Here is a 132,680-nt window from a genome sequence, read left to right as displayed (position 1 = left end):
TGCTGGGATTAAAGGTGTGCGCCACCAACGCCCGGCCCAGACGTAGTTACTTTTATTGGCAACATCCTCAAAGAAACTTAAAAGATGATTGCGTTACAGGTGTACATGACACCCCCCCGCCTCCACAGAAGGGACGTGTAGCTTATAATTTACACAGCATCCTAATCAATGTAACACATTAGTGACAAAGTGTTTGCAACTGCTTCTGGTCCTCATGACATCCACATGGACAGAAGGGTCTATGCCTACCAGCATCAGCACCAGCCATCCCCTCCAGGCCCTTGCTAGGTTTTGCAGGTTCCCAGAGGAGTAGGCTCCCAGTTTTTTGGTCTATGTTCTCACCCTGCACTCCCAGTTGTGGCATGGTATGACACATGAGACATAATCCATTGCAATTTGAGGTGTCCGGACACCTCCCTTTCTCCAGAGTGACAGTTAATGATCTCTTGTTACTGAATTTTCCTGCAAACAAGAAAGCCCTCTGAGAAGCACATGAAAACATTTACCACAGAGAGCAATCTGGCCTCTCTGCCTGATTCATTTTCAGATTTTCTCGTGTAAAAGAAGCTAACAACAACAGCTGCTCAGCCACAAATTAGTAAAACAAGCTCTCATACTGGATGGCTATTGACAGCTCTTAAGGCAATTTACAAATTCATGAAGAATTTCTCTTCACACATTCACACTTGTGCGGCTTTTGAAGCCTTGCTGAGAATTCGGAGATTAATTTATGTAAACACAAAGGAGACCCAGGTTTGCTTGAGATTCCATAAGCTAACTACATATTTAATTGGAGTTCCATAAAATCTGCTCGTTAAAAAGCAGAAGAAATAGGAGAGAGGGAACCATCTCTTTCTCACTGCATGGAGAAGTAACAGAAGGGCTGGTGGCAATTAGTGGGCTGCTGGGGGGGCACACAAATTACTTGCTTTTAAAATTAGTTTTCTGTCCTTAGCTTTTAAAAGTATCTATTCCTTCATCAAAGCTCTTTTTTTTTTAAAATTGAGCTAGTTTCATATTATTATTGCTGTTGTTGTTGTTATTTGAGATAAGGTTTCATAAGGTCTCATGAAGCCCAGGCTGGTCACACATTTTCTGTGTAGCAAAAGATAACCTTGAATTTCTAATCCCCCTGCCTCTGCCCCTGTACTATTGAGATAATAGATGTGTGCTATGCTTGGCTTTTGTGGCACTAGAGACTGAATTCAGGACTTTATTTTTGCTAGACAAACACCACACCGATTGAGTCACATCCCTAGCCCTGTAGCTCATGATTTATTTTACTTTTATTTGGAGACAGGGACTCACTATGTAGCCCTGGCTGTCCTGCAACTAGTTGTATGATTCTGTCTAACCTTGAACTCACAGAGTTCCACTCAGCTCTGCCTCCTGAATGCTGGAATTAAAGGCATGGACCACCACATCTGGCAATATCTCATGACTTTTAAAGGGCAAAAATGGAGAAAAATTGTCCTAACACACAGACTGCTTTGCCTTGGGAACTGATGGAACCCTGCCTTGGGTTGGTCTTTGCCTTTCCTTTTCTATTTTCCAGCTATACAGCTAATATCTGAACACTGACTATAAAGCTTCCTGTGTTGCTGTGTGAGTCCGTGAGCTGATGCTGGGGAAACATTTTTAAAGATGGCATACACTGATCATTGATTTTGATATGTTTATTTATATTATTTGAGACAGGTTTTTTCCCCATGAGAATAAATCTCCCTCAGGTTTCTTCTTTATGATTGTGTGTATGTCAAAGTGAATCGGTCTTTTTTTTTTTTTTTTTTTTTTTTTTTTTTACGAGACAGGGTTTCTCTGTATTGTTTCGGAGGCTATCGGTCCAGCCCGGCCTGGAACTCACAGAGATCCGCCTGCCTCTGCCTCCTGAGTGCTGGGATTAAAGGCGTGCGCCACCACCGCCCGGCGTGAATTGGTCTTTTAATAAAAGCAAGATTTATGACAGGCAGGTTAACCTGTGAGTGAAGCATGTCTTACCTGTGTGCTTAACTGACCTGTTTATTCTGTACTTCCATATGTGTGTAATGTGCTCTTAATGATCACTAGGTCTTGACTGCTGAAGAGGATTGTATCGGCATCTCCTGTTTATGTCATTTTTGTATTGTTTTGACAATTTGCATTTTTCTTTCCTTGAACACAAGTAAGATAATTCAGGCACCTGATTTGATGCTTCCAGATCTATAGAATTTTACCCTTTTGGTGTGAAGGAATTTCTGTAAAGGATTCTAGAGATGTGCACCACCCAGACACCCATTGTTTATTTCTAATGAGCAAGCATGCATCCTGGGCATTTTCTATGTATTGGCTGTGGCGCAGACAACATGTATCAGTGCTTCTCAGAGTTTGATCTCAGGACCAGCAGCCTCAGCATTGTCTGAGAACTTTCTAGAAAGGTAACTGCTCAGACTCCATGAATGGATGGAAAACTCTGGCTAAGGGCCCAGCAATCTCTGACACCCAGTTCCTACATAGTTATTGGCTTCTGTACTTTGAAGCGGCTCCCTTCTTGGGTTCTTCCCTAATACAGCTCTGGGCCTGGCTACCAATTGCTCCTCATGCCTCTGATCTCATTCTGGAGTTCAAGGACCATCAAGAGGACCCGCAAAGAATCCTTCTGGATACTTTCCCCATTGTCTTTTCATCTGATCAACTGGAAGGTGGAGCATTATTGGAAATCTACTGCTTGCTGATGTATTGGATGGAGGTGGTGCCTGTCCTCCTGGCAGAGAAGCCTGTGTTCACTGATGTCCCCAAAGTTATCCTGACAGAATGTTCCAGTACTCAAGACAAGCGAGATTCAGTGCTGCTTTTTGTATCCTTGTCCTATGCACGGCCACCTCTGTTTCACCTGCCTTACACTCAGGAATCCTTTATCCCTAATGTAGAACAGCTGCTCTTAAGCCAGCATCTCCAAGAGGTGAGTCACAGCCAGGCTCATCTTCCCACACTGCAGAAGCTCTGCCATCTGCAGGATCAAAAGGTGACCCTTCACAGAGTTTCATGGGACCAGTGTATCGTAGCACCCAAGACTTTCAGCTTCTCTTCCTGTCAAGGGGTCTGCCTGGCTCAAATACTATAAGGTACAAAATGGAGTCTTATTTTTATTTGGGGCTATATTGGAATAGCACTAAATGTTTGACTTTTGGGCCATGTGTCCTTTTGAGCCAAAAGAAACCAGCGAAAGTGGGGCTGATGTAATCTACACTAATGTAGTTTGTCACATCTTTCCCTCAATGTGATCCTACTATAATTTTTGTTCATAATTCTCACCTCCAGTTTTTGTTTTTTGGTCTGTTTTGAGGCAGGGTCCGGTCTCTCTATGTAGCTTGGGCTGTCCTAGAACTTACTATGTAGAACAGGCAGACTTGAACTCACAGAGCTCCACCTGCCTCTACTTGAATTAAAGGAGTAAGCCACCATGCCCAGATGAACACCTTCGGTTTTGAAGAGCTCATTCTGAAGTCCTGCTCTGGAGGACTTACCCACTTACATCTGCCATGGAGCAGGGGCTACAACAGATTCACCTTTCTGCCCTTTGTTCTGCAGGGGGAAGCACCCACCTGCTCCAGGCTCTCTTGGGTCTGTAGTCCTATCAAGGTCTGTCTTTTCTCCTCGATGGTCCAGGATGATGACCACAAGATGAGCGTGCACTATCTGAATACTACCCTCATAGAAAAGTGCGGCTGCTCCAGAGATGCCGCACAGCCTCCTGTGGGTTCGGCATCATCACTGGAGCTCTTTGTGGGTAGCTGAGGGGGCGTGGTTTCTGTTTTCCAGGAAACAGGAAAGATGGAGAGGCAGGACTTGTCTCTCCGGATACTTCTCTCTGTGGGCAGAATCCCCTCTACTACTGTCCTGAAGGTATGTATTTCAAAGACAACCAGCAGCACAATAGCCTAGGACTTCAAATTCCCATTTGAGTGTCTACCAATAAAGAAACCAATTCAAAAATCACATGTTCATACATGTATGGGTTAATATCAGGGTCTTCAGTTCGATTCCACAATTTGAGTATTTCTTAAGCCTTTCTGAATTCGTTTGAGAATTCAGAGAACTTACTGAGTTTCCTTTTTTGGTTTGTAAAACTCTTAACAAAATGTGGCACATATGCTTCAACTGACTCTACATGGAGTTTGTAGGGATAAGTTAGTCCCTCGTGCTTATCGATCCTGGCTTTCTTAGTCACTTAGTCTTTCACGTGAAAAGACCACAGACCCTCTGTATCTTGCAGCTCTCATGTCTCTGCCTTGGTCCCATACCCTCTTCCACCTGGAACTTGTTTCTGATTAGGGAGCGATGTCAGTCTCTTGGGTTTCAGTAGGGATGTGCGGACAAGTTTGGATGGATTTGGCTGGGAGTCCACAAAGGCTTTGTTTCAGAACCAGGCCCGAGGTTGTGCTAACAAGGAACCACATTGTTACGGCAATGTAAGAACAACTGCAAAGCAAACTAAAAGGAGCTTGGACTCCTCAGGTCAGGGGAGGGTAAGTTTCATTTGCAAAAGGCCAGAGACTAAATGTCTAAGAGTCTCATTGCAGTTGCTACATCCTGGATTTCCAGTGTTAAAATTGTCCTTTAGAAAATATAAACAGATGAGCAGGTCTGTATAAGACTTTTTGTGGTAATTAAAATTTTGGATTTTATGTTACTTTTATTTGTTCTAAAGTAGTCTTTTGTTCCCATCTCCCAAGTTACAGAATGAAAAGTCTGTACAAAAAAAGCTTGTTTAAGCTACATAAAGATTGTTTTTTGTTTATAACTGTGGTGGTTTGAATGAAATTGTCCCCAACGGCTCAAGGGAATGGCATAGAAGTGTGGCCTTGCTGGAGGAAGTGTGCCACTGAGGAGGCAGGCTTTGAGGTCTCATATATGCTCAATCTAAGCCCAGTGACAGTCTCCTGCTGCCGCCTGTGGATCAGGACACAGAACTCTCAGCTTCTTCTCTAGCACCGTGTCTGCCTGACCACTGCCATGCTTCCTGCCATGAAGCCCCAGCTAAATGTTTTTCTTTATAAGAGTTGCAGTGGTCACCGTGTCTTTTCATAGCAATAGAAATCCTAACTAAGACAGCAAAATAGTAAAACTAGTGACTAGCTCTCAGGTGTGTCTGGTAGCCTATAATGAGTTCATGATTGAGCAGGTAGACCAAACCTAGCAATTGCTGATTTCTATCAGAAACAATCTCTCTGTTCTTTGATTACTAGCCATCAAATGCATTCTTGATTGATAAAGCAAGATTGGAGTTAATAGTAACAATGAAAATTTGTGATTGGGGGTCACCATAGCATGAAGAACTATATTGAAGGGAGGCAGCATTAGGAAGGTTGGGAACCGCTGCCCCAGAGGCAACTCCTAAAAGATGCAGAAGCAGTGCTAAGACCACCTGGGAAAGGGGAATTCCAGAGCCTCAGCCTTAATTCTAACATGAAAACCAGACTTCCTCCTGGTTAGGTTCAGCTGTCAACACAGCCCAGAGTTCTCTGAGAAAAATCTTAATTGGGGAGCTGCTTCCATTAGCCTGGCCTACGAGCATGTTTGTAGGGCATTTTCTTGATGGCTAACAGATACAGGAGGGCAGTCCACTATGGGCAACTCTCTCCCTCGTCAGGTGCACCTGGACTGCATAAACTGGTTAGACAAGCACGAGTCAGGCAGCAAGCAAGTAAGCAAAGTTTCCCCGTGTTTTTTTGTCTTGAGTTCCTGCCTCAGATTTCCCCAAAGAAGGACCTGGAAGTGTGTCATTAGTTTTTGTGAACTCGAAGCTAATCTAGACATAGGAGAACAAAGAATCTCAACTGAAGAATTGCCTCCATCAGACGGGGCGTGTTTGTGGGGGCATTTGCTTGGTTGACGGGAGAGGGCCCAGGCTACTGTGACTGGTTCTGTTCCCAGGTAGAAGGGCCACACACTGTGTGAGACAGGTAGCTGAGCAAACCAGTAAGCACCATTCTGCTACGGTCTCTGCTTCAGTTTCTGCCTCTGGGCTCCTGTCTTCAGCCCCTGCACTGGCTTCTTCAGTGATAGACTGTAATCTGCAAACCAAGCAAGTCCTTTTCTCTTTGGGGTGGTTTTGGCCAGTGTTTTAGCACAAAAATAAAAAGCAAACTAGTACAGACAATAAGGTAAAGCATCTCCTCCCCAAGTTGCTCTTGGTCAGAATGTCACAGCAACAGGACTTAGTCCCACATGTGAAGAGACATTCTTTCATGCTCTGGGACCGCTTCTCAAAGAAGTAGAGGCCTGAGTGACAAGTGGCTATCAATCCAAGCAGAAAGGACGTGTAGGCTAAATGACACAGTGGCCACAAAGCTAGTACTGTTAGAATGGGGACTGTTGGATGGGGATGGGATGCAGGATTGTTGCTTGTGACAATAGTGTTCTGGCAAGGCAGCCCAGTGGGGTCAAGTGAGGGTACCTGCTACACTGAACACATGGAGTTTAGTAATCACACCCAGGCATTTACTTTACCAGAAGGTAAACTGACACAATATGTAAAAACTCCAAACTGAAAAACTACAAACACCTGTCATCGACAGGTATAATAGGCATTGGCATTAATGGTTATATAAAAGAATGAATAAAATCTGACTGTTCGCAGTAGAAGAGACTCCCACAGACATGATTGGGGAAGAAGGCAGACGTGGGAAGAAGGTGTCTGTGTGACCTGACATTTGTATATAAGGAAAATGGCAGGATCAGGATGCATACCTTTATTCCATTTATGGGAAGTAACTAGAATGGCCAGCTTCGGAGGAGCCTGAAGGCTGCCTGGGGCTAGCGCAGGATAAATAGGGGGATAACTAGTGGTTTGTAGGATAGTTTTGCAAGATGAGGAGTGTTGGTGGGTGGCGGTGATAATGCTGTGTGATTGTACTCAGTGCACAAAACTGCCCATTTAAAATGGTTAAGGCAGGGCTAGAGAGATGGCTCAGCAGTGAAGGACAAAACTATTCTTACAGAGGACTCATGTTCATTTCCCAGCACCAACAACTGCCTGTATGAGAATCCAGTGCCTCTGGCATCCACACGTACCTACACTCATGGACACAAACCCCCACACAGACACAAAATTGAAAAATAAAAATAAATTGTAGTTGGAAATTTTTCTCTGTCCCACTGATACCCTTGGACAAGTTTTTCTCTCACTCACGCATTCCTGCAGCTGCTTATGAAATAATCACTCAGGGGTTATATTAAATATAATTGTTTGGCCAGTAGCTCAGGCTTATTACTGGCTAGCTCTCTCTTATTAATCAACCCTTTATTTTATTTTGCTTTATTTTGTTTTTGTTTTTTGAGACAGAATTTCTCTGTATTGCTTTGGAGCCTGTCCTGGCATTACTCTGTAGACCAGGCTGGCCTTGAATTCACAGAGATCCACTTGCCTCTGCTGGGATTAAAGATATGCACCAACAACGCTCAGCCTAATTGACCTATTTTTAATAATCTGTGTATCACCACATGGCCATGGCTTATCGGTAATGTTCTGGCATCCTGCCCCTTAGATGGCTACATGGCTTCTCTCCGACTCTGCCTTCTTTCTTTTTCTATCTGTTTGAATTTCCTGCCTAGCAATATCATGCTTGGCCATTTGCCAAATCAATTTTGTTTATCAACCAATAAAAGCAACACATATTCCCAGCATAAAGAAGGACATCCCATATCAATAAAACTTCAAAATGTGTTTTAAAAGGGCTACACACACCTTTAATTACAGCACTCAGGAGGCAGAGGAGCTCAGTGAGTTTTAGACCAGCTTGGCCTATTAAATGAGTTCCATATATGTAGTGATGTCTCAAAACAATGGTTAAGGTAGTAAATTGTGTGTGTGTGTGTGTGTGATCACAGTTAAAATGTCTAGTTTGAAACAAGCATAGCATCACTGTCATAATGGCCACTGCTAGCTGGAGGTGGAGCTGTCCAGAGAGACTGAAAAGGAGGGTCTCTGAAAGTATAGAATGTTCTGGATACTTAAATAGAGGCCGTATAGATGTGAAAATTCAAGTTTTGTGTTTGTGTGTACTTCTGCATGTATGCTACCCTTCAATAAAAATTACTTTGGAAGAAAAAGCAATGAAACATTTTAAAGTGAACTAATTTGCAACAGATACACTATTAAGTCCTGGGAACAAGGCAAGCTTCTAGAAACTCAGTTGATCTTCTATAGACCCAAAGAGATGGTGATTTCCAGAAGAGGAGACTGAAGCAGGGGACTTGCCACAGTCGCGAGTCTTCTGCACACTAGCAACAGATTCTCAAGTATGTCAAGTAACAGCTATGGGAGAATATGCCTTTCTCTAGTTAGTTAAAATTATGTTGTGTTGAAACAGAAGCATTTAAAATATTTAATTCATTGGTTTGTATATCGTAATTTGATCATATTCACCCCATCCCAATCTTCCAGATCTATTTCTCCATTCCATACCCAACTAACCATTTGCACTCTTGGCCACACTGAGTCTGATTAGTGCTGCTTATGTGTTCCTGGGTGTGTGTCCGTCCACCCGAGTGTGTTGCAACTACCAGAGGCCACACCCTTAAAGGCAACCAACTCTGCCATTTCCTCCCTCCCCTGCCTGGCCAGGTATTATCAATTACCAGGCCTTGGCCTTAAAGTTTGCGTTTCTCAGGTGAATTAGAATATTGGTGACAGTCTTAAAGTTTTTAATAGGTGGAGAGTCAAACAAGGAAGACATTTGAAGAACTTCAGGATCTCAGATTGTCTTTCACACTGATGCATCAGAAGGAGCTATATTAAAATGCGCAAGACATAACAATCAAGAGTTGCCTCCTTGTTCATTCATTCTCTCTGGGCAAGGGACTCTGTCTTTTCTGAAGCAGTCTGCATTCTGTCTTGGCCAGCCATCTTTGTTTCTGTATTTGGTTCCTGAGGGCACATTTGTCCAGCTTGTTGGGTCTCACCCAACTTTGCAACAACTCTCCCACCCACCTCTGGTCTCGGCCACAAGCAGTTCCTTCTTGTTGCCCCAGGGCTGAGCAGTGTGGGTGGGAAGAATCGGTTAGGACAGTCGTGTGTCCATGGCTGGCTGCTCCGGGCCCTGTTCTGTGTCACACCTGATCAGATTCTTGAGACATTTTGCCCGAGGGACTGGGTCTGGTTAAAATTAACTGTCTAGAACACTGGGGACTATCCATGAGAAAAATTGTGAAAGAAAAATAGAAAAAAAGAGAGCTGTTCTTGCAAAGATGAAGGAAAGCAGAACAGGAAATGGATGAAAGTTGAGGCAAAGGCTCAGTTCTTATTACAGCCAAATTGGGGCACATCGAGCTGCATCTGAGTGTCTCATGACTGGCGCTTTACAAGCTGCTCGCTGGTAACTGCTATTTATTTCACAACTTTGAATTTATGGATGCTCATGAGGGAAGAGTACAGCATCTCTTGCGAGACTCCCCCATGAAGCCCATGGTGCTGTTCCTATGATTGTAGCCTGCACCCAGGCATCCTGATGTATTTTACATGGAGTGCAGTTGCACCCTTACTGCGGCCTGCAGACAAGTCCTTCTCCTGCTATGTGGAAACCTCTCATTTGCCTTCCCTACTGGGCCTTCGGTCAACACTTGCAAACTCTCAGACAGCTGGCTGTGTATTAAAGTCTATTTATAACAGCAATGGACAAGTGATTGTTTGTGGGGAACGGTCATTTCTGCTTTGGAGGGCAATGGGGGCAGCTCTTCTGTGCCCCATGGGTTCAGCTGCTGAATGCTACAGCCGTTGCCTTACTAGGCCTTCTATATTCTGTGGGTTGATGTTGTCAGTGATGCTGATGGGCATTTCAAATTCAGCAGAGGCCACAGGAACTTCATGACAGGGTCTTGGGGGTAGTGCCACAGAGCAGGAAACTAACATTTTGTGTGGAATGGAGAAGTGCAAGAATGCTCATAGCATTCATGCTTATAATCGACATGAAAAATATCTACATGAAAACAGATTATTTTTGTCTTATAGATCCAGCTAAAGTATAACCATATGCTTAAAAAGTCCCATTCTAGGCCTTTAGATATTTTTAAACTTCAGAAGTTTTTTTCTTCAATTAGAAAACAACAATTTTTGACAAAACTAAAATGTGCTAGTCATGAATAGGCAGTAAAGTAAAAAATGCAAATGGGAAAAATATGTTTGGATTAGTCGAGATGTTTTACATGTATTTTTCTTTTTCAGAAGAATATTTACTTGATGGTATGGAAAATATTCATTTTATAATCAGTGGAAAAAACAAGTTTTATGGTATGTAAGAAAAGAAAATAACTACAATTATGCATACCTATCTGTTCATAGAAAAGGAATAGATATAGACAGGGAAAACTCTGGTTGTCAGACTTTTGGCAGATTTTCAGTTAGATCAAATTGTTATAAATTTAATTATTACACAAGTTTTTTCTACTAAAAATAGATTTTTTTCATATAATATATTCTGATTATGGATTTCTCTCCCCTAGCTCCTCCCAACTCCTCCTTTGTCCCTAATTAGAAAACAGGCATCTAAGGGATTAAAATAAAATAATAAGATAAAACAAAAATAAATCAGACTAGGACAAAACAGAAAAACTGCAAGAAACACAGACAGATGTAGAGACAAACATGTTCATACACACAGGAATCCATAAAAGCACGAAACTGGAAGCCATACTATATTCACAAAGGACCTGTAAGGTTTTTTTTTCTTTAAAAAGTAACCCCCCCCACACACACACACCATGAGATAAAGAGACAAAGAACCTAAGATGCTGAGTTTGTTTTCTGGTGGCCATATTCCTAAGGGTTGTTTGTTTCTCCGGTGAGATTCCTTGGAGAAAACGAATTTTTCCTTTGCCAGTGGTTACCGGTGGAGCTGGCTTCTGGGCTAGGGACGGGTGTGTATGCCCACTTCTCGGAGCTCTAGGACCCCATCTAGTGCAGACCCGGGCAGGCCCATGCATGCAATCTCTGTGCGCTCACATGTACATCTTCGGTAGCATTTTGTTTAGAAGGCCTTGTTTCCCTGGTGTCCTCCATCCCCTCTGGCTCTTACAATCTTTCTGACTTCTCTTCAGTAGGATTCTCTGAGCCCTGAGGGGACAGACTTGATGGAGACATCCCATTTATGGCTGAGTACTCCAAGGTAGGTTTTTTTTTTTTTAACTAGCTCTAACTGAAGTGTGAGGTCTTCATACTTTTCTCCAGCTTTTTAGAAGACAGAATAAAATGACATTTCATTGCAAAATAATACATTCAAGTTTTAACATTAGAAAAGCCTAAAGAACAATTGAAATGATCGATATCCCCATATTCAGATAACGTTTGTTACAGTAAGAGTCTGTCATTTGCATATGGTTAACAAACTTAATGGAAGAGTTTTAAGCTGACCTTCAAGTGAAAATGACTAGGATCATCTTTCATAATTGCCAGATTAGAAGAGATAGCAGCACACATGAACTCAAGTAAGTAGAATCCATGTTCAGGGAGGAATTTTGCACAAGAATACTTAGATGATGACTGATTTCTCTGTTTCCATCTCATCTGTTGAGTCTTGGTGTTATCACATCTGCATCACTGTCTTCACATCTTCAAGGTCAAATCAAGATGGTTTGGGGTGACTTTTAAGAGTAAGAAATAAGTTTTGAAAGCTTAAGGATTTCAGATTCTCAGTCCCCCTTTTTCTTTAAATCACTTCATTTTTAATGAACCCACAATCGAAAACATCATACATCTAGATTATGGTGGACACCACTCACTTTTGAAGTTCATGATTACATTTTTGTTTCCTTGTTTTGTATGTGCGCTTGCGTGAACATCTGGGAGCACATGTAGAGGCAGGGGCAACTCTGGAAAGCCATTCTTCTTCCACCATGGGGGTCCCAGGGCTGGAACTCAGATGCCATGTTTGGCACCAGGCAGCTTTTCCTGCTGAGTCATCTTTGCTTTGCTTTTCAAATCAGTAAATTATGGCTAAGTCCTTTATGTATTTAGTCTGTGTACACAATGCAGTAACTTCTTGAAACACACCATACACACACATACACAGGAAATATGTTCATATTTTCCTGTTTTGGAGCATATGGGAAGCAAAATAGAAAAGAAGTAACCTTGTGTGCAGATGTGGGGCTGAGTTCCAGAGGCAGCAGTGGGAGCCTCCTCTTGGGCTTGGGCCTCTTGGAGGAGGTTGTGTCCTTGGGTACTTCTTGATCGATTGCATCCACAAAAAGGAGATTAATGATGAGGACTGAGTGGCAGAGCCAAAGCCCTGTCAAGGGGACCTCTCACAGCATCATAGTGGTTCTGTTCTCAGCCAGGGCGAGGTCTTGGATTCTTCTCAAATGCAAATTTGAGAAAGGCCCCGCAGAGTCTGGACTTAGCTTCAGGTTTCTGAGGAGATCTTCATCTTTATCCCAGGTTCCCACATACAGGCAGAGAGGAAGTTGGGCTGTTTGAAGGTTTCCTTCGGGCCATGTCATGTCAAGCTGTCAAAGATGGGAAGAGAAAACCATTAATTCATCTCAAAAGCTCCTTTCTGTGGGTTTTATTGGGGGAAAAGAAACATTCTACAGTGGCCAATGCCTCTGTGAGTTTCAAGTGTAAATCAACAACCAAAATGAGACGATAAAGTATCAAAGAGGCCAAATGAAGTTAGCAGTTTTGGTTCTATTCCAAAGAGATTTGATTTTTTTAAAATTATATTTTAAGGTTAGCATACACCATGGTGTTTATGGTGTTGGGAATTGAACCTTGCACATATTAGGGAAGCTTGCTCAACCAGTGACTTATATTATTAGCCCTGAGAAGCTAGTATGTTGGGAATTGTTGATTCACAGACATAGAACACACGGAAGGTCTTAGTCAATGGAGACAACAATGAATTTCAAGCAATTAATTAATTAAATCACCTTGTAGCTTGTGTGTGTGTGTGTGTGTGTGTGTATGCACACATGAGAGAGAGACAGAGACAGAGAGAGAGAGAGAGAGAGAGAGAGAGAGAGAGAGAGAGAGAGAGAGAGAGAGAGAGCATGGAGGCCAATGTTAACATCTGTTGTCTTCCTGGACTACCCTCCACCTTGCTTTTTGTGATAGGGTCTCTCACTGAACCTGGAGCTCATTGGTTGGACTGGGCCAGTTGACCAACCAGCTGCAGGGACCAGCCTGTGGTCTGTGCTCTCCAGCTCTGGGGTTACTAGTGAATGCCATCATTCCTGGCTTTACACATGGGTATGTGAAAGGATAATAAAAACCTAGAGACAGTTATTAGGTTCAAGCTGAAGATAAAAAACAAACAAACAAACAAACAAACAAATAAATAAAGCAGCTAACCACTAGAGAGTTCTCACCTCTACCAATGCTTAGACTGAAGGGGCAATCCACTGAACCTCAGATTGTGCTGTTCTCCATCAAACCTCTGACTCCCCTGTACTGAGTTCCTGTCTTATATTTGTCCCAAGTGCTAGGATCAAAGGTGTGAGCTCTGTTTCTCTTTTATACTGATTCACTTTAATGTAGCTCAGGGTGGCCTTGAACTCACAGAGATCCATCTGCTTCTCTCTCCTAAGTGCTGGGAGTAAAGGTGTGGCCACCACTGCCTGTCTGTGAGAAGGAGATCAGGCACAGGATTCATAGGTAGGGTGTTTTTAGGAATGATGATGGATGGTGAGCAGGGGGTTATGTACCCCGCCCCCAAATTCTTATTGTAACCATGGAGAAAGAGGTTTCCTATGCCTCCTGATATGATGGATTGGGTGCTGCTTCCATAAAGCCTTCTAGGAAACTTTGAAAGGAAGGTGGGTCATTCAGGAAAGAGACTTAAAGTCATCCATGAAGGGGTAGAGGTTAGGAGAGAGAGAGAAGACAGAAGAACCAACCTAGGATGGGAGTTGGGTAGACAGAGTAGAAATGCCTGGGGTGGGGTGAGGAGGTCATCAGTTCCACACAGAATCAACATGGAGGCATTCCTTTTAAAGATGAGGGTCCAGATCTAAGGCAGTGTCACCTCCATCACATTCTACACCTGACAGCAGTCTCAAACCAACCTTGAGTCAAGGATGAGAAGAGGGAATAGAGTCTCCAAGGAAAAGTGGCATGTGCTTTTAGAGAAGGTGACAAAGATTGGCAGCCATCTTTGGAGTCCAGATCATTTTTGAAAATGTATCGAAGTATAGTTTGATAAAATTTCATAGACCGTTGACATTTCCTCTTAAAAGATTCTAGAGAAGGTAATCTTGTTAATGTCTCTTTAAGGAGAAGCAGAAGTAGCCTGTTGGGGTCGGCCCTTCTCAAGAGAACTAGAGTGCTATGTGAAGTCACAGCTGGGATGGAATGCTCACAGGTGAAAAAGTTCCTGACTGCTGAACGACTAGTTACCCTCAGGCAAACACTGAACTCCCCATTCCCTGAAGTTCAGCTCTGGCTGTCCCTGTCCAGTTCAGACCTCCAGGGCCAAACCACACCATGAGCAGAGAAGCCAGGAAGTAAGGTATGGAGAATACTCGGTCAGCCCTGAAAGGAACATGGCTGGAGATGCCACTGCTGGGAACTGATCAGAGACGTGACTGAGAGGGCTGAGGGGAAGGAAGAAGGAGGTGTTGGACAAAGAGAACTCCAACCCACCTTAAAGATATAACATATCTGTGGTGCTTAGCAGCATGGGGCACATGCCAGTTATGACCATTACTGTTTCTCCTGGGTAAGATTAGAGCAACCAGAAATAACACTGTGGCCTCCACAGAAACTAACAGGGCTATTGCAAGGCTCCGGGTTGTTTCGGGATCAGGACAAAGGATTTCTGTCTATTCTCCACACATCTCAGATGCTCTATTGCCCTTCTCACGAATCTCTTGAGAGTCTCAACTACCACTGGCCCCCCTCTCCCTGGCAGTGAGCCTTCCCTGAACCTCCATCGTGGTGCCATTCATGACGGTTAGATGCATGTTGCTCTGCTCAGATTTAATACAAGGTTCTTAGGAACCAGTGAAGGTCTGGGTAAGCTATGGCCCTTCTCTGCCCCTTAGTTCCTTGCCTATAAAAGGAAGATTTAAAGGAACTCTCCTCCTTAAGTGAGGAATGAAAGAGTTAATTCACATAGAATTAACTGTGGCCTACAGCATGCACTCAAGAAGCGTTGGCTATTTTAACTTCCTGTCAATTTTTTAAAAGCGTATTCTTTTTGAGATTAAAGGACACTTAATTTTTTCAGAGTGGTTTTAGGTTTATAGCAAAGTGTAAGAGAAGGGAGAGAGTTTCACGCGGCAAGACCCCTGTTTATAGCTTACTTTTCTGTAGCCACTCTGCCTTGGTTGTACATTTGTTACAGTCAGCGAATACACATTGCCACATCAGATCATCAAATCTGATTACCACATCTTAGTTGGCACCGAGGTTCATGTTTAGTGTTGTCTGGTCTATTTATTAGAACAATATATAATGACATTTACCATGACAACATTATGTAGAGCAGTTCCCTTGCCCCAATCCCTGTGTTCCTCAATTATCACTTATTCTCCACTTGCCTACAATTACAAATGACGTTTCTTACGTATGTTTAGCTCCCTCTTCTAAATTAACCAGAATGTGCTTCTGTGCACAGCACTTGGCAAATGCACAATGAATTGGTAGAGGAGATGAATAATCAAGTTAGACCCATGGATAGAGGTTAAAGACTCAAACTTAGGTCAGTTTGTATTTTCTTTTTTTTGTTTTTTTGAGACAGGGTTTCCCTGTGACTTTGGAGGCTGTCCTGGAACTAGCTCTTATAGAACAGGCTGGTCTCAAACTCACAGAGATCTGCCAGCCTCTGCCTCCTGAGTGCTGGGATTATAAAGGCGTGCACCACCACAGCCCGGCAAGTTTGTATTTTCTTTTCAATATATTTTTAATGTTTACCACACTTTCTCCATTTAGTATACTATTCATATTATTTTTATACATTATATTCCAGAAGGAAATACTAGGGGTGGTTTTGTGCATTTTAAAAAGGTGTTCCTTTGCTTTCACCTCCTTAACTAGTTCATACTCCTGGGTACTTGGCCCGGGTCCCTCTGTTGGCAGTAAGCCCTGTGCTATGTGTGCCAGTTAGTGCCTCAGTTTCCCACCGGTGTCTGTGCTGGGTAGCAGTGAAGGCATAGTCTGCATTCCTCCCAGCTGTGCAAACTTAGGCAAGAGACTCACTTCTCAGGGTCTGCTTTGTCTTACACAAAGTGGGTACGGCAGTAGTGACACATTCCGGGGAGACTAGTGAGGACTGTCTCCACCAACACACATAAAATGGTGTTGACTGACATGAGAAGTCATGGGTGTTGGCTCTTGTTTCTATCGTATGTTCAGTCAGCCCAGGGATGGTTCTGTGCCAACGAATGACTGCTGGGAACCTTATTGTTTCTTGTCTTTTTAATGGCCATTCCGAAATGCTGAAGAAATGCAATTCTAGGGGGGAAATATTTTTTGTTTTCTTTTGTTTTTTGACTACAGCACTAACTTTCAGGTTGTCTTTTGAACTCAGCTCTCTAACAATGAGCACATAGAGAAGACAGAGGCTTCCAGCTCTGGTTACAAGCTAAGTTAGAAATGGCAGCTGCTTCCTCCCGTTGTACTCTTGGTTCCCCTCTTAGTAGTGCTTTGGTTTGCATGTGAGATGCCCTCCACAGGGTTATGGCTTGAAGGCTTGTTCCCAGCTAGCGGCCTTGTTTTGCAGCCTCTGGAACTTTTAGGAGGTAGGCTCTGGCTAGTGAAAGTAGGTCACTACGGGTGGACTTTTGAAGGTCTACCTGTCTTTGGTTCCTGTCCTATTCTTTCTGCTTCCTAGCCTGCTATGAAATGAACAGGACTCCATATTCTCCCACTGTTGTGACTTCCCCATCATGATCCACCACAACAAACCCTCTGAAACCATGAGGCCAAATAAATCTTCCCTGCTTTGTTTCTGTTCGGTGTTGTGGTTATAGTGACTAGGAAATAGCAAAAACAAGTAGCAGCAGTAGAAATGTAGCAATCCAGACAGGACCTAGAGTTGCCTCCCTGCAGAGTGCTTTTGACTGGGTTCCTATGTCCCTGGCCAGTTTCCCAACCAGGGGATAAGTCACTTGTGCGTCTTTATCACTAGCTATATTTCCAATATTGCTGCTTTCTAAGCAAGAGGCAAAGCCGAAGCCAAGCCCTAGTCAGGGCCTCTTAAGTTGTTATGCCTGTGTGAGTCTAAGACTTTCCCCAGAGTTTTGACCCTGAGTAAAGTTTGATTTAATCAGTATTTAAAAATCTGAAAACAAAATAATCCTGTCCTTAAGAAATGGTTGGTTCTGGCTGTAGGAATGGCTCAGAGGTTAAGAGCACTGGCTGCTCTTCCAGAAGACCCTAGTTCAATTCCCAGCACCCACACGGCAGCTCATAACAATCTGCACTTGCTGCACTCCAGGGGATCTGAAACCCTCGTTTGACCTCTGTGGGCACCAGGCATGAGTGCGGTACATAGACATACATGCAGACACCCCCCTATCATCAGCAGCAACAACGTCATCACCATCACCACCAGCTAATACTTTTAAAAAAGAAGTGGCTGGTGTGTTCTTGTGCCTAGTGGGTTTCGTTTGATCAGCAGATGTTCTTGGGCAGCTGTGGAGCTCTAGGCACTGAGGCAGTTACTGAGGATCCAATGGCAAACAGGCCAGGGCAGCCTGTTCCCCTGGAGCTTCTTGTGTGGACAATAATCAAAGCCAGGCTTGTGAATCACTCATGCCCAGTGTCTCAGCCACTTTGCCGTAACACCCCCAAACTGTTTTTATAACTCCAGGCCAAATGGCAACCAGGAGTTTCTAGTCTACTCTTTTCCCTTCCCTCTTTGCCAACCCCTATTTCTGACTCCCTTGCCACCCCAACTTCCCATTTAAAATCTGAAGGTGGTACTTCTGGCTGATGGATATATCAAAGAGGAAATGGTGTGGATCCTAAAGAGAGGGACTATGTATGTAAATAAGTAAGTGGTTCCCATGGCTATGGAGGACCAGAAGAGTCAAGATCTGTATCTGGCGAGCTGGAGGGAGACTGGGAACCCTTGGTGACACAGCCCCTGTCTAAGTCTGTGGGCCTGGGAATCAGGAGAGCCAGGCCAGTGTAAATGTTCCAGACTGAATTGGAAGTTAGCACAAGACAAATGCTGACTCAAAAACACACAGAGAAAACACATCTCTCTTATCCTCTTTTTATCACTCAGTTCTTCAGTGGATTGAATGGGATCTATCCACATTAGGGATAGGAATCTGCTTTACTTTGTTTATTGGTTCAAATCCTACTGTCCTCCAGAAGTACTTTCACAGGCATAGAATAATGTTTAACCAACTATTTGGGTACCAAGTACCCAGGTCAAATTGGCACATACCATTATCCCTAACAGTGGAACTTAGGTCAGGTGTCCAAGCTAGTAGCAAGAGAGGCTGGAAACATTAAGTATCTGGCCTTTTAAATGTACACAACAGTGGAATGTGTTCTTTGTCTTAATACGAGGGATTCCTAAAATCTCCAAAAAATTAATTAGCTAATTTTAAAAGGTGAGATATTCATAGCTAAAGAGTGGCAACTTTTTTTTTCAGACTACAACCCTGATTACAAATCTAGGACAGTCTTGGCAACACTTTGGCTGCTACAATGTTGATTTAAAAAAAACTTTCAGAAAGCAAGCTGATGGGGTGAGAGAGCACTGAGAATTCCATTCTCCTGTGAGTATCTAATTATTTCTACACTGGAGCAAATGCCATGGACTGAAATTTTTTCATGGGAATTCAGGCCCCACTCTCTTTGGCAGTGAGTCCTAACTATTTTTGGAAGTTGGAAAAAAATGCAGAGAATCTGGTTTACTCTTGGTCATGTACAGTAATGTTATTTTTGTGTATCTAGGACAATGACATGGCCAATGCTTGTTTTTAATTGGCTTTCTTGGGACGTAAGGGTGGGCTAAGATATCCAGAAGAAGGCAGAAGGAACACAATTGGCTCAGATCTTGTCCCATTGGTCTGTACTCGCTCACAGGAATCCCTTTTCCCTGAGTGTCTGGAATGGCTTCCCTGGAGAGCCAGGCTGCTTTCTGGCTTTCTGTCCATTCGGCTATAGCCGGTTTGTTCTCTAAGAGTTGCTGGGAAATGCTCAACCTAAGAATCAGGACACTAGCAATTGAGTTGTAGCTGTGTCACCTAGTCACTCTGCTGTTGGGCAAGTTGTTTAGGCATTTAGAGTCTGCTTCTTTTTTGTTTCTCTTTTGGGAAGGCAGGGTCTTGTGAATCTCAGTTGCTTTATTTATGAAAGAAAGTATTTGATGGAATGTTTCCTAGTCAGGATGCCTTGGGATGTAAAACAGAATGCCCAAATAAAAATGGTTTTAAAAATAAGAAATGTGCCACACACAAAATCTTGAACTCAGTCTTGCAATGGTGGCACATGCCCTTAACCCCAGCACTTGGGAGGCAGAGGCAGGTGGATCTCTATGGGTTCAAGGTCAGACTGCTCTACAGAGTGAGCTCCAGGACAGCCAGGACTGTTAAATAGAGAAACCCTGTTTCAAAAAACAAAGAATGCTGGACTTTTGAGTTATTTCAGGGGTCAGTCCATGGTTCAAGGATGAGCAACATGGGCTCTTTTGTTCTTTTGTTTGATGATGCTGTCATCTAGCATATTGGTGGTGTCTTACTTTGGGTCAGATGACTACCATAGTTATAGACATCAAGAGTAGGTGAGAGAATATCACAGAAGGGGAAAGGAACTTCTTCCTTGTGAGTACTTTTATGAAGAAAAATTCTGGGTTTCTAGTTTCTAGATCCCATGCCATTGTCTCAAAGGAAGACAAGAAAATGATGATTATGATCTGAAATCTCTGTTAGTGAACTGGGAACACAGAACTGCAGAATCCTTCCTTCCAGCTTCCAACATCTTATTTGTCTATGGTTCTTAATTTGCATCAGTGAAGGAAAGGGTCAGGGTTGGGCACTGGTGTTGGTGCTTGCATGACTCTGGAAAGGTAAACATCAGTAGCCTTCTCCCACGAAAGTTTATACACAAGGTGACATGAACAATACTTTCCACAACCTCCTTCATGGCATGGGAGTTTAATGAATATGGTCCCCATAGGCTCTTGTGTGTGGCACTGTTTGGAAAGATATGTGGCCTTGTTGGTTCAGTGAGGCCTTGTTGGAGGAAGTATGTCACTGGGGTGGGCTTTGAGGTTTCAGAAGTTCAAGCAAAGCGCATTGTCTCATAATGCTCTCTCTTCCTGCTGCCTGCCGATCTATGCATATAACTTCAGCTACTTATCTAGCAACATCCCACCATGATAATAATAATGACTAACTCCCTAGATGTAAATCAGCCCCAATTAAATGTTTTCATTTATAAGAGTTACCATGGTCATGGTATCTCTTCACAGCAACAGAGACCCTAAGACAATGGGGGAATATTCAAATAATCTGAAGTGGGGGGGGGTGATTGTACTTCATAGCAACACAGAAACATAGATATAGCAGATACTTGCATTCTGTTATGTTTCTTTTCTATCTCTTCCTGTACTGTATTTTCGTCATGTGACAAAGTTGGAAGAATACCATGTACCCCAAACACAAGTTGGGTTCTCAGAAAGTAGACCCAGACATCCAAGAGGTGCGGGAGACTGGAGGATAAATATTGCAGTGCAATTCTTCCAATGGAACTTGTCACAAATCCCTTGTGGCATCTTTCTTGTTACTGTCTGAAATGTGTTTGAGCATTTGGAATTTTTGAATTTGGGATGCTAACCCAGCAAAGACCATGCAAATATTCCAGACTTTAAAAATGCTTAGAAACTTGAAAAATGCCGAAACACTTCTGGCCAGACACTTTTGAATAAGGGATACTCGTTCTAATTTACAAAGACTGTTCAGAACAGTAGCTTCAAGAGAAAGGCTCAGCCATGATGGATGAGGTAGAGATCAGGCCCTGTCATTTGTATATCCCCTTTGGTGGTTTACATGATGTAATGCACTTCAGAAACACTAAATAAACATTTCTCAAGATGTCTTCAGGATAAGTTTGACATCCTTTGTGGAAATGGCCTATATATGTTTCCGGTGCAACAAGGACTATGTACTCATTTTAGATCATACTTTTGATTCTCTTTTCTTTCTTTTCTTCTTCTTTTTTTTGGTTTTACGAGACAGGGTTTCTCTGTATTGTTTTGGAGGCTGTCGGTCCAGCCTAGCCTCGAACTCACAGGGATCCGCCTGCCTCTGCCTCCCGAGTGCTGGGATTAAAGGCGTGTGCCACCACTGCCAGGCTGCTTTTGATTTTCTATCAATGATAAATGTTTGGGAATTACTTGACAGAGCAGTGTTGGATTTTTACCAGTCTCACTCAATGGCTAGACTGCCTTTTAGCAAATCCCAAAGATTGCCAATTGCCACCTCTAAGTGGGTGGTGTTATAGGAATATTCATCTTAGGTCCTCTTGCTTGCATAGCAAGCATCTTACTAACTGAGCCTTCTCCTCACATTTAGACTTTCCCTTTAAAACTATATTTAAATCTGAACTTGTGGGGCCCAAAGCAGTGGCGGGTGAATCTGTAGATGTTTTAATGCAGATCAGTCCCTGATGGTACTAGTTACCATCGTCTTCTTCACTGCCTGCAACTGATATACTTTTTAAAGATTCTGATGATGGTGTAGGAGCTCCATTTTTCTGTGAGAGAGGTTATATTGAAGAAAGACATAATAATATCATTTTATTTGGGGAATAGTGTATTTACTTGAAAGAATGATTGACAAGCCATGACTACTAAGATCTGGGTATCTGGCAGATATTTTCTCCCAGAAAGATACAATGCTGCGATTCCAAGAAGAACAACCGTAGTATATTTGTGAATGTTAAAATCTGGGATTTCAAACAAAAATTACAGTTCTAATACACTAACTCTCACCATGAGATGAAGCTTACCAAATACCTAAAGGGTTTTCTGAGCTCAGTGTTCTAATAACAAATATTAACAGCGTCTGCTAAATTATTGATATGTGACAAATATAATTTATTGTTTGTAAATTAATGTCTCAGTAATTGGAAAATATTCATAACCAGAGACTTAATATTTTCTAATAGACATAGATTACATGCATACATACATAGTTAACATAGTAAAGGGTTCATTCAAAGTATGTGAATGGCTTTTAATTTAACTGTGAAAACTTCATGGATACTGTTTAGATACCATGTTATAGTTAATTTTAAAGAACTATTACTGAAGTCTTGTGTAGTATCAAAAAGGCATATTCACAATTATCTGAAGAGGTTATTGAAATGCTCCTCTCAAACATAGACTAGTAAGCTCTAGTAATCTTTAACATATGCAACCATAGTTCATAATATCCTATTACTTAGTTTATGATTAGTTGAAGACAGTAGTTTAAAATCTCCAAATACAAAGTAACAACATAACTTCCAACTGCCCAGATTTGATTATTACACACTATACACATATATTGATCACCATTTTATCCCATAAATATGTACACTTAAAACAATTATTTTGAAAAATAGATGTATTATGAACTGTATTCTCTCAGTGAGTTGAACCTTTTCCCTAACTGAGCATACTCTAGTAAAGTACTTATCCTTGGCATAAAAAACAAAACAACAAAAAAATCCCAAAATAAAATAAAGCAAACAAAACCACTGGTGTTGGTAGCATACACCTTCAATCTTTGCATTTCGGAGGTAGAGGCAGGAAGATACCTGTGAGTTCAAGACCAGCCTGGTCTATATAGTGAGTTCCAGGACTGCAAGAGCTACACAGAGAAACCTGGTCTGAAAAACCAAAACACCAAAACAAACAAAAAACCCCAAACCAAAAGCAAAAATCCAAGTCAAAAGTAAAATCCTAGCTATGTATGGTGGCATGTATCCTTAATTTCAGCACTCAGGAGGCAGATCTCTGTGAGTTCCAGATTTTCCCTTCCTTTTTCTCACTTACCCCCTTCTATGTCTCCCCTCACTCCCTCTCAAACTGATTGCCCTTTTAGTTTAACACACACACACACACACACACACACACACACACACACACACACAGAGCAAATACAATCTGCGAGTCTGTTTAGTATTGCTTGTGTGTATATGATTTCAGGGATGCCCTCTTTGTGTTGGATAACCAATTAGGGGGCTCATACCTGGAAAGACTAATTTCCCCCCATTTTAGCGGGCATTAGTTGCCTATAGTTCTTTCTAGGGGTAGACCCTGTGAGATTTCCCTCTTACACATTAGCATGCCTGTTGTCATTGCTCAGGTCTTGTTTTGGCAGCCTTATTTTTGAGGTATCCTGGGTAAAACTTTTCTATCATTTCTAGATGACACAACCTTATAGAACACTTCCTGGTTGTCTGGCTCTTAAAGTCTTTCTGACTCCTTTTCCAAGATACTCTAGAGTCTTAGGTGCTAGAGCTGTACTGTGGACACATCCACTGGGGCTGGGCACTCCATGCTCAGTTGGTGTCTGCATTATAACCAGTTTGGTTTTCTATAATGATCTCTGTCTAGTAAAGTACTGATAGTCGGTTCTCTTCTAATATCAATGACCTCACTAGTCCTGGGTGGTTGGCTAAGTTTCCAGCACCAGCCATGATTTCCTCCCATTAAGTAGGCCTTTAATACAATTAAATAGCCATTGGTTACTGCCAAGGCGGGCATGCCACTATTGTACCTGTAGATCATGCTGGTAATTGTTGTGGTTCAAAGGTATCACAGCAGAAACGGGCTATTGATTTCTTCCTTTTCTTGGCAGCCTGCATAGCACCTTCTGGAACTATGAAAGTTATACCTCAAGAAGGAGGCTTTCATCACTTATAAGCAAATTTATTGTTCTTTCTGTTTTAACCTTCCAATTTAGTAGCCACTGATAAGTTAGCCTGTTTTATAAAACAAAATGAAACAACAACAACAAAAACGAAGCTTTTAGGGTCTTCAGTAATTTCTAAATATGTGACATGGTCCCAGAACCAAAATTTGACAAGCATTATTCTATTACATAGAATAATATAGTAGTAGGGTAAGCAGAAAGTCTGGACACACTGGCAAGTTATACATAATGAATGGATTACATGCTGTATTATGATACATGGTTATCCTTTGGATTGTTCCTCTCTACTGACACAGTCCAGTGTGCAACATTGTAATGAACACAATGTACTAGCTATAGAAATTCCAGCAAACCCTGAATTTGTATCTGTGATGAGAGGCCCCAGAAGATCTCTGATTCAGACTGTGTGCCTTCCACATAGCCCTTTCCCCTGCCAAATTGACCAAGGTGTTCCAATTACTTTTTTTATTTACAAAATGTATTTAGGTTACTTAATGGCCACCATATAATTCTGATCCCAATCAAAAAACATTTTTTTTGTTTTGCCATTTTCTCCCTAGATGTGAGGGTAAAACATGTAATTAAAAGAAATATGCTTAAGATTTGTAGAGTTTACTACTGTGATTTAGCAACACAATTGCTTTTCAGTGGGATTTTGAAAGTATTTTCTCTGTGATTGTTCACTTTAAAAGGATCATTGCTTATTTTGTGTGCATTTATGAAGCTGCTTCATCTCAGTGTACTATTAGTGCCTTCAGGGCCTGATAAAAAATGCCGCCCAAACCCAGGGGAATAAATAGGGCAGCAATTTGGTAAGGGCATTGTCACAGAATTACATTTTATTGAGAAATGTCCTTTTGAAGCAATGTTATTATCTTAGTTACTTTTATATGGCTGTGATAAAATACCATGACCAAGGCAATTTATAAAAAAAAGCATTTGGGTGTCATTTTCAGAGGGTTAGGGGTCCAATGTGGCAGGGCAGTGTGCCAGCAAAAAGCAGGCGTGTTTGGTGGAGTGGCTGAGAGCTCACATCTTGATTTCAAGTAGGAAGCAGAGAGGAAGAGAGGGGGGGGAGAGAGAGAGGGAGAGAGAGGGAGGGAGAAAGAGAGAGGGGCGGAGTTCTTCTGACAAGGTCACACCTCCTAATCCTTCCTAAATAGTTCTACCAAGTGGGGGCCAAGTCCTCAGACCTATGAGCTTGCAGGTCCTTCTCATTCAATCCTCTCCACGTGAAGTCAGCATAGGTTGTAATTTAAGGCTGCAAACAGATTGAGATAGACAGAATTTTCTGCTTTGGCACTCCATTCTGTCAGCATCCCAACTCTTTTTTTCTTTGCCCACTCTGGGCATAGTCTCTCCCTATGACTCGCCACACAGGTAGGGATGATCCCCGAGTCAGGGAGAGCATGGATCCTCTGGACTCCTGATGACTTCATCTTAAAATCTTCTGTTGTGGGGAAACATCAAACTCAGAAAGGAAGAGGAAAGACAGTCATTTAGGAGGAAATCCAGCCCCTTTTAGACATGATAACATGCTGATGTTTGCCAATAGCACGTCCCATATTATTAGGTCTCCATTGCAAGTATTCATGGTTCAGGAAGAAAGCTTAGAAGCCAACGAGATGTCTCAGTGGGCAAAGTGTTTGCAGTGAGATCTTGATGACCTGGGTTGGATATCTGGGACCTGAAGGAGAGAACTGATTTCTAGAAGTTGTCTGCTGAGCTCCACTCCATGCCCACTACCATCTCACACACACAATAATGAGCAAAAGAAAAAGGAATTTCAGCAAATTCCTACATTGTATTTACTATAAACTGCTAAGTGGCTGTTATAAAAGGCATTTAATAGACACACCAGTGATCCTCTGGTCAAACGGTGCAGGTTCTCTGCCACAAGTAAACACTTTTTCCCATGACAGTAAATAGTTAGCAGACCTGTACGTACCTAACAAATGCTCCGAGGGAGAGTGAATAAGAGCATATTGTGGAAGAGGACGCTTTCTAAGAAATTGTCTCCCTGTGTATCATCCTTCTGTGAGGCCGTCTAGAGGAGCTCAGTTTGACACCATTTCTGCAACAGTGAGCAAGCCGCAATTACTAGGAGAGAGTCCCGGTGGCTCATTCCTGCAGCCTTAGTGTGTAGACGGAGCCAGAGGATTGTCTCAGGTTGTGGGCTCTGCAGTGTGACCTTGTCTTAGACGGAGAGCTACAGGAAGGGAAAAAATAAAATAAAAGTGGTATCATGGTACATAATAGGGCTCTGTGGCTTTGGATGTATTTAATTTACTGAGATTCCTTGAAGTTAGGAGGTGAAGATGATAATGTCTTTCAAGGGCTATGGGATAACTTACATGAAATGTCTACAAAGGGTTTGGCACACTACTGTGGGCACCATAAAGTGTAGCTGTTAACTTTTGTTATTATTAAAGCTAGTATTCTGTTAGGAAAAGCCTGGCATACAGTCCAAAAAGTATCATTGGCCTAGAACATGTGTCAGGTTCTTAGTTTGGATTAAAGATAGCTTGACCTTAGGAAGTCACAGGCTAATGAAAGATTGATGAAGGCTGCAAACAGCTTTGTGCTACTCAGAACTTCATTGGAGACAACAAGAAAAGCTCAACGGCAGGATACTTACAGCAGAGATGGTCTCCCTCCTGGCCACTGTGGTTACAGAGGGAACCTGTTGGGGGTGCTAACCAGAGATGCTGATGGCTTGTCCCTGTGTGCCAGTCAGCTAGGTGTCATTTAGGCCAATTCTGGACATCAGAACATCTGAAAACTTCCTTAGATTGGCACCCAGGGCCTGCAAGACAAGACCGATTCTAAGAAATTCTGGCAAGAAATCTTCTCCTAAGGGTATTTTCAATTTAGGAATTAATCAGTCATTTTATAGCAGGTGAAATTATTAGGCCCCAGCCTGGGATTATCCTATAATTTAAAAAATGCCAGAGAAGCTGTTCAAGGACTGTATAATTAAGTAAAGTGAATTGTCATCAATTGAAATTTGTGCCGTAACAATCCCTGTTTCAAAAATCATTTGTGGGAAGAGGAATTAGTATAGCCCAAACCATGCATTTATTTTAGGTTTTGGCAGCAGAGCCAAAAGTTTCCAGGAAGTATTATTTAAATAAGATGAAGTTTGTAACATTTTCAATATGATTAGGGTTTAATTCTAATTTGACCTTATACTCATCTATCAAACAAATGAGCAGATGTTAGCATTTTATATGGAAGAATCCTTCTGGCTTATGTTAGCCCTTTATTATTTAGTGGTATGTAATTGACTTAGGGTGACCAAAATCAACTTGGGAGGAAAGGGTTCATTGAGAATTGTACAATTCTCAAGTCATACTCCATCAGCGAGGGAAGTTGGGGCAGGAACTGTGGGAACCACAGAGGAACACAGGAACTGTGGGAACCACAGAGGAACACTGTTTACTGGTTTGGTCAGCTTGCTTTCCTATACTCTCTGCCTGGCACTGCCCATACTGGACTAACCCTGTTACAACAACCATCAGTCAAGAAAATGTCCCTCAGACCAATCAGGTGGGACCATTTCCTCAGCTGAGGTTCCCTCCTGTCAGGTGACTCTAAATTGTGTCAAGTTGACAAAACACTAACCAGGATGATAATTAAGACTATTTCACAGTTTGAGGCATTCTGGGCTGCATAGTGAGTCCAGGCCAGCCCAGCTATCCCACAAGCCCTCATCTCAAAAACCAACCCAAACCAAGCAAACAGAAGGAATGATGCAAGTTAATCTATTATTACCATTCTTTGGAGTTTTGCTGCTCACCACTTGGACTTAACATCATTATCACCTGGGAATTAAACGGAGACTCTCAGGCCCCTTCAGAACAACTGGATTGACACTTTAATACAATCCCTAGGTCATTTGTTTGCACAATGAATACCAGCTCTAGGGGGGCTTTGCTTTAGGCCCCAGGAAGCTAATCATGTGATCAGAGGTCCCACCAAACAAGCATAACCCCAGATTCTGCAGAATGAGTCTTGGGACACTTTCTTCCAAGGTTTTTGCCAGTTCACAATTAAGGTGAGACATGTAGGAACTTACAGAAATAGAGTGCTGCTTATCTCTGGGTTTATGTAGGGCTAATTTTAATATTTTGCCATATTTGACTTGTCTCTCTTGACTAGAAACACATTTACTGAGATTATATACATAAATATATAACAATACATATGTGTGTAACAAAAATGTGCATTTTTAACCCAGGTTGCGTACAGTTCAGTCAAATTAAATGTGTTCACACTTGAGGCAATGTCACCTCTGTCCATCTTCAGAACCTTTGTTCCACATCCCTGAGTCAAACTCTGGCCCATGAAGCAATAGCAATCATTCCTTCCCCTGGCCGATGGCCACTACTGTGTGACTCTTCCTAGTCTAGGTAACTCCTCTAAGTGAAACTGGGATATGCGTTCTTTCGGGTGTGGCTTTTTTCACTTACCATAACACTTCCAAAGTTCACTCATGTGGGCATGCACCAGAAAATTTCCTGCCTTTTAAAGGCAGAACCACATTCCACAGCCTACTTACACCATGCCTCGTTTATCTATTTATCCTTTGGTGAATTTTTGAGTGGTTTCCACCGTGGCTTTGTGAATGGTGTGGCTACGTTATCAATTTGCTTTTTAAACTTACCTAGCAATGGAATGCACAGGTCACATAGCATTCGGTGCCTCAGTGTCACTGCATTGCTGTTTTTCAGAGTGGCTGTGACATTTTGCATTCCTGTCAGAATAGGTGCACAGGCTTCTATTTCTCAACATAGTCACCATTTCCTTTCTTCTGGCTCTGCCTCATCTTCATGGCTGTGAAGAGGCATCTCACTAATTTGCATTCTTTAGTGAACAGTGATAATGAACACCTGTTTACTTGCTATTTTATTTATCTTCTTTGTGGGAATTTCATCCAGTTCTTTGACCATTTATTTGTTGAGACAGGGCTATTTGAAAAAGACAGCTTTTACATTTTTTCTTTAAAGCATGCATATATTATCCTCGAATGCTCTCCAGGACTGGGAATGGCCTTTCTATTCTTTTGACTGTATTCTTAGATGTGTAAAAGTCTTACATTTTAACGAAGCCCAATTTATGTATATTTTATTGTCACGTCTGCTGCGTGGCCTGTGTCCGAGAACGTGCGGAGGGTGTCGGGGATTGACAACACAGAGACTCGTTCAACGACATAAAGAGAACTTTAAACAGGCTCCAAAAATGTTCACGAAAAACTTCCTAAGAAAAGCTCCCACCAGAGAAACTTCTGCTCTCTCCTCTCCCTTGGCTGGTTCTGCTCTGACACCAGAGGTGGATGTGTGTGGGTTTTTGAAGGTGCGGTTAGTCTTTGGACAAGGTCGAGGTCAGGGCGGTTTCTGTGGGAAGGCCTTTCCCAGGAACTTATTGTATCATTTTTAGTAAACATGTTTTTACTAAACATTGTCTTACAGCTGCCTACTCCCAGGCAGAAGGGGAAGTGGCCAGGAACTTATTGTATCGTTTTTAGTAAACATGTTTTTACTAAACATTGTCTTACAGCTGCCTACTCCCAGGCAGAAGGGGAAGTGGGTCTCTGCTCAAGGTCTGGTGTTCCCACATTTTATGACTGAAACTTTTGGTGTTACAATAAATCATTGTTGAATCTCAAGCCATGATATTTTCTGCCTGTGTTTTCTTTTAAGCGTCTATGTTTAACTCTTTGATCCACTTTGACTTTATTTGTAAATATGGTATAGCTTAGCATTTGATGTCCAGTTTTCTCAGTGTTATTTGCTACAGAGTTTTCTCAGTTCAGTCTCAGGTTTTCTTTTTGCAAACCATTTGACCATACCTTGAGGACTTATTTTAGAAACCCTTTTTTTATTTTATTGGTTGATCTGCCTACTTTCATGCAAATACTGCACTGTTTTAGGTATTATAAGAACTAAAATCATCTACAAAGTTTTTAAGAATATTGACAGAATACCTTTGCTTTATAGCTTCTGTCCTTCCCCTGTGAAATTGGTGTGTATAATTCCTAAGAGTACTTTCATACACATTTATCATATTTTTATGTATCTATTAGTTTTTAGGTTTTTACTTAAATATTAACTTATGACAGCCCTTTTAAGTTTGTGTTTCTTTCTGTTTTTATTTTTCCTGAAATAGGGTTTCTCTGTGTAACAGCCCTGACTTATACACTTGCCTTGATGGTTTGTGTTTCTTTATTCTGCAATGAATTTTATAACTATCCTGAAATGTGTGTGTATTAATTTTATTTGCTGTACAACATTCCTCTATATCCAAGCTGGTTTACAGTTTTAAATTTATTTTCCCCCCAAAAGGCATCTAGGTTGTTTCTAACATTGTCTTAGTCAGTGTTCTATTTCTGTGAAGAGACATCATCATCACTGCAACTCTTATAGTTGGGGCTTGATTACATTTAGAGGTTTAGTCCATTATTGTCACGGCGGAGAGCATGGCAGCACACAGGTGGACATGCTGCTGGAGAAGTAGCTGAGAGTTCTACGTCTGGATCTGAAGGCAGCAGGAAGAGAGCACCAATGGCCCTGGCTTGAGCATTTAAAAACCCTAAAACCCACCCTTGAGTGACACACTTCCTCTGACAATGCCACACCTAACTCCAACAAGGCCACACTATCTAAGTCCTATCAAGTAGTGCCATTCTCAAATATATGAGCCTATGGGGGCTATCCCAAACCACCACAAATGTCTTAAAAATTTTAAACTATTTGGTGTTTGTGTGTACATACATGTGCACATGGGTCAGAGGACAATTCGTGGAGGTCAGTTCTCTTCTTACATTATGTGGGTCCTGGGGATGACACTCAGGTTGTCAGACTTGGTGGCAAGCATCTTTACTCACTGAGACACCTCACTGGCGTCATGCATACTTTGCAAGTCCTACTTTCAACTTCATTGTGTTTGTCAGCTTTCCATTACTGTAACAAAAATCTAAGACAATACATTTGTCAAGGAGAAAGTTTCACTTTAGCTCACAGTTTCAGAGGTGTCAGTTGGTCCTGTTATTTTTGGGCATCTGATGAGGCAGAACATCACCTCATGATAGAATGTGTGTGTGGAGAGGCAAAGCCTTTCTTCTCATGGTCAGGACTTGAAAAAGAGTGACAAGAAGTGGGAGGATCCCTACTATCCTCCATAAGGGCATACCCTAATGACCCAAGACTTCTTACCAGGCCTGCCTCTCACATGTTCCACCATCCCCCCAAAGCAGCAAGCTGTTGAGTAAACTTTTACAACACATAGGCTTTAGGGATATAGTCCACGTCCAAACTGTAGCATCCATCAGATGCTATCAGGTTAGAACAACCATCACACTTAACTGCACCTAACCAGTTCAAGACAACTAACATAAAAGCCCAGGAAACATGCCCTGTTTGAAGTATGATCTTAACTAATAATGCTTGTGGCTTTACAATTCCATGCTCATACTATCAGCTCTTTTAAGTTGGTTGTCACCCTCCTGAGTCAGTGGCAATAGAGAATGCAGTAGTCTGGGCTAACATCTTCTGGAAGCTGAGTCATGAGGTTGTCAGTGTATGCTACTGCTCACCCCTTCACCCATCAGGTTGAATGCTTGTCATCCTGGGTGTCAAGGGACCTGCCCAGATGCACAGGTGTTATAACACAGTAAGGGACAAGAGGGTCCTTGGCAGAAATCCTCACAGTAGGTGAGGGGCAAACATGCCATGCAACAGAGCTTCCATGGGAAGGGAGAGTAGGGAGACAGAAAGGAGGGAGGGAGGGAGAGAGAAGGAGAGAGGGAGGGGAGGAAGGATAGGGAGGGGGGAAAGACCTGCCTATCTCTTCAGAGGAGCAGCAGGAGAGAGCAGGAATGGGCGGAGCTTGTCTCTTACAGGGGCCTTTTGCATCTGAGTAGCAGTTATAGGACCCTGGGCTGGCCAGGGTACTGCCTGAGTACCTCCTGTCAGGTGATAGGGTTAGGCTAGCACAAGGCCTAAATCCTAACACAAAGCTGTTGGGAGATGTCTCACAGGAACCAAAAGCTGCTAAGTGGGCGGGCGGGATGGTTGGTTTGAGCAGAAGGCCGGGACCGAGTCCTAGTTCTGTCAGTTGCTGTTGCATGGTCATGGATGAGACTCTAAGCTTGTCCACATTTTTTTATTTCCTCGTCTGCTAAGAGGCAATGACAAGATGATGCTTTGATTAAAGAGCCGTCTGAGCTCTTAGTGAGATGGTATCTGTAAAAGGAACATTAGGGTCTATAAACCAGTCATATAAATACTAATGGTTCCCTCTTAGACATGAAAGGAAGGCCCAAGAAATGCATTGTTTAGGCTGTGTGAAGAGAAGCTGCAGCCATGGACTTAGATAGTAAAAAGAAATTAGGTTAGAACAAAATAAAATAAAAGAATTAATATATCTCCCTGCCTTCAAACCCAGACTTCAGATAGGGCACTTCGTGGGATTTTTCTAGGCCTCTAGGGAACTTTCTATTTAAACACAACAGAAATCACTTGACTAATATTTCATCGTCTTTGGTTTTGCCAGGGAGGCTTTGACCTCAAGAGTCAAGTATTTGCAAGCCAAAGTCTTATGTATGTATATACTTATTTCATACCAAGTAGTTTCCTTACGTGGAAAAAAGCAGAAGCCACTGTATTTATTGCCCCCTGCTTCATAGATGACATGGAGAGTCCCTGGAAAATTTGAACAGGAAATCTGTTACCATGACTCTCTTTCCATCCTGAAAGTCTGCTTGAACAGCTCATTAAGTCAGTGAGAAGCCCACGGGGCCCAGTTCTCAAGTACCTTGCTGAAATTTAAAAAAAAAAAAAAAAAAAAAAAAGAGGAAGGTGGATCTCTGCGAGTTTGAAGCCAGCCTGCCTTACAGGGCTAGTTCCAAGACAACAAGGCTATATAAAGAAACCCTGTCTTGAAAAACCAAATCAACCTTCCCCACCCCCCAAAAAATTCAAAAGACTACAGTTGATGATAGTATTAAAAGGTTCAAAATACATCCTGCCTAAAATTCGTGTAAAAGGGTGTCACCAGGTCAATGCATAATGCATCTGCTATGTCTTGGAAGACAAACTGCTTAAAACTTTTACCAATTATGCTTGACTAATAGACTTTTTTAATTTTAAGAGGAGTTTTAGTTCCATAAGAAAATTAAGCAGAAAGTACAGAGCTCCCATGTGCCTCCTGCCCACTTCCCAACCTTTCTTAGCATCTTATCCGTCACCAGAGGACATTATTGTGTGAGTGTGCGTATGCCTGATGGTGCGGTGGATGAACCCAGGACCATATTGGACATGTTAGACCAGCACGCTACCACCGAGCTTTAGCCTCAGTGCTCAAGCATCGTGTTTTAGTAGTAAACATACCAAGGGCCCGTTTTAGTCTTTCTCTTTGGTTTTCTCTGAGATGTTGCATTTTGCCACCTTCTGTTTTCCTAGCCGTGATGTAACTCATGGACCTGAATTTGATAAGACTTTATTGTGCAAATTAAAGACCATGGCCTAACAAATAAAATAAAATAAAAATTTAGTCTGAGTCATGTGGCCTACTATGTTCCCTGTGTTGGACTAACGTTTAACCAGTTGCTTCAGTAGATCATTCCTTGAATTTTGAGATAAATCCAGATAAAAATTCCCAAGTGGGGGCTGGAGAGATGGCTCAGTGGTTAAGAGTGCTTGCTGCTCTTACAAAGGTCCAGAGTTTGATTCCCAGCACCCAAGTTGAGCAGCTCACAAATGCCTGTAACCAGCTCCAGGGGATCCTAAACCCTCTTTTGGCCCTGGGGAGGACACACACACACACACACACACACACACACACACACACACACACACACACACACAGCATATACCCCCATACATGTCATATACCCACAAAGACACACATATATAAAGAAAAATTAAAGAATTTCTAATAGCAGCATATGAAGCTCAAACGCTGTGATTTAGTTGAGAGTTGCACTTAGATGATAACTAGAACTGTTTGTATCCAAGCATAGATCTTGATTCTGTTAAGCAAATACAAAAATCATATTATTTCTGGAAGTCATTCACTGGATGTAATTAACAACAGAGTTCCCTTAAAACCAATGCTACTGGCACCATATAAAAAGGAGACATGATTTCACCTGTTGCTTTGAAGAAATCAACTGTGCTACCCGTCCTCCACTAAACCCCAACTACTAGAAAAATTCTGACTTCTGCCAGATTTCTGATATGCTATTGAAGCATCTATGACACACACACACACACACACACACACACACACACACACACTACCGTAAAGTATGTCTTTAGTTCCCCATTTGGGCCTTTCAATCTCTTATGAACATTTTTGTCTGAGGCTCCCATGTAAGGCACAATGCAGGCTAAGGGTTTGGAATTAAATCTCACCCTGTTTATGGGTGCTCAAAGCAACAGGCCCACTTTTCCAGTTTGTGTTTCGGGTACAGCAAGGACTCCCTGGCCCCTGATGTCTCCTTCCTTGCCTGCCTTATCTCTTTCAGCTCCCACCAACCGTTTTCTCACTAAGGACATCAGGCTCCTTCTCCACCTCTTAATCCAAGCCCTTTCCCTGACTTGGTCCTACACTTGCTCAGCCAATCACTACAAAGCCTCTTCTGATCCCGATACCTTATATAGGATGTGTTCAATGATATGCTTGTCTAGTGTCATTGAAGACCCTAAAGATCTCACAAACCTCATCAATTTGGTGCATTCATTTTGCCTTTCCTAAGTACGGGACAACTGAATGATGAAGGCGAGCTTGGATTGCGATGTAAAATTAAAAGGCGAACAGGAAATGAGTGTTTTCCCAGCCAGCTGTTTCCTACTGAGGGTTCTGTGTGCAGCGCAGTCTCTGAAACAGTCACTGTTCAGCTTTAAACAGATTGAGAGGAGCCACCAGGGAAGGGACACCAAACCCCAGGCCTGTGGGCAGGCAGCATCCAGAGCTGGCCCGGAGCTTCTGTGGAAGGGCGGGCTGTGCAGGCCGATGTGTTGAAGGGGAGTCTTTGAAAGCTATCTTTTTTAACAGGATGAACGTGAAAAGCTACGGGGGGTGGGAGGGGGGAGGAGAGGCAGCAAAAAACTGTTCCTTGAACATAGCTTCCTGTCCGTGTGGCTCTCGCTTTGCTGACGGTTATTCTTAGGCTTTCTTTAGCTTCAAAGGTTTCCCCTTTCTATTTTTGGTGGCCGAATATGGATTTGGATCGGCCTAACCCCTCTCCACTACTAATTGGTGCCCCGGAAAGAGTAGGGCTGCCGTTTTCTGTAGCGATCACAGCTTTCTTTTCAGCACCTCCGAATGATTTTTAATATTTAAGGACACAGATTTACGGGCAGGAGTCAGTGCGTTTTCAAACTGATTTGTAGTGTCTTAATCTGCACATTCCTTTCTCCAGCAGGGGCATCTCAAGAGAACAGCTCAGCAACAGGGGCTGACTTGTGTGCTGAGAGAAAGAATCCTGGTTGATAAAATAGGTGGCTACGGCATGGCTGGGAAGGGGGCAAGCAAGATTTGTCTCAGAGGAGCATGGAATTGGTGAAACCCAGTTGCATTTTGCAAAGAAATAATGGGTGCCTGTGTAATCTGAGATCTGCTTGTTGGGTATAAAGTATAGCAAAAGCCTCAAGGCAATAGGGACCAGAATGCTGAAGACTGTGGCTGTGAAACGGAACACACCTTGTCTCCAGTGTCGGGAAGAGTTGGTAAAGGGCAATAGGAACGTCAGCTCTCTGATTCTCTTTCTGGAACCACCCCTGTTTTTCCTGATCTCATGACTTTACTGATTTGGTACTAACAATAAGCTTGCATGTATCTTTTTTAACCCAGACACCTCAACATTAAAAAAAAGAAAGGAAATATTAAGACTCCCATCTTTCCCTGAAATATACGGGGCTACCTTCTTGACTGCAGAGTTGGGACTAAGGAATGTCCTCAGCTCAGTTCAGCTGCGTCTGCCACATGTTCTTAATCAAGCTCTTCCTCTCCAGCTTTAAAAGGGTGACAGTCTTATTCTTGAGCAGGAATACTGTGGGAATGTGTCAACGGAAGCACCAAAGGGTCTCCCTATCTTCCCAAGATTACTCAGCAAATTTGTCTAGCAAAGCAGCTAATCTGTCCATCATCATCCCCTAGAAAGGCACCTGCCTTCCATTCCATAGATGGTCTGCGTGCTATTGATTATATTGCATCATGCAAAGAACAAAAAATTGAGTGAGATCACAGGAGTATTGAAACTTTGAGAATCACTTCTAGACACTTTAAACAGATAATTGGCAAGGGGAAAAATAATTCAATCCAGGTAGTATGATGTACTTCTAGTACCAGGAAAGTGTCCTTAAACATATTTTGCATAATACTCTAAAGCAACAAACAGCATGGAAGGTTTGATGCTGACCATGACCTTAAAAGCTCCATGATAGAATCTAAAGGGAGCCGCCTGCCCTTAAATCTTCTCTGGGGGTTTTTGAACCTGCTGATTTTTTTCAGGGTTATTTTAAATGTGTCCCAATCTGGCTAATTCAGAAAGACAGCATTGTATCTCCCACAAGAACAATAATTTACTCTTTCTCGTTCCTTTTTTTTTAAGTGGAGCAAAACACTCACTTTTATTTGATTATCTAGTTTTTCCTGTGCAGAAAAAGTCACCCCCCCCTAAAATTCCTATGCAAACATTCAAACTCCCAGGTTGGGAAAAGGTTAAAAGGAACTGGGGGAGAAAAGTCTATAATGACTTTTTCTAAGACACACTCCAACACTTGGCAGGGTGAGGTGTTCCTAGCAGGTGCTGGATTTGCTATAAATGGACAATTTATAGACGGAGCTGACAACTGGGAAAACAGAGCAGCGGGGGAATGCTGGCATTCCAGGGACCAGTGGTTGATTTCCTATCAGATGGTCCCCCTCGTGGAATTATTGATAGTTCTGATTCTGAAAGAAAGCCAGCTGGCTAGCGCCTAAAAGGCCATACCTCAATTCATGTGTGATCGGCTGCTAGATATTTTAAATAGGTCAGTGCAAATGAGCTCTTCGGGTTGGTACTTCCTTAATTAGCAATTTAACTGAAGCGTCTTTTCCTCCTTCCTCAGCCGTGCCTGAATTTAACTTTCTTCCCTGTCTAGAATGACAGAGGACTGGAGTAAGGAGGAAAGTCTGTCTTAATAGACAAGAAAGCAGGAGCAGGGGTGCGGGGGAGAGGGATGGAGAGGATTCAGGGAAGCTCTTAGTGAGCAATGCCAAAACACAATCTGGCTAAGGTCGGGTGGTGCATGCAACCCAGGGCAGTGGTTTTGGCCCTGTATCTGGGGGTGGGGAGGGATATGGAATGTTCTGTGCAGTGAGCCCTGGGGCAGAAGCACTAATGTATAGCTGAGGTATCTAATTTCTCTTCTGTTGCTTGTCAAGAGCTACCAGCTACCAAGTGATTCCAAAGACATCCCTCTCCCAGCAAGACGGCTCCCAAAGCATTCCTCTGGGTGAATTCCCTGACTGTTCCTACTTTTATTATTGTTATTATTATTATTATTATTATTATTATTGTTTGTGGCGGTCATGCCCCCCCATAGAGATGTCTTTGGGCCTGTGTAGAGAATTTTGGGTGGCTTGCTATGGGTACATCTGTAGCCTTGGGTAGGCACAGGGAGCAGAGTGGTCATACCTGTTTGCTCTGCATGAGCAGTTTTTCCAGAAGACATTTACTTGGCAGGGACTCGGCTTGTCTCCCAACCACACCCTCTTGTTTTTCTCTTCAGAGGCACAGGCTGAAGACTTGACTCTGCAAGGAACTTAGACAGACGTCCTCAGGAGGAGTGAACATGAGCCTGAGGGTTGCGTTATGGAAATAGATGTGTACCCCTGCACAAGGTCAGACCAGAGGGGAGGTCTGTCTGAACTGGGTTTTTTTGTTGTTGTTGATTTTTTGGTTTGGTTTTTTTTTTTTTGGTTGTATTGTTTTGGAGGCTGTCCTGGGACTCGCTCTGTAGACAAGGTTGGCCTCGAACTCTCAGAGATCCGCTTGCCTCTGCCTCCGGAGTGCTGGGATTCAAGGCATGCGCCACCAACACTTGGCTCTGTCTGAACTTAAAGCTGGGCTTTGAGAGAATCTAGAGTGGGACTGCAAGGTGCCACACAACAGCAAAACACTTTCAAATTAGAGGGGCCACGTTTGCTCTTGGTTAGAAGCCCGTGAGTACAGATTCCCAGGAATCTTCCCTGCCTCTGAGAATCCCAGGTTCAGAAATTGTGATGAACACGAGACAGATTTTACCAAGCATCTATTATTTTGCAAAGAACCCTACTAGGCAGGGAGATAAAGGAAGGACATGGACACCAAACAGAAGTTTATGACGTCGCTAGAGATACTCCATATTCTTATGAAAAGATGTTAAGTTGAGAGCAACAGAGTACGGCCAAGTCACAGACAACAAGAGAATACTTTAGATGTGTCCAAGAAAGTCAGGGCTGGAAGTGGTTTGGAATGTCTAGAAGAGAAACTCACGAGTGAGACAGGGCCTTACAGAATGGGTGTTTTCAGTACAGTTATTGGAAGTGTGTGAGGGAGACTGTTGTATGAGGGGTTCCTGTGCTAGGAGCCCCAGTGAGGAGATGGTCCCTGAGCTGAGAGGTAAGGCAGAAGGAATGCACTCATCTGATAGTTCGGGGGAGGGGGGTACACAGTTCATCTTGCTGGACACTTTGGCAAGGAAAGGGAGTTGAAGAGACAGTAGTGAAGAAGAGATACACAAACATAGCCATCAGTGTAGGAGGTATCCAAGAGTCTCATCTAGATGTGACCATGTCTGGTCAACAGAGATGTATTACATATTGATATGGCCTGTAGCGCTCTGCACTGGAGCCCCCCCCATCCTTAACTTGTCTCTTCCTCACTTACAGCCCTATTTGCCTTCTGTCCTAGCCAGAGCTGCACCAGTTTCTGCTTGTGGACTCTCCCCACAAACAGAGCCAAAGTACAACAAAAGCAGATGCATTTTTTCAAAAGTTCACTGCCTGACTCCAATCCCTCCACTGCGGGATTCCCATTAGCGTTTGTCCTGGTTTATTTGAAGACTTGGGACATTTGGGCTATTGCTTAGTGTCATAACTAACTCAGAGGGTCATTTCTGAGCCCTGGGACATCTGTTCAACTTGATGGACTGCTAAAGCAGAGGCCACAGATTGGGATGGGCAGGGTGTACAGTGGCTAGGGAGCACTCGTACCAAGAGCCCTGGGTGGAACTCCCTTTCCTGTTGCAGATTCTTATTCTCTTACACCTCAGCACACGGCCTGTGGACAAACAGTTTGGGTGTGAACTGAGAGGTAGCTAAAAAGACAAGGACTTGTCTGTGTGCTTTGTGATATCATAAGAGAATCATATGTAGCTGGGGTTTGAGAAACGGCACTTCCAGTCCAACTGTGTGGCTCACCTGTGGTGCTTTCAAAACATCCCCAGACAGACCGCTTTCCCAGGCAGAGAAAGCCACAGTCTCTAAGGACAGAGTCATGGAACTGCTGTTTTTAAAGAAAACTTTCAAAATGATTCTAGATGCAGCCGGAATGGAAAACACTAACCTATGCTCTGGGGAGCCTCTCTGTTTCTGAGTGGTTGACTTTTCCCTTGAGTTGAAAGACAAGAGAGTCCACAGCTGGGTGAGGGGTTGCTTGTTCTGCACCCTTCCAGCCGGTCAGGACATATCTGGTGAAGGGCAGATGTTCAGCTGTTGTTGTGGGGTTCTTCCCAAAGTGTCAAGATGCCAGTTTGTTAAAGTTTCTCCTGGTTGCGAGTTCTTTCTGTCTTTGGAGGGAGCTTTCTTCTAAGAGGCATCTCTTGCAAGATGGTTGTCCTTGCTCCTACTTCTTCATATCAAAGGGGGTGGCACCTGGTCCTGGGGACTAGGCTTTCTACCCATCTATAACAGAGGCATGCTAGAGTATTCTGAGTATTGATTTTTACATATATGCTCACTTTGTGGAAACACAAAATTTTCAAACAGGTTTCTGTTACCTTTCAGCCTGGGGTAGATGTAGATGTCAAGTTTTAATTTTTCATGGTTATTTAAATACTTTTGCCCTTCCGTGGGTCTTGTCTGTTACTTAATGCCCAGGTACTGAATCTTGAGTGTAGATGGAAGTTTCAATCTTGCCCAGTCCTGCAGCCATTCAGTCCCAAATAAACACACAGAGGCTTATATTAATTAAAAACTGTTTGGCCTATTGCTCAGGCTTATTACTAACATGCTCTTACAACTTAAATTAACACATAATTATTATCTATGTTTAGCCGCTTACTTTTCTCAGTAAGGCATTCTCATCTTGCTTCCTCTGCATCTGGATGGAGACTCTTCTATGTCTTTCCTCCTTCCAGAATTTTCCTAGTCTGGTAATCTCACCTATACTTCCTTCCTGGCTACTGGCCAATCAGTGTTTTATTAAAGCAATAGCAGTGACAAATCTTTACAGTGTACAAGAGCATTATCCCACATCACTTGAGCCCATCTCTGATTTCCCTCAGTACTATGAGCTCTACTACAATGTCAAGGCCCACAGAGTCTACTCCTGAGCCAGCTCTGCTAAAGGCACAGAGGTATTAGTCCCTTGGTTTCTTCTTGCCTTACACCTGGCGCTCTGTGCAGAGTTGCCTGACAGTGACCATGTATGTGGTCACCTTTCTCTTTTTCCTTAGTACATTTCAGTCACAGCCTGCTTCTCTGGACTCCTTAGGCCTCTTTAGAGAAGCCAGATGATAGTGGCACACATCTTTAATCCCAGCACTCAGGAGGCAGAGGCAGGAGGATTTCTGTGAATTTGGGGCCAGCCTAGTCTACAGAGTGAGTTCCAGGATAGCCAGAGCTACACAGAGAAACCTTGTCACAAAAATCAAAACCAAAACAACAACAACAACAACAAAAGAAAATAAAAAGCCTCTCTAGAGACTTCTTGGATAAGCTAGAGTCTTCACCCAGAACCTCCAGGAATTATTGGCTAAGGTTTGTTTGTCCCAGGTGCTGTGAGCACTGAATTCAGGTCAACACTGAACATGATGTCATCTCATCCCCCTGCACCGTGTCCCTTTGGAGGGCTGACTCCTCCGTTAGAGTTGCCCATTTTACATGGTTGCTTTGGCCCTTCCCTCACTTGAGTTTCTCTCCTCTGCCTTTGGCTTGACATCAAAGCCTCAGGACAACTCACTGCTCCTTCTCCCAGCCAGGGTTCTGCAACATCAGCTGCTGCTCATGTGTAGCCACTGGGTCAAGGCTATCATGGTCATCATTGTTAACAATCATCATCATCATTGCAAGAAGCAAGCAGACTTGGAGATGAACCAGAATGTGATGGTGAGAAGACCTCAACTTTTCACTTTTGGTTTAGGGTACCTTCCTGAATTCTTTACCATACCCTGGCAGCAAGACAAGCACAAAAGAAAACTGAAGAAGCGAGTTCTAATCAGCACCGACACTAGGCCCAGGTGGAATTTATGCTTGGCCCTGTGGTTGTGTGCATGGGCATATGTTCACACACACAGATGTGAATGAGGTATTGATGAAATGGGCACTTTATTCTGGAAAGAAACATTGTTACTCTCACTAAAGGCACACAGCATCTTCCCAATTGTCCCCCACCCTCTAGGTTTCCGACTGCCAGTCAGGATGGCTCCCTCAGGGATAACAGAACACGACTCTCTGGAAACAGATTCCTGAGGCACATCAGAGGAGTTTAGACGTTGCTGTCTGTAAAAGAATTTCTAATTTGTACCTTGCTCTGCCCAACTTGCTCCTGGGCATCCTCACTGGGGTGCTTGAAGTTGGTATGCCCTGTGTCCAGACAAGCATCTTCTTGGGCTATTAATTATGTGATTAAAGGTCTGAACCTTCTCATTTAAAATGATAATAAAATGTTTAAAGCTATCCTGCTTATAAACTTATTTTTTTGTCTTTCCATTTATTGTCATTCATTGCCTTTTATCATGGGCTGGCTGGCCGGCCAAGCCAAGCGAATTACTGCCCTATTGTTCTTGGAGGACAAGGTGTCACCAAGACTGTTGGTGTGTCCATAAATTAGTTCTGCTTTCTTCTTGTTCCCCTTTCTCAGTAGGCATGTATGTAGTCTTGCTTTGGTCAACTCTGCGGGCGTAGGAAGAGAGATGATGGCTGCCAATGTAGTTGAGAAGACGGGCACACAGAAAATAGCCACAAGGAGACAGAAACACTGGGGTCGGAAAAGGGGTGGCCCGTGAGATCGCCACAGTGGCAAAGGGCAGAACTGAGGACTTTCATCTTGTGTGAGTGGAGAGAGTGTTTGCACCTAAAATCCACTGCAGGCTTCAGTGTCACGTGAATACCCTTGCCTGGGTTGAAGGAAACCCAGCTGTGACAGTTTGTTTTGTGTATAGAAAAGGAAGGAAGGGTCAGATGGTCAGAGCAGAGGGCTGTGTATGTCTTCTGCATATTATTAATAAGTCTAATCCATGCTTGACGTGCTATAAAAGCCAACAAAACCTTTATGTCCTGCATCCCTGCTGTTTTAAGCTTTCTAAAATAACTTAGCCATTTTTTTCTTTTTTTTTCTTTTAGTTCTTCAAGACAGGGTTTCTCTGATTGCTTTGAAAGTTGTCCTGGAACTCGCTCTGTAGACCAGATGGGCATCAATCTCACAGAGATCCACCTGCCTCTGCCTCCCGAGTGCTGGGACTAAAGGTGTGAGCCACCAATCCTGGCCTATAACTTCGTCTTCTTAGAGGAACTATAAATGCTTATCACATAATGGCAGTCAATAAAATGATTGCTGTCTTTGTAAAAACACTTTATTAGCCCCAAAAGCTATATCAAATGCATTTGTTTTACTTTTTTAAATTGCCCCAACCCTTGTTTTACTTTTAAACTTTTAAAAAATAGTGCATTTTCTATTACAAAAATAATATAATAAATACATAAGACTAAAAAGAAAAGAAATTATTCCTGGCTCTAAAAAGCTTCACATTAATGCTTCTGTGTGTTTTCTTAGAGAATGTCCTATGTTTGCTGTTGCTGTTATTTGGTTTAGTGGGGTAGGAATGCAATCTTAGCTATAATGTACACACCTGTTTTCCAACTTCATTGTCATAAAAACTGGCTTGTTTTTGGAGACTTTTGGCATGTTTTGGGGTTCCATCATTAATATGAACTCTAGGAATGCAAGACAATTAGGACTGAACAGAGTATCCACAGCTGATCAATTTGCTGAGATGTACAAAGGTGCGATAACCCTTCCTCAGTTGCCCTTTTTGATGGGCTTAGAACCTCAAGTAAGGACTTTCATCCACATGTCCTTCTGTGGTGTTCAAGCAAATACACTAACAGCATATTCTCACAGGGTGAGTAACCCAAGAAAGGCCAGGGTAGCCTGGAATTCCTGCAAAGTATTTTGATGTGAAATCAGATGAATCCTAACAAAAGAGTAGTCCAAGTGCGAGCGCTTGCTTATTTGCATGCCCTGCCCATTCATAAGTTGAGATCCCAGTACTAGGTAGTGAAGCCTTATGGATGGATGTTATTAGGTCTTGAGGGCTGAGGCCTTATCAGTGGTGTTCACTATTTGTAAAAATAACCTAAGAAAGATGCCCCTCACATGTCCCATTAGGCATGTGAGGAAGACACTGTCTGTGAACCAGGAAGTGGATCCTTATCTCAGATGCCATTTTTAAAAAAATCACCTGGGTCATAGACTTCTCAAAGTTCCAGAATCATGAGAAATAAATTTCTAGTTTTTGTTCTTTTGTGATAGAAACCCTAGCACACAAAACATGAAGTGAGTTCTACTTACAGCAACATGTATGACAGTGTGCTGGTGGGGGTAGGGTGGGGGGATGGGGGGATTATAGCCTTGGGTCCAAATACTGAGTCCACCAACTACTATCTCTGCAGTCTGAGGCAGCTTTCATTAACTTTTTTATTCTGCAAATATTTATTGAGTATTAACTCCATGCCAGGTATTTTGTGTGCTGGGAAAACAGCAGCAAACAAAGGCAGCCCTGTTCTCCCATGAATTTGATATGTGAAAAGGGTCGGATAGGCAATAAAAAAGTAAATAAAACCCAGGAGGAGTTGGGGAGGAATGGGGAACGAGCAATGTCAAAACACATTGTGTGTTTGTATGAAACCCTGAAAGAATGAATAAAAATGCCATATATTTTTAAAGCGTAGATCTTTGTAGCTAAAAGAAATGAGTGTCAGGGAGGAAAACAAGACAAGAAGAAGTGGGGAGGAACTACAGTTTTGTAGGGGGATTTGTCAGGGTGAGCATGAGAATGGAGAGCAGAGGAAATTTTCAAACTTTGTCTGTCTGTGTGTCTGTCTGTCTGTCTGTGTGTGTGTCTGTGTGTGTGTCTGTGTCTCTGTCTGTGTGTCTGTGTGTGTGTCTGTGTGTGTGTCTGTGTGTGTGTCTGTGTGTGTCTGTGTATGTGTCTGTGTGTGTGTCTGTGTGTCTGTCTGTGTGTCTGTTTGTGTGTCTGTCTGTATGTGTGTGTGTCTGTGTGTGTGTCTGTGTGTCTGTGTGTGTGTGTGTGTGTGTCTGTGTGTGTGTGTGTGTGTCTGTCTGTGTGTCTCTCTTTTCAGTACTAGAGGTCAAATCTGGGGGCCTGTCATATGAGAGAAAAGTGCTCTACCTTGACCTGTATCCACAGCCCTTTCTCTTTTTTTCTCGAGACAGGGTTTCTCTGTAGCTTTGGAGCCTGTCCTGGAACTCTCTCTGAAGACCAGGCTGGCCTTGAACTCTCAGAGATCCACCTGCCTCTGCCTCCAGATGGCTGGAATAAAAGCCCCCCCCCCAGCTCACAGCCTTTTTAAAACAATTTATTATTACTACTATTATTATTGCAGTGCTGGAAATTGAACTTGGGCCTTGTACATGTGAAGCAATTGCTCTACCAATGAGCTACACCCTCAGATTCCCTTTTCTACTTTATATTCTGAGACAGAAACTCAACTATGTTGACAAGGCTGGTCTTGAACTCACACTGTAGCTCAGGAAGGCCTTGAATCAAACAATTCTGTCTTATCCTCCGCAGTAGCTAGAATTGCAGGCATATAGATTAGCTCAGTCTTCTCACTGAACAAGATGATAACAACTCTCTTAAAAGTTAGATAATACTTGAAGAAATGATACAGCTTAAACAGCCAAAGCAAAATGTTCTTTGAATGGAGTTATTATCTTGATTCTTCTTCTGGATAGACAGAAGTAGGCATCAAATCCAATCAGAAGCAGTTGGCTGCCCCTGGAACTTTCAAGCCACTAGGTACACCGTTCTGGCTAGTTTTATGTTGCCTTAATACAAGCTAGAGTTATCAGAGAGGAGGGAGCCTCAGCTGAGAAAATCCTTCCATAAGGTCAGGCTGTAGACAAGCCTATAGGGCAATTTCTTATTTACTGATTGATGGGGGAGGATCCAGCCCATAGTGGGTGGTATCATCCTTGGCCTGGTGGTCCTGGGTTCTATAAGAAGGCAGACTGAAGAAGTCATGGGAGCAAGCCAGTGAGCAGCACCCCTCCAAGGCCTCTGTACCAGCTCCTGCCTCCAGGTTCCTGCCCTGTGTGAGTTCCTGTCCTGACTGCCTTGAGTGATGAACAGTGATGTGAAAGCATACACCAAATAAACCCCTTTCTCCCTGAGTTGCTTTTGGTCATGGTGCTTTGTCACAGCAATAGTAACCCTAACTAGGACATACATCTTGCCTAGAAGCCTGGTACTGTAGCATGCATTCAGGGTCCAGTACTGGGTACGACTATTAATAGCTTTTCTCTCCTGGTGGCCTGCATAATGCCTTCTTACTATGAAAGTTAGCCACAAGGGAAGATGTTGTCCAGTCAGCACACACCTTTAATCCCAGCACTTGGGAGGCAGAGGAAAGCAGATCTATGTGAGTTCGAGGCCACCCTGGTCTACAGAGAGAGTTCCAGGACAGTCAGCACTACTCAGAGAAATCCTATCTCAAAAACCCAAAAACCAAAAGCCAAACCAAACCAAACCAAGAGGAGATTGATTTCCTAGCGTCCTATAATCACAGTGTGCAATGTCTTCAGTAATAGTGCCTTAACCAGCTAATCACGGCAGACATCCAAGGGCAATAGCAACAGTTTGTGTTGTTTTGGAGGCCTGTTGGGCTTCCCTGACCACTAACTCATAGGAAGATATCTCATGCCTGGTGCTGAGATTTTTATTTAATAATCCATGTCTTCTACAGATATCAAGCTACCCATTCAAAGCACACCCATTTAAACGCCTTTAAAAATTAACAAACTAGGTTACAAGTGGTAGGTTTCCATAAGGCTTTCCCATACATCTTTAGTTTTAATTAACCCATTCCCATCACTCCTCTCCCTCACTCCCCTGCCCCCACCCCCTTGTAGACATTTAATACCCAGTGTTGCCCCCTTCTCTCATTAATACATCCCCCCCCAACACACAAACTGTAAAAGTCAAGGCAAATGTCTCCATAAGGGAGGGACTATGTAACATTTATCTTTCTATGCCTGGCTTATCTCACTTGGCATAATATTTTCTAGCTGTAACCATTTCTATGCAAATTTCATTTTCTTACAGCTAAATACTATTCCCATGTGTATATGTACTACAGTTTTCCTTACATCCTTACATCTATTTGTGGACATCTAAGTTGATTGCATTTCCTAGCTTTTGTGAATAGAGTGACAATGAACATTATCTCTAGGATATAAAGTCCTTTGGGTCTATGCCCAGGGGTGGTATAACTGGGTCACATTATAGTTCTATTTTTAGCTTTTAGAGACCCTAGACCAATGGATCTCAACCTGTGGATTGCAACCCCTTGGCCAGGACAAGTGGGTCACATATCAGATATCCTGCATATCAGATATTTAATTTACAATTCATAACAGTACAGTTACGAAGTAGCAGTGAAATATTTTATGGTTGGGGGTCACTACAATGTGAGGGACTGTATGAAAACATCACAGCCTTAGGGAGTTTGAGAACCGCTAGTCTAGACTGGCTTCCATAGTGTCTGTTGGTGTATCCACTAATAGTGGGTAGGGTTTCTCCTTCCCCCTCATTCTCACCAGCATTTGCTGTCATTTGGTTTCTCTATGACAGCCATTCTGACTGGGTGAAGTGGGGTTTCAAAGCAGTTTTCACTCACGTTGGTAACTAATGATGTCAAACACTTTTAGAATGTTACTAGCCTTTTGTGTCCTTTTGAGAACTCTGTGTTCATGGACATAGCCCATATTTTGACTAGTTATTTGTTTTCTTGTTTCTTGAGTTCTCTGCATAATCTGTATTCTAATTCTCTGTTGGATATTATCCCTACAAATATTTTCTCCCATTCAGTAGGCTGCCTAGTCAGTCAATTGCTATGTAAAAGCCTTTTAATTTTACAAGGCCTTGGTTGTCAACTATTAGCCTTATTTCTTGAAGATTTGGAGAACTATCAGAAAATTCTTTTTTATGCCTATATCTCAAACTGTATTCCTTCTAGTAGCTCCAGAATTTCAGGCATTGTGCTGAGGTCCTTGATCCATTTGGAATTGAGTTTTGTGAAGAGTGAGAGATAATGGATCTAGTTTAATTCCTCTGTATGGAGGTTTGCAGTTTGTTTCAATACCATTTGTTGATAATGCTGTCCTTTCTACTATGTGTACTTTTGGTATCTGTCAAACTCAGGTACTGTAGTTGGATGGCCTTATATTTGGGTCTTCTATTCTTCCATTGACCTATTTACCTTTTTATGCTAGAATCATGCTGTTTTTTATTACTACAGCTCTTTAGTATAACTTGAAATCAGGTATGATGTTGTCTCCAGAAGTTTTTTTTTTTTTTTTTTTTTGCTCAGGAATGCTTTGGTTATAAGGGGTCTTTTGTTCTTCCATATAAACTTTAAGATTAAAAAAATTCTATGAAGACTGTCACTGGGATTTTGATTGAAATTTCACTGAATCTGTAGATTGCTTTTGATAAGATGGCCATTTTCATAGTATTAATCTTACCAGTTCATGTGCATGAGAAAGTCTTTCCATTTTCTAGTGTCTTCCTCAATATCCTCCTTAACATTTTCAAGTTTTCGTATTGACATCTTTCCCATCCTTAGTTTGGTTTATTTGTTTATATATCCTGTGTGTGGGTCTTTGGCCTGCATGCGTGTCCAGTGCCACTGGAGGAGAGAAGAGGATGTTAGGTCTCCTGGAACTGTTACAGATGGTTGTGAGCTTGTGGGTGCTGGGAATTGAATCCAGGTTCTCTGCTAGAGCAATAAGTCCCCTAAACTACTGAGCAGTCTCTTCTGCCTTCCAGGGTATTTTTAAAAGATATCATGAATAATTGCTTCCCTGACTTTTACCCCCATGGTATCTATATAGGAAGGCTACTGATTATTGCATGTTAATTTTGAATCCTGCCACTTTGCTGAGCATGTTTATGAGATTTAGGTGGAGTCTTTGAGGTCTCTTGTATTAATCATCCTCAAATGGACATACTTCAACTTATTTCCTATTTGTTCCTTTTCCTTGTAGTTTCTTCTCTTGTTTTATTGCTTTAACTAAGATTTTTAGTAACAAATTGCTAAGAGTGAAAATATAGACACACTTTTTTTTTGTTCTTGATAGGAGAAATGCCTTGAGTTTTCCCCCATTTTACAAAATGTCACCTATAGGTTTGTCACCTATAGCCTTCATTGTGTTGAGACAGATTCCTTCTATCTGAGTTCTTTCAAAATTTTTAACATGATGGGATGTTGATTTTATCAAAAACCCTTTCTTTATCTCAAGATAACCATGTGATTTCTGTCCTTGAGGGCATTTATATACTTTTTTTTTTTTTTACAAGACAGGGTTTCTCTGTATTGTTTTGGAGGCTGTCGGTCCAGCCCGGCCTCGAACTCACAGAGATCCGCCTGCCTCTGCCTCCGGAGTGCTGGGATTAAAGGCGTGTGCCACCACCGCCTGGCCATTTATGTAATTTATATCACTTATTAATTTACATATATAGAATCGTCCCTGCATTTCTGGAAAAGAGCCAACTGCATTGTGGTGATGACCATACTGGTGCGTGCGTACGTGCGTGCGTGCGTGCGTGCGTGCGTGCGTGCGTGCGTGTGTGTGTGTGTGTGTGTGTGTGTGTGTGTGTGTGTGTGTGCGTGCGCGCGCGCATGTGCGCGCTTTAATTTGTCTGGCAAACCCATTGTTGAGAATTCTTACATCTGTGTTCATCATGAAGACTGGTGTATAATTTTCTTTATTGCATCTTTGTGTGGCTTTGGTATGAGGGTAATGGTAGCTCCATGAAGAGAGTCTGGGAGCAGGTCTTTCTTTTAGCATTTTACAGAACAGCTGGAGAAGCACTGCAACATCAGGTCTTCTTTGAAGAGTGGCATGGAGTAAACTCCCATTTCAGCTCATAGGCTTTGAAGTGGGAAGGTGGGGTGAGTGAGGATAAGAATTAACTATTAGATCTGGCTTGAAAAGGAAAGAGAAAAATGTTGAGGTAGGCAAAATACCTGGAAAGGGGAAGTTTGAGGTGCTCTTAAGGGCTCAGGTGTTTAATTTTAAATATATGTGTTACAATTAAGAGGTAAGAAGGGGGAGATAGAGATAAGAGGTGGGAATAAGAGGGAGAGTATGAGTTGTGTCTGGAGAGTGAAGAGTGTCCTGTAGTAAACCACTGGAGAAACATGAGCAGCGGCCCCAAAACCTAACACAGCAGTTACAAGCAAAAGCAAAACTGCCAGGAGACATATGCAAGAGTAGGAGTCACAAAATAGAAAATTAGAAATACAAGGATGTGTATGGAGTGGCTTGCTGGCCCAGATGTGCTGAGAGGAAAGGCAAGGGTCTCAGATCCCTCTGGCTCTAGCATGTTCCACATGGTGCTGTGCTGGGGAGAGGACAGTGCGAGCTGTTGGTCTCCGAAGTCTCAGTGTTCAGGTGGTCTTGGTTCTGCTGGGTGGAAGGAAGGCTCTAAGTCCTTCCCAGCTGGTTTCTTCAGACCCCTGCAGTCCACAATGGTCTCTTCCAGTCCTGCTTACATGAGGAGCAACACTTCCCTTTCCCTGAACTGAATTCTTTCCTCCCATTTGTACTTAACCACGCTTATCCAAATTGCCAACCCATGTGACAGCAGGTAGAGATCTTGGTGCACCTGAGAACAACGAGGCTGTGTTGAAAGGACGAGAACCCAGGGTCTATTTCTTTACGCAATGCAAGGTTTCATTGTGACCTTTAAACCAAGATTCTATCTAACAGGGGGAAGCAAATAAGACACTTCTGTTGAGATTCATAAGGATGTTTCTGTGGATACAAGGCACTCCCTGGCTTGGAGGGGTAATATTAAAACTCATTAAACTTTGAGTAGACAGAATGCACAATGGTGCTATTATGAAGGAGCTCAAGAGTCGGCTTGAGTGCTCCACCCACTTGGCATTTCTGAAGTTAATGCATCTTAAGAAACAACGTTCCCACATGTCCATGGTCCTACTAGGTTCTGGAACCTTTGCATCTTCCATCCAATGTCTGAGGAATGACTTGTCCTCTTTGTAAATTGAACCAAGTGCTTAAATCTACCTTTGAATGTTCAAGTACTAGGGAATGTGTGTGTGTGTGTGTGTGTGAAGTGACAGAATATTGGTATCAAAAGCAAGCATTTGGAGAATTTCCTTCACAACTTTGGAACACACTCCACATAAATGCCTGTTCTACACCCTGTATGTCCCCAATTGCTCCAGTCTAAACATGGCTCTAAACCTCAGTGACCTGACACTGATGGCCAGGAGAGTTTTGACTTCCCCCTTGATATGTTAATAGCTGTGACTCATTACATTTTGTAGACAGTTTGAGAAGTGGTTCTCCACAAGGCTTGTCAGGTAGACAAGTCTCTTGCATACATACTCCAAAGCCTCTAAATGATCTGGAGGAGATGCCAGCTTCTTTTGTGTTGTTGAGACTCAGGGTATACCTGACTGTACTGGCTTCAAATTGCACAACTTTTTTTTTTAAATATCTACTTCTGGATCTGCAAATAGATTGGTTCTGGCAGAATGTGACATCCTGTTTGAAACACACTTCCCATTTTACAGCGATTCATTAGGGTGTGTGGTATTCCGTTTTCTGTGTGCATATGTGGTTCTCTAAAACATTTGGATTGAAGATGGCTGAAGCCAGTGATCAATGTGGTGTTCAGGCTTCTCCATGACTGTCATCCGGTTGCCTTCTGACTATTTCAGGCCCCTCATTTCCTTACCATCTTTCCTGGACTCCTTTACCTTGAGTTTCAAGGGACATCACAGGGTCTTTAGATGCTGTTTTGGTTTTATTTCTGTAGCTGTGATGAAATACTCTGACAAAAACCAACTTAGGGGAGAAGGGGCTTATTCCTCTTATAATTCCAGGTTATAGTCCACCACTGAGGGGAAGTCAAAGCAAGAACTCAAATAGCAAGTCACATCATGTCCAGAGTAAAGAACAGAGAGACAGAAATGCATTTGGGTCAGTTTGCTTGCTCTCAGATAACTTTTTGCTCTTTCATACTGTTCAAGACCCTCTGGCTAGGGAATGATGTTGCTCATAATGGATTGGGTCTTCCTAAGTCAATTAGTGATCAAGACGGTCCCTCACAGACTAATGTCATCTTGATATTTCCTCACTGAGTCTCTCTTCCCAGGTGAATCTAGGTTGTGTCAAGTTGATAATTAACCAGCACGGAGGCTAAGAATAGTTTTGGATCTAAAGGTCTTTCTGTGGATATTTGTAGAAATTCCTGCTAGTAGAGCTGTGTTTGGACTGCCCTTTCAAAAAACTTTAACAAAAACTCAGATAATCTAAGAGAAAACCAAGATAAATGTGTTTCAGGGGCATATCAATATCCAGGAAGTTACTCCGTATATCCCATGCCACATAAATTGTAAACAAACAAATAAACAAAAATTAAAAACCTGTTGTGGATTCAGCAGATCATCTCTGTTGAAATATATTTATAGATAACTATATTAATCTTTAGTTATACAATTCCTATGCCTACATTTCCATTGCATATGTTAGACGTAACATATAAGGTTATAGCTTCCTTCTCATCTTTTGATCTGAACCTTTAGTCCAGGTTCTTCCCTCAAGGAAATCACTCTAAGTACCATGGTATAATTCCCTCTATACTTTTTCTCAGCAAACTGTGAACTTTTAAAAATGCTCATGGCCAAAAAAGGGGTGAAAAAGAAAAGAAAATGAAAGAGGGAAAGAAAAAATATTGAAAATGAAAGGCAATAAAAGAAAAATGAATGACACATGTCTGTTGTTCTACCAGTATGAGACCAGCTTAGGCATCAAGGTAAGATCCCATCTCAGAAACAAGCAAAGCCATGCATGGTGGTGCATGACTTTGGCAGGCAGATCTCTGTGAGTGTAAGGCCAGCCTGGTCTACAAATTGAGAGCCAGACCAGCTGGTGCTACATAGTGAGGCCCTGTTTTAGAAACAAACAAAAGCTCTGTTGCTAGTCTGGGAGACTATAAGAAGACCAGGTGTGATCCTGGGTTCTGGTGGCTAAAATACCTTCTGTGGTATACTAAAGCTCACGTGTACAAAAGAAGGGTGTGGGACCAAATTTACCCTAGTGGTACATTAGAGCATCCTGGGTTGGGGTGAGTGTAGAAAGCGAAGTACATTCTATGATTCATAACATATGATACACACATGTGTGAGCATATGTACAGACACACATGGCATATGTCTCAGAACAAAGGAGAATAGAATGAGAGGAAAACAGGAACCAATTGTGTGCATGTGCATGCACGCGCACATACACACACATAGACACACACACACACACACACACACAGAAAACTTTGGGTGATGGAAAACAAGCATGTTTAAATTAGCTGAGGGGACAGTAGAGATCTGTAAATGGACTAAGTCCCAGGGACCTCTCTATGGTGCCAGGTTTCTGCTACCTTTGCTGGTATAGGACCCATACACTGATGCAGTGCTGAGATATGGAATTTTCTTTAAGGTTTCTAAGTGTTTTCTTGCTCCTTTAAAATAAGGCAATGCTAGATGGGCCTGCTTGTAATCCCAGCACTTAGGAAACAGAGACAGAATGTCTGTCATGAGTTCAAGACCAGCCTAGGGTAACTACATAGTGAGTGTCAGGCCAAACCAGGTCATACAGCAAGATCCAGTCTCAAAAATAAAACAACAAACAAAAAAACCCAACCAAGCAACAACCATAAAACTAAGCCAAAAGGGGTATCCACCAAATATTCCGAATTTTAGTCCTACAACATCTGTAATGGTGAGTTACTAACTGGGCAATAGGATGTGATCTGCAATGTATGAAGGAGTATTTACTAAGCTGGTAGCTGTTGCCTAGACTTTCCAATCCATCTACTTTGCTTAGGAATGCTTTTGTCTACTAAAAATTAGCTATTAATGGGAATAGCAGCACATACAAGTGATTTATTAAAATAAGACAGTAATACTGTACATTCATTATCACAGGAAGATAACTTCTAGAGATCAAGGAAGAGTTGAATAATTTTTACTGGAAGACTTTAGAATGAATCAGCTTAATCCATAAGAAAAAATCCCTGGTATCACCCGTGGAGAGAAGGATGGTATGAAACTCAGAACTGAGAAATCTTGAAAAAGGGGAAATCTCCTATGATGTTCATGTGAGAACAACCGAAAGTAGGCCATGGTCTCATCCAGTTTGGATGAGATCACAACTTGATCTTCAAATGTGCGCTTGATCAAGATCATGGAGCTTGACAGCCTGGAGAGGGAGGAGTGGCCGCCTGGTTGAAAGGCCTTAACTATAAATCATTTGTTTGGAACCTCTTTTGTCTTAGCAGAAGCTGAAACACACCGTGGCGGTGTGTACATGATGCTCAAATATAATGCAGTCTGGTCCAACCGCCTCCCCACAGCTATGCCTTCCGTGGAAGTCATCTCTGGAATGGTGTACCCCCACTCCCCACCGCTTCCAGTCGGGGAATAGAATGCTATTCGGGGGCCGATGCTTTGGGGGACTTCCTGGATCCATGTCTTGCTGTTGCTGGCTTTGTCCCTGCGGATGTTTCTACTGCTTCTCTTTGTCCTTTTCATATAATCGTCCTTGACTTCTGTTTTCCTCCTTTTCGAGGTCTCAAAGCTTTGCCCAAAGTCTCCTAAGAACTCAGAACTGCCTTAGTTCTCACTCACACAGTGACAGAACCGATAATAGCAAAAAGAGAGCAAAGGAAGAGTCCGGTTCTCCCTCTGGTGACCACGAAGCAACTCTTTGCAGAACTCCTAGACTCTACCTTATCATGGGCTCTTCATTCTTCCTCTCTGGGGCCTGCAAGCCTCAGAGGAGTCCTGGAACAGAAAGCTCCTTTGAAAGACGTCTGCATCTTTTGCCTCGGACCTCTGCGCACTGTGAGGTGTACTCTACTGCTACCCTGGCCTTTCCCTGCTACAACAGGAGAATCGCGGTGGACTCGCGAGCTGGCTTTTAACTTTCTTTTCTCAGTTTCTCAGCAACACAAATGCTTGGGAAACCTCAAACAGGATTTTAAACTTGTTTTAGGAAAAGGAAAGTTGAAGATAAAGTGGGATGTGGGTAGACCAGGAGACAAAGCTCCAGGAATGTCAAATGATGGTGGCAGAAAGATGAACCACGGAGACCCACCCGGAAGTGCTCCAAGAAGAGTGACTGCTTGTCGACTGGTGCTGAGGAGGTCTAGAGGAAGGAGTTCCCTGGAGCCCTTGACCCTTCCTTTGCTTTCTTCCCGGCAGCTGTGAAAGGTGGGGCACTGATCACACCAAAGTCTTTGGTTTCGTTTGTTCCCTGACAGCTACCTGTCATCTAGCCCTTGCATCTTGATGCCTGTGTTTTCTGAGAGCCCGAGCAGCCAGCGTGAAAACTGACCCTGGGAACAGTACCTGTTTCAGAGTTGAGATTCTTCTAAATGACCAGATGCTCCGATGGAAACAAACAGCGCGTACTAGAATAAACCGCGTGTTTCAGATGCGTTTGAGGGCAGTGTCATTTTAGTTCACGATGCAGCCTAGCCGGCTGGTTATAACACCCACAAGCGTACAAATCGAGCAATCTCTTGCTCTTGTTCGCAGAAGGCTGACTACAGCTGATTGTAGGTATAAGTGGTTGGCTGTCTTAGGTTTCCTTAGTAGTTCAGATCTCCCATAAATCTCCCTGATTGTCTTCACTTTAGTGTTTTTTTTTTCTAATTGGCTGCACTTAAAGTGTCTGAACTTAAGAAAAAATGAGAAGTGCATTAAATGGGTAGAATCAAATACAAATGGCATAATGTTGCATTACAAAGCCACATATTATTCTACTTAATGTACTAGATGTAGACTGTCACAGTTGGAGAAAGAACAGTAATTGTATAGTCATTTTATAAATGTGGTTTCAAAGAGTATAAGATTGTCATTATAGTCAGGGGGAAACAGATTGGATGACTTTTTAGAGTGATCCTAATTTTACAAAATATATATATACACACACACATAAACAGGTAGATACAATAACAAGGTTGAAGACTTTAATAAAGATAAGATTAATAGTGCTCATTCAAATTTTTGAATTGGGTAAGAATTTAATTATCTTTGTATTTTTTGGGGGGGAGTGACTGCTTATATATTTTATGAAGATGTTTATAAGAAAAACATCATAGAGGACAGCCATATCATAGATTAAAATATAATCTAACTTTGCAATCAAATGCCACCATGAGGTTATGAGGCACCTGGCCCGTTGTGTTTGGGAAGGTGTAGGGAAGTGGTCACAGGTTCAGACCCTGCATAGCTTTCTCCGAAGTACAAACATTTTTCTTTCTAAAAAGGCATCCCTGGTGTGCTCTTCTGTGGGGAGACTATTTCTCCCAGTGTCGGCATTCCTGAGTTGCCTGGTTATCCAATACCAAGCAGTGAGCACTGAAAACCCGTATGCAAGTGACACTGTACAAACTGAGCAAGTTGTAGGTAAACACTTGGGAATATAGCTATGCATACACACATATATGCATATATGTAACAACAATGAAAGAAATAGAGACCCTGTGTTCCAAGTTGAGCCAAGGAAAGGGGTGTAAGAGAAGGGCTGGAAGGAGGAAAGGAAAGAAGAAAGTGCAATTATAATCTAGAAAACACTAGAAGAATTATAATAACTTGTCACTTGCAGAGCTGCCTGCTTTTAATCTCAACATCTCGAGAAGAAACAATTTACTCCTGGCAAGGCCGCCTGGGTGTTGTTGCATTTGCAAGGAGTTTCTTCTAGTGCTGCTGACTGGACAGACTGCTTTCTGGGCCATACCTCAGCAGCACCTTGGCCTGTTCCATGTCAGAAGCCCAATTTCCTCTGCTGCACCAAAGGGCCGCTCTGGAAGGCCCATCTGGACAGCACAATCTTCATCTGTGCCAGGCTCACCCTCCGACCTCCTTCCAGACCACCTCTTTTGTGTGTCTGCACTCCTGGGCTGGAACCCAGGGACCCACACCTGTTGGGTGAGCACAGCACCCATCGCTGAGCTATGCCTCCATCGCTTCTCTTCAGCCTAAGCCTGCTCCAGACTCGGCTATAATTCCACACCAACCTGTGGCCAGGTCTCCTCTGTGATATTCAGAGCCTGAGCTTTCATGCTGAGACCAGGGACATTAGGCACATGGTGACACTATGCTGAGGTTACCCCCAAAGGCTGGTCCCCAAAAAGAAGTGTGCAGTTTGTCTCCTGCCTGGGCATGCTGGCCACACCCAGTGAGGTCTGCCTCTTATGAGAAGGAGGCTGGGCTGGAAAACAACAGAATGAGATTGAAACGGTGTCATGCTGTGTGGGTGAAGTAGTTTAGTTGTTCTGGTGAAATAATCTCTCTGAAAATGGCAGCCTCCATCATAGATGCCATGTACAAGTCACAGAAGGAACTCAGCTTTGTTCCAGATAGGATTTCCATGATGGATAGTGTATAGGTGCTTCACCAACAGAGCAGACACTCAGTAAGCGCTAGGTCTTCCTGCTTTCAGTGAAATCACCAGTCCATGAGCCCATGCCTCCCCTCAGGGTTGTAGGATGGTTTTCCATGCTGTTGTTTGCGGACTAGAAATCTGTCTTAGCATTCTCTTGGTGCAGTGGAGGATGGGGAAGAGGGGAGGAGTGTGGTGGAGCATAATGATCTCAGATCCCACTGTTTCTGGGTTCACAAAAGTCTCCATAGACAACTGGGCCATCCAACTACTTGGAAGAAACTGCTCTTAAGGGGTGAACTTGTCTGGGGTTTTTCTGTCTATGGCCAGGGACCTGGCGAGTTGGGTTTTATTCTCTCTCTCTCTCTCTCTCTCTCTCTCTCTCTCTCTCTCTCTCTCTCTCTCTCTCTCCTCTGTCTTCCTTTCTCTCTCCGTCCTTTTCCTCTTTTGTCCTCCCCCTCCCCTCTTCTTTCTCTGTCTTTCTTCTGGGGATTTGGCAATAATCCACCACAGACAAGGTCAGTGGCTGGAAAGCTGAGAGAGAGAGCCTGCCTATCGCTCTTCATTCCATCTGTGCTGGGTAACAGGGATTATCATGATGAAGTGGGTACATTTCTCCATTCATGTGGCTGTTATCTGGCAGTTGAAAGGCGGAGCTCAAAGAACTGCACTTACTCAGACAGACAGCGAAGCTGCTTCTCTCAGCTTCTGCAAGGTGGGAGGACCTGCCTGGGGAGGTTCCTCAACCCATTAGAGATGGAGACATGAGCAGACTCTTCAGTTTTGTTAGAAAGCTGCCATTATATGGCTTATTATTAAAACTGCTTAGTGAAAACTCTCATTTCCTGTCACTTGAGTCCCTAAATTAGACTCTGAGATTCCTTCCCCCTTTCCTTTTCCCTCTTGTCCCTTCTATAGACTTCCACATTGTCTTCCACTCTGTACCCACAAAGTCTGGGGGTGCCACAGTTCTTACTTTTAGAATGGATGGAGAGGTGTTGGCTTGACACACTTAAGGTAGCAATAACATCTTAGTTTTTGCACTACTGTGATGAAATGCCTGTCATAACCACAACCCAAGGGAGTTGGGGAGGGCTTGTTTGGGCTCACCATTTGCAGCACAGTCCGTGGGGGGAGGGGCCTGGAGCGGCAGGTCACGTTGCATCTGTAGTCACGCTGGTGTTTAGTTCACGTCTTCCCTCTTATTCATCCTGGGATTCAAGCTCCTGGAACAGTTCTGCCCATGTTGTACTGGGTCTTCCCACCCTGCTTATCTCCTAGGTGACTCCAGATCCCACCAACTTAACAACCAGGACCAACCACCCCAGGTAAGGTGTACACAGAAGGTGACGAGTGAGGGGATATTGCCTTTCCATGTAAATTGTGCATTACCATCATGACTGTGGAGGGCACACTGAGGTGGCTGTGGAGACAGATTATAGGATGACAAATGGCATAGACCTCTATGTCGAAGCACAGGTTAGTGGTTTCAGAAATCGAGGTGCTGGCTTCATAGCAGCCTTGTAGCCCATTTAGAACTTGAACTCATTTCATTGCTTCAGTAGTTTCATGTGTTCAATAGTTAAAACAAAAAACCAGTACCCAAATCTGTAGTTAGGACCATGACTACTTTGTGCTGTGGCCTAGTGGTGGTTTTGCCTAGTATTCACCAGGACCTGGATGTGATCACACACACACACACACACACACACACACACACACACACGAGAGAGAGAGAGAGAGAGAGAGAGAGAGAGAGAGAGAGAGAGAGAGAGAGAGAGAGAGAGAGAGACCTTATAAAGTAATTCTGATTCTGTACACATTTTATAACTGGTCTACAAGAGCTACTTCTAGGACAGCCTCCAAAGCCATAGAGAAACCCCGTCTCAAAAAACCAAACCAAACCAAACCAAACAAAACAAAAAACAAAAAAAGAACAAACCAAAAAGCAGAGGTTGTCTGTACACCACAATTGTGCACATTATAAAATTATGGTCAAGAACTGTGAATGAGTAAGCACCCAGTGGTCTTACGCAAGGTATTGTTAAAACACCACCTTCAGTAATAGTTGACTGATCGCTTCCTTGGAATTTTCTAGAGTCATGAAGACTCTGCAAGTTTCTTATTGTACTAGCAGTCAAACGTTGGATTGATATTTCAAATTAAAAATTTTTTTTTGGTTTTTCGAGACAGGGTTTCTCTGTATTGTTTTGGAGGCTGTCGGTCCAGCCTGGCCTCGAACTCACAGAGATCCGCCTGCCTCTGCCTCCTGAGTGCTGGGATTAAAGGTGTGTGCCACCACTGCCTGGCTCAAATTAAAATTTTATAAAGCACCAAAATCGGGCCAGTGCCAGGTGTGAGATGCAGGTGATACCACAGAAGATGAATTTGTAAAAAGCATTGGAAATGAGGTGAAGAAATAAGTATTTTGCTTTACTTTTTACATAAAAGGAACAATTCACTAGTCTATCAAAAATTCATCTTACAAAGAGGAAATTTGGGCTGAGAATTAGGAAGACTTTCAAATCTTCACTTGTGTGGAAGTATTTTATAATATACATCATGATGTTTACACCACACCAAGTTGTTTTGTTTTTTGTGTGTTTGTTTTTAGAAGCAGGGTTTCTCTGTGTAGTTTACGCAACGTTTTTAAATGATGCTGTGAAGTTATTGTTGTAGTTTCTGGTGGTGGTGGTGGTGGTGGTGTGTGTGTGTGTGTGCGTGTGTTAGTGTCTGAGTGAAATGAAATGGTAAAGATTTCTACATTGTTTTCCGTGTTTATTTTACGCAGTCCTTTGGGCCACCTGAGTAGCTCCAGTCTCTGAGACCATCAAACTAATTTCCTTTTACCTCTTTGGGTTGTTTATATGATTATGCTGATGAGCACATACCTCTTTCTCCTGGGGGCTCTACCCAGGGAGATGTGGTCTTAGAGGAACTGCTCAGATAACTGGTTTGTCTTTCTGAAAACATCCTTGCAGGAAGAGAAGTCAATCTGGAGAAAGGATTTCAGTCATGTGTTGCCCCTGTTTAAAAATCTAAGTATCTACAGCCAAACAATAACAACAAGAAGGGACAGGTGGAGATAGGAAACATCCTTCAGGGGTAACTTTAGACAGGGTAGTGACTTTTTAAGCTCTCTCTTCCAGAGAGCTCTAATTTAATGGGGAACTAAAGATTCCAACGTTTTATAGCAGAACCTTCTCCAATATATTTCTGAAGTACAAACTACTTAAAATGAGTAAAATAGGCAGTTGTCTGGTTTTGCTTAATTCATGAACTTACATTTAGTGTGTGGCCTGAAAGGAACAAAATGATGAAATGCAGATGGTCTGTCTTCTCACGGGTCCTCTTTTTTAAAGCTTGACAGGGCCCAACCATCTTTGCTCCCTACTCTCAAGAGGAAGAAGGGACTGACAATTTTGTTAAATATTTTTTTCACTCACTCCAAGCTCTGTCTTATTCAGCCAAGTTGATTGTGAGCTATTTGGAGAATGCCACACAGAACAAATTCAATTCCTAATGTCCATGTTGAGTATAAGATGATCCTGGGATTTAAGAGACATGGACTGAAGTTCCTGCAGCATTGTGGTGGGCGAGTTTTGGGAGTTAGTGCCAGCTTTAAATTTTAGTGGTTTTAAGCCATCCATCCTTTGAAGTTGCAGATTTCTTATCAATAAAAGGTGTTTTCCACGTATGAATGCTTCCCTTTGTCTTAGATGGGTTCATTTGCATGTAGTACTTAGGGCAAGCCTTGGCTCACACAGTGCTCAGTGAGGGGCTATTCCATGTTTGTGGTTTTTGTATAAATAGTCCAATTACTTTTTTATTTGTATTCTATACTTTATATAATTGTTTTGGGAGAACTAGTAGAGTTTAGCGAAAGCGCTGGACTCCCAGTAGGATCTCAGGAATAAGTAGGAGTGACAAATGAGAGCAGCCTTTAGGTTTGGGGAGATACTGAATGTGGAATTTTACATGGCTAGCTTTTCGTTAAATCCCTGATTGTCTACTGAAAATAGGGAAACGATATAGTGTAGGACTCTGAGATATGACACGGAGGCATGGCCCCAGGAAAGAAGGGCAACATACTTTAGAGAGTGAGGAGGGTCAATGGGAGAGAGTGGAGGTGGGAGTAGACTCATAGATCAGAGTTTTCTTAACTATCGGGGCCTGGTGGAAATGGTCTAATATACAAAGAAATGGGACTTCAAAGGTAAAAAACTACCATTTATTCTTTTATTAGTGTCTATCATTTTTGAAAATATATTTTTAAAATTTCATATATGTATACTGTATTTACATGACCCCCATTCCATCCTCTCTCCAACCCCTCCTATAGAACACACAATAAGCAACAATGCTTGGGTACATCACTGTGCATACAGCAGCTGTCCTCTTGTCTTCCTTGACAATAAAAACTTAGTTTTGATTAGATGACTCCAGGCCCAGTTCCAGTAAGTGCTTAATGACTGTCTGAATGAGTTATATAAGTCCATCAAGTGACTGCTGTAGAAGTAGCCATGTGACTACTATTCTGACCCAGAAAACATAATGGCATTTTATATGGACTATGTCATAACATGTGATGATCCCCCACAGCTGTTTGTGAACCTTAAACTCATCAGCAGCATGCATTGATCATCTCAGTGTGGCATGGCTTCACTCAGGTAATGTTTGCTGAATATTGTTAATCTACAGTGCCTGGAATTTTTGTCATGTCTGTTATAGAAAATGGTAGAGAAGCAGGTGGATCAGAGATAGACAGGACTTTTAGAGGAGAGTTAAATTCATTGAAATACTCTGCAAGAGAATACTTAGGGTATTTGTTACTAATAAGCACATAGTAATGTCCCTAGCTTACTGAGTTGGTAAGGCCTTTTTAATGTAATCATCACTTACATTATATATTGGTAAGAACAATTATTGTCAATTCAATGTTTTGTGTATATAGATGTATTTCGACCATAGAAATAGTTCCAGGAGATTTTTGTTGTTGTTGTTGTTGTTAAAGTAGAATTAAAATCCAATAGCTTACTCTATTATATTCAGAATTCTCTACTTTGTAACGTCACAGGCTTAGGAAACAGATGGATGAAATATGAAAGTGTTGAAGCAGAAAATTTTTCATGTGTTTAAATTTCAAAGAAAATTTAGAGCAAGATGGGTGCCCTAGACCCCTGGATAATGGTATGGAAACATGTCTGTAACCATCAAAGAGAAGGAAACGGAGATGCTTGGTGGTTTGGACACTTTTGGATATAGAGGAAAGTGGAGGTGACTGTGTGTTTTCTTCAGGGGGACTTCCTGGTAAAGTAATGAGAAGTGTAGGAGAGAATGCCCTAGAATGGGGTATTGGCATGACTCATCCTTGAGACTTTCTTGCCCTGGTCTCTCTGCCTTTGTTAGGTTCTCCAGAAGTACACCCAGAGATGACGTATACAATGCAGATCCTGACTCTCAAGCGTTACACAGATGGAAGTGCCTGCCACAGACATATTTTGTGTTCAGAGCTGCTCGCCTCTGCTTATCTGACTCAGGCTGCAGCTGTGGAAGGCCCAATACAACAGCAGCAACCAACTTAGTCAACGACTGTGACATCTCCCAGCTTCCTTGATGGCTTTTCAAAGCAAGGCAGACTGGATGCGCAGAGGGGTATATCATGAATAATGAAGATCCAGTTCTTATGCCCAGAGGGGGGCTGAGTAGAGATGGTAAAAATGTAATAATTAAAATATGCACCCTAAAGTCGAGATGTTGGGTGTTCCGGGTAGAACTGGGGAGAAGTTTGGGGTGAATCCTGAAAGGGTATAAGCAAATAGAATATAAGTAAAGCAGGCTGAGACAAGGAGAGTTTGTATTCTGAGAGGCGGGCAGAAATAAATGGTTGACAGAGGCTAAGCAGTATGACTGACAGTTGAGCAGGAGTGCATGGGACAGGGAACTTGTAGAGGTGGGAGAAAGTGTAAACTGCCTTTGATGGAGGCCTGATGTGTTGTTATGCTAATGCTCTTGGACTTTCCTCTGTAGGCTTCTGGGGATTCTCCTATCTCCACTCTTATCTTGCCAGTGGAGAGTTGGGATTTTGCAGGCATGCATTACTATGTCCTTTTGGAAAATTTGCACCTATTTATTCTGTGTGTGTACATGTGTGCATGCACACCATGTCTTGTGAATGAAAGACAGAGGGTGAATTCTTTCCTTCCTCCATGTGTGTTCTGGAAACAAAACTCAGGTCAGACTTTGTAGCAAGTACCTGTACCCACTTATCCGTCTCACCATCTCCAGTGTCTGGCTTTATGTGGGTTCTGGGGATCTAAGCTAAGGTCTTTCTGCTTGTGTTATGGTAGTTTGCCCATGGAACCATTCCCTGCCTCTGAAATCAGTATTTTCAGAGGGCAGAGTAAAGAGATGACATAGAAGGGAAAGTGGGGTAGCTTTTCCATTGGGAGACACTGAGGCCCATCATTTGAAGATCACTGCCAATTCAGTGGCCTCCTCCCATGGCTTGAGGATGTTGTCTCTTTAGCCATTTGAAGTGGGTATAGGGTCAGTTTTGTACCCATTTGAGCTCTACTGATAACTTATGTCTGGATTTTCTTCGAGAAATTTTTGTTGGCATCTCTGTTGTAGGGGTTTGGAGAGAAGATTTGATTCCATGGCTGCTTTTATTTCTTGCTAGAAAGACACTTTCTCCTAGATGGCACATCAAAAGAAGGCTTGGAAAAACATTCCTTGGGATAGAATATGCCATGAAATGGAAAAATACATGGAATGGAAGATGCATGAATATATACTCAGAGTATGCAGAGAATGGAAGATGCAAGAAATAGAACATGAACATCATGGAACACACATGGACTGGAACATGCATGACATAGAACATATAGGAACTAGAATATACACTGGAATGGAACATGCATGGAATAGAACATGCACTGGAATGAGAGAGAAATACTATGGTCTCATGCCAGCTATTTGAAAACATAAATGATCTCAATATGTGCCAAGTTCATCCTTTTGCTTAGAGATTGGATCAAGTATCAGGTGCAATATAAGTATGTAGCCCTTTAGAGCAAAGTCTATTGTAGAAGATCCAGGCAGCAACAAGTTACAAACTCCTGCAAATATACAAAAAGTGAAAGACAAGGCAAGTAATTTCTTTTCAGCATGCAATCTACAGAACCCTAAGAACCCATCTGTAACCGTTTATGGCTAGAAGCATGCAGACACCAACTCTTGGAGCCATCTATGCAATGCATTCCAGAGCAGCAACGTTGTACTTTACCCTTTGTGAATAACGAATTATTATACAGTAAAGGGAAGCCTGTTCCAAAGAACCACCCATTTGTGCTCAATGACAATAACTTTATTCTTGGATCTTAACCACCCCCAGTTTTCTTGGACTGTGCCTTTTCCCTCCAGATGTGCACAGCATCTTACAAAGTAGGCTACAGACAATGAGGTGAAGGTTTGACACTTAAATGCTGTTTTGTAATGCATGCTTATGTCTGCTGTAGGAAGTATGTTAGTCACATGATATATCTTAATTACTGTGCCTTGGGTGTAGAACGTAATGCTCTGTAGGATTTCTGGGTCCCTAACCACATTCCTACGTCCTTCTTTTCTAGTCTTCATAACACTTGAGAGTGAGTACCTTTAGTTCCATTTTCAAAACTGGGGACTTGGATTGGGGCGATAGCTTAGTTGGTAAGTTAGCCCCTTGAAGCCTAAAGAGCTGATTTCAATCCCTGGAACACAATAAAGTATCCGGGAATGGTGGCCCATGCTTGTAATCTCAGTGCTGGGGAGGCCTCACAGCTAAGCAGAACCGTGGGGTTTGGTGCTCAGCCAGCATAGCCTATTTGGTAAGTTCCAGGCTGGTGTGAGACCATATCTCAAAACAAAACACTGCCTGAGAAATGATATTGAAGTTATCCTCTGGCTAGCACGTGTGTGTGCACGTGTGTGCGCGCGTGCGCACGAACACACACACACACAATCACGCACACACAATCGCACACACACAAATCACACACCTTGATTGAAATTGAACAAATACAAATATACAGTAGACTAAAAGCCCCAAATGTATGCGTTTCTAAGACATCATAGAATCATGAAGAAGTTTTATGTCTAGAATGGGTTTCACTGAACGTCTTGGTGATCACTTTTGCCCCTCTACTCATAACTCATCTGCTTATTTATTATTATTATTCTTTCCCTTCATTCTACTGTTATAGATTCTTTGGAAGGAGTATAGTGCAGACTTGAAAAGACCGTGACAGGGTTCAGGGGTATCTTGTTTTTCCCTTGAAGTTACCATGTTATCGTGTGTGAGCAAGGGTGTTGGTTACATAGAATTGTTTCTGTAGTTAGGACAGAAGGCCACTGTTCTGTTATGGTGGTAAAATTTCCTGATAAAGGTGGCATAGGGCCGGGGAGGGCTTCATAACTCTAGGTTTCCGTCCATCACTGAGGGAAGTTAAGGCGGGAACTCTGGCAGCTGGTCATCTCACAGCCAGGAGCAGAGAGAAATGAATACACACATGCTTCCTGCTTGCTTGCACCTCAGCCATTCTCCTCTGCCCTACCAGCACATTTCCCATGTCTTCCCCCAACTAGGCTATCGGAACATCCCAAATTCCCGTCATTCATTGTCTCTACCGCACAATTCCTCCACTCCACGTGACAAGGAGGAAGCCATCCACACAGGCCCATGAGAGCCACAGCTCTCACTGCATGGTCTTTCTGCTAGCAGATGCTTACTTTGAAGAGTGGCTTTATTATGATGTGCTTTTTAAAATTGGCATCTATTAGATAGGATATCATTCTATGCGAAGCTCAAGGGTAATGAACTAAATAATTCCCAGGGCTGGGGATGTGTCTCAATTGACAGATAGCTTGCTTCGATTGCCTAACAACTCAAGTTTGATCCTGAGGAATTACAGGGTCTCCTGGCACAAGCCTGTAAATCCAGCTCTCGAGGTGGAGGCAGGGGGATCAGAAGTCCAAAGGCATTTAAGGCTAGTCTGTGAAACAGGAGATCTCATCTAAAAACAAAAACAGTGAACAAACAAAAACCCGAACCCAACTCTTCATGACTAAAAGGAGTTCTTGATTTCATATGACAGGGAAGCATAATGGACAGGGACCAACAGTTTCCAGGGTGGCTGGTGGCTGGGTTAAGATCGCCAATTCCCCTGTTTCTTCTGCTCCACCAAATTGCCTAAAGAGGGAATCACAGTGGTTTAACCTTGAGTTGATTCACCCAATAGTTAATATAGCTGGTGTCTTCTTATCCCCGCCCCTATAAACTGTCCTTCACTGTCTACCCAACTCCCACAAAGCTCCCGTGTAAATCCACTCAACAATGACTTTTTCCACCGGCTGCATTGGAAGAGAGAGAGAGAGTGTGTGTGTGTGTGCTCGCACGCACGCACGAGAGAGAGAGAGAGAGAGAGAGAGAGAGAGAGAGAGAGAGAGAGAGAGAGAGAGAGAGAGTGAGAGAGAGAGAGAGAGAGAGAGAGAGGGATGGGGGAAGAGAGGAAAGAGGAGAGAGGGGAGAAATCTGTTCCACACAGGTGTATCCTGCCTCCCAGAAGAAGGGCTGCCTGGCTGCATGCCATGGAACTCAGTTTTGCATGCTGCAATGTGAGGCTCCAGGTAATGCCACCAGTTTTCACACAGCCCAGTGCGAGGGTGCCACAGCCACTCACTCTAAAGGTGACTATCTCTCTGTCGACGTAATTACAAAAGCTAACTTCAAAACCTGAAACCTTGCTTGCTGGGAAACTGCCTACGGACACAAAGCACACACAGACCCTATCGCTTCGGAATCCAGTCTTTTCCAAGCTTTTTTGTAAAGGAGTTTTTGTTTGAGTCTCCAGGATCGTATCGGAGAAAGAGCAGGTCCAGGTTAGCAGATGGCTTGGAGCAAGCCCCTGGGGAAAGCTGTCGATGGAGGTTCGTATATAAGTATCTTGTAATTTAGCTTGGGAAAACTAGGGAAAATGACAGCCGTGCTCCAGTATAGATGGGGCAAGGCTGGAAAAGAAAAAGAGCAGGAGAGAGCATCCCACTGGAGTCCTTGAAGGAGGTGTTCCTCTATGCTCAATCTACTCTGCTGGCGCTCACCACCCTCTTAATCTGAGGGCTGAATACTATAATCACCACGCAGAGTGTGGGGAGATGTTTATTTTTATCCCAACCGCCAACATCATCACAGCATGCTAGATCCAATTTTACACTGAGCATCTGCGCACCGTGTGGCCCTGCTGCCAGCCCAGCTGCTTTCCCCAAAGCTGAGCTGCACTGAAACCCGTGTTTTACCCCAACAGAGTATGTGAGATGAAAACGAAGGAGTGAAACATACAGTCACAGAAGCTGGCCTGACAGATATGTAACTAGTGGTCCGCTGTTCACTGGGAGACGGCCTGAACTGGGACACAGCTCCTAGAGACACAACCGATTCTCTCCCCGCTTTCTAACTAACAGAAGTTGATTTCTGGGGTGGCTGTGTGTTCAGCTCAAAGGTCGAATTTCTCTTGAGCCGGGTGTGGCCCTGTGACCAGGCTCTGGCTGATTAGAGTGAGACTTCCAGGAAGGCTTCTCAGAAGGGAGGGCAGGCAGAGGGAGGGAATGCTGTCCCGGGCGCTCAGTCTCCCTGCAGTGGCTGTGGACAGATGGGGGTTTAGCACTCTGCTTAGTCTTGCTGCCTTCTGAGGCTCTTTTCCCTACGCTGAGCTCCAGGCACAGAGGTAAAGGGGATCTCAGGCCCTGCAAACTTGCTGAGTCAACCCTGCACCAGTCCTGACCTGCCTGCTTTAAGACTGCCCTCCCTCCCTGCCTGCCTGCTGGCTTCCCTCCCTTCCTTTCTCCCTTCTTTCCTTTCCGGAGAGAAAAATACCTTTGGGCACATAAGTCACCATTTTTAAGTTCTGTATCAGGGCAACCAAATGCAGTTTTCTAATTGTTGTGTCAACCCAAGGTTTAATATTAACAGAGATTGGATTCCAGGTCTTACAAGACACAGTGCAGGGAGCTTTGAGTAAATGTGCAAAAAGGCTGACTGCTCATACCTTGCTGGGGAGTTACTATATTTACCAATCACCTCTGAGTTCACACTCTGATGGAGAAATTTTAATGTGGCTTTGTGCTGGGTTTAAAAGACTTTTATAAATGGAACCCATGCCTGCTTGTCCTGGTCGGTCTGTTTAATCTGTGACAACTGAGCACATATTCACTTGTGTCTTGGTTTATTCCTCCATGTCTGTTATGTATGAGGTACAGCTTATGATGTTGGTGGGGTCCTCAGAGACAAATGAAAACCCTGACTTTGAACTGATATGATAATAGCAACAGCAGCAGGACAGCACTTATGCAATGCTTTCATGTAGTGTTAGTAACTGTTCGTTGAAATAGGCAGCTCTCTGGCTCTCCTTGTTATCCTAGCATAGCTAGAGATGTGCTAAGAAGTCAACAGCTGCTATCAAGTTAAGAGTGAACAATGACGCTGCCGTTTTCCTAAGGTGTGTTCACAGCTCTTGACCTCAAGACAGCAAGCAGAGAGTTTCATCGTTTATGCACAGGGGCCTGCCCCTTGGTGTAGGGCAGCTCTCAAGTATGGTCCTCAGGCAGTTGAGCATCACCCACGGAAAAGTGGAAATGCTACCCTATTGGCTTCCTTGAGGGCGGGGTCCAGCAGTCTACTTTTTAATAAGCTCTCTAGATGATTCTTCCATCCATCATAGTTTAGGAATTGGTGTTGTAGCTGATAAGCAAGTGAAACTTCACTAGTTACTTATTTGAATATTTTCAGACATCTCATTACATTTGAAAACAAGCTTTGGATTTGTTTTCTTATACTCCAAGAATCTCCCAGTGTGTGTTATCATTGCTGAGAACTCACACGCTACCGTGACGTGAATGCGCTGGGCATTGCTAAAATGATACAAAAGAGAGGCTGAATCTTTCTGAACTTGCAAACCATTTTTACAGTGATACACACCTCTTTTATTTCACATGTTTCTGAAGAGTGAAAGGTGGGTGTGTTTAAGTTATTGGGATGCAAGGTGTGGAACCAAGGCATTCCAGCATCCTAGCCAGAGTCACAGTATGTACACATTGCTCTCTTGCTCTGACCCAATCTCTGGACCTCCCTTTACACAGTCTGCCAGGAAGTCGGCTTCTGAGAGGATATCTTTCAACTTCAAATATAGAGGCACAATTTAGTTAAGGAAACAGCAACAACAACAACAGGCAAACATAAACCCCAGGGAGGGGAAAAAGAAGGTAGTTTCAGATCTGAAAATAGGATGTATCTGGATCCACAAGCACAAGGCAGCGAGAGCTAAGTGGGAATTTCTTGAGCTTTTGAAACCTCAAAACCCACTCTTAGTGACATCCTCCTCCAACAAGGCCACACCTCCTAATCTTTCCCAAACAGTGTCACCCACTGGTGACCAAGAATTCAATATATAAGCCTATGGTGGTGACCAAGAATTCAATATATAAGCCTATGGTGGCGACCAAGAATTCAATATATAAGCCTATGGTGGCGACCAAGAATTCAATATATAAGCCTATGGTGGTCACTCATGCAAACCTCACGCCTTCTTTGTATACAAGAATGTAAAGATTTAAAAACAAAGAAGGTTGCTTAGTTCTTTCTCCTAGTTTGATTTACCTCCGATAACTTTTTATCACTATTTCTGGGGCCTGGCGGGTGTGGGATGCAGCTGGTCGTGTGGGTCACCCTGGGGTTGCATCAAAGATCTCAGAGTGCTTATCTTTGCTTGCATCCTGAAAAGTCAATGTCAGCTCAGATTCATTGAGGGCACTGTTGTAAAAGCTAAGCAAACAAAGGCAAAACGTTAAATAAACGTTGGAGCTCTTTGTGCTAGGAAGCTTGGAAGCGGGGATCTACCCCGTGAGTGCTTGAATACCTGGGCTGTGGATGGCAGCTCCCACCACTGTGAAAAGGGCACTCAACCTCAATAAGTCACTCCCCAACAAACGAAAAGGCTGGGGTTCAGTAGCCACAAGAATAGGCCTTGGCTATAAAAACACAAAACATCCATTTTAGTTATATTTCAAATCTATTTAAAAAAAACTTCCTTTGTGTGTGTGTGTCAGGCCTATCTTCTGTGAAACGGCATTGCTGCAAATTCCTGGCTGGCATGCAACCCGTTATGAACTTGCACTCATCTTCCTGCTTCTGCCTCCCTAGTGCCAGGAATGCAGGCATGTGACACCACCCCAGGCTGGGAAACAGTTTTTAAACTTCTTCTCTAAGGAGTTTGAGTGATGGAGAAATCATCCCAAGTCATTTCAACAGTCTGGTTCTCCGAATTCTCATCTCGGAACCAGACTGCCAGGTTTAGCCAAGAATAAATGGAACTTGGGTTTCAAAACCTTGCCCAGTCAGTATTTGGTTTGTGTGCTTTGAAGATGGAGATGTGAATTGCAGCAAACCTCAGGCAACATTTACCAACAATTGTTTTGGCATATTAGGCAAGAAAATTCTTCATGGCCAGGATTCCCAGAACCTTCCCTTTCCTTGTCTGAACAGCCGGAACCGCACAGCCCTCCGCGGCCCTCTTATCTGCCCAGACGTTCTTTGATCCACCCACCTTCAAGAGAACAGGAACAGGGTTTGTTTGTAGGCACTGCCACACCCCACATGGAAACAGTTTAAGTTGTGCATTTGACTCGACAAATTAAAAACATCTAAAAATAACACCCCAGAACGTGTTGTTTATCATTTCTTTTGAATAAAATGTGAATTCCGGTTTGGGTTTAAAAAAAACAACAAAACAAAACAAAACAAACAAATGATCTTGCTGAGGAAGCTTCTTTTCTGGCAATTTGAGATTTTTCTTTCCCTCTCCACATCCTCTTTGTTGTCATTGAAAATATAAGCAACACACTGAATCAACTAAATCTATTAAAGTCTCCTTCTGGTAACAATTCTTGTCATCTTAGAACTTGCAGATTGGCATTAGTTCTTTAGATATTGTAGGTTTTTTGGTGGGGGTGAGGGGTAAAGAGCTTTGGATTCATCTGTAAGAAGAAATTAATTTCCACTTGTGTTGTAATCATAAGAGAAAGCAAAATATACCCCTAAAGGAATGGTTGTATATCTAAGTATATCTAATCATTTCCCTTGTAATGGAAAACAATAGCAAGGGAACCTGAACTTTTATTGTCAGTTCCTCAATATGACTTATTCTCGAAGAGAGAAGATGTTGGAATTTTTGGAACTTGTGGTGGTTAAACAAGACAGGCCTTTGTAGGCTCATATGTGTGAAGGCTTGTTCCATGGTTGGTGGAACCGTTTGGGAAGGATTAGGAGGTGTGGCCTTGTTGAAGGAGATGTGGCCTTTGCGGGAGGAGGTGTGGCCTTGTTGAAGGAGATGTGGCCTTGTTGAAGGAGGTGTGTCACTGGGGCTGGGCTTTGAGGATCTAGGAGCCTACACCATTTCAGTCCTTTCTTTTTCTGACTCCTGAGTCTCATTATGTAAGCTCTTAGCTACTGCTCCAGTGCCATGCTTACCTACCTGCTGCCATGTTCTCAGCCATGATGGTCATGGACTCACTCTCTGAAACTGTAAGCAAGCTCCCAAAGAAATGCTTTCTTTTATGAGTTGCCTTGGTCATGGTGTCTCTTCACAGCAATAGAAAAGTAACTAAAACAGAACTCAGTAATACTGGAAATATTTTAATTAATAAGTATACAAAAATGAAAGAATTGGGTTGAAATATCTCGTATCATTTCTGGAAATGAGTTCCAATTCAAACCACATGGGAAGCATACAATCTAGTTTCTAGATGAAGACTCTAATAGTCTTACTTTGAAATTGGGACATCGCCCTTTTTAGCAAGTGGGCACATTAAAGGACCGCCCTAATCAATTGTTCTTTGATTGGAACCACACTAAAGTTTAAGTTCTTTCAGTTATGAAAAATGACAATGTATGGCCTAGAACAAGGAGGGTAGAATAGAGTATTTCTAAGTTGAAGTTAGATTCATCAATGTGACAAGCAAAATATGTTTTGTGTTTTTGTAGCTCTTGTGTTAGAGCTCTATATCAAAACTTGTGTGCTATGGAATAATCCTTTTGTACACTGTGAAGATTCTTCATTGTGATTGGTTTAATGAACAAGCTGACTGACCAATAGCTTGAACAGAATAAGGTTAGGCAGGAGAGCCAGACTAGGAGAATTCTGGGAAGAAGAAGGACGAAGTCAGGAGTCACCAGCCAGATGCAGAGTGAGGAGGAGAAGAACGTGCCATGCTAGTAAAGGTACCACCATGTGGCAGATCATAACTAAGGAATATGGGTTAACTTCAAAATGTAAGAGCTAGCTAGTAACAAGCCTGAGCTATTGCCTGAGCATTTGTAATTAATATTAAGCCTTTGAGTGATTATTTGAGAGCAGTTGCAGGACAGAAAAAAACTCTGCCTACCTTGTGTTACTATTTCTGTTGGAAAAGAAGTTGTGAGTATTGATGTTAACCTTGAGCTAGAACCTTTTCCTTCATCCATTCTTAGGTTTGTGTCCATAGGCAGTGTCTCTAACACCTAATTTCTCAGTTGTAAAATAGTTAAAACAGTAGCCAATGATGTGGTTTTGTGCTGACTGAATGAGCAAATATGTAAATCACCTGCCATTAGATACCATTATCTCACTGTCCTCAGCATAAAATCAGTAGCCTTGAGAACCTGTCCACTTGGTTACTCAGTGAACCTCTGAAAGTGTTCTGGGTGTTTTGTCTCTCCTGACTTATCATTTCCAACCCCCTTTCATCTGTGTCTTTCCATCCCTATTCTTCTATCCATGATCTAGTGTTCAATTCATACTACACAAACCTCCCGCTTCAGGCTTCTCTATTCTATCTGACTTCATTTTTTCTCCACAGCCAAATAACTTCTTGATCCTAAACACTTTCTTATTGCCCGAAACAGTTCAGATATGTAGATTACCTATAAAAACACTAGTATACAGTTATTTTTAAAAGAGAAAAAAACAGTTCCCTTTGAGTTCGTGATCATATTTACTTTAAAAATTATGCATTTTGGCTGGAGAAGTTGCTTGGTGGTTAGGAGCATTTGTTGCTCTTCTAGAGGGCCCTGGTTTGATCCCTAACACCTATGTGGCAGCTCATAACCTTATGTAACTCCTATGCCAGGGGATTTGATTCTCTCTTCTGTTCTCTTTAGACACTGCCTGCAAATGCTGCACAGACATGCATATGGGCAAGCCACCCATACTCATAAAATAAATAGATCGTTGAAAACATTCATTCACGATATATCACTCTATATTCATTATACGGAATTATAAACAACCGTGCCCAGCTTTGATGATGTGCTCCTCCGTGGGTGCACTGGTTTCTCAAGGCCTCAGTCTCTTCATCCGTAAGATAGAGACAGTCGGAGAGCTTATTCTTGAGGCCCCTTCTAGTTTTGAAAACACCCTGTGGAGTAGTAGCTCTACAAAAGGGAAATGTCCTTCCAGAACTGGCTAACCAGGGAACATAGTTGACCACAGATCAATATTCAGATTGCCCCCTTATCTCCCCTTTGCATCATGAACACAGTCTAATGCACAGCAGCATGGGTGGGAACTGCTCTCTCCTCTGCCTTCTCTACTCCTTCAGCTAAGCAATGCTCTTAGATGACCCCCTTGTGTGCCCTTGGTTGACCTCTCCTTGAGTTTGTGAGATAGCTGGGCAGGGTTAGGTATTCAAGCTCTGGTCCTGGAAAATAACAAATCTATGGTGTTAGAAGCAGACCATAGACTTCTCTCTGCTGTGTGGACAATTGGGAGCAGTCTTACGAGGAAAGCTTCTCTAACCAACAGGTTTGTTAGCCTGCCAAGGGGAAGTTCAGGGACAGGCACGGACAGAGAAATGTTCTTATTTGTCCACTGTTGGATTTGCTTTTGAGGGTAGGGAAAAAGTGTCTCATCCTCCTAATGATGGTGGTCTGAGGAGCTGGGACAGAAGATGCTGTTTTGAAAAGTTAATGTGAAGTCTCACTGTATGCTAAGCACTTAAGGCACAGCTAATGGGAACTTTCCAGGGAAAGGGGTGGGTGTTAGTAACATGAAAATATGTATGAGGAGCCCTGAATGAAGGCTTTATGTGATAGAGTTGGAAGGCTATAGGGCCTCAGCTGCTGGGGGAGGGTCGGGAGGGGAGAGAAGGGGACTGGGAGATGTAGAGGGAGAGAAGGGGTAGGGAAGAAAGCCTTTGTGGGCCGCTTGTTTGAAGGGTCTAGAATGAAGGCTTGGGGGATACTTAGCAAAATGAGAGGATTCAGTGATTCACACACAGAGTCCAGATTTAATTCTGAGTCTAGAGTTCTGCTATTTTCTTATATCAGAAGTTTGCACGGTAGAAAATATATACGAGATGCTTTAGTAGCTAAGGATCACGTTTGCACTATAAAGCTGGTGTTGGTTATAGTGTACTGACAAAGAACTGGACTCCTGGGTGGATGAGAGAAGCTGGGTTCCCACACAGCCCAGGTGGATACTGCTAAATGTTTGCTTAGTGTATTGCTCTGAAGTTTAGCTTGTGTCCCTTTACTCTTGGTAAAGCATGGGAGTTCAGTAAACAGAATTCCCCAATAAAGGCCAGAGGGGATGGAGCAGACTCTGAGACCGCCAAGTGCATCAGTTGTCAGCTCTGATCAATGGTTATACACTTTTGGGGGTATGATGATAGTACATACTTATGAAGTTTCTATGTTGTTCAGTTATCATGCTTGACATTCTAATTTTAGCTCCAATCTTTCCACTTTGGCTGAAACAGCTGGTTCAGTATTGCAATTCTAGATAAAACAGGTTATTTTTAGGAGTCTACTATCCCATCGCGATACAAGAGTGATAAAGTCTGTGGGATGCTTCATGGACTGAGTTCCAAACTGGTATGAGAGCATCCACCCACTACCTACCTTTGCTATGCAGATTTTGCCCTTGCCCATCAGGCAGGGTGGTGATGACCTTTGCTACCTTTGTGTAATGCTAAAGTTTCATAGTGACTTGGCCTGAATCTGGTTTTGATTTTGGTTTTTATTCATTTCCCACTAAGTGGATACTCACTGGCCTGAAAGGTATTTTTACTTTTTGCCTGAAGCAAAACAGAAAAGAACAATATATTGAAGTAGCAGACTCAGCCACCATGGCTGCCATGATGGGGTTTATTTCTGGGTGAGGGAATTAAGGAGGGAGGGCAGTGTGGAGCACAGCTGGTCTGAGCACCTACTACGAGCATTGTGATAGGAGATGGATAAGAGAGTTTCTGTCTTGCATGACCGTGCAGGCTGTTCTTATGCCAACTTGGCACACAAACCAGAGTTATCTGAAAGGAGGAAACCTTGATTGAGAAAATGCCTCCATAAGATCCAACTGTAAGGCATTTTCTTAATTAGTGATTGATGGGGGATGGCACAGCCCATTGTGGGTATTTCCATCCCTGGGCTAGCATTCCTGGGTTTTTACAAGAGAGCAGACTGAAGAAGTCTTGGGAGCAAGCTAGTAAGCAGCAGCCCGCCATGGCCTCTGCAGCAGCCCCTGCCTCCAGGTTCCTGCCCTGTTTGAGTTCCTGTCCCGACTTCCTTCCATGATGAACAGTGATATGGAAGTGTCAGCCAAATAAACATTTTCTGATCCAAGTTGCTTTTTGATCATGATGTTTCATTGCAGCAATAGATACCCTAATGAAGACGGATGACCTCAGAGTCTGGCTAGTGAAGAAGCGTGCACATATTGAGAGCAGAAGACAGCAAGCAGATGAGACTGCAGCAAGTGAACGGATCTCCGAGGGATGCTTTATAAAGATTTAACATCATCTGGAAGCTGAGCTAAATAAGTTCATCCCATCGGAGGTGCCCAGCAGGAAGCAAGTTGAGTCTTTGTGCACAGGGTCATTTTATTTCAAGAGGAAAATAGCCTGCCCCCTGTTCTGTTTTACCTGGAAATAGCATCACCTTCACACGGCTGAGGACTTGGGCCTCTCCTGAGGCGTTTGTGTACGGAGTGGGAAATTGGAACCATTGATGTGCATCTGACAGGCGTTAGTCCCCCCATCCCCGCTAGCTCTTCTGTAAATGATGCGATTTCTTTGTTACCCATGCACAGAAAACTATAGGTAGATGGTGTCTTTGAGAGTAATAGCAAATTTATCTGAGAGAAGCTGTCTCTGAGTCTAACATCAAATTATCCCTATTTTGGGTCCTCATACATAATTTACTTTTGTTGTCTACAGTTGTGTTTGTTCGTCTCTTCTGAACTGCCCCTCTGCTTGGTGGTGGGGCTACCTTGGGTTTTTTCTTTCCTTCTATAATTTCATTTTCAGAAGACCTATCCCCAAATTCCTACTCGCTTCAGTTTTCTTCCTTTACCCAGTGAGATCTGATATTTCTCAACCAGCATGATAATTGCCTATGGGTATTTTCTGTAAGTGTGTATGCATATGTTATGCATGCATGTGTGTAAGCATGTTCACATGTATGTGGGCACACATTCTTTGCTGAGGTCCCTGATGTCACCAGCACTGGAAAGCGGACTAGGTTTCTAGTCCTAGACCTGGTTTCCCTTCTGTTGAGTGGTCCTTAAGTCCAATCAGACAGCTATTGGGTGTCACTGACATGTGAGTACTGGTCATTGTCATGGCTCATAGGTGTCATAGCTGGGTAGGACTGTTTAATGCTTCCCTCCCTTGGCAGATTGCATGGTATTTTCTGGAACCATGGGGGTCCAGACTACAGAAAAGAAGCTTTCAGGTCAGACCCAGCTCAACGGATTTGAAATATGTATCCTAAGTGTAAGGTGTCTTCAGCAATAGGGGCCCACCTTCAATCCCTGCGAGGCAACAACAAACTACATTAATAATTTATATTGACTACCCCGACCAACCATTTGAAAGGGATTTTCTTGCGCCTACTATTGAGAATTTGTCAGCCTAAATGGTTTAACTTCCTTAAGATAGCACACACACACACACACACACACACACACACTTATATGTACTGTGTATAATATTAGGTAAGTAGAAAATAATAGTTTCTTGAGGTTTTATCAAGCAAGCTTGACCTTATCCTTTCCTTCCTTTCTCCCTCCCTCCCTGCTCTGACTAGGCTTCTTTGCCTCTGTAGGGACCTGCACACAGATTGCTGTTGTAAATTCAGACTCCCCACCTTGAACTTCCATGCTGGATAACTGCCTCCAGCAGGCAAGCGACTACTTTCCATCTCTAGATTTCTGCTGTGACTCTTTCATTTCTCTAGGTTTGATCTTCTTGGTTGTGGATTTCTTGGTTTTATTTAGTTATTCTTGATTTTCAAAATCCGAGAACGCCACTGACTTGGAGAAATCTGGTAAAGCACTCCTGGATCAAATGAGAACATTGCATTCTTATTTACATCCCTATATAATGCCTTTCCCAAAGATTATATGGGACTTGCTTGTTTATTTACCTTTGTAGTGCCAGGGATCAATTATTTAGGACCTTCTGCGCATGTGAAATTTCCTATCACAACTTTATTTTCTGAATAATGTTATGGCTCCATGTTTCTCAGCAACTGATGTTTTTAAAAAGAAGATAACATGTTTTAGAAACTTGATCATAATAATGTTATAAGTTAGGCAGCCTGAAGAAGAGTTCACAGAGACATTTCTAGTAGTGGAAAGAAAGGTAAGTCTATAACTGACCCTGGTGCTTTGATCTTTTCATGGGAAGGTTCATTTAAAAATGACCACAGAAGCTTACCATGTGTAGTACCATTTCAGAATAAGTTTTAGAGTGTAAGTGACATAGTAGATCCTGTTTGCACATAGATGTGGGTGTAGCCTGTAAGTCTGTCTGGTGAGCTTGGATGAAGACCCCAACTGCAGAGCAGAGTTGAAAGAGGCTGGGAAGGGGTGGGTTTAACTAGAGGAAAAAGGCAGGAATGGGCCAGACTACACACAACACAGAAAAGCCCGATGGATCAGTGACAGGCCTTGGAGCTTCCAGACTTTAGATTCCTAAAAAGATCCTCTGTGGAAGAAAGACAACCCTCTACTCTTCCTTCCAAAGGAGAAGAGTCCTGGCCTGGAGGAGAGGGAAGCAAAGCTCAGATGGTAGGCGAACTGTGTTTGGGCACCAGCAGCCTGGACTGTTTGGGGCATGGCAATATCATCAGGACTTCTCTTTGGCATGGCTTCTCTAAGCTCCAGCCCCAGAGTAAAGGAGAGCCACTCCCCTGAGCCACAAATACCATCTGGGCACAGGACAGATGGGCAACCATCCTAGTCTCCCCGGCTTCCAGGGCTTCATAATTAACATCAAGAAGTTGGATCGAAACAGTGCTTTTTCCCAAGCTTTTGTTTTTTGGGAGTGGTTGAATTTTGAATTTGTCATTGTTGTTTAGTTTTGGAACTGTGAAATCAAAGATCAAATATTTACATGGGAAAAATGAGACCCAAAGATTTCTAAAACCTTAGAAGTTTCTGCTGGTTCCTAAGCTGGATTCCACGTGATAGCTTCTTTAACCACTCCATCCCGATGGGCTTCAGACTTACTGGTAATTGTTTCCTTGACTTTCTTATGGAGTTTTTATTATGTATGTGGGCATCTCTAAATAATGTCGGTTATTGTTTACTCTTGCTATAATATCCATGAGCTTTCTCACGGCTTTCTTTTTTTCATTCAACATTGTGTTTGCAAGACACAGCCAAGCTGTGGCACATTACAACCCTGGATTGATAATTTCCTTGCTGCATGATTTTATGTTGTGTGATTTGTGTGATTTTGCCACTCTGTAATGTGTTGATCCTTTGTGCCCTCAATAGACATTTAGGTCACTTCTGGTTTGGAGCCATTGTGGACCAGTACAGTCAGCAAACATTCATATCCATACAAGCTGGGGCATATGTGTGCAGATTACTGGAGGATTAGTAGCTGGGAGCAGAACCACTTAGGCTCACTCCTTACTGTTTTCCAAGTGGCTGGAGTGTCTGTTTTCTTCCATGAACAATGCTCTACACAGAGGCTAGGAGCAATAGCGGCTGTGCTGCTGTGTTTGGAGCAAGGTGGAGTTTGAGTCTTCTCCATGTTAAATGCACTGTAGTGCTTTGTTTTCATCCACGTGTATCTTGTTTTCTGATAGTTTCCAGTGTTTTCATGCTGTATTGTAAAACAAAGGATTTTAGTCATTTCTCCTTCCAAGGAGCAAAAGAGATCTTGACTTAACGGCTCTCAAGCAGCATCTTTGCTGAGGTTGATTTTAATACAGCAACGCACGTTTATGCTTTAAGCCAGACAGTTCCTTAAGGATGTTTCCATTACATAAAGAATGAGAGAGAGAGAGAGAGAGAGAGAGAGAGAGAGAGAGAGAGAGAGAGAGAGAGAGAGAGAGAGAGAGAGAGAAGCTAATTTCCTTGTGGGCTTATCTGCCCTCTTTTTATGATTCTGAATTAGCTTGGCTTGGGTTTTTGTTGAAAGCAGGAAAATTATATAAGAGGATAGCTGAAATTGATTGGATTAAAATATCTGACTGGCTTACATTGGAGAGGACAAATCAAAACATGGAGTGCTGTCTGAGGCACAAGGTGAACATTCTTCCAGTATGTGACATACTTGGATGTTGACCGTCTTGTGGGCATGAGACCATAGTGAAGGGGTTCAGAGGGTCCTCGTGCTGTTAGGAGTTATCTTTGCCAAAGTGGCAAAATGTCAAAATGGAGACTTTCCACAATGTTGCCCTTTGCCAGAAGCAAAGACTAAAGCAAATGAGAGCTGGAAGAGCCTGGGCAGCCGACAGGCCAATGCATGTAATGCATATCATTAAAGATAGTTAGCACAAAGCAATGGTTGTTACTGTGCTGCGTCCAAGTAGGACTTAATAGCTAATTAAGTAGAAGCGCCTTCTTTTTTCCCCCATGGCCATATGCAGTTTTTGAATTCTTACACCACTAACTGTTTTAAAGAAGAAGTTAAATGCAGAATGCATTGAGTTTGATAGAGTTTAAAGGTCTGTGTTTTCCCACCAAAGCTATTTAATATCAGCTGCAGAGTGGGTGTGTGTGTGTGTGGAAGGGTTGTGACCTCCCGTAGTTTTACAACCATTGCCATGATTTCATAGTACTGGCAGCAGTCACCCAAAGTGAAGAAGTGGACTTTATTACAGTAATTATATGCCAGAATGTGGGTATTAAAACAGAAATACTTCTCTACTGATAATTAAATGTCAAAGGAAAAATGACTTTACCCAACCAGCAGTCCTTCATTGAGTTTTCAGTGCACCAATGGGCTCAGTGAAGACAAGGTTTTATCCACAGGATAGAAGTTCAGATTCTCTGTAGCCTTTTGGCCTTATTTTCAAGATGGTCAGTACAGCAGCTGGAGAGCAGGGGCATGTTCCAACACATTAGGTTGTGTGTGTCCACCCCCCATGTAAAGTCACATACATGTTAACTCGGGAAGATGTGGCCATTGGATTTGCAGACAGATTGTGACTACCACTGAATTACATTGCTGTTTCTGTTTTCTTGTGGTGCTGGGAATTGAACCTAGGGCCATGTACATGCTGGGCAAGCACAATACCACTAAGTCATATCCCCAGACCATATTGGATCGCTTCATCACTTTTCTCTAGAATGTTTTTAGACATTTGTGAGTGCTGGAAGAAAAAAAATATGGTTGGAGAATTATCTTTAATATGGTAGTTTTCTGACTTATTTAAAAATGTAAAAGCTTAAATAAGAACCTCAGAAGGGCTGGATAAGTACCAATAGGCATAATTTTAAAAAACAGTCATGTGCTAAAAAATATGTTTGTGGCTACTAAATTATACTCATCAAGCATTAACTTTGGATTTACCAATACATCTCTGAGATAATAAACATGATATATATGCCGAAAGACTTCATAAAGTCACATTTGTTTCACTCTGCAGTTGAGTTTGGTTCAAGTGCCAAAAAACCTTATGAATTTCTTTGATCACCCCCCCAAATAGCTAATGAGTATAGTATGTTTTAGGTTTGAAGTGGGCACTTAGTTCATTCTCTGATGTGCCAATCAGCTTGAGTGGATAAACAGAATATTTGTAGAAAGTCAGTAGCAAAAGCCAGAGAAGATTTGGGATCTCAGTGTTCATCAAGTAATAGTCTAGAGATTGCATCCTTCTTGGGTTTTTGGCTAGTTGTTAAGCCATATGGATGATTTGAAAGTGATCTTGGATTTTTCTCAAATGTCTGTGTTTAATCCTGGATGCAATCCTGGGTGATTTTCAGTTTGAGGCCCACATTGTCTTCTTTTTGGTCACATGGAAGAGCCCGGGTTCAGTATGTCTGGAAGTAAGTTGCTAGTGGATTCTGAACAGGGGAACACCTTCAGGGATCCCTATGCTGGGAGGCATTGTTCACGCTGATTCACAACAGCCCCGGGTGCTTGCCACTGCCAACAGCTTCATTGCTGGAAGTCCAGACTGGTCCCTAGATCATGACACTGATTCCTCTTCTGGGTTTCCTCTGTTCTCTACAGTGGGTTTGTCTTCAACAATGAGCTATTCATGGGGACCGAGGGAACTACCCAGGACAGAGGAGACGGCTGCAGACCCTGCGGGCAGTTGGCCATGTTCCAGTTCAGATATTCTTGGGAATGTGGAATTATTTGAATCAAAGGGAAATAAATCTTTTGCAAATGTTAATACAAATGGCTGTGGGAAGATCTTGGTGCTAAAAGAGTAGCTGAAAATTCTTGGTGCCTACTGAGTTATTTTTTTGGCAGGATATACTACGTTGCTATGGGGATATGAAGACACAATAATAGTCATATTTTAATGGTTCTTCTTACAGTGTTGTACTGTGTCCACTTCAGCTGCCCTGGGATGATAAAGCTTGCTCTTTGAACCATTTGCTACTCTTGTGTGTTTTGTTTCTTTCTCGATTGCATTTGAACTTGAAAGCATATCTGTGAGTCTGTTCATAAGACCAACTGTAGCATATTTTCTTTGCACCAGCATATTTTGAAGTTTATATTGCTGACTATAAGCTTCCTATATTATAAGTTAAGTTGGAAAGGGTATATTCTGGGAGATGTGAAAGTCCATGTACTGTTCTATATAATGGAGAGGGACACTGTCTAGTACATGTCAAAGGCCAGTTGGTCTGGGCCATCTCTCCTTTGACACACTCAGATATGTTACTATGGGGAAGTCACTAAACTAGGTCTCGAAATTTGTAAAATAGAGATAATAGTGTGTGTAAGACCTTCAGACCATGTACATGATGCTGCAATGATAAATGGCACACTTGTTGAGGGTATAGGTAACTGTTTATTGTAGAAATTACTTACAAAAGAAAATGGGCAACCCAGATGAGTCAAGTCTTCCACTACCAAACAGCTCTCTGCTGTTCAGTCTTTTATTCCTTCCTCCATACACCTCCTAGCCATGCCCAAAAGTGGGCCCAGCTAGTGGCGTCGTTCCGCCACTCTGTCTCTAGTCATGCCCAAAGTGGGTGTAGTTAGCGGCGCGGTTCTACCCTTTCGTTACCACATCCGTATGGGTCTTTAGAGTGCCATGTGGCTAATGGCGGAGTCCCTACATGTACATAAAATTCTAGCTAGGTTATCACAAGTAATTGCCTCTCAAAAAACTAAAACTAGATCTACCATATGACCCAGCTATCTTTACCCCAAAGATACCAAGTCGACATAGCAAAGATGCTTACCCATCAGTGCTATGCACTGCAGCTGTGGGGTCAAACTTGGCTTCCATCAACAGAGAAACAGATGAAGAAAATGTGGTCTACTGCCCAACAAGAGGGAAATCATGTTGGGTACTGGAAACCTAGTCAATTACTCAGGGCTGGTGAAGTCATGGATCTTGGAGGAGAACCTATAACCATCACTTTACTAAGTGAGCATCACTCCTAACCGCATTCTAAAAGAAAAGAAAACAGGAAAGAAAATGTGCTTTACATACACAGTAGAAGTTGTTCAGCCATGAAAATGAATGAAGTTATGTTGTGTGCAGGAAATGGATGGAACTGGAGATAAACAAATTATCAATTTAAACAAATTGAGCCAGACTCAGAAAGACAAATACCATGTTTTTGTTTTTTACTTGTGGGTCCTAGATTATATATAGATACATAACATCATGTTTGTATAATATGAAAGTAGAAACGAAACTCTCTAGGGGAACCCAGAGCACTTATGCAAGGTGAGGAAGAAGAATGGAGAGAAGAAGAGAATAGGATCGATGTACAATATATACTTAACGAAAATCTCACATAGCATAGTGCCATATACAATACATATATACAATGAAAATTGAACAATAAAATTTAAGGTTCTGTGTCTCCTTTTCTCTTATAGTTCAGCCTCCCTATGGAATCATCAGTGTTGTGCATGACCTATTGGGAGGACCTTTTATCTTTCTCTTCCTCTCCTGCATCTTCATCTATCTTCCCTCCTTATCCCAGTGATCTCCAAACACTGAAGTGTCCTAAGTTTTCCTTCTTGTCCATTCTCACTAGGTGATGTCATCTGGTCTCATCATTTTCACTGTTATCTGCATGTGAATGATACCAACATCCACATCTCAGGCTGGAGATACATCTTCTTTGTATGTTCAACTGCAATCTTGAGACACACTTCTAATAGGATGTGTCTGCTAATTATGTCAATCAGTTTTATGAACTGGATGTCTAACAGGCACACTTAGGACTGGACTCATGATTCATAATCTCCTGGAACCCAAATCCTCCTCTCCTAGCCTTTCTCATTCTGGCACATGACAATCCAACCTAAGTGAGCTCACGGAAAGCCTTAATTCTTTTCTTTTTCTCATACTCCACACCAAACCCACCAAGAAATCCAGCCAGTCCTACTTCAGGGCTTGTAGCTTCTCACCATCTCTGCTGTGATTGTCACAGTCCAAGCCACTCCCCTCTGAACCATCATCATCACAATCATCATATGACTCTAACAGGTCAGTAATATGCTACAGCTGTTTCTCAACACAATGTTTTAAGTCAGTGGTTCTCAACCTGTGGGGCACAGCACTGTGGCAAACCTCTATCTCCAAAAATATTTACACAATGATTCATAACAGTAGCAAAAATAGTTATGAAATGGCAATGGAAATAATTTTATGGTTGGGGGGTCAGTACAACATGAGGAACTGTACTAAAGGGTCACGGCATTAGGAAGGTTGAGAACCACTGCTCTAAGGGGGACGCAAATCTTTTATTCCACATCTTGTTCCCTCATTTCTTTCCACCTGCTATGAGTAAGACCATTGTCTGCACAACATGCAGTGATCACCCCTCTGTGTCGCTGCGGCCTGGTGCCCACTCTCTGTTCTCCCCTGTTTGCCATCTCTGTGGCACTTGTCAACATCTGACATGCCTTTACCCTTTTGTAGTCTGTAGATTTTAAAAGGCAAGAAAGTTCTTCTCTGTGGTGGCTCCGTCACCTAGAAAGTTCTAGGCACATGTTAGCATTTAAATATTTGTCCAGCCATTAAATAAAAGAAAAATTTGTCACCAAGGGCAGGAGCTTAAAATGATCTCTGTAAGTCTTAATAGAGATGTTTTTATTGAAATTGTTTAGTACCCTTATTTATTAGTTATCCAAATTTATTTACACGGTTGCACATGGGAAGAATCTGGAGGTGCTAATTAAGTTACCTCTCAAGGTTGATGAGTCTTGGGTGGTTATAAATACAGAGAGGTAGTTAAAATCACCGAGCTATAACCTGGCTGGGTGAGTGCAAACTCCAGTGAGCTCTGCTGGGGAGTTATTGCATTTCCAAGACGGGTGCTAATCTCTTAAAGAGGTAAGTACCTTTAACCTGTACTGATACAGTAACTTGTATACAAATAGAAAAGATACCAACTGACCACATGTCAAGAAGCAAATGGACGATGGAGACAGGAAGGGACCAAAGCTATCTCTCTCCAGAGGATAAATTAAATACATATGGAGTTAGTCCCACTAATAACTGTATGACTTCAGAATAGTCACTTCATTTCCATTATCTGTGAAGTGAGAGGCTTGGAATGTAGTATTTATGAGGCCATCTCTCTCTCTCTCTCTCCCTCTCTCTCCCTCTCCCTCCCTCCCTCCACCCCTCCCTCCCTCCTTCCCTTCCTCCCTCTATCTCTTACACACACACACACACACACACACACACACACACACACCTGCCCAAGGATTCTCAGATAAACCTTCTGTTAAGGGCTGGAGGGGTAGATTACTGGTTAAGAGCATTTATTGCTGTTGCAGAGAACCAGGGTTTGGTTCCTAACACCCACATCAGACATCTTACAACTGCCTATCACTCCAGTTTCGGGTATCTGATTTGCTGGACTCCATGGGTATCTGATTGCACATGATGCACATAATCTTACGGTGAAACACACTCACACACACATGCATATTTATGAAAATAATATGTCCTTTAAAACCTCCTTGAGGGCCAACTTCCTCCTCTGCAAAATGGAAAGGATGTTTTTGTCTAAAACAGATTCTAAGGTTCCTGTTTGTGTGGGTTTTGATTTGTTTTGCTTTCTCCTTGTTTACATTGTGCTTTTTAAATTTTGCCCCTCCACCAATGTAACCATGGTGAAATTAAATCTCTTACCCCATCCCCCCTCTCTTCTGCTATTATTTTATTCTTTTGATTTGTTTATTTGAAGCTGTGGTCACAAACACACACAGAAGATACTGCCATGTCACATGAATTTGCAGACGCAGCATGTAAACTTTTGTCAAGGTGGCTACCAGCAACACCTTGAGACAGTCTTGTGGAGTAGAGTCCACTCTTGAGAGCTAAGCTTGACAGTAGGAAGCACAGGAAACCGCCTGTTGAGAAATCAATGGCAGAAAAATGCTGAAATCTCTCTCCAGCTTCAGTGCTGGTCAGTTCACTTGGGACAGAACAGCACTTTGGAACCGAGTGTCTGCTTCCCTGGTTCCTGTGACATTTATTACGGTTTCTAGGTGAGGATTCAGGCTGGTAGCCTGTTCAGTTAGCCGACCACTCAGAGGGCCTGCTTACACTCGTGCTCCTTGGGATCTACTGGTGCAGAAACAGGGAAAAGAGAAGCATCGCTACCTCTGCTTGGTGCTGGGTTGCAGATGTCTTGATCCATAAAAGCCTTCATGAAAGGGACTTCATGTTAATATTTAACAAATGTGCGTGGGCTCTGGACTGAAGTGGGAGCAAGTTTCTGGAGAGATGTTTATCAAATTTATAGTCCTTTCGTGTGTGTGTGTGTGTGTGTGTGTGTGTGTGTGTGTGTGTGTAGGTGCCTGTGCAGGCTGGAGGTAAACCTTGAGGTTTTTCCCTCAGGAGCCATCCACCTTAGTTTTAGAGATATAGTCTCTCACTGGGACCCCGGACTTGCCAACCAGGACAGGCTGGACAGACAGTGGACCTCAAGGACCTTCCTGTCTCAACTGTCCCCGTATTGGGATCACAGATCACAGGTGCACGCCACCACACTTTGTTATTTATTTTACTTTTGTGTGGGCTCTGGAGAGTACACTTAGGTCCTCAGGCCTGTATATATAATAAGCACCTTACTGACTGAACTCTTCCCATTCTCCTCAAAGTTGTAGCCTTTAAAATGGGCATATGAAACAATCCCCTGAACAAACAAAAACAAAAACTCAAGTCAAAACAAAACAGCTAGGAACTATCTCTCTCTGAGAAGCAGGGCTGAAGTCGGGTCAGGGGGGACACCACAAGGGCATAGCTAAGAACTGTGACTGGGACCGGTATTTCATCAGTGCAACATGGCTCTAACTTCTCAATGCAGGTTCTAAATTTGACCTGACAGACCTGTGAACTAGCATTTTTTCAAGATTCTTCATGGCTCTAGCTCATTCTCATACCGGCACTCGATGCTGACGATGTGCATGTCTGAAGAAACGGAGGTTTAGAAGTCACCCACTCAAAGTCACAAAGGTGGCATTTGAACCCAAGTGTTGCCCCATTTCTGTCTTCTTGATTGAATCCATTTTGTGACAGTCACATGGTATGATGAGCGACACTGACAAACATTAGCTGCTTGTGTGCAGACCCAGTGTGAGTGTTTTTCCCCAGAGCATAGAATTTACTTACCATTGAAGCATTTTCATATTAAAGATGTTAGAGAGAAGTAATCAAATTGGGAAAGGACAAAGAATGCTTTTGAGATCTTAAAGGGACGTGATCACAAAAATTAATGTGTTTGTGTGTGTGTGTGTGTGTGTGTGTGTGTGTGTGTGTGTGTATTGGGCTCATAGGGCAGTGAGTCTAAGAAAAGATATGCTTGTAATCTGTCCCTGAGAAGTTAATACACTAACTCTTAGAGTGGTTATAAAAACATACACTCTGATTACATTTAGAATTAGATTTAAAATGCCTTAAGTTGGATGTGTTAATTGAAAGCATATTAAAAATGTCGGTAATCAGAGAGTAGAGGCACATGCTATGTTGGCGACCTGACCCCATATGCAGACCAACAGCACTGGGGAACCAAGGAAGGTCAGGGTCAAGGGCAAGTTCTAGATGCAGAGAACTTGTCCTTGCCCTTGAAGCCTAGGCAGTGATAGAGTGGTTAGTCATTATAGGACACCAGTGATATATTGCCCACTCCCACTGACTCATTCAAGAGGAAAAGGCCAGGTGTCACGAAAGAGAGATGGGGTGGAGGGAAGGATGAAGTGGACGGCCCAGGGACTTAGAGTATATGCCTTTCCCTCAGCATTGTGTCAAGAACACCCAAATGCTCACTAATTCTAATTCCACATTTCACTCTTCTTACTTCATTGCATTGATCAATCCATCCAAAAAGCAGTAGTCTATGAGCTTTGACACAGACTGTGTGACACAAACATTCCTAGGTAGAATGTAATAGTGTCAACTCAGAAAGTTCTTTCAATTCCTGGTCCTACCACACTCCCAGAGGCAGTCCATAGCTCTCAGTCTCTCTCTCTCTCTGTCTCTCTCTCTCTCTCTCTCTGTCTCTCTCTCTCTCTCTCTCTCTGTGTGTGTGTGTGAGTGTGTGTGTGTGTGTGTTCCTTACTATTGGTTGCTGCTCTCAGTCTCTCTCTCTCTCTCTCTCTGTGTGTGAGTGGGTGTGTGTGTGTTCCTTACCATTGGTTGGCTTTGCCTGTTTAGGAATTTTGTGTTATAGCAATCACAAAACATGTGCTTTCCTGTGTATAAAGATTCTTTGACTTGACCTAATACTTTCGAGATGCCCATTTTAAAAAAATCAGCCTTTCGAGATACTTGGGTTAGCAACTTCCTTTAAAAGCATCAGGGAAAGCCCTTCTTTTCTTCTTCTTTTTTAACTGAGGTGGAGAGGACGGCGGGGAAGAGAGGAAAGTGGCCCCGATGACAGCTACTTTGGCCTCTTGATTTTCTGATGAAGAAAACTGAGGGCCAGTCCTTGTCAAGGTCGTGCAGGCTGAGCAGACACTGGAACCCGGATCTCCTGACCCACTCTTGAGACAGTGAGCCAGGCAACTGAGTGTGGTGGTTGTTTTGAGCCGGTGCCATGTGAGACTAGAGAGTTTCGACAGAGCTTTGCTTTAGAGGATATGAAACTACACTAACCTCATGTGACAAGAAATCCTTGGAGGCCTTGGTGTGGGGCCAGGAGGGGAAGTCTGACACGGCTTTTGGTTACAACTCCACCTCTGATCCCACTGGCCTGGGGTGACTTACTGTGAACCTTCTCACTTGCAGTAGTGAGACGTGGGGCAGGGGAAACTTTTCTACACTTGCACGCATAAGGCAGGGCAGCGCTAAAAAAGGGGGAGCGGCCTATAAAAGGCACCTTCAGCTGCACGCCCTTCCGGGAGCAGAGGACCTGGAGCTGAAAACAAAACCCTTGCTTGGGAGGGAGCCATGCTGTGGTTACAGACACAGCCTTTGTGTTCTTGCATGCGTGTTCCAATTCAGCCCCAGATGACAATGACCTGGTAGTTCCTGCCTGCCAGCTGTTGGCTGGCCTTTGTGAAAGTCCCCAATCTTTGAGCCAATGCCTTGTGGGCAGGTATCCATATCATGAGGCCAACTGGCACTGTTGGCACCTTTGTTGGGGAGATGAGCACAGTGGCTTCGGATAGTGGTGGCTGATCCACGCTCCCTACCAGCTGGCAGGTGCCCGGGGGAGAGGGAGAGAGAGAGAGAGAGAGAGAGAGAGAGAGAGAGAGAGAGAGAGAGGGAAGGAGGGAGGGAGGGAGGGAAGGAGGGAGGGAGGGAGGGAGGGAGGGAGAGAGAGAGAGAGAGAGAGAGGGAAGGAGGGAGGGAGGGAGGGAGGGAGAGAGGGAGAGAGAGAGAGAGAGTTCCTGTTGCCATGATAACTGTTCAGAAAAAGGTTTGCTCCCAAGGTTAGTTTGGTGTCTTTTCTGCCAGGGGACGAACTGGATCTGCAGCATCTGGGCTGTGTGTGTATGCAATGTATGCCTCAGCCTCATGGGTTTTGAGTCACTAAATCTAATTGGATCTATTATTAGTGTCTGGGTGTATCTGAGGGCTGGTGGATCTGTTGGGGGAATGTCAGTAGTGAAGACCAGGTCACCAGAGAGGTTCCTGAAGAATTATTCTGGTATATAGGAGGCAGAGCTGAAAAAAGAATTCCAAAGGCCTGTTTTTTTTTTCTTTTTTCTTTTTTTTAAGGCAGACAGTCAGGTTGGACGAGTTCTCTGGGCTATTCCGGGATATGGAGATTAGTCACCCTAGATGTCCTTTGACCAAACTGTCCTGGGCACAGGGGTGAAAGGACCCTTGTCCACTTGCCGGGGCTGGCAAGTTTTCCACAGTGAATTCGTTGTAAAGGCTCACACATTCTCGGCACTGCTGCATGCCCTGTAAATGTCCCATGATACCTTTACCTTGGACAGATTTTCTGGCTTTGATAGGAAAACTCAAGCTTCTCCATCTTGCTATTTCTGTATCGCACTTGTGAAGAAAGCTGTTGTCACCCGGGTCACTGGGTTGGGTGTCAGTGATTTTCCCCGGCCAGCCTCTCCTGTGTGTGTGTGACGGTATAATGAGCCTCCATTCCAGGCTCTGAGATGCATGCTGGGAGAAATATTAGCATTGCATTAGCCCAGAGACTTCCGAATCCCTGGAGGAACTGTGCTCTGTTCTCCCCACTGATGTCTTATCAAAAGCTCTTGGATGGGCTGCTAAGTACCTAAGAATGGGAAATATTAATTGTTCTGGGTGAGCCCTGGCCACCTTGCCCGCAAGTGTGGCCGTGGACACAGCATCAACCATCTAATGCATGAAGTGAAGGTTGGAGTAGATCATCTCACTGCCCTCTGCAGCTGGTTTTGGAGCCCAGATTTTTATAGACACAAGAAGAAAAGTCCTCACTGTGTTTACTAATCAGCAGATTGAACTTGAAAACTTTTTAAAAAGTTTACTCCTTGTGTCTTTCACATCGTGCATCTCAATCCCATTTATCTCCTTTGTATCCGTCCTCTGTCCTTGCAACATTCCCGCCAAAATAATTTAAAAGAAAAAGAGAAAAAGGGGAGGGGGGTCAGTCTTATTATAGAAGCTGTAGCGTGACAAGTGAGACGTTCGGTAAACTCTTTCATCCATGTATCTTTACTTGCAAGTGTTCATTGCAAACAGTCATTGATCTGGTTCGAAGCCTCTGGTTTCTGCTACACTATCAATCCTGGGCCCTCCCTGGGACTCCTCTTGGTTATCCTGCTGTTGCCCGGTGTTGTGGAGATCCTGCAACTTTGGATCTGCAGGATGGGTCTCTTCATGTGTTCTAGAAGATCACAGATGGGGTTGACGTTGCGTGTGCCAACCCATTACCCTGGTTCTGGACCTGAGTAGTTGTAGTGTTGGTCACCCTGCTCAATTTGCAAACTTTTATACTGAGTCCTGGTACTCAGTAAATATTTAGAATCTGTTTAGTAAACCAGATGCTGGGATCCGGGATACACAAGGCATCCTTTTTCTACCCGGATGAGGGAGACTACAAGAGAAGGTTCTCACAACTGTGGGAACTTGAAGGCAAGGCTTCACTGACCCTGTGAGGATTTTCTCTGGGTGGTAGAGGGTGGAGGGGACCAGGCAAGCCTAACTCCCTTCCTTTTATAGTCCCAGTGATAAATCCAAGTTCACTTCCACCAGAGCTCAGACCGGGGGACCGATGAGTGTATTGGAGTTGCTTCCAGAGGCTGGGTGAGGGGTTACAAAGAAGGAGCATCTGTGACACTGAAACAGGCACACTTGAAGGTTTGCGCCCAGAATGGTTGATGGCTTCCTATGGCTTCATAAATGGGCCCCCTCCATTGTCTTTCCAAGCCTATAGACGTCTAACCCTCCATGAGGCTATGTGCAGTTAGGATAGAATTGCATATAACAAGTTTGGAGGAATAGAGACTGCCAATAATCAACACACCCAGCTGTGATCGTCTTTTGCAGTAGGCTCAGTTGTACTCAGGAAAGTGATGGCAGGTTGGGTCAGAGGACAGTTCTGTAATGACTTGAGAAAATAATTTATTATTTGGGTTGGAAGAGCTCTTTAATAAGCACATCTAATATAGAAATATGAATCATTTCTTCTAACCTACCTCAATTAGGAGGGTCATAATTTTTCTGGGTATGACTTTAAAAGGGGAATGCAAAAAAAAACTAACAAAAAATGAAAAAATCCCAAGCTCAATGATTAAAATAATTAGTATTGTCATATAATATTTATAAAAATGAATGAGGAAACTCATGATGAACAAAGTATGAAAAGTTTAAATAAGGAGAGCTTTAGACCCTACACGTATATGTCCTTGCCTCATTTTCTCACCCTGATTCCAATAAAACTTTATTTATAAAATTTGTCAAAAGTTTAGACAATGAGAAACATAAGAGAATTTTGGTTTGTAGGGATTAGCATTAAAGGAAATTGTCAAAAGAATAAGATGGGGGGTCTTAGAAGATGAGGTGACCATAATGTAGGCCTTCTTTCTTCATGGTGGAGAATAAAAGGGTACTGTAAAATCGTTTTCCAAGTGGTTCGTTATTCTACACTGCTGCTCACCTCGCTTCGCCTGCTCCCCTTTATTCATAGGTACACTTCAGAGCATACCCCTGCCATTCGTGCTGACTTGAGGGAAAGGAGAAGGCAGATGAAGCAGAATGGAAGGCGGTGGGCTGGTGAGGGACAAAAATGTAGGGAGCAGGCAGGGGGCAGCAGGGAGAGGCCCAGGAGAAGCCTCATCCCTCGTGCTCTGGAGAAAGGGTGGAGGCGCACAGGAGTGACTTTCTATCCTGTGTTTGCAGTGTTAAAGGAAAAGAGAGGCCCTTGGGTGACAGACACCGGCCAGTGCTGCTAGTCAAGACATGGTGTGTTACAGTGCTTGGGGTTCGCTCTTCAAGCGTGCTTACTACCTTTCCCCTACTTTTTTGCCATGGAAGTAGACCTGAACGGACCACATCAAAGGGCTCCTTGCCCCTGGCTGGGTTGTGATAAGGAAACTCAGTGGCCAGGGTTGCCATTAGATTTTTTTCTGAGTGTTTGCTTGAGGTGAATACACTCTTCTCCCAAAGATTGCAGCTCCTGATCAGCATCCCTTTCCATTCCTAAGAACCCATGGGAGTCACTCTGTGGGCAGAATTTTCCATGTAGACTTCCAATCAGCTCTGCCCCACCGGCCACTCCGAAATAACCACTTAGAGTCTTAATTATAAATGCTCGACCAATAGCCCAGGCCTGTTTTTAGCTGGCTCTTCTAATGTAAATTAACCCGTATTTCTTACCTAAGTTCTATCGCATGGCTCATGGCTTGTTACCTCATTTCCTACACATCCTGCTTTCTCTACATCTGGTTCGAGATTCCTCAGGCTCCACCCTCCTTCTTCCCAGCATCTTCCTAGTCTGACTCTCCTGCCCAGTCTCTTCCTGTCCAGCTACAGACCAGTCAGCTCTTTATTAACCAATGAGAGTAACACATATCTACAGTGTACAAAGACTGCTCCACAGCATCATTCCTTTTTACTTTCCAGAGGCAACAAACCAGTCTTCATTGCTTTGGAGTGTGATTGTCTTTCATGGTTTCTGTGTTAAACTCTCTTCCTGTGAGGATGGTATCTGCCCATCGCAGAGACCCTGACTTATGTAGACATGAGGACTGAGACAGGCTTGTGCAGAATATTGGGAGTTGGAGGAGACAGTCAGCTGCCTGGTGGGAAAGGAGTACAGATGGCCACACGGGACTCCATGGTGGGTGGTGGGTGATGCTTGGGCTGAGACTACTGGATGACACCTTTCTCTGGGATGGAGGTAGGCAGCACTCTGAAGACAGTCTTCCATCTTTCAGGCTAGTCTCCACCCCAATAATTCTCAGTGGTCTCCTGGTCACAAGCAGTGGGGATTACCCAGTGGCCTTAAGAGGCACAGGAAGGTATAGACAATGACAACACACTTTTGTAATCTCTGTTGCTAATCTGGCTCACTTTTCTGGACTCCTTGCAGAAATGGAAGTCTTGAGTTACGATTTTCTTTAACTTTACATAAGTAATTTCTCCATCACTGAAAGAATCTGGAAATATCCGCTTGGAGGCTCCTTCTTTCAGAAAAGTCAGAATACCATTAAAGGCTGAGTGTGGGCTGGGGGTGTGATGCAACTGGTAGTGTGAGTTGCTGTGCTGACTAGTTTTGTGAGAGGAGGGAACCTCAACTGAAAAAAAATGTCTCCATAAGATTGGTCTGTAAGCAAGCCAATAGAACATTTTCTTAATTAGTGATCCATGGGGGAGGGCCCAGCCCATTGTGGAGGGAGCCATCCCTGGGTTGGTGGCCTTGAGTTCTGTAAGAAATCAGGTTGAGCAAGCCATGAGGAGCAAGCAGGTAAACAGCACTGCTCCTTGGCCTTTGCATTCCCATCAGCTCCTGCCTCCAGGTTTCCTGCCCGGTGTAAGATCCTGTCCTGACTTCTTTTATCCATGAACAGTGATATGGAAACATATGCCAAATAAACCCTCTCCTCCCCAAGTTGTCTTTAGTCATGGTGTTTCGTTACAGCAATAGAAACCCTAACTAGGACACTTGCCTAATATGCATGAAGCCACAGGTTCCACCCCCAGCACAGACTGTAGCCAGGCATGGTGGCTCACAACTATAACCCTAGCACTCAGAAGGAAGAGGGAGGATGATCACAAGTTCTAGGTCATCCTCAGCTACAAACCAAGTTCAAGGCCAGACTGGGTACACTGAACTCTACCTCAAACACATAAACAGAACAAAGAACTGAAGGCCATCACATCATAAACTGTGATTTTAAATTTTTTCTAGTGACTTTGGAAATTTATGTCATTTGTTTTTGTTTGCCCCTAAATTTAAGTCACTGCCAAAAGGCCTGACTATAGGGGTAGCAGTGTTTCAGGATTGTGTAGGCTTTTTTTTTTTAAACAAAACTATTTGTTACCATTGCTTTTTTCCCTCCCTCTTCCCCTTCTTTTTCTCCTCCTTCCCCATCCCCCCTCCTCTTCTTGGAGACTGAGTTTTCCCTCGGTGAGTGAAGAAGTGGAATCAGTATGAGGAGGTCCATTTGGAGCTCAGGCACACTGCCTTGGGCAGGAAGAGCCGTTACATACAGCCATTGGCAACAGTGCTGCCCGGGGTTTTGTGTTCCATCACAACCCCTTCCCAAGCCCTCGGTGGAAGTGTTGTGTGTAACACGGCCTCACTTGGAGTATGCCTTACAGATGTGAAGACAAGAAGAGAGGAGGAAGGGCTGAGAGCGTGGCCAAGAGAGAGACAGGACTGATAAACATCAGAAGGTTGGGGGTGGAGTGGAGTCACTGGCAACCTCTCAGGAAGAATGGCCCGTGGCTGAGCCTCTGAAATATTGACACACTCCCCAGACTCCTACAGCTCAAGCGATTGTACTGACATAGCAAAAGAAAAGGTGACCCGAAGCCTGGACAACTAGGACCTTATAGGAAGGAGCAGAGGAGGCGATGGACGGACAGCTGCTATATGGGAAGGATTTGGCAACCTTGTGGGGAAGTGATGGATTGAGAAATAAATTAGGCAGGTAATATATTACCAGACCAGCTCCGGGAAGAGAGTGATAAGGCTGCGTTAGAATTAGGACAGGGGTTTGGGAAGAAGGAGCAATAGGAACTCTTTCTGGAGGCTTAGTTTTTGTTGGTGATGTTTGGGGTTTTTGTTTGTTTGTTTTTAAGTCAGGGTCTCAATTCCTGTGATGGAGCAATCCTCCTACTTCAGCCTCTGGTTGCTGGGACAACAGGCTTGTGTCACCCGGCCCAGCTTAGAAAGCACTACTTTATAGGACTGAAAGGTGGCAAGGTACATGAATCCCGTGTGTTGTTTGTAATAAGATCTTATAGGAAATGAATTAACATTGTGTTGGGATTGAACTCCAAAAGTAATATAATTCCTTGGGCTTCCGCTTGCACCATATATCCCATAATTATAATAGTTTAAAATCTAAACTTAGCATGCATACCTCTGTGTATGTGTGTTAGAGAGAGGGGGACACAGAGAGAGATTGTGTGGGTGTGTGGGCATTCAAGCACGTAAGCATGACATTAAGTGACATTCCCCCCCTCCATTAAGCTCCAAATAAGCAATTATTTATTCCCATGTTATTGTTCAATCCATTTTTCAGCTCACACTCAACCTCTGTTTGTCAGGAAGCTGGGGAATGGCTGAGGCCAAACATCTGATGGAGATACACTTGCGTTTTCACATGACCTTCACAAATGGGATTTCTGTATTTAAACTGAACACTTTCCACCAGAGAGCTGCCGTGTCTTCATGTGCACAAGTTTTACGGCCAAGGAAACCCACCGTCATGTGATGAGCACACAGGAGCAGGAAAGCAGACATGGAATCCCTTCCAGTGTCTGCACATAACTTGGAGCGTGACTTTCTCTTCCCTGCAGGAAGCAGGTATCTCTGTAGAGAATTCTAGGGAAATATAGCATTGAAGATTTGGTGTGGATTTGAGGGTCATTTTGACTGGAATCTCTCATGGAATTTGGTAAGGTTACAACAACAACAACAGTAATAAAAATAATAATTCTTGTTTGAAAGTCTGAAGATGGTTATATAATGCATTAGAGTAATTAAAAAGCAGTGGCCTCTGTGCCCACAGGGTCTATGTTCACAGCACAGGAAAGAGCAATGAGTCATCATCCCACCCAAAAGTCAAATTGCAAAATTGTCAAAATGTCAAACACCACGCTATGACCAACCATAAGGTGATTTATATGCACTACATTCTGGGGGTGGGAAGCAGGATGGAAGTCTCCAGTGTTGGGCATTGCTGTATGTTACCTGGTTAGAGGCTTGAACATGGCATTACAGTGACTGGTCTTCTTTCTCAGCTTTACCTCCTCTCTTGTGAACAATTTGAATGAAATCAGAAGGCGTGGTCAAGTCTCCATAGGTGTCAATGCATTTGGGAGAGTCCACTAGTTCTATGAGTGTACCTAAAAGAGCTCCACCGGCTAGATGAACAGGCTGGCAAGATATTAGAGTTAAAGGAGAAATGACTATCGGGCTCTAGGTTTTAAGAATATCAGCTGACTGGCTTAAGAGAAGTTCATGTGAGAAACCTCACGAGTTTTATCACTAGGAGAGTTCAGAGTCACAAGATCAGAGTGAAGTCGTAGGGTGCACTGGAGCAAGGAGAACCCTCCTTATCAAGGATGGCCCTGGTGTGTGGATTTTAACCCAATCTTGCTTGCCTTGGCTGAGTTCCCTAAGTTTTAAAGGGTCCAATATAGACAAATAAGTTTGGAGATAGCCAAGTGATACGAGGCATGTAGCTATATCATCTATGAAGCTGTGGGGCAATAAACAGAAGGAGTCATAATTTGGCACTAAATGGACTTGTTCGGGAGGGGGCAGGAGTGATTTCTGTATGGGAGTTTTGTCTGAAAGGTTGAACACTTAATGGAACTTAATGAAATGTGTCTTGCATTTGGGCAAGGCCAGGGTCCGTGTGTGATCTCACAGAAGCAGTGAATTCTCTAATGAGTAAGATTTGTTCAAAAGTGGCGTTGAACCCCATGCCTAGAACCCCAGAAGTCATACAGCAGAAGGAAGAGGACCGTGAGTTCACAAGGCCAACCTGGGCTACATAGCAATACCTTGTCAACAAACAAACAACAAACAAAATGTCTGTGCTAGCAGCCGAGAGCCCCTTGGGTCCTGGAGGAGAAGGTCAGATACAAGCTTTCTATCAGGGAAGCTAATGTGGTTGGAATTGGGAATGGTTCCACAGGATGGCTTGGAGGCCTGGGTCTCCAGCTTGTGTTGCTAATTTGCATCTGTAGAGCCTGCAGGAAGTGGAGCCCACTTGGCGGTAGTGCTTTACAAGGGTTATAACTGTCCCTGTCTCTGATCTAGCTCCCTCCTTCCTGTTTGTTGCCAGGTGAACAGCCACTGGCCCAACTCCTGTTGCCAGACTGAGCCGGTCCTGCTGAATCCTTTCTCTAGTGAGATTCTCTAAGGGGCTGTAGAATGGATGAGCACATTAAAGGGGACGCATTAGTGTGGCTTGCAGGCTGAGGTCCAGGTCGTCCCATAATGGCTGTCTCTGCAAAGAAAGGCCAAGAATCCAGTAGTTATCCAGTCCCAGTCTGGTGCCAGGGTCCCAGAAGATCCCTAGAAAGCTGCAGGTCTTCAATCTATACTGGAACCCAGAGGAAATAGGTTGTAATATCAGTGAACTCAGACTCAGCAGCAGGATGGATGAACTTGTCAGCAAGAGTAAGGGCAGGCAGGCAAAAAGCAAAAGCTTCCTTCTTCCATGTCCTTATATGTGGGTTGCCAGAGACGTAGGGTGTTTCTTCCCACCTCAACAATCCAGTCAAAAATGTCCCTCACAGGCATGCTCAGCTGTTTAGGCTTTCTTCCAGATTCCAGATGTTGACAGGTTGATAGTCAAAATTAACTGCCACACCTGCTGTGATGGACTGGGAGTATCTGAAACCACAAGCTAAAATAAATATCTCCTTCCATATCGTAACTAGTTTCTGTCTGCCAGGTGGTTTTTAAAATTTTCTTTTGAGATTATAATTTAATTATAGCATTTCTCCCCCCTCCTCTCTCCAAACCTGCCCATGTCCTCCTCCCTGATCTCCTTTAAATTCACGATCTCTTTTTTAACTGTTATTGTATGCATAAATGTATATGTATGTATGCATACACTCCTAAATACAAGCTAGTCAGTCTGTATAATGCCACCTGTATGTGTGTTTTAGGGCTGAACATTTGACCCTGGACAACCAACTGGTGTGCTTCTCCCTGGGGAAGGCCACCTCTCCTGCTCCCAGCTTTCCTCATTTGCCCATAGTTCTTTGTGTAGGCTGAGGCCTCTGTGCTTTTCTCCATCCGGTATGGCATGTTCTTTGGTATCATCATTGTTCAGTTCACATTTGGGTAGTCATGTTATCATATGTGTATATGTATATGTGTATGCCTATATACTCCTAAATATGACCTGTTCAGTCTGTATAATAACTTTATGGATGCAGTAACTTTATGGGCATAGTTTCTGATTTGTAACAATGACAAAGAAGAAAAGCTAACTAACAGAGGCAGTGAGAGCAGCAAGCATGTAGCTGTTACCAGCTCTCCTCTTCAGACTCTGTCCATTGCAAGGCCTGCAGTTTGCCTCCAGAGCAGCCCTTCCCTTCATTATGCCATCAACAAGAACGACCACATGAATATTAATGACATGAGTCTTCACATCTGGAGTCCAGGGCTGTTATGCTTTGGTAAATTTTTACCAAGTAAGTGTGCATGTCTGCCTGTGTGCATGTGTGCTTGTGTGTGTGTGTGTGTGTGTGTGTGTGTGTGTGTGTGTGTCTGTGGCCAGAAGTTGTAGTTTTTCTCAATCACTTTCCAACCCTCCTCCTTACTTCTTGAGACGGGATCTCTCTCTGAACCTACAGCTCACCAATTTATTTAGGCTGGCTGCCCAGGGAGCTGCTGGGATCCCCTTGTCTCTGCCTCCCTGGTGCTGAGGTTGGAGGCTTGTGCTGCAACGCACAGACTGTGTGCAGGTGCTGGAGATGGAAGCCCCCTACTGACTAAGCCGCCTTCCATCTCCCCAGCTCCACAAAGAGCAATGCTTCTATTCCTGTAGACTATTCCATCTCTCATGGGTTCCACCTGTAACAAGGTCTTAAGGAGAGACTGAGGCAGGGGGTTGACCTGCATCTTTTGGATGAAAACACAAAGTAATCCCTATGTCCCTTGGAAGCAGAATGTCAGGGACGATTTGTGTTCACTGCTCTGAAAACTGTGCTAGTCGACTTCCTGTGAGTGACAGGAATTATCTCCAAAGGGCACAGGGGAAATGGTAGAACCTTGCCTCTTGTTTTGTGGAAATGGGGACATGGGCCCTTTCTGGGTCCATTTTAGCTCAGCAGAGAAGTAGACAATGAAGACAGAATATTTTGGTTATGGTTGCATAGCTGTGATCTCAGCCCCTGAGAAAGATTAGAACTCCCTTCTCTAGTCTCCAATAGCTAGCAAGGAGGGTGGGGCAGGCAGAGTTTCCGAGCTGGTGGAAGACAGGAAGCCAGTGTAAGAGTTGCTACTTCAGGAAATGGAGGAAAGGTCCGGAAGGAAGGAGCAAACTGAGGAGTGTTTTTTTTCCCCTCTCATCTAGCAGGCCCCTGGAGACCTTTTTCAGAATCCGGTGTCCCTCACATTAGTCTCTTTGCAAGGATGTACAGGGCCCTGAGGAGTTCCTGAGGAATCCTGCAGCTGTTGAGGCCTTGGAGGAGATGGGCAATGTGTCTCCCAGTCCTTGTGAATCCCACAAATGGCCCATTGAGGGGAGTGGGAGAAGGGAGAGGCATCCAGGATTGCCCCTGAGGTCCCTCAATGGGGGTACTGTTCAGGCTTGGGTGGAGGCCAGCCCTGACCCCATGCTGGTTGTTAAGGCTTCATTCTTCCCCTGGAGGTGGCTGCAAAGGCAGTGAGCAGCTGACGCTCTAGGGAAGGGACTTCTCTTGTTCCTCACAGGCCCTGCTGACAAATGAGGGGAAGCACTTCCTCCTTAATTGTTCCTATTGTTCATTACATTTATATCCCAGGCATCTTCCCCTTCCTTCTCATTCTTCTTTCGCTACTCAAGACCTCAAAGTCAGGGGTTTTTCCTTTCTCTCTCCAAGCTTTCATCAGACTAGAAACAATGCCATTTTCTTTCTTTCTCCACTGTAGCAACCCCTCAGGCAGCTGGCTTAAGACTAGAGTGGGAATGGCTGTAGTTTAGCTGTTTAGACACCATAGTGTCAGAGCCTGCTGGGCGAACATCTGCCACTCTTACAGCCCACGCCTGGACTTTTCTTTCTGTTGGCATTGCCTTGATGGCCTCTCATCTTAACTCATCCAGCCAATGGACTTTGGTGGCGTAGACCTGGTCCTGGGTTTAGGAGTAGACAAAACTAAGTAGGTGAAATTTTCTTCTCTTGAATTTGCATAGTGGATAGTTGGGAACCACACTGGGACTCGTCATTGGACTCTGGTAAGATTGTGCTGAAAGGATTGAGAAAGCAGCCTTGTCGTCTGAGGCTGCCAAATGGGTACAGTCTAACTGAGGAGCTGTGGTAATCACCTCTGCCACCACTGGGGAAAAGCTATCATGAGAGAAAAGCTGTCTATTTTTCTGTCAACTTGACAACTTCCCTCCTCATTTTAGAAGAGGAAACATCAATTGAGAAATTGCCCCCACCAGATTGGCATGTAAGGCAAGCCTGAGGTACATTTTCTTAACTAGTGATTGATGTGGAAGGGCCCAGCCCTCTATGCTTGGTGCCATCCCTGGGCTGATGATCCTGGGTGCTGTAAGAAAGCAGGCTGAGTAAGTCAGTAAGCAGCACTCCTCCATGGCCTCTGTGTCAGTTTCTGCATCCAGGTTCCTGCCTTGAGTTCCTGTCCTGGCTTCCCTCAGTGATGGACTGTTTCCTGGAAGTGTAAGATGAAACAAACTCTTTCCTCCCCATGTAGCTTTTGGTCATAGTGTTTTACCACAACAACTGAAATCCTAACTAAAGCATCCACAGAGGAAAACTGAGCCAAAGTGACAACTTTCAAGGTGGAGACAATGTTATACTATGGCTCAAGATGGGACCGAGGCAAATCCCATGGTAGGGGACAAACATGTGAGGCAGACAGAGCTTAAGTGGGAAGTTTTATTGGGGAGAAGGGAAGGGAGTAGAGAAAGGGAAGAGAGAGGATGGAGAGAACATAAAGAGAGGGAGAGAGACAGAGAGATGAGGAGGAGGAGGAGGAGGAGGAGGAAGAAGAAGAAGAAGAAGAAGAAGAAGAAGAAGAAGAAGAAGAAGAAGAAGAAGAAGAGAAAGAAATAGATAGGAAAAGTCTTGTTTTCCCTTTCAGAGAAACAGCAGGACATAGAAATGGAAGTGGGCAGACTTTGCCTCTTAAAGGGACCTTTGCACCTGTGTGTAGGCTACATAGTGATATAGCACCATAGGACCATGGGCTGGTTAGGGTACTGCCTGAATGCATCCTACCAGGTGACAGGGGCAGGCCAGCACAATGCCGGAACCCTAACAGACAGGATTCCTGAAGCCAGAGCTCTGGCCCTTAAGTTATGCAGGTCAGTATATTCCTTATTCCATTGTCTCATTTGAGCTGGATTTTCTTCCCTCTTCTCCCCACTTCTCTTATTCTCCTCTGTTCTGTCTCCCTTCTTCCACCTTCCTGCTTATTTTTGAGATAAGGCCATCTAGGCAACTCAGTTGGGCTTGAACTTGTTATGTAGCCCAGGCTGACCCCAAATTCATGCCTTCCTAATTCAGTCTCATGGACTGCACCAGAGACTAGTATACCCGAGTGATAGGAGAGAAATCGTAGTTTTTTTTCTAGCGTCCAACTCCTCACTCAGGCTACGCTTATTCAATAACTTGAAGCACCAGAGAGAAGATGCATGTATATCATCCAAAATCTCAGACTTCATGGAAAGAAGATCTGTGCATTTGATGCTTCTCTGGCTAGATGGGTGGAGACAGAAGTTTCTGTCCTGCCTGGTCCTGCAGCTGTTCCGTCCTAAATAAACACACAGAGGATTATATGAATTATAAACTGTTTGGCCTATTGCTCAGGCTTATTAATTAAAAAGCTCTTACAACTTAAATTAACCCAAAATTCTTATCTATGTTTAGCCACTTAGCTTGGTACCTTTTCCCAGTAAGGAATTCTCATCTTGCTTCCTCTGCATCTGGCTGGTGACTCCTCTCTGCCTTTCCTCTTCCCAGAATTCTCCTAGTCTGGTAAACCTGCCTGTACTTCCTGCCTGACTACTGGTCAATCAGCATTTTATTAAACCAATAGGAGTGACAAATCTTTACAGTTAACAAGAACGTTATTCCACATTAGAGAGCTTCTACTAGGCCTCCTCTCTGTTTCCCAGGGTCTGTGGTCAGAACCCCAGCGTCACCCATCCATTCAATAGTCACTTAATATTTTCTGACTGCATGGCATGAAATGGTCATATGCAGCTTCCCATCAAGCCTTGGAGAGGTATGGCAGGTAGCATAATAAGAATTACCTCTTCTCCCATTGGAACTCCCACAGAGTTCCTGAAGAAAGACCATGAGTATCTTGACTGTATCTTCAAGGATGAATAGAGCTTTCTCAGGCAAAAAGGCTCAGCTCCATGGATTAACACATCTGGCCACTGTACCATGCTCTCTCAAGCACAGGAGACTGTGGTCCCATGTTTCTTCTCATTTTTCCCTTTCTAAAACTCAGAAAATAATTTGTAAAGTCCTTTAGCTGGTAAATAGGCTGCACAGGTGCTGGGGTCAACTACATCCCATGTCCAGTCTCCAGCCCAGTGAGTGCATCAGTACCAGTAGCCTTTTTATTTCTGGCTTCCTTTTCAGACCTTCAGCGATTTTGTAAATATTCCATCCCTTTGCTTAATCCCTTCTGAGTTGATATCCAGAGCAGGTTCTGTTGCCTATACCAAACCTCAGTGGTTACAATAGTCATTCATTCTTAGGTCTCTCTATATAACCCAGGCTGATGTTGGATGTCCCTTCTGTGTGCTGTGAATATGTGTTTCTTTTATTGGTTGATAAATAAAGCTGATTTGGCCAATGGTTAGGAGAAAATAGCCAGATGGGAAATCCAAACAAAGATACAGAGAAAAAGTAGGTGGAGTCAGGGAGACGCCATGTAGTCACCAAAAGAGTAACATGCCAGAGCATCACCAGTAAGTCACAGCCTCATGGCAATACATAGATTAATAGAAATAGGTTAATTTATAAGAGAGAGCTAACCAGTAATATATGTGCGCGCTTGGCCAAACAGTTGTAATTGATATATTAGCCTCTCAGTGATTATTTTATAGTGACTGTGGGGACCCTTTGGGCAGGAGAGAAACTGGTCCAGTAGCACCGGGTGAGACAGAGAAAAACTTCCAACTGCATATTGCTTCAGCTTCCCCAGTGCTGGGATCACAGCCATGTATCACTAAACCTCACTGTAACTATTATTCTTAAATTTTCTGATAGTTACTGTCTTAAAATGTTTGCTTTTCAGGGAGAAACTGGCTTGTCTGAGACTAGAGAATTCTTGGAATTAGCTCATCTTTCATGTGCAAATCAACTAACAGACCCACCATGGTGATAATTTATCAACCCCTTTAACTCACCCATGAAACCAACCCTGAATGATGTGGTCCTGTGTCATGTGTCAGGTCCCTTCATGTGACACATCTTCACAGGTACTGTAATAAAACTGTTCCTCCTATGTCTTATTACTCAGACAACTGTGTAAGTTGAATTCTCCTGTCACAACAGAGGAGGCGTTCTCTACTGCGGGGTAAGTGTTTAGGCCTAGTCAGTCTTCTTTACCGTCATGCTTGCACCAGGCACAGAAGTGGGAAGTAATAGGTTCTTGGTAAATGGCTTTTGAGTAAGCGCAGGGACTTAAAAGTGAAGGCAAAAGGTCTTGGCATAATGTTTTTGAGCTTTGCCAAACCTAACATTGTGCTTGGAGCCCTCCTCTGCCCACCAGACCTCAAGAATTGCCCTGTCCTCATACCATAGCCACATCAAAGAATTTCCAAACCTTCTGGGAAGCCATGTACCCAGCAGCAGCCCTCTGACCCTGCTTCAGAACAAGTTCAATCAGGAGACCTCTCCATGGAGAGAGTTTGTTCACAGTGTTGGCTGGCAACCTTCTGTCCTCCCAAGCCCCCACAGCCTCTGGTCCTCTCAGCCCCCACAGCCTCCTGTCCTCTGGAGCTCCCTCAGTGGGTGAAAGGTTTGGTGGACAAATCTGTCCATTACTCATGGGTTACAAAGACCTTGATGTGACTGAGAAGGTCTTGATCTGCTAGTCCCAAGCTGGTGAGCGTATTCAGAAGTACATGGAAACCAGTCCAACCAAGGCCATTTCTCAGTTCAGAGTTCAACAATAAAGTGATTTATTTACTGTTTTTTAAAACACTTATGAGAAATTCACAGAATTGTGTGAAGTAAGTAAACCATGTTTTACAACAACCTATAGTTCTAACATCAGACTGACTGTCAATAAAATCACTCAATTAGAGATACAGCCCAAATAGAAGAGAGACAGCAAATGTCTCCAGAAGCTTCACAAAACTTCATACTGTCCTCAGACCATATTCAAGGCCAAAGATGGAGGGAGGGCAGAGGCCAAAGCTCTGTGGCTTCTGATGTCTTGAAAGAAGGAACTTGTCCTTGCGTTTGAGGAATGTCTGAAGAGACTATTCTCTGAGGATGGTGTTATTTTTCTGTTCTTTGGATGTCACCTAGTTGATGTAAGTCCTCTTTTCCTATTTAAACAAAGACAGGTTTGGTCACTGGGGAGATTTCTAATTTTAGGGGCGATGTATGAGAAGCCACAGCTGTCACACTTGATATGCTGAGATCTCATTGCCTTGTGATCTAACCTAACCCTCCATTGTATTGAACCAGTGGATTAAACATCTTAATCTTTCTAAGCTCCAGTTTCCGCACCAGTAACGTATTCAGGGTCTTGAGAAGGTTAATAAGAAACTTCTTGTAGACTGTTTAGTCCCAATGTTGTAGACTTCAGGAAGCATTAGTCACACTTTTGTTATAATTAACACATGTAATTCCATGGCTTCAATGGACTGTGGACAGATGAACTGCTGAGCCACACTAGACTAGAGATGACAAATCTTGAATATCTGTCTTTGGCTTGTTATGTAACCTCAGTCACCTGTGTATGTCTGGGAGTGGGGAGACTTTGGACTTGGCATAACAACAAGTCGTGGAATAAGAGATTGGAAGGGATGTGGTTGACATGAGGTTCCAGGACCTGGATAGGTGACTCACCTAAATAAAAAAGACACTCATGTTGAGGCTGCATAGTTCTGTAGGGTCAATAATGAAAGGTAGAATGCTGGACTTTGAAAAATAGTGACAAAGTAGAGGGTGTTACAGGGTAGTGAAACTTTGGGGGATGGAAAGATGGATTTACAATGTTTGGGAGGAGAGCAACTGATTCAAACTTGTAGCAATTTGAGGGTTGTTGTAAGAAAATATCTTAGACTACTAGGTGGAATTGTGAACATGTATTTTCATCTCTCTTCCAGGTTGGGATAGGGGTAGCAAAGGCTTCCAGAAATTAATAGTAGGGTGGGCTTGCCACTCAGAGTTCCTAGAACTCTTTAGTCTGTTTGTTGAAGAAGGGTCTTGCCCAGGAGCACAGAAAGTGACTTGCTGTACAGAGTGTGGGTGGGAATGATGGTCGCAATAGGAAAAGTTTACCAAGGACAAAGTCTCCAAGAAGAGTATATATTAGGCAAGGTCCAGAGTTGGGCATAGAACAGAGCTTCAGTAACCATTAGTCACATTTATTATGATGACTATAAGGTCATCATTTCAAAGGCTTATGGACAAGTGAATTGCTGAGCTACACTGACTGCATGGGAGATCAGAAATCTTGAAACATTTCCTGGGCTTTGCCCTGGCTTGTGGAACTTCAGTCACTTGTGTAAGCCTGGAGTCTGGAGAGACAGGGCAAGCTCTGGGGAGTGGATACAGGGAAGGAGAGACCATGGCCAGTGATGACAAATGAAAATAAGTTTATTTAGTGTAGTGAAGGTGTGAAGAAAAAGCAATGGAAAGAGACCAGAGAAGTTTTTTTTTTTAATCTTGTGATAGGACCATATTCTGGGAGCTGTGGGAAGCCATGGAAGGATGTTAACCATGGCTAGAGAGTGGTGTGGAAGGATCACTCTCATTGCCTGAAGGCCCAGAGGGAAACAGAGAGGCAACATTTCCTGATAGCCTACTGTGACCGGGAAATTCATAGGAATGATAGCATACTACAATGGCAGCAGCCCATTGGATGGGGGATTGTCTCTATCTTATAAATGAACAAAGAAGACCAGAGATGAATACTTTCTTAACATTGTCTAGTTATTAAGCAATCGAGTAATACTAAAAGCCTATTGGGCTTGATTCCAAGGTCTGGGTTTGCTTCATCCCAATGAAAACAAAACCAAACACATCTTTTGAAAATATATAAAATTGAATTTTTAGAACAATTGACATGCCTCAGTGCGATGGGGACAATGCATAAGCAATCTCATCAATGCTTATTACTAACTAGCTCTTATAACTTAAATTAACCCATGTTTCTTATCTATTCTCTGCCACTTGAGTAGATAAGATACATTCTTGCAGTCCAGCATGCTCAGGGTTCATCTCCTGCATCTAGTTTGAGACTTCTCAGACTCTTCTCTTCTTCCCATCATCCTCCTAGTATGGCTCTCCTGCCCAATCTCTTCCTGCCCTTTTGCATTTCAGTTGCAAAAATCGTCATGGCCATCTCTGCATGTATGTATCTTTGTGTACTTTTACATATATGGAAATATTTGTAGCAGCGGTATTTCTGGATCAAACATATCAACTTTTCTAACCTTTCCAGACACTGCCAAACCCACATGTACAAGTTGTACCTACTGAGACTTTCACCAAAAGTAAACAATAGCCTCTTTATCGCTATCCTCATCAGTGTTGCATCTGAGTGTGGAGATGGGAATGGCCAACAGATTTAGCCAGGGGGAAACTGAAAGGCTAGGATGACCATCACCATGGCGTCCACAATCTCCATTCCTTCCCCTCCATCTCTACTTTTCTTTGAAGTTTAACCCTAACATGGACCAAGAAAAAGAAATCACATCTGATAGAAGACACTCTTCCTTTGATCTAGAACCATGCTGGGAACTAGTGACGTTGGGATCCCTGTGGACGGAAGCTGGTAAGTTTTGGAAAAGGAGGTGGAATGACAGTGGCTCTCCTCTGCCACTCAGTTTTGTTAGGTGAGCATTGCCTAGAAAAAGGCTTCACATGTTAGTGGCACAGACGCCATGAACCTTTTGGAGTCCTGGCAAATCTTGCATTTGAGTGTGGTCCTTTCTTGCTCAGACCTTAGCACGACTGTCTGAGCGTCACTTGGGTGATTTGCTTCCTCTTTTTCCTAAAGATCTGAGCCTTGGGTATTTGCAGCTCAGGCTCACTTCTTCTTCTTCTTCTTCTTTTTTTTTTTTGAGACAGGGTTTCTCTGTATTGTTTTGAAGGCTGTCAGTCCAGCCCGGCCTCGAACTCACAGAGATCTGCTTGCCTCTGCCTCCCGAGGGCTGGGATTAAAGGTGTGCACCACCACCCCCTGGCTTTCAGGCTCACTTCTTAAACTGAACAAGCCTGGCTTTCATTTGTTAATCGTGAACGATGTAGAACAGTAACAAGTTAAAATCAGTATCTTCAGTCAAGGTTTGGGATTGTATTATCTAATATCTCCAGAGAAACAATGGGATATGCAGAGACCTGTGGAAATAGATTTGCCTCCAGCAATTACGGAACCTACTGAGTTCTACAGTCTTCCATACATAAGCAGGAGAAACAGAAGAGCGGGTGGTGTAGTGCCAATCCAAGCCTGAGGAAGGAAGGAGGGGGTATGTTTGGGGGTAGAAGACAGTAGGGAGGACCCCTCAAACAGGGAATGTGAATTCTCCTCTCCCATTTTTGCTCTGAGTAGCCATCAAGGGCTGTGGATATTTATGTGGCATATTCAATAATGCTAGCCTGGGGAGGTGAGAGCATCTTCTCTAACCAGTTCATCAAATCAAATGCTGTCTTTTCTAGACGTAGTGAGAATAACCTTTTGCCTGTTCTCTGGGCATCCCTTAACCTAGTCAAGTCGACACATACAGTTCTGGTCAAGACAGAAACAATGAGGGTATCTGGGAGAGGAATGTCAGTTCCTAACTGGTCAGCATGGTGGATGTGGGGGTTTAGATGTTAAGGGGCAGTGAATGAGGAAAAGCCTGTCCTGCTGGAGAGCGGGGAGGGCTGGGAGCAGGTTGTTGTGAACAGAAAGTCTCCATCTAGTCTGACTGACTGGGATTAACTCCCCTATCTGGGATTTTCCAATCTCCTGTTGCCCTCATCTCTCTAACCCTTGTTTTACCTCTTCAGAGCCTCCTGGAACCCTAAGGAATTCATTAATGAGGTCCAATTATGAGGAATTTCAGGGTTTTAATCAACTTTGAATGTATGGTTGAAGGGTCCCTGAGAGGATGCACATTAAACAGATTTGCTGTGAAGTACAGAATTGATTTCCCTGCTGTTCCTCAATTTCAGTCCTACAGGCCCTTTCTCACTATTCATAGCCCCCCCTTCTCCTCCTCATCCTCCCTCACCCCTGCTGTCACACAGCAGTGGACTTCAGTTGCCCTCCTACCTCCTCCCACCCCACCCCCCTCTTTGAAACTGTGGACAAGCAGAAAGAAAGCTGTAGACCAGCGACTGACTTCTGTCCCAGTCTTCTCCAGCCTCACTTGTGCTTTTCAGCTATGTGCTCTGCGGAGACTTTTCCTGGCCATTTCCACCCTGGTCTCTAGGACAAATAGACTATTTCCTCTTCTGGGATATTTTTGAAGACAGATGAGAGGCTTGACAAAAACAGTTGGAATAACTCTTTAAGCAGGTTTTTCCAAACTCCAATGGAAAGAAACAAAGACTTGAGTAAGAGAGTCAGCCCTGAATACTGTTCTGTTGTCCATTCCTGATGCTTCAAGCCTCACAGAACAAACTGTGGGTCCTCCCCACCTGTGGAAACTACAGATTTCCAGGGCGTGGCCTCCTGTGCCTTCCCTTGCCCTGGAAGTCACAGCCATACATCAGTTGCTGTGGGAATGCCACACGTGGTATTCCTGTGGCCACTTCCTCTCCTGGGAGAAGCCTGGGCTCCACCCGGGTGAGGTTTCACAAAATGATGCTGGGCTCCCAGGAGCCTGTGGCTGTGAGCTGCTAACACCCTCCCAGCCCCTGCAGGGCTGAAGAAGCCTCTGCTCAGCTGATAAAACATTCTCCAAGGGAAGACTCTTAAAGGGACCATTGCACATTGTTGCCAGGTTTTCCACAGCTAAACATTCTGTTTTTACATGGTGGGAGGTACGGTTTGTGCTTTGTATTTAGATGAAGTGAAACAGGTTAGATGATTGGCTTTCAGAGATGGGAAGTTTCAACAGTTGTTAAATAATATCATTTATTAAAGCTAAAAAATGGATAAAAATTATGCTAGGCACAAAGGCAATAAATGCGAAAACGCCACCAGGTCCTCATGATTTTTCTGTGTTTTGCCATTCTCTCCATTTCAGGTTACTTATATCTACACGGTGTAGTGTGGAAGCACCATAGAATGGTGCAGCAGGATTTATTCTGTCACATGTCTTGCTTCCACGATGGAAGTTTGGTGTTGGCCATGGTGGAAGCATCCCTAGTTTTGAAATTGATAAATGCTGCAAGTCAGGGCTTGACTTATGTATTAGACCTATGTATGGGCTGTGTAGGAGTCTAAATTCAGGGAAATAATGGAAAAGGCGTGGTAAAATGAAAGTTAAAACTTTACGTCTATAACTGAGCATGGTATCTCAGGCCCCAGAAGACTAGTACTTGGGATGCGGAGGCAGGAGGAATGCAAATTCTAGACCAGCCTGGGCTGCATAGCAAAATCTCATCTAGAAAAAGTTTGTTTAAAGTCTAATGAAAGGAGGTTTTCAGAGAAGAGGAGGTGATCAGAAAGAGGATGGTGGTGAGGCCAGTGAGGATAATGGGGCATATGGGATACGATCAAAGTGTATTACATGCTTGTGTAACAATATCACAGTAAAACACATTGTTCTGTGTCACTGTCTTGAACTGCTTTAATTTGTATGTCTATAGTTGAGTAGCATGCAAAATCGAGAGAATATTAATTCTGTTCCTGAAAACTCCTGATTTAGCAAAGGTGTCAGTTGTGTCATTGAAAACTGAGAGAAGTTCCAGCAAGTTCCAGGTTGTGCTGATTGACTTTCTTCTTACATAAAGAAATGATCGCCCAAAAGCCATGTCAGAACTCCTCTTGGTTGTTAGATATTTCCCAGGCCTCCACCGAGTGAAACCATGGTCTTTGATGTCATTGGACTTCTTATCTCTTTTTCTGGTTGTTTCTCTGTGATGGGCTTATGTTCTTAAACCATGGTATTCCAAGAGACTGAAGCCACATGTACTAGAACTTCAAAGGTCAGGCTGTCCAGTCTCTTTTCATCAGATGGTCTGGAAAAAAAGAGCTTTCTCTATTTAGTTCCAACTGGAAAATGCTATGCCACGATGAGCTCAGTGTGACTTGTGTGACATAGCCAGGTGTGCAGATTTCTACCCTGAGTTCACTGTCAGCACATAGTGGCTGTGTGTTTGTACTGTGTATGTACCCTGACTGTGTGAGTCTATTTAAGGCCATATCCTTGCTGATCACGGTGGTGCACACCTTTAATCCCAGCACTCGGGAGGCAGAGGCAGGAAGATCTCTGTTAGTTAAAGCCAGCCTGGTCTACACAGTGAGTTCCAAGACAGCCAGGGCTGTTACAGAAAGCAACCCTGCCTCAAAAACCAAAGTGTGTAGGTGTGGGGGCACCTGGGGGTGATCTCTTATCTTATGGCACTGGAGAGATGGCTCAGTGATTAAGAGCTCTGGCTGCTCTTCCAGAGCAGCCAGGTTCAATTCCCAGCACCCACATGTTTCACAACCATCTGTGACTCTAATCCCCAATGATTTAATTTGCTTTTCTGGCACCTGCAGGTATCAGGAGTACATGTGTTACACAAACACACCTGCAGATAAAACACCCATACGTGTAACATACATACATACATACATACATACATACATACATACATACTCTTAATGAGGTGGGTAGGCTCACGTTGCTAAGAGAGGAACTTACATAGCTGAAGTGTAAGTCTTTTCACCATTTGAATTTAGGCCCATCGTTTTATCTTTTTATCAAGTTCCATGTTCATCACTGAGGGAAGTCAGGACAGGAAGTCAAATGAGTCAGGATCCTTGAGACCGGAGCTGATACAGAGGCCATGGGGGGTGCTGCTTACTGGTTTGCTCCCCATGCCTTGCTCAACCTGCTCTCTTATACCACTCAGGACCTCCAGCCCAGGGGTGGCACCACCCACAATGAGCTGGGCCCTTCCTCAACAATTATCAATCAACAAAAGGCATTGCCCACAGGACAATCTGGTATGGGAATACGCTCTCTTCTTAAATGACACTGGCTTGTGTCAAGTTTACATAAACCAGACAGCACAATGTAGAGTTTCACACACAGTGAATACCTAGATTATTGCTCTTATAGCATTAAGTTCAGGTGATATTTCCTGGAATGCAAGTTCTGATAGGGCAAGTGTCTTTCCAATGTTTGCATCACTTTTAGCATCTCATGCAGTTTTTTTTTTAGCATAGTGGCAAAATTCCCATTTAAACATTGATATGTTTACGGAGGAGCTCCTATAAACCAGCCATTCCCTATTAACAGATAATGAAGATCACATTCTTGGTCCCACATGATACCAAGAAGTTCCTCTGATGGATTATAGATGTCCTTGATTAGCAAGTAAGATTGCGTGGCTGGGAAACCCTGGTTTTTGTCTTCCAGACTACAGACCAAGCAACAGTGGAAAGAGCCCTTCCTCTGTGATCTTTGATCTAGGATGTACCTTCAAATAGTTGCTTGCCTGGAACATTTATCATTAGTTTAATATTGAGAGATTTGTTGTCTTCCTTGTTTGTGTTTTACTTAAGGGAAAGGTAATTAGTGGTTGACCATTGTTTTAAACTTATGTTCACCAGGGGACTAGAAAAAGCCGAGGCCTGTAACTCTCGTCTCAGAAACCAGACTGGGCTTTTATCTCTAGTTAGTTCCACCCCGGTTCCTTTAGCTCTGGGTGACGCAGCTTTGGCCTCCATCCCTGGGGTTTGCATTGTTTATTTTTGCTTCCATGCTCTGCAAGCAAAAGTACAATGCTCCACATCTCCATTTATTTTTGTATCTCCTCTTGTAAAATTAGTGCAGAGTTCCTAACCAGACGTGCAGAGGTCACTTTCCACGAATGCCCTTCTCCGAGGTCCTGCAGCCAGCTCTGATTAGGGTCAATACCTTGCACCTAGCCTCTGTCACTTAGGCTTCTGCCAGTGCCATTCACTTAGGGTGTGTGTTACATTAGTTAATTTTCTTCTTGCTGTGACAGAATGCTTGAGACATACAACTTAAAGGAGGAAGAATGGATTTGGCTCCCGGTTTCAGAGGGTCCGTCGCTCCTGGCTGGAAGGGTGTGGCAGAACAGGGCAGTTCTTATCAAGGTGGGCCAGACACAGAATCCCAGGGAATCCTTTCTAGATCTGTCTCCTCCCCTTTATTCCATCCCAGCCCCTAGCCCACAGGGTGTGCTGCTCACATTCAGGAGGGTCTTAGTTAATCCTCTTTAGAAGGAACTTCGAAGACACACCCACAGGTAGACCCTATCAATCTCCTAGGAGATTCTGGATAGCCAAAGATAATCTTGAGCTCCTGGTCCTCCTGCCTCCACCTCCCAAATGCTGATGTTAGAGGAACATGCTACGCTACCCACTTTCTATGGTGCTGGGGTTTGAAACCAGGGCTTTATGTATACCAGAAAAGCACTTTACCAACTGTAGTAGATCCTCAGCCCTTCCAGGAAATTGTAATTTCAGTCAAGTTGCCAGTGAAAATTAACTATAACTTTTGTTTGTTTCCAGTTATGTCCATGCTTTCTACTGGCCCAAAAGCAACTCATCGCAGGGGTGGAGTAGGCCTGGTTCTATAGAGCCCTGCCTCTCATTAAGGCATCCTTCTCAAGGGTTCCACCTGCCTCCATCAGAAACCTCCTGGAAGGACAGCTGTTCCTCGGAAGGTGCCAGTGCTGCTGAGGTGTGCCAGGTGTGGAGTGGACCTGGCAACAGTCCCGATACAGGTCCCATAGCCTGGAACTAGTAAAATGGCCCCTGACTCTATTTACACCGCCTCCACTCTTTCATTCAAACTATTTAAAGAGTATAATAGACCCAGACATGGTGCACACCATTAATCTAGCACTTGGGAAGCAGAGGCAGGCAGACCTCTGAGTTCAAAGCCGACCAGCTCTACAAAGTTCCAAGGCAGCCAGAAATACACTGATAAACCCTATCATGAAAACCCAAAACCAAACAAACAAGGTTATCATGGTAAAAGAAGACTTTAAAAACTACGATTGTGCTCAAGAACACATCCCAAAGGCTTACTCTGTAAATGTCTCTCTCTCTACCTCAAGTTCCCATTAATCAGTTTTCCAGGTGTGTGCAGAGAAGCCACCAGTGTATTTTGAATATATGAAGTTTTCTTCTTCCTCTTCCTCTTCCTCTTTTTCTTTTCTCCAGATGGGGGTTCTCTGTGTAGCCCTGGCTCTCCTGGAACTATCTCTGCAGCCCATACTGGTCTCAAACTCACAGAGATACGCCTACCTCTGCCTCCTGAGTGCTGGAATTAAAGGCATGTGCCACCACCCAGCTATCTGGAGGTTTCTGAAGCTGTGTGTCTTTCTTCTGAGAAATCTTTATTCCTTTCAGGTATTTTCCAGCCCATTTGATGCCTCTCACATGCTAGGCAAGTGCTTTGCTTCTAAGTCACACTCACCTCCAGCCCTAAAGTTAGCTCCAGTTTAGGTTTTAACATGACAATTAGTAGAACCTATTAGTGTTGCCTGACTTGAACATTGAAATGGACACATACTTGAGAGAGAGAGAGAGAGAGAGAGAGAGAGAGAGAGAGAGAGAGAGAGAGGATGGCACTAATAGGTTTCCCTGTCCTAACTACTTTGTTAGCCTTGCAAAAGAAAATGTAAGGAGTCCAAAATTCATCTTTGGGTCAAATAGAAAGGTTCCACATACAATATCAAGGTGTCAGTTTTCACTTTTTAAAAACACAGTTTTCTTTTATAATGTTTTCAAACAATTCAGCCTAGTGAAGATGGTTTCTCACTTATCTGGATGTCTGTTGAGATTACGACCAGGGACACTCTTTATTTATGTCCTTTAGTCATATTCTTTATATTTCTCTTTTCTACTTCCAACCAAAATGTGAACTGGGAGGTGGGTGGGGCCAGAGCAATAACTGACTTGGTTCTATGGCTTTACAGGTCGATAGGTACGAGTCCTCAGGCCTCTGACTTGCTGATCATGGGAGAAATTGGAGTGAAAACCTTCTAGAATTGTGAATAAGAGCAACTTAGGTCTGAGAGATTGTTTTGAAAACTCTCTTAGTGATGCAACTCCCATTCGACATAAATGTTTAACACTTTTACCTATTCATTCCTACTCAGAAGCTTATCCTCTTCATTCTCTGCTCTTCCTTTTTGGTCCTTGCAATAGCCTGAGCTGGCCAATGCTTTTAGACCGGTAAGTTCTGTGTAAATGTGACGCTGCTGTTATAGCGCCAAATCCATATATTTAAAGTTGCTCTCAAATCAGGAAAATGGGGACTCACTCTGACTTTATAGGTTTTGATTGATGAGTATTTTGGTTGGATTTTTGGTAGTTATGGAAGAAGTTAGCAAAATAAATGATGTGCCCAAGATGTATTATTTTGTTTTTAAATAGTTAAAAGGATGAAGCATTTTCTTCCTAAAAAAATTCTAACAAGTCCATAAAGAATAGTGAATATATTCTAAAATATACAATACAATTTCAACAAACCATAGCAACAAATAACTTTTTATTTATTTATTTTGAAGATGATTTATTTATTTTTATTTTATGGGTATGAGTATTTGCCTATATGTGTGTATGTGCACTGCATATGTGCCTGGTGGTCAAAAGAGGGCACCTGAGATCCTAGAACTGGAGTTGTAGAAGGTTATGAGCACCATTTGGTGCTGGGAACTAAACCTTTGTTCTCTGCAAAAGCAGCCAGTCTCCTTAGCCACTGAGCCATTTCTTCCATTCTAACTTTTTCTTTGTTACTTAACCAAATGATACTATCTCTAACAGTTCTTTGGTTATAAATGTGAGGGGAGATGGAGATTGAGAATATATATATATATACATATATATATATATATATATAATTGTGCTTAAGGATTTATCATTGTTGTTGTGTTTTAAGACATGCTCATGCAGCCCCGGCTGGCCTTGAACTTGCTATATATCCAAGAATGACCTTGAACTCCTGATCTTCCTGCCTCTACTTTTTAAGAACCTGGGTTACAGGCATGGACCACCATGCCTGGCTCTAAAACTTTTCATACTGTATATTAGCCTTACTTGAGATAATAATGGACATGATCTTATGAGAATAAAAAAAATCTAAGCTGGCTTCCAAAACAAGACATCTTCACTGATGTTTGTTAGATGCTTCCTCTGGGCAGCATTCCCCTATAAACCCTTAACTCAGTGTTGACATATACATCACTTAGCTTAAATAGTTAATGAAGTTGACAATGGAAGGATAATACCACTGTGTCCCCTAAGCAAAGACTGACAGACAAATGTACATAACAGCTTATGTTCTTAACCCTAAATGAGCAAATCAAAGCTCAGAAAGGCTAGATAATTTACGAACGCTAGAGCCAGGATGTGCAGTCAAATCCAACTCCAATGATAGATCTTCCTTTCCATCCCACTACTTACCACATGGCTTCAACCAGAAGTACCTTCATTGGTCTTTTGGGGGCTGGGACAGTAATGTTGGGGAGGGATACCATTCACGATTACTCAGGAGGGGAACAGGAAGTCTCTGACTTCAGCAGTGGCCAAGATGCCTTGTGGGTGGGCATCCTAGTCCTGGTTCACAAGAACCTGGAGACATTAGGGCTGGCATCAGCAAGAAATGCTTTGAGCATCTTAGATAAAAGGCTCTGGGTGAATATAAAGTCTGCTATTAGAGCCCAGCATGTGATTTTTATACAGAGGTGAGTGCTCACTAATTATAAGATAGCTACTCATTTGTAGGTTGATTTTCTAACTTAATTTCTCATTGGCATTATACTACAAGGACAAGAGAAGTGCCTGCAGGTTTATGACCAAGATTCAAGGGCTAAGTTTACCTGTCATGGTTAGCTCTATTTGCTTAAAATAAAAACAATATGATTATGATGAAGTTTGTTCACACCTTGTCTTTGCTTGATTAGGTTCAGAGTCTCTGTGAAGTTAGCCTTTGACGTCTACCTTGGTTCATTGGCCTATGACTTACATAAGAAGCTGAGAGTATCTTAGCAATACTGGGAACTGACAGGAGTTAATGAAGCATCCTCTTTATCTGGAGCATACCTGTTAGGGCTGAGAAGTGGGGAAAGTCAGATACTCTTAGGTGATCTCAAACTGCCCTGAAGGTGGTTGTTATAATGTCCTTCCAGGTTAATGTTCTCTTCGTCAACTGTTTACTTTTCAATAACCCAGGCAGTGACTTAGAAAAGAATGACATCTCCCATATCAAATGAGAGAGACAAAGACAGAGAGAGAGAGAGAGAGACAGAGACAGAGACAGAGACAGAGATACACACACAGAGAATGTGTTTGCTGGAGAGTGTTGGAGAGTAGGAGCTTGAAGGAGTCAGAAACCTTGTGTAAAAATGTGATTGTTTAGATTGGTGCCTCACTCAAGCACAGTCAGAGACACTTCTTTTTGCAGCATTGAGATTTAAGACAGAGGTCCATAACTGAACAATGAGCAGAGAGTGAGAGGTTTTGATGCACGCATTCATAAGTGGGATGTCTTCATCAAACCCCTGCCTCCAAGGCTCAGGGAGCTATGCAGAGGAGGAGGCAGAATGAGTATAAGAACCAGAGGTGATAGAGGACACCAAGGAAAACCGTGTCTTCCAAACACAACAGGACAGACACATGTCTGTACTTACAGAGACTATGGCAGCATACACAGGGTGACAGAATTCTGAACCAGCCAGGGTCCCAGGACTGAGAGGGGCAAGTGGACAGAGGGCTTCACTCCTAACCAAGAAGATATCTACAGTTGACACCCCATGAAAAGGGAAACCAGTTTTCTCCAACGGAATCTCACTGGATGAGTGATCCGCACTACAGGACAGGGGCCATGTCCAGCAGTAGATGGCCAACACAAATGTCTCAATGGTAGGTTTTGTAGACTTTTTGTCTCATATTATTTTCTTTGGGTATTTTTTTTTGCTTTGTTGGTTTTTTTACTTATATATAATGGTTTCTGATTTTGTGGTTTGTGTGTGTGTGCTTCTTGTGTGTTTATCTTTATTTGTTTTAATTTTTGTTTGCTTGTTTTCTAAAGAGGAAGATGAGAATGTGGAGCTGGGGGAGTGGGGGGGTGAGGAGGATCTAGGAGGAGATAAGGAGATTGTGGCTGGAATATATTGTATAAAAATATTTTTAGCAACAAAGAAAGACTGAAAATTTTTGATCATTGTTTTTCTTTTGTGTCTATTAATAGACACTAAGGCAAGATTAAATGCCATAGTCAAGGTCACAGAATAGATGGCAGCAATTAATCAGTATGGTGATAAGACTGGTCAGGTCCTGAGGTAGCGCGCTTTGTGTAAAAAGAAAAAAGTGTTACTTTTTACTCCTGGGGCAGGCTGTAAAAGTCAAGTATCCATCCCATCTATTACATTCTGCTCTCTTCTGACTTTTTCTTCCCTCCCCTATAACTCTCCCTTTGCACCTCCCCAGCTCATCGTGCTCAGCGCATTAAAACGACAACAGCTGCTGTAATCAACACCCTGATTGCTCATGACTTGGGCACTATTGAATTGTGGGAGTCTGTTTTGCGCTGTTTGATTGTGGCTGGCATGAAGTTTAAACTGAATGTCTGGATTGACAGGGCTCTATTCTCCAGGTGACCTTGAACCTGAGCGTTGTTTGTCCTGCAAACCCACTGAGTTCTACATGTGGCCTCCAGCGTTAGCTTGGACATGAGCACCCAGGTTCCATATAGGGAAACAACATGGAGGAAGACAGGTAGGTTAAAGTGGCGTATGGAGCCCCTACTCTGGAAGTGACCCCTGTCCTTCTGTTTGAATCACCTCAGCTGGAACCATGTCTCATTGCCACATCTTCCTACAGGGCTGCTGGCTGCTCCTCCAGGAAGAAGAAATGGATTTGTTATCTCTGCAGACTCCCTGCCTCAGGCACTTTCTGCAACTTTGGTCTCTGTGGCTTGTTTGCCTTTAGCTGGTTGTCCGGGACGCCCTTGTCCGGCTCCCACTGCCCTGTCTGTAGGTGTGCCCAGCAGCCTTGGAGAGACTTCGGCTTCCTCACTTCCTCTTGCTCCAGCTCATTTTCCAGGACAGCCCCGCACCCCCAGCCTTCCTCCCCCTGCCCGTTAAGCATTGCTTCTCTGGCATCTTGCTTCCCTCCCTCCCAGTTTCTGGCACTACACTACCCAAGACAGAACAGCTGAGCCCTCTGTGTGCTCGCCTCAGCCTCCCAGAGGCCCGCTTTCCTCTTAGCTTGGGCCATTCCCTTTTAGCATCACCTAGAATAGCAGCTCTGGGCCTGACCTCAACACTATATACATTATGCCTAATTCATACTCAATATTTCTGTCCCTTCTGCCCCTTCCCCTAGAACCCTTGCTCAAACCCTGATCATTAGCTCCTCTAGCTTTCCGATCCCCAGTTAGGCTTTGAGTTGAGGCTCCCCCTGACTCAAAAGATGGCACTCAAGCTTCTGCCAATGGTCTTGAAGTTTCTCCACTTTTTTCCTCTTCCCCCTCTCTAGATAATTCTACATATATACCCTTCCTCCATACAGTATGAAAGGCAGGCATGTTGGTACCATTTCACCTGTAAACAAAAACACCCAAGTGATGGGGGAAGTCATTCTGTGTATATGTTGAGAAATAAAGCACTGTTGGCCAATAGGGAAGCAAGATAGGTGGGACTAGGACTCTAGGAAGATTCTGAGAAATGTAGTGAAGAGAGTCGTCGCCATGTGATCCCCGGGGGGAAAAGATAAGTCCTTATAGAAAAATATATTAGTAATTATGGGTTAATAATTAAGTCAGAGCTAGTCTATTAGAAATCAAGCAAATGGCCAACAGCTTCACAATTAATATAGCGTCCTGTGTGTTATTTGGAGGCTAAAGTAACAATGGGACCCAAGCAGCTGGTGGGAAGACTACATGTTACACCCAAGGAGCAAAGTGACTTTCAGGCCATAGAATATACACAGGACAGACTCAGTGCAAGCTAAACCAGACTTAGTCCAAAGCCCACGAAACTTTCAAGTTTATTCAAGCTCTCAATTTCTTTCCAGCTGAACTCCAGCTTATGGTTGTCCTTACTGTATCTGTTTCCCATTACTCCTGTTGCCTTCTCTGGACAGAAACATTGAGTTCCTACCTGCTAAGCTTGACCACCTCCTAGAATGAAACACCCCTTGAAGAAGTGTACATAGAGTGGTTGAAACTTTGAAATAATGAAGAGTTTTTTTTTTTAATGAATGCAATTAACCTCACTTTGGGTAGGGAGAGGGCCAGTGGTTGGGAATCCAATCTAGGGCCTTGCCCATGCTAGGTGATTGAGTGTTTTACTACTATAACATATCTCCAGCCCCAAAAAGATTTGTAGATTGACTTAAAAAAAAGAAAAGAATTTGTTGGTGGAGTTTTCCTGTCCTGATCACCTGCTCCCAGATAACCAGCAGCTGCTTCCCAAATAATATAAATTATAAATGCTCTACCAATAGCTCAGGCTTGTTACTAACTAGCTCTTACAACTTAACCCATTTTTATTCATCTATGTGCTGACCCAAGGCTCATGGCTTTTACCTCTATCCCATTTTGTATGTCCAACTCATCCTCCATCTAGCTGGCGACTCCAGACTCTACCCTGCTTTCTCCTAGCACTCTCCCAGTCTGGCTCTCCTGCCTAACCTTATTCTGTTCAGCTATTGGCCAGTCAGCTTCTTTATTAAACCAATCCCAGTGATATATATATATATATATGTATATATATATGTATGCATATATATATATATTCACACAGTGTAAAGAAATATTCCACAGCAATAATTATTTTTCTTTCATGCATAGGATATAGAAGTAAAGATGTCAAATAAATCAGTTAATAATGGCCAATGAAGCCAGCAGGATTCTTAGTTCCAGGCAATTAAAAAATTGTGTTTGGACTTGTGAGCCACACAAAGGATCAATGAAGGGGCCTTCTGTCAAGAAGCCTTGAAGTAGCAGGAGTGATGTGATCAGGATTCAGACAGTGGTGATCAAGCAGGGAGAATGACAAAGCCCACCTGTTACCTCAGTGATTGCTACTGAGAACATACTAAGTTGGAGAGGCTGAAAGTGGAGTTCAGTTCATTAATACCATGACTAACTGACTGTTAACCCGTGCCATAGAGTGCCATATGTGTGATCCCTGCTTCTAGTGAATTTACTGTCCAGCAAGGGAGAAAGTCATTAAGTTCATGACTGTGCAAATAATTATCTAATGGTGGGAGGAATGAATATTGAGAAGGAGGAGTATGAAATGTGTGAGAGTGTGTGACGGGGAGATGGTGAAAGATAAGAGGCAGAGAGATAGGAGTTGATGGTACTGGTGCCACATCCCTTATCTGAACAGGCTGGCACCAAGAAGACTTCAGATTTTGGATATGCCCCCAGCAGATTCTAGAACATTTATATATACATAATGAGATATCTTGGTCACAGGGGCCTAGACCTAAGCACACAATTCATCCATGAATTATATGTGTGTGTGTGCGTATGTATATGTGTGTACATATGGTTATTTTTTTTGAGACAGGGTTTCTCTGTATTGTTTTGAAGGCTGTCCTGGAACTCATTATGTAGACCAGGCTGGACTTGAACTCACAGAGATCCACCTGCCTCAGTCTCCTGCATTCTGGGATTAAAAGCTTGGGCCACCGCCACCCGACTATATATGATAATTTTACACAGTATTTTTAGTATGTCTGAGTTTTGACTGTATTCAAATGTAGAATCATTGTTAGTGCTCTAAAGGCTTGGGATTTGGAGCATTTTGCATTTCAGGTTTATGAATCAGGGATACTCACTTTCACTGAGAGACAGTGGATAGAAAGAAGAAAACTTGGAGGTTATACAGCAAAGTAGTGTAGGAAAAGAAGACGGGAAAGACAGAGCAGGGTGTGCTCTGGGAGCGTCTCCTTGGATGTCAGAAATCTGAGATTGACTTGTCAGGAAATAAGGAAAGCCATGATGGGTAAGGTAGTCGAGGGGAACATGTGACCCGGACCAGAACAAAGCTGTGTGAGAAAGAATTACAGGGCTTTGGTTTCTGTAGAGAAAACCCTGTCAATCACTGTGACAGGCTGGAGGAGATGCGGTGAGCCAGGGAGCAGCTGGGCCATGGTACCCATCCATGTAAATTATATGTGTGCTTTATTGTTCTATGTCTTGGTTTGCTTGTCTCACATTTCACAAGGCAAGAGTGAGAGTTTAGGAAGAGGATGGGTCGGGCAGCATAGGGAGGGAAGCCTCTTACATCCCATAGAGCTTGCAGGTTGAAGCCAGGTGCTTCCCAGCAAGGCCAGTGTGAAGAGCAAAGGAACGCAGCACTCAGCGGACAGGGCAGCAACCAGGCCATCCCATAGGTCCCCAGGCTTTCTCTGTCCTCACCCCTCACTGGCGTGATTCAGCCAGGCTGGACTTCCTTGCGTTTTGGCACAGCTTACCCAGCAGTTTTGAAGCGAGACTCCCTGCAATGTGAAGGAGTCTCACTCCACCAGAGCCAAAGGCTCCAGGCCTCCCTGGGGATTCTTTTTAAACGCCTTTAGTAAGCTTGCACGTGGCACATAGACCCTATTAGCCTCTTACCACATTTCTTACAAACCAAACCCACTGGTGGGCAGAACAGGAAGACGTCTGGCCGGCAGCCAGACAGTAAACAATAGAGGCAATTATTATGCAGCCGTTAATCTTGTCAAGTACACATTAACCCAGTCAGTGTGTATCAGGGGGGGGGCACAATCTTCCTTTAAAAATATATGTATGTATACATTATACCTCTTCTCTTTCTTTGCTCTTTATTCACCATGAAGGAGAAAATTCAAAAAAGGACTGTATTGCTACACGCAACCCAACTTCCCCATTTTTGGAAGCGATCATACCAGTATGAAAATTCCTTTAGCAAGAGTGTTGATTGTGTCTTTCAATGTTTCTCTGATGGCTGATAATGCAATAGTGCTGAGTATTCAGGAAACTGATTTTGTTGCTCTCTGCAAACCCACTACAGTTCCTCTTTCACTTTGAATGCTTCAGTCAAATGGGCTATATTAATATAAATGTTAGCCTGATTACATGATATAATAATGGGCAGAATAAAGCAGGGTTTGAAATCTTTTTCTGCTATATATGTTTATAACGACCTAGTTCCTGTTCATCTTTGTCTGAGCAGGTGCTACCCAAAGGCATCCTTGCCCATTTGAAAACCCAGAAGTTGGCTTTGTGGTCCAATAAGAAACAAATAAAACAAAACTGTGCGGAACAGTCTAGAAGCAGCTAAATCTCACCTTATTCAGGGTGCTGGTGAGGAGGCAGTTTCTCTTCGGAGACCCTAGTCTTTCCCCTCTTCTCACTCCCCCTTTAGTGCCCTTGACCTTCCTGTCCCTACTTTTCAAAGCCATTTCTAAGAAATGACCCATGTCAAGCCATTTATTTCTTCGAGGGCGTTAATGAGCTTGGAGAATGCTTGCTCTGGCTATGTTTATGTTGTAAGCCTTATCTTTCCTTGTGGAATGAGAAGAATTTCAGGTTTTGGATAATAGCCCTAAGTTCAAATTTTTTTAAGTTGTGCTCACATGGTGGTGAAACAAATTACTCGTCATTGGTAGGAAGGGCAGTTCTCCACAGGCGCTCCTCACAGACTTGAGTGGCTCCTCGCTGCTCTACCTTTTGTGGAGGTTACCACATAGGACAGGGCATGGGGGTGGGGTGGATGGGTCAAGTGGAACAGAAGGACTCCTAAAATGTTACTTTATAAGACATTTGAGACCTATTTAAGTAGAACCCTAACACCCGGCAGGTCGGAGGACTCAGGGATGTGGAAAGACAGACATATCTGTTTGAAAGTAAGCATCAACTTCTTCCTTGAGTTGGCAGGAGAGCGGCCTAGGAGACATCCCATGTTCTAGGGGATTCAGGCATCTTAGAGTGAAGTCCTGCTCCAAGAGCTGTCAGATTTGGTTCATGCATACAGGGTGGCATAATGCTTTCGTTTGACTCATCTCAATCCTATCTCTAGATCTAATGAGTGTTAAGGCATTACCCCCCCCCAACTCAGTTTTGGTAGAATGGGAGGGCTGACTCATCACTGAGGTTTCTTGTAGCACTAAAATCCAACAGTCTCTGATTAAATGGTGTAACTTAATATGTTGTTATTCAAACCAAAATGCTTAGGGTCAGGACACTGGTGAAAGGTAAGAGGCCAGAATGCAAGGGATAGCAGTCATTTTCCACGGCTTGTTTCCTTCTGAATTGGAGCAATTACAGAGTCAGGGGAAGAAGCAGAAGCTACTGGCGGCAAATCAATGCTAACTGTATCACCAAGATGGCTCAGGGAAATGTGGTTATGAAGGGTGGGAAAGAGCAGAGTGAGTCTGAGAGCCGTGGGGGTTCAGCTTCTTCTGATAATAGTGAATTGATCTGAGAGAAGGCATGGGTTGTCCTTTGATCAGATGATTACATTTTTGAGTCACGGGGGAGTTCCTAAAAAAATCAAGCCAGCAGCTCTGATCTGATCAGAGTGTTTACTTCACAGGCAGCTGGTTTCAGGACCTTCAGGGGAAAGCTGTCCCTTAAGCACCAGCTCTCATAAATCAATGAAGGACAATAGAGAAGAATTTAGAGGACAGTTCCAGAGTTCTCTGGGGTTTCTTCCAGGCAGAATGTTTCTATCTTCAATAACCTTGTGGATATTTTTTTTCAGTAACACATTTGGTGGAATAATGGCCTTGTCTGATGGGCCACTTATCTCTAATTCAGTGACAATTGACAACAATCCCTTGCATCCTTAATACTTTGCTAGGAGATACAGGACAGAAGAAGAACAAGATGCACTCACAAACTTAGAGGAATTTGGAGCTTAGCAGAAAATGCACTAATGCACTTGTGGGTAACAGATGTGGAAATCTTTTAACTTTGTCGCTAAAGCCTTTGACATCAGTCATTTCAGGAATGTGGGCCAGTGGAGACTGAGTGGATTAGCTGGACCACGATATACTCATCACTCCAAGTTTGTGAGTCTTTGCACTCTTAGATGACTGCTATAGTTTGGATCTTAAATGCCCTCCAAAGGTCCATGTAAAAGGCATGGTTTCCAGATTGATATTACCTGGGGGTAGCATGGATTTTAAGAGGTGAAGCTTAGTGGGAAGTCTTTGGAGTGTGTTCTTAAAGAGAATGGTGGGGCCTCAGCTGAGTTCTTATTTTCCCTTTCACTTCTTGGCTATGAGGTGGGTGATTTTTATCCTGCCATGTGCTATGGACAGATCCCCAAACAATAATGCCAACTGGACAGGGACTGGGACCTTGTTGGCTAAAATAAGCCTTTTATCTTTACAAATTGATTACCTTGGGCATTTAATATTTTATTACATTTGCTTAGTTATTATATAGGGACATGAGTGCCACAGTCCATGTGTGGAGGTCAGAGGACAACCTAATGGAGTTTGTTCTCTCCTACCATATGGGCCCAAGGATCAAACATGTCATCAGGCTAAGTAGCAAGAGCCTGTACCCAATGAGATGCCTCACCAGGCCATCATGGGTACTTTTAATACTGGCACGTATATATTGAGTGCATGCCTATGGATTTTCTGGAGCTGAAGTTACAGACAATTGCAAGCCCTCTGATGTGGGTTCTAGGAATTGAACTCTGAAGAGCAACAACTGCTTTTAACTGTTGCGCTGTCATTGCAAATTCATCCTCCCACGTGTCAAATGAACAAAGATGAAGCAGGTCTTCCGTGGTGGACCAGTGATGAAAGTCTTCTCATTTGCTATTTGTTAAAATCTCTTCTGTGAAAGACCCTGCACCAGTTTTGTGACTTCTTTTACTTTTATAATCCTCTGAGGATGATGAACCATGTATTAGATCCTCAGGAAAGCTCTATCCAATGATGAATATATTAAGAACAATTATTGGGTAAGGATTACATTCACAATGTTCTGATGTGGGATAACGCTCGTATAGATTTGTCACTCGTATTGGTTTTGATAAAACGCTGATTGGTCAGGCAGAATGTATAGGCGGGGCTTTCAGACTAGGAGAATTCTGGGAGGAGGAAAGGTAGAGACAAATGCAGAGGAAGCAAGATGAGGATGCCTTACTGAGAAAAGGTACCGAGTCACGTGACTAAACATAGATAAGAATTGTGGGTTAATTTAGCCTCTGTGCGTTTATTTGGGACTAAGGGGCTATGGCACTGGGAAGGAGAGAAACTTCCGTCTCCCATGTTCGGTCCATTTGTATTTGGCATATCCAGAGAAAATACTCTACTATCTGTTCTATCTTGATGAATCTAAAGTTTTATACCTAAACCACTTTTTTTCATAACTTGTTTTACCAACCTAAAACTATCTTTTTAGACCTCAAAACATTTTCTTAGATAAACAACTTAAACTTTTATGTTTTTCAACCTTATGCACTTTATATCTCTTTTGTGAGTTTTGTTTGAATTTGGTAACAAGGAAAACTGTAGCTATAACTATCTCATCTTCAATTCCACCAGAGACCTAAGAAGGATATAATATTAGCTGAGCAGACAGAAAGTCCAGAGCAAACACCTTCCAATACTACAGAATGACAGAGACAGATGGCTGCCTAGACAGTCACCTAAGTTTCTTCTGAAATGTTGGGGTATCCATCTTCAGGCTACAGGACTATCTGATAGATTTTTCTGTGAAGGAGGGATTTTGAAGGACTCTCCTACCTTGTCTTTGCAATTTGGACAGCATACTTGTCAGCAGTCAAAGCAAGGGTAGTTTCTTGCCTCGAGGCTAACTTTGCAAACTCCATATGTAGGTTCTTCAATGTCTATCATCTTTTCCTTTTAAAGTAGATTGGTGCTGCCAGGAGGACCAATTGTCAAGAAAAGCCTTATGTTATTAAAACATCTTAAATGCCATATTCTGTAAGTCTTCGAAGTTATTGAAGACCACATTCCTATCTAAAATATATGTGTTTACCCTTAAAAATATGCCTAATATGATTACAAGTTTGATTGTTATAGATGACTAACTGCTAACCTGCATTTCTTAATTATCCTAAATAGTTTGTAATAGTAGCTTTCAAGGACTAGAACTTTACATTACTTTTTTAAATAGCTGTATAGATACAGTACATTAAACAAGAGTAGAAACATATATGCAATATAACAAAAATAAACTTAAATGTGTATCAATATTTAAGAATACTTTAAACAAGAGTAGAACATATATACAGTATAACAAAGTAACAGGAATAACCTTAAATTTGTATCAATATGCAAAATTCATACCAATGTAAAATATTTGACTAGTAGTTGCTCTTAAGTCTAAAATTAGATTCAATAATATATCCTTTTATACTATCATTCCCATATCCCCTCCCCCCCTTTTTTTCAGAAAGAATTCCTTGAATCCAACTTCCTTTGCTTAGATTTCTACCTTACCAGTAACAACTTGTAACCAAGCAAAATAAATGATGACAAATGTCTACTGACTAAATGGACACTGAGTCTTCTACTAGGTTATCAACTTGAAGTCAGAAACAGAACTATGTTTAGTTCTGAATATTGCCATGGCTACCACCAGAACATCACTGGCTCAAGTTTCCTCTAATGTAATTTTGTGCTTAGGCTAGAGAATCAATAGATGGAAGATTATTTTAAATGCTCCCTCTTCAACTTGAAGCCTTTTGGATGCTCTGTACCTCAGACAGGACTACTTTCTCTGCTTCTGACTCTTCTCCAGTAGAAAACTCTTGAATCAAGTGTCTAGCTTTGTGGAGGGACAGAGAGTTCCCAACAGTAGTATGTTTCTGTAATTTAGGGATGATACGAAAAGCATTTCTGTGTATAAAGTAACATTTCAACTGGTCTGATAAGTCAGCCAATAAACCTTTTCTACCAAGCTCAGAGAGGCTACAGCATGAGATGAACAAAAGGACTTTTCAGCTAGTGTTCCTGCCCTTCTGTTGCTCACGTGGCTGTGGTGGGTGAGCAGTCTGGGGAGATGCTGCACCCCGGGAAGGTTTCATAGAACATGCAGTAGACATGGCACCGCTGAGGTTAAACAATGCATTCGTGCTGGGTAGAGGGATATTCTAGATCGATGCTGGGTTTGGGGTAAGTTCACTGAAGGCTGTAACACACAGGAGCATTATTGGATATTCAAGGCAATTGATTTCTAATTTTCTTGCAAGAGTAGGAAATGAGAGCTGATAGAAAAATGGACAAAAAATTACTTAATAGCGTTCATTTCTCCACTGAGGTAAATGGATCTATAAGTGAAGTAACATTATTGTATACACAACCTTATTATGACATTAAATGAGGAAATGACTGTCTATGGAGTCTTTAAATAGAAATGGTGCCTAAAAAGTCCAGCAATTCATACCTATTCTTATTGGTATTGTCATTATTATTTTGTAATTTGCCTGTTGATTTTTTTTTACTGGCCCTTATAGTTGGGAAGTTCTTTCTTTGTGTTGACAGCTCTTACTGGAATAATCTGATTTTCTCTTTTGTGCACCATTCAGACATGTCATTCTCCTCGTTTTGACAATAATAAATTTAGTCCTCAGCACTCTTTCCTCCAAGTGAAATAATTTTTAATTCTGTTCATCTTTTCTTTTAAGTATGATACTTGGAGAAAGAACTTTCCAAAATTCTTGTGTTGTTTTGATCTGAGCCCAGAGGCAACTGAATGGAGCCATCACCAGGTACTAATTAGTGAATCCCATACAGCTCTAATTCATCCAGACATAAAGGGAGCTGCCCACACACTTTTCCCTGGAAAATGACAAATTCACGTTAGTTCTTCCCTCTACTCCAAAGGGGCAGACATGTCCTTGCACAGACCTTTCCATGTAGGTTTTTAAAGTTCAGAGATGCAGAAGGAGTTGTGGTTTGGCTGACTCTTTGGTTACCTGAAATTCCTATATTAACCTTCTCCACTGCATCTCAGATTCTCCGGTTGTAGAGGGGACATGGCAGCTGAACGTAGAATTGATGGAATAATTCATTCCCAGAGTAGAAGCTATTACATTCCAGTGTGGTGGGAGGAATATTCGATCACTGACATACAGACAGGTTCCTCAGGTTCTGGGATTTCTTTGTGTTTCATTTAGATCCTACGAATGTAATGCATTTTGGCTGCCCCAACTTTTCTTCTGCGCATGATTGTAATTCATGCTCCAATAACATGCTTTCTTTTTAAGTCATATGTATTACTTTCAAAACCAGCTTGTTTCTGACCATCATCTATAGTGACCTGCCTTTTGTAAACGACTAACTTTGATGTGCACCTTCGAGTTAATCTGGTAGCTTTTAAGAAATGATGCACAGGGCACTACCCCCTCTATCTTTGGATTGTTCCTTGCAGTGATGAGTTACAGGAAATAGTGCCATGGTCACCTGCTGTATTTGTGTGTATGATTGTGTGTATGTGTGCTCACAGGGTGGAGAGCAAGGTGTCGCTGAGCTTTGGATTAGAAAGATGGCTTTGCGTTTGTTTGACTGTTTGAGCAGCCCAAAGGGTTCTGTGTACAAGCCCTGCCTTTGCTAACTCCTGTTATTATCTTGCTGTGGAAGGTCATGCCAACTGCTTAATTACATGGAAAGTTATAAAACAGCTCGGGCAGCAGAACATTGCTCAGCTGTGGGTTCCTAAAGGGAAAAAAAAAAACTCTTCTTGCAACGAGGATGGCTGCCAGCCATCAGGCATGTCTGTCCGCCCATACCTGCATGTATAGCTCTTGTATAAAAGGGTGCCCATGGCTGGGCAGAGTCCTGGATTCACCTTTCTAACAGAGCCATTGGTCATAGCACAATAGAACCATTTCAATCGGCAAGAGATTAAATCTGAGCTCTCCAAGTCAGACTTTTCCTTTCATTGAATGTAAACAATTAAACCTCTCTATGGAGGTTTTCCTGCTCTCTCTGTGGTGTACCCCAAAATAACCATTGGGAACACTGAAAACGGGTGCCATTTAAAGTTCATCTGACTCACCTGCCCCTCAACCATCACCCTCAGTGGGAAATGATTGCTCATAATCTGAGTTTGTGCTGGGCAGGGAGGGCTCTTCTTTGGGTTCAGTCTCTCAGGTGCCTGGCTTGGCTTCCTGCTCACCTTCAAAGTACACAGGTTTTGGCCCTTTGCACATTGCATTGCCTTATCTGCCCTCACAGAGAAGACTCTAGTGGAGTCCTCTGGGGAATTCGTGGCTGAGAGACTTCTGTCCCGAAGAACCCTTTTCACAGGAGCAAATAGGATCATCTCTAACTCTTTGCTTCTACAGGAAACGGCTTGCCCTCTGTGGAGGGGTGGGGTTCGCTCTGATTTCTCTGAAAACATTTGGAGGAAGAAAGAGCCGGGCCCCAAAGCCAAAAGACAACTTTAACCCTCCACTTGCAGAGCCCAAGGTCAACCAAAGGGCACACAGGCAGTACTGAGACCAGAGGGCCGGCCAGCTTTCTTCTCCAGGCTGCCTCTGAGGCTGCAGACATCGACAGCAGGAATCCAGGCCCCAAAAGGCTCACTTGCTGGCCCCAAGGCTGACTGGGTACCTGGAATTGGTGAAGTGGCCTGAGGTGCCCGGCGGGGCTCAGAGGAGACACTGATACAGACCCCAGCTCCCACGGCAGCGCCGCCCCTTCTTGAAATCCAATTTAGACCATATCAAAGTTTTCATAAAGACATTCCTGATACCATTGTGCTGTAAATCCTGTCTGATCCGACCTTCAAATACTTATGCAAACTGAAATATGTCTGGAAAGAAATCAAAACAAAACAAATATGCCACACCATCGCTTTGTGGCAGTCACCTCCTTCCTCATTTGCATTTCAGCTCAGACCTCTCCAACCCGCTCCCAACTGTTTAGGCCAGTTAATTAGTCATAATTGCAGCGACTGTTTCTCTGCATGCGATGATGGCCTTACATCTGGAAGCCAGCTTAACCCAGAGTTTTCAGCGTGTGTGAACTGTGTTGGTAGCATTATTTTTGTGAAAACTCATTACAGATAAGTGCAGTTAGGTTAGCCTCCGTCAAGACCTGCTGTAGCAATGATTTGCTTTCTTCAAACGTCTCCAGGTTGGTGTGTTCCAGGAGCTGTGACCTCCTCCTCCGCCTCCACTGTCATTACAGTGGGCTGTTTTCCCCAGGAGCATTTTGGGTGAAGCACACTAACTCAGTTTCGGATGCAGTTTGCTAACGATAATTTGCGTCACTTGCAAGTTGTAGCAACATCGAGATCTCGTGGTCTATCTTTTGGATCACGACACCATATAATTAGAGAGAGTGGGAAATGGGAAAGGAGGGTGACTGTGAACTCATATTACTGCTCTGAAACCAAAAGGAAGGCAAGAGGAAGTGGCTATTTGTGCTAAGGATGAACTGCTCTTACATTCCTACAAAGGAACTTGCAACCTTGCAAATCTAAAGTGGAAATAAATGGTCTTTGTTCTCATAAGGTTTGCTTGCCTAAATTATTAGTGGTTTTAATTTATTCAAGTGTATTGAACACTAACACAGAGCTATGTTTGGAGAGATGAGAATAAGTCGTTGGTAGTAGAGATCTTGCATATTGTAGGGTTGCATTCAAATACCACACCTCATTGGGGATTTATTCAGTCTTGTGAAATAGGCAGGGTATATACCCCTTATCCCATTCAGCAGATGAGGAACTTGAAACCTGGAAAGAGTAATCAACTCACCAGCCTTTAGTCCCAAAGCTGGTAAGAGCCAAGATTAGGAACCAAGGACCTTTCTTCTTCATATCTTAAAGACTGAAGGGTGAGGAAGTAAGACAAAATATTCCAGTAAAAACAAAATGAATATATATATACATATATATATCCATACATAAAATGTATATATCCATACATACATATATATTTGCTTTATTCATTATATTGTATCACATATATTAATTATATATTGCTATATCATATATATGCATATATATGTCTCAGGACTGAATAGAAATGTGGGGTGGTGTCACATTGTCCCCTGCACACAGTTGCCCTTTCTTGTGCAGAGTGAGAAGAGGTGGTGGCTGGTCCCCCAGTGCTCTTCAGTGGGAATGCTAAGAAGAGGGTAGGATGCAGTAAATCAAGAGATGTGGGCAGCGTCAAGTGTGTTAGGCCAAAGCAATAATGAGGATGACTGCTCTGTGACCAGAGGCAGGGCTGGCCTTCTCGGAGGGTCACCAGCTCAGTCATCAGTTGGAGCCCCATGCTTAGCAGGTCCCAGCTGTGGGATGAACGCTCTCCTGCTGCCATCCTGGAGCTCTCCTCTTTTGAACAGCAGGCCCTACTTTGGTGTTTCGCTCCTTGTAACAGCGTGGCAGGTCCTGGCCAGGGGTTTTACTCTGTTTATTCCGCTTCTGTGCCCGAGTGCTAGTGTTAGAATAATAACTGAACACCAGAGCAGTGTGAGGAATTATGGGCATTAAACGGATGAGCTGCCAAAGGAAATTGTTTTCCTTATACATCCCTTGACTTTAAAGAATTCCTTAGCTGACGGCCCAGGTTGGCCAAAGACATCCACAAGCCCAACTGGCACCGGTATGCTAAGTGAATACTTGGTGGAGAAATGGGAGAGAAGGCCGAACTGAAGAAGTGAAGGAGGTTTAGAAAAGGCTGATATGGGTGACCTGCTTGCCACCTGGGGCCATGGTGACATCCAGGCCCAGGCTGCTGCCAAGGGCCATGTCTGGATTCATGATCCTACTCAGGCAGGGTCTGTGTTGACATCCATGGCCCATGTTGCCACCTAAGACGACATGGATGCCCAGGGTATGGGCTGCCACCTGTGGCCATGTTGGTGTCTGGCGCTTGTGCTGCCTCAAGGGCCATGCTGATCTGAGTGACCTGTTCTGCCACCCCATGCCATGTTGATAGCTGAGCCCAGGCTGTAGCTGAGGACCATGTCTGGGTCCATGATCATACTGCAGACAGGTCTATGTTGATGTCCATTGCTCCTCTTCCCACCAAAGGCAGTATGAACACCCAGACATGCCACCTGAGGCCATGTTTGTGTTTGAGAGCCATAGAGTAGCTGTGCCATACTGATCTGAGTACCCTGTGCTGCCACCTGGGACCATGGTGACATCAAGGCCCAGGCTATTATTGGGGACTATGCCTGGGAATGTGGTCTTGCCACCGCTGGAGTCTAGGCTAATGTCTATGGCCTGTGTTGCCATCAAAGACCACATGTTGCTGTCTGAGGGCTGTGCC

At 43.2% G+C, this 132,680-nt stretch overlaps 3 long non-coding RNA genes across 11 annotated transcripts; all 3 read left to right on the top strand.

Moving 5' to 3' along the window:
* The first annotated feature begins 13,736 nt into the window (after window positions 1-13,736).
* On the top strand, window positions 13,737-41,801 carry LOC121133186. 3 transcript variants are annotated; one of them, XR_005869965.1, is made up of 6 exons: window positions 13,737-13,788; window positions 14,246-14,480; window positions 18,583-18,708; window positions 37,635-37,746; window positions 41,084-41,214; window positions 41,507-41,801. It is a non-coding gene; the product is annotated as an uncharacterized LOC121133186 (long non-coding RNA). The 3 variants fall into 3 exon arrangements; XR_005869966.1 differs by having other exon boundaries at window positions 13,738-13,788; window positions 41,088-41,214; XR_005869967.1 differs by lacking the exon at window positions 18,583-18,708 and having other exon boundaries at window positions 13,741-13,788.
* Window positions 41,802-66,384: 24,583 nt separating this feature from the next.
* LOC121133187 lies at window positions 66,385-78,511 on the top strand. The gene is made up of 2 exons (XR_005869968.1): window positions 66,385-66,796; window positions 75,547-78,511. It is a non-coding gene; the product is annotated as an uncharacterized LOC121133187 (long non-coding RNA).
* Window positions 78,512-88,807: 10,296 nt separating this feature from the next.
* LOC110343793 lies at window positions 88,808-130,909 on the top strand. Of its 7 annotated transcripts, none has more exons than XR_005869919.1 (8): window positions 88,808-88,994; window positions 95,046-95,169; window positions 95,517-95,866; window positions 103,417-103,600; window positions 107,022-107,136; window positions 117,116-117,345; window positions 118,079-118,200; window positions 118,306-119,165. It is a non-coding gene; the product is annotated as an uncharacterized LOC110343793 (long non-coding RNA). The 7 variants fall into 7 exon arrangements; XR_005869917.1 differs by having other exon boundaries at window positions 95,492-95,866; XR_005869922.1 differs by lacking the exons at window positions 95,046-95,169; window positions 118,306-119,165 and adding an exon at window positions 129,741-130,909 and having other exon boundaries at window positions 95,492-95,866.
* Window positions 130,910-132,680: the final 1,771 nt, after the last annotated feature.

This window comes from Mesocricetus auratus, unplaced genomic scaffold (assembly GCF_017639785.1).
Source record: "Mesocricetus auratus isolate SY011 unplaced genomic scaffold, BCM_Maur_2.0 Super-Scaffold_100020, whole genome shotgun sequence".
NCBI lineage: Eukaryota > Metazoa > Chordata > Mammalia > Rodentia > Cricetidae > Mesocricetus > Mesocricetus auratus.
The sequence above is the reverse complement of the archived record's forward strand: the minus strand, read 5'-3'. Positions and strand labels throughout refer to the sequence as shown.